Source organism: Bombina bombina, chromosome 6 (genome assembly GCF_027579735.1).
Source record: "Bombina bombina isolate aBomBom1 chromosome 6, aBomBom1.pri, whole genome shotgun sequence".
Taxonomy (NCBI): Eukaryota; Metazoa; Chordata; class Amphibia; order Anura; family Bombinatoridae; genus Bombina; species Bombina bombina.
In genome coordinates this window covers 445,122,197-445,266,375 of record NC_069504.1, presented here as the reverse complement: position 1 = coordinate 445,266,375, position 144,179 = coordinate 445,122,197, and the positions used below count along the sequence as shown (strand labels likewise).

At 39.7% G+C, this 144,179-nt stretch overlaps 1 protein-coding gene across 3 annotated transcripts; it reads left to right on the top strand.

The window, feature by feature from the left end:
• The first annotated feature begins 30,359 nt into the window (after positions 1-30,359).
• On the top strand, positions 30,360-140,196 carry C6H5orf24 (chromosome 6 C5orf24 homolog). Of its 3 annotated transcripts, XM_053717209.1 has the most exons (4): positions 30,360-30,514; positions 108,197-108,374; positions 135,494-135,923; positions 137,218-140,196. In XM_053717209.1, the coding sequence occupies exons 2-4, from the start codon at positions 108,342-108,344 to the stop codon at positions 137,256-137,258; spliced, it is 504 nt and encodes a 167-aa protein (XP_053573184.1). In that variant the 5' UTR covers positions 30,360-30,514; positions 108,197-108,341; the 3' UTR covers positions 137,259-140,196. The 3 variants fall into 3 exon arrangements, with proteins under 3 accessions (XP_053573184.1, XP_053573183.1, XP_053573182.1); XM_053717208.1 differs by having other exon boundaries at positions 30,360-30,508; positions 135,494-140,196; XM_053717207.1 differs by having other exon boundaries at positions 135,494-140,196.
• Positions 140,197-144,179: the final 3,983 nt, after the last annotated feature.

The following is a 144,179-nucleotide window of genomic DNA, read 5'->3' as shown; positions in this document are numbered from 1 at the left end:
TTATGTTGTTATTTTGTTTTAGCAGGAAATGTTATGTCAATAGAAATAGGGTTCAGCTCTAAACAAGAACAGGTAAAACACAAGACATGAAAGAAGAACCTGTGATACGGTTAATATCACAGAATGTAAAGGGATTCAACAGTCCCCAAAAAAGATCTCTAGCAATCCAAGACCTTTTAAAAAAACAGGGCGACATATTGGGATTGCAGGAAACACATTTTAAAAGGGGTAGTATCCCAAGATATTTTCATAAAAATTACACCCAACATTTCCATAGCGCACACCCGAAGAAAAAAATAAACGGTGTTAGTATTTTTATACACAAGTCGGTCCCTTTTACTCTGATAAATCAAATTAAAGATAAAGAAGGTAGGTTCATAGCTGTAAGTGGAATGTTATTCAACAAGCCTTCCACAATAGTAAATATATATGCCCCAAACCAAGGCCAAGCAACATTCCTCAAGTCCATCACCCCTTTAATTAGAGATATTCAAGTAGGGCAGCTATTGGTACTAGGAGATTTTAATATCCCACTGTTTCCCAAATTGGATAGTTCGAACAGTAATATACAGGTACCCAAAAAAAACCTCAAAGCGTTGTGTAACTTCACTAGGACATTATGTCTACATGACCCATGGAGAATACACAACCCACATAAAAGAGATTATACCTTCTTCTCGGCTCCAAATAAAACATACTCCAGAATAGATTACATAATGGTTGACCACATCACATTATCTCTGGTAGAAAACGTGTCCATCTTACATACAGCATGGTCAGACCATTCCATGGTGAAATGCAATATTAAGTGGCCATCAGCTCCTATCAGGGAATTTAGCTGGAGGCTAGATTCTTCACTTCTTTTACATCCCGAGATCAATAAATTAGTAGAAACAGAGCTCAGAGAATATTTCACACTTAACACACAAGACGGAATATCCTCTTCCACAGTATGGGAAGCCCATAAGAGCTATATCCGGGGAGTACTGATTAAAGCCGCGGCACATAGAAACAAACGCCTGAGGGAAGAATACACTCACATTTCCACAGAAATATCACAATTAGACTACTTACATAAATTACACCCACAAGACAAAAACATACAAGAGCAACTTTATTTTTATAGGGATAAAATGACAACGCATTTACACATTAAAGCACAAACTATAGCCCTTAAACTAAAACAGAAATTCTACGCAGAGGCCAACAAACCAGGTAGGCTTCTGGCAATGTCTCTAAAGACCAAACAAGCTAAAACATATATTCACTCAATAAAACAACCAGAAGGTAATACAGTAGAAGACACCAAACAAATTGCTGATACCTTTAAAAATTATTTTCATTCCCTTTACAATTTATTCCCAAATAGAACGCAAGAACAACACTCTCCGCAATGTGTTACGTACCTGGACGGAATCCACACAACCTCACTATCAGAGGATGAGGGGGATTCATTGAATTCTCCTATCCAGACACAGGAGATACTAGAAGCAATCAAAACAATTAAAATAGATAAAGCCCCTGGCCCAGATGGGTTCTCAGGCCTATATTATAAATTACACCAAAAGGAGCTACTACCACATATGTTGAATATGTTTCATGAAGTTGAGGAAAGGGGGTTATTCCCAGATGAAATGCTACAGGCTTTCATCACTATATTACCCAAACCAGGGAAAAAAAGTGATCAACCTGCTAATTATAGACCCATTTCCCTTCTGAATCTAGACTTAAAAATATACGCCAAAATATTGGCCACCAGATTGAACAGATTCCTTCCCAAATTGATCTCCCCTGACCAAGTGGGATTCGTGCCGAAGAGGGAAGCAAGAGACAACACCATAAAAATACTAGACCTAATAGAATATGTAAATAAAAATAATATCCCGACAATTCTGTTATCCACAGATGCAGAAAAAGCTTTTGATAGGCTGGATTGGTCGTTCCTGGAATCAGTCTTATATAAATTTAATTTTCCACCCTTATTTATAAAACAGGTTATGGCTTTGTATACGTTCCCCTCGGCACAAATTCGCATAAATGGTACCTTATCAGAGCAGTTTGAAATCAGAAATGGAACGAGGCAGGGCTGCCCTTTGTCCCCCCTTTTATTTGTTCTATCCCTGGAAATTTTGGCATCCAAGATTAGACATAGCTCTTCCATCAAAGGAATAACGATTAAAAACAAAACATATCAATTGTCCATGTTCGCAGATGACATCCTTATGTCACTAACATCCCCTCAGGAGTCTATTTTAAAAGTCCAAAAAATCCTAAAGGAATACGGGAAGGTTTCAAATTTTTCGGTTAACATGTCCAAATCGGATATTCTCCCCATTAATATTCCCCTTAGTGAATTAAATAAAATTAAGGAAAGCAGTAAATTCAACATCCAATCGGGTTCAATCAAATACTTAGGAATTAGTATCACTCCCAAAAATGAAATTACACGCACAACAAATTTCTCAAAACTTACAGCAGACATTAATAGGTTAACGTCCTCATGGAAGGCTAAGCATACGTCATGGGTAGGCAGGATCCACTCCACTAAAATGATAATTCTGCCAAAGATATTATACTTCCTACAGACCATTTCCCCACACAGAGACTTATATTCATAAACTACAAAAAATAATTAATCGATATATATGGGGGAACAAGCCTTCCAGAATTAGCAGATCAACCATGTATGCATCTAAAGATCTGGGGGGCTTGGGTGTCCCAAATCTTATACTATACAAGAAAGCAATCTCTTTACATAAGATAATAGAGTGGTGTAGATTTAGCGAGGTAAATTTTAAACACTGGATACAGATTGAGCACGATGTTTCGGGAAGTCAGCAACTTGGGGGTGCAAGTTGGACTCCTAACATACCCTATTTCACACATGGGGATCCATTACAGACTATCAACAACACATTCTCAGACTGGAGATCAATATGCTCTAAAAACAAAGAGATATCCAGCGGATTCTCCCCCTTAACCCCCATTCAATCAAACCCAGATCTCCCAATCAACAAATCTTTTATACTAGACTCTGATAAAACCAGCAATAGATTAGTGCCTATAGTTTTAGTGACTCACTTGAATAAAGTAAAACCTAAGCCCGAAATAGAACAAGTGGGCAGGGGCCTTTTCACATCCTGGCTAAGTTATCACCAGGTTAATCATTATATTAACACACACAGAGAAAGACACAACTTTCTTAGACCCCTAACTATGTTTGAAAACATGTGCCATACTGGTCTTCCGCTAAGAGGGCTAACATCACAACTATATAAAATGCTACTGAAAACAACTACCCCAAAGCCGCATAATTTTACCAAAAATTGGGAAAGGGAATTAAACTTACAGTTTAACGACAAAGAGTGGATAGATATTTTCCAAAGAACAGCCCATTCGGCACACTCTACCCAAGGCTTGGAAACTAATTACAAAATCATGCTGAGATGGTATCTTACCCCACACAGGCTTAAACACATGTTCCCAAAAGCCTCTAATAAATGTTGGAGATGCAAAGGTGAGGTGGGAGATTTGGGACACATTTGGTGGTCTTGTCACATAATACAAGATTTTTGGAATCGAGTGGTGAAGGAGATCAATTTAGCAACCACCAGCAGTCTATCACTGTCACCTAGGGTTTGTCTATTTAACTCATATGATGAAATAAAATGTGTAATAAAAAGAAACCTAACACAGATAATGTTTAATGCAGCAAAAATGCTGATAGCCTCTCACTGGAAATCTAATATAGCCCCTTCTTTAGACTCTTGGAGAGATAAAGTCAACAATTTAATTAACCTAGAAAGGTACTATTTTCTTAGAAGTAATAGAATGCAGCTATATAATGATATGTTATTCTTCTGGGACTCATATAGAGGACTTATCACGCAGAAATAATGGAATATGTTGACATCTATAGGTTATATGTTCAGATTCTTTTGGTTTAGCTTAGTGATGAGACTGAACTAAGTTACATTAGTCAGTGGATGTGTCAAATGGAAATAATCTGCTGAGTATGACACAATAGTTTAAGTGCCAATGATGTAATGTTTTCTGCTTAATTTTTTAATTTTTAATTTTTTAGGTTATTCCGTTTTTGTTTACTTTTTATTGATCCTAATTGTTTTTGGACGATCCATAAGTGCATGTAATTTTTAGCCTATTTCCATGTTACTATGTAAACTGAGAGAGTCAATCTGAACCTTTTGCTGTAAAGTAAATATGGAAAGAGCATATAATGTCTAATAATTGTATGTTGAAAAATTTTCAATAAAGAAATAAGTATAAAAAAAAAAAAAAGGTTCAATATGATCCACCGAACCCGCCCATATAAGAAGTAGGTCATCAATAAAACGCTTGTACATTCCTATATGAGACCTGTAGGGATTTCTATTTCCAAAGATTTGTTCCATCTCCCACCATCCAAGATACAGATTGGCATACGATGGAGCAAATTTCGCTCCCATCGCTGTACCACACCTTTAAAGATAGAAATTCCCCTCAAGCTTAAAAAAGTTGTGGTTCAGCAAAAAGAGTGTAATCCTCAGGATATACTCCTGAAACTCTTTGGTATATTGTATGAAATGTTGTAGGAAAAAAACTGATAGCCAGAATACCCTTGTCGAGGGGGATAGAGGAATATAGGGGAAAGCATCAATGGTGTTATATCCTCTCTCATCTATCTGTGCCTTTAAGAAGGGCTGGTCTTTTACCCCTTTATAAGCTCCTCTCTACTTACCCAAGTTACTTGTTAATTTTTGATCCTGCCTACTTGGCTATTTCATCATTGATCTTTCAAGCCTCCGCTATCGATAGAGACCTACACTTCACCTGCTCTCATCTCCATAGCAATCCACTACGGGCGCAACTCGCATTTGTGTATTCCGGACTACGCAACTTCCTGCTTCCCTCTGGATCAGCTGACTCGATCTTTCAGATTATCAGCGTCCTTCGAGGTCAAACCACATACAGGTATGATCGTTCCTGCACCTTATTGTATGCATACACTTAACCAACTCTTACCATTCATCTTGGACTGTTTAATTAAGCTGACCACTTGGCTTTCATTTTGTTCATGTATATACAGCTTCTTCCATATCCATTCCGCTCTTATTTTGTCTGCCACTTATCTTTACGTTCTCTATTATTTGAAGTTCCATATTTCAGCTGATCTCTCACTTAGTAGCCTCAGTTTATTGTACTGCTTATTATTCCCTATTCTGTGATCACCAAAACACTCTTTAGGGGATATACAACTTTAAAGCATTATGTTAATGGCCCCTAAGGTTGTTATATTAACTGCTACTTTTTCTTACAGTTTCTATCAAGAAATTGGAAACTGTTCAGAGGAATATAGCTACACTTACATTTCACTGTTGTTAAATAACCAAATCTGTTTAATTATTCACTAAGTTCTGCATATTTGGTTCGCTTCCAGTAATCCATTACAAATTAACAAGCCCTAGAAACATGGATCAAGCAGAACTCTCCAACCATGTTGTAAACCTCTCACAGAGAGTGGATCATCTTACTCAAGGACTTAGAGAGCTACAAGTGGAGAACCAAACCCTTCAAGACATTCTTAAACAACCAAACCCTTCAAGACATTCTTAAACAACTAAACATGTCTGCCCTGACCCAGTACAAGAGCCTATAGTTTCACTTCCAGAATTATTCTCAGGTGATAGGAATTCCTTCAGAGATTTTAGAAATGCATGTACCTTGCTATTTTCTATGAGACCAAAAACTTATGGTACAGAAAGACAGAAGGTTCTTACTGTTATTTCTTTTTTGAGAGCAGAACCCAGAACCTGGGCAAACACTTATTATGATCAGAATGATTCCATTTTAGATTCCTTAGACACATTTTTTCAGGCAATGGCACTCCTCTACGATGATCCCTTTAAACAGCTCACCTCTGAAAATCTAATGAGGGCCCTGAAACAAGGAAAAAGGCCCGTAGAGGATTACATCGCAGAGTTTAAAAGGCTCTCTAAGGATACCCAGTGGAACAATATTTCACTCCAGAATCAATTCCGCTTGGGGTTATCCGAATGGCTCAAGGATGAACTCTGTAGAATGGATATTCCTGAGACTCTGGATGCCCTAATGGCCCTTGCCATAAATATCGACAGCTGACTCAGGGAACATAAGAAAGAAAGGTTCCATCTGGATTCCAATACTATAAGGAGTGTTCCAATAGTTTTCCAAACCCCAAAGGTATCAGACGAAGCCATGGAAATCAATTTCATCAGGGGACTGCTCAAACCTGAGGACAAAATGAGAAGAAGGGCAAATAACCTCTGTCTCTACTGTGCATCCAAGACCCATGAGGTTAAAGAATGTCCTAATTTGGCCAGGAATAAAAAAGGTAAGCCTTATAAACCAGCTTACAAAGATTCTACCGTTACCAGTGTTAATACTTACTGTGAACTTCCTCTTTCCCTACAGGGGGGTCGTCATAACGCTGAAGGCCATTATTGATTCCGGAGCCTCTGGAAACTTTATAGATTCCAATATTGTTTGTGCAATTAAAATTCCTATAATTAAAAAGGAAAATCCTCTTGTACTTTACTTATTTGATGGTTACCATGTTTAAAATGGTCCTATCACACACCAAACTCAACCTATATTGGTCACCACACACATACAGTAGGTCATACTGAAAAAATAGTTTTTGACGTTACTCTCTCTCCCTTTTTCCCAATAATACTTGGCTTAAATTGGTTAAAAACTCATCAACCCAGTATAAATTGTAGTAATTTTAACGTACGGTTTGATTCCAACCATTGTAAAAAGTTTTGTTATCCTACCATATCTGCGCTGCAGGAAGTAGTTCCTAACAGTTCACCTGTTCCATCCATCCCCAATGAATACCTGCAATATGCAGATGTATTTGATAAAAAAGAGGCAGAATTGTTGCCTCCACACCGACCATTTGATTGTCCAATTGAAATAATTCCTGGTTCTACTATAACTGTTGGTCATGTGTATCCTCTATCACAACCTGGATTAGAATACTTAAAGGAATATTTAGATGAAAATCTAAAAAAAGTGGTTTATTAGACTCTCCAATTCTCCAGCAGGAGCTGCTATATTTTTTGGCCGCAACAAGGACAACTCTATTCGCCCAATTGTAGACTATAGGCAACTGAACAAAATCACTGTAAAAAATCGCTTTCCACTTCCATTAATCCCCAAATTTATAGAAAGGTTATCCACAGCCACTATTTACACTAAGCTGGATCTTAGGGGTGCGTATAACCTTATTCGAATGAGAAGTGGAGACGAATAGCTCACAGCCTTCCGCACTAGGTACGGACTCTATGAGTACTGTGTGATGCCATTCGGACTCTGCAATGCCCCCGCAACTTTTCCAAATTTCACTAATTCAGTTTTCTGTGATATTTTAGATGTATATGTTATTATCTACCTAGATGACATACTCATCTATTCTGATAACCTACATGATCATGTACAACATGTACAAACTGTCCTTCTTGTCTTAGACATCACCAACTCTATGCCAAACCAGAAAAGTGCATATTCCACACTCAAGAGATTTCCTTTCTGGGATATAGAATTACCCCACAAGGGGTTTTTATGGAAGACAATAAGATCTCCACTATTACCAATTGGCCCCAACCAAACAATAAAAGGGATCTTCAAAGTTTCTTAGGCTTTTCAAACTTCTATCAAAAATTTATTAGGAACTTTTCTTCCATTGGAAAACCTCTAACAAGTCTTACAGGGAAGAATACCAAATTCAGTTGGTCTACTCAAGCACAACAATACTTTGAGTTTCTTAAAAAGGCATTCACTACCGCACCCATACTACACTTCCCTGATCAAAACCTTCAATATATACTAGAGGTTGATGCCTCTGATTCTGCCAAAGGGGCTATCCTATCCCAACAAAAGTCCCTAAAAGAACCAATACACCCCATGGCTTTTTTCTCACGTTCTTTGTCACCCTCTGAATTGAATTATCCAATCGGGGAAAAGGAGTTATTGTCAATCAAATCCTCCTTGGAACATTGGAGACACTTGTTAGAGGGTACAAGTGTTCCTATTCTTATATACACGGATCACAAAAATTTACAATACCTCCAAACTAACCGGACCTTGTCCGCCAGACAAGTCCGGTGGAGTTTGTACTTCTCCAGGTTCCACTACCTCATATTGGTACCGTCCCGGTTCAAAAAATGGTAAGGCAGATGCCCTTTCCAGGAAGGATTTAAGCCCTCATTTCATGAAAACCCATACAACAGTCATTCCTTCTGATGATTTTGTTGCACTCACTACCGATCTGTTGCAAACCATTAAACAAAGTCAAGAACAAGACCCTTCCCTCTCAAACTACAACCTAAGGAAACATGAGAACGGTCTTCACTACTTTGGGGGTTTGTTATACGTTCCTCCGATTATACAAGACACTATTATCCGTCTCACACATGATTCAATTTTAAGTGGACATCCGGTATATACAGAACACTATAAACCTACTTCGAAGATCTTTCTGGTGGCCGAACATGTCTAACACTGTTAAAACCTATATTGAAGGTTGTTCTACATGCACTGTATCCAAGAAGGATCGCCAAAAACCACACGGTTTACTTATGCCTCTCCCAGTACCTATCCGCCCATGGAAGGTGATAGCCATGGATTTTATTGTGGAGCTACCCAAATCCTCCTCTTACACAACCATTCTTGTTGTTATAGACTTATTCACTAAAATGGCTCATTTCCTTCCCATACCAAGTCTTCCTACAGCTTCCCAGACAGCAGAATTGTTATTGAACAGTGTCATCAGGTTACATGGTTTGCCATCTTCAATCCTCACGGATAGAGGTATTCAGTTCACCTCCGAATTTTGGACTTCCCTATGTCAGACATTAAACATTGATAGAAAACTCACCACCTCATACCATCCCCAGACGAATGGTCAATGTGAACGAACCAACCAGTCACTGGAACAATATCTGAGGATATATTGCTCCCAACAACAGGATAAATGGGCCGATTTCCTAAGTACAGCGGAACTCGCTTATAACAACACCTTCAACCAGTCCACTCAAATCTTTCCGTTCTATGCAAATTATGGGTTCAATCCAGGTTTCCACCTTATCCCCAATTTCCAGACTTCCTGTCCGAAGGTTAATGATGTTGTAAATACTATAAAACAAACTTTTAAAACCCTACAAGACAACATTATTGAAGCCCAAAAAACGACATAAGTTCTATTATGACCTTAGACATGGACCAGCTCCACCATACAAAGTGGGAGATAAAGTCTGGCTTTCTACCCATCACCTAAAGTTACGAACACCTTCTCGTAAGTTCACACAACTATACATAGGACCATTTCCTATCTTGAAAATCGTCAACACTAATGCACTGGCTGATACTCCCGAGAAACACACATAAAGATCCAAATATATATATTATATATATATATATATATATATATATATATATATATATATTATATCATACATATATTATATGCTATGCTTAACTCATATACATGCCAGTTACAGATAGCACAGCAGCTGTCCCTAGTCTTGTTAACTGTCCCTGTGATCTGGCTTTGGCAGCGTCTGTAGAGTTAATGGGAACTAGAGCTCTTATTGATCCAGAATAATCAATGTGGATTCAGTCAAACTAAATTAAAACTATAGTTAGAATATGGTTATTTTTCTATATATTTTGCCCATTGGTACTAACTTGAAATGATCGACTAAGTAGAGGACAGATTTTTATTTGCGTCCATATGTCAACATCAGTAAAAAAAAAAAAATATCCTGTTGCTGGTTATTTGTTGTGGAATCCATTCCAGTTTCCAGTTTTTAATATAAAATATTTGCATACATTTTCTTATTTAACTCTGTAGATATGTAGATAGCTGTGTGAATAGTTTCATATAAAAGCTAAATAAAGAATAATGGATTCTTAGAATGCTTGACTGTTAAGAAAAGATCTGTACAGAGTATGGTCCTAAGAGTACAATTTAAGATATAATTAATCTTCTGAATGATTTCCACAACATAAATTAAAACAATTAATTTCTAGTCTATGTACAATACCAAGCATATTTGGAAGTCCTTGCAGTTAAGTTTGCAGTGCACTGAAAATATCTGCAAGATTTGACAGTGAATTGAAGGATTTAAGGCATTAAAGGGGAAGTAGAAAGCAATTTGCATTTTTGGAAGCCTTTAGTGGTTATATAGATATGAGGTATTATCAGCTGAGTGAACACAATCCTTTTACCCTCTATTTATTTGTAATTTGTGGTCTTTTTTAAAGAAACATTTACCCAGAAATACCCACAATTTGCCTGTACTGATTGGTAATTAATGACAAATAAATAGAAAGTAAAAGGACAGCAGATTTGAGCTTCCAATTTGGAACATTCATGCAAGTTGTCTGCTGCCATTTTAAAAAAAAAATAAGCTTTTTCCTTGTGTAAAATATGTTGTGTCTGGAAAGTTCCCAGCAAGCAGTTTGCTTAAGAGATGGGTTATTTATTTGTAATAATTGAAGCTCTCAAATATTTTTCACCAAAATAGTGTAGACAAAGGATTCTGACAACTTGAAACAGCTGATAATATCTCAGATCTACATAACCACTTACAGGCTTCCAAAATTGCAAATTGTTTTCTACTTCACCTTTAATGCCTTAATTTATTTATTCAATTCACTATCAAATCCTGCAGACATTTTCAGTGCATTGCAGACTTACTAGTACAAGGAGGACTTCTATATGGATGCTTTTGTACAAACATACTGTATATACTAGAGTGATCTAAAAATGTCTGTGTAGTGTACATAACAATATCAATCTGCACAAACATATCTACATTCTTGGAAAGAAGTATAAAATATCATAGAAATATGTTCATGTGTATATATATATATTTGTAGGGGTCTATATATTGACACAAAAAGTTGGCAAAAGAATGGACAATCACTAAAGCAGCAAGCACTGCTATGATGGCTCTTTCCTTACAAAAATGCACATTTGTTTGCACATCTTCTAACACACACACTCTTTTTTTACATAAATGCACATATGTTTGCACAGCTTCTCATACACACATATATATATTGTGTAGTGTGTGTGTATGAATATGTACTGTATGTTTGTGTAGTGTGTGTGTGTGTGTAGTGTGTATATGTAGAGTGTATGTGTGTATGAATATGTACTGTATGTTTGTGTAGTGTGCGTGTGTGTAGTGTGTATATGTAGAGTGTATGTGTGTATGAATATTTATGTTTGTGTCGTGTGTGTGTAGTGTGTATATGTAGAGTGTATGTGTGTATGAATATTTATGTTTGTGTAGTGTGTGTGTAGTGTGTATATGTAGAGTGTATGTGTGTATGAATATTTATGTTTGTGTAGTGTGTGTGTGAAGTGTGTATATGTAGAGTGTATGTGTGTATGAATATTTATGTTTGTGTAGTGTGTGTGTGTAGTGTGTATATGTAGAGTGTATGTGTGTATGAATATTTATGTTTGTGTAGTGTGTGTGTAGTGTGTATATGTAGAGTGTATGTGTGTATGAATATTTATGTTTGTGTAGTGTGTGTGTGTAGTGTGTATATGTAGAGTGTATGTGTGTATGAATATTTATGTTTGTGTAGTGTGTGTGTGTAGTGTGTATATGTAGAGTGTATGTGTGTATGAATATTTATGTTTGTGTAGTGTGTGTGTGTAGTGTGTATATGTAGAGTGTATGTGTGTATGAATATTTATGTTTGTGTAGTGTGTGTGTGTAGTGTGTATATGTAGAGTGTATGCGTGTATGAATATTTATGTTTGTGTAGTGTGTGTGTGTAGTGTGTATATGTAGAGTGTATGTGTGTATGAATATTTATGTTTGTGTAGTGTGTGTGTGTAGTGTGTATATGTAGAGTGTATGTGTGTATGAATATTTATGTTTGTGTAGTGTGTGTGTGTAGTGTGTATATGTAGAGTGTATGTGTGTATGAATATTTATGTTTGTGTAGTGTGTGTGTAGTGTGTATATGTAGAGTGTATGTGTGTATGAATATGTACTGTATGTTTGTGTAGTGTGTGTGTGTGTGTAGTGTGTATATGTAGAGTGTATGTGTGTATGAATATGTACTGTATGTTTGTGTAGTGTGCGTGTGTGTATATGTAGAGTGTATGTGTGTATGAATATTTATGTTTGTGTAGTGTGTGTGTGTAGTGTGTATATGTAGAGTGTATGTGTGTATGAATATTTATGTTTGTGTAGTGTGTGTGTGTAGTGTGTATATGTAGAGTGTATGTGTGTATGAATATTTACGTTTGTGTAGTGTGCGTGTGTGTGTGTAGTGTGTATATGTAGAGTGTATGTGTGTATGAATATTTATGTTTGTGTAGTGTGTATATGTAGAGTGTATGTGTGTATGAATATTTATGTTTGTGTAGTGTGTGTGTGTAGTGTGTATATGTAGAGTGTATGTGTGTATGAATATTTATGTTTGTGTAGTGTGTGTGTGTAGTGTGTATATGTAGAGTGAATGTGTGTATGAATATTTATGTTTGTGTAGTGTGTATATGTAGAGTGTATGTGTGTATGAATATGTACTGTATGTTTGTGTAGTGTGCGTGTGTGTGTAGTGTGTATATGTAGAGTGTATGTGTGTATGAATATTTATGTTTGTGTAGTGTGTGTGTGTAGTGTGTATATGTAGAGTGTATGTGTGTATAAATATTTATGTTTGTGTAGTGTGTGTGTAGTGTGTATATGTAGAGTGTATGTGTGTATGAATATTTATGTTTGTGTAGTGTGTGTGTAGTGTGTATATGTAGAGTGTATGTGTGTATGAATATTTATGTTTGTGTAGTGTGTGTGTGTAGTGTGTATATGTAGAGTGTATGTGTGTATGAATATTTATGTTTGTGTAGTGTGTGTGTGTAGTGTATATATGTAGAGTGTATGTGTGTATGAATATTTATGTTTGTGTAGTGTGTGTGTGTAGTGTGTATATGTAGAGTGTATGTGTGTATGAATATTTATGTTTGTGTAGTGTGTGTGTGTAGTGTGTATATGTAGAGCGTATGTGTGTATGAATATTTATGTTTGTGTAGTGTGTGTGTAGTGTGTATATGTAGAGTGTATGTGTGTATGAATATTTATGTTTGTGTAGTGTGTGTGTGTAGTGTGTATATGTAGAGTGTATGTGTGTATGAATATTTATGTTTGTGTAGTGTGTGTGTGTAGTGTGTATATGTAGAGTGTATGTGTGTATGAATATTTATGTTTGTGTAGTGTGTGTGTGTAGTGTGTATATGTAGAGTGTATGTGTGTATGAATATTTATGTTTGTGTAGTGTGTGTGTGTAGTGTGTATATGTAGAGTGTATGTGTGTATGAATATTTATGTTTGTGTAGTGTGTGTGTAGTGTGTATATGTAGAGTGTATGTGTGTATGAATATTTATGTTTGTGTAGTGTGTGTGTGTAGTGTGTATATGTAGAGTGTATGTGTGTATGAATATTTATGTTTGTGTAGTGTGTGTGTGTAGTGTGTATATGTAGAGTGTATGTGTGTATGAATATTTATGTTTGTGTAGTGTGTGTGTGTAGTGTGTATATGTAGAGTGTATGTGTGTATGAATATTTATGTTTGTGTAGTGTGTGTGTGTAGTGTGTATATGTAGAGTGTATGTGTGTATGAATATTTATGTTTGTTTAGTGTGTGTGTAGTGTGTATATGTAGAGTGTATGTGTGTATGAATATTTATGTTTGTGTAGTGTGTGTGTAGTGTGTATATGTAGAGTGTATGTGTGTATGAATATTTATGTTTGTGTAGTGTGTGTGTGTAGTGTGTATATGTAGAGTGTATGTGTGTATGAATATTTATGTTTGTGTAGTGTGTGTGTGTAGTGTGTATATGTAGAGTGTATGTGTGTATGAATATTTATGTTTGTGTGTGTGTGTGTGTGTGTGTAGTGTGTATATGTAGAGTGTATGTGTGTATGAATATTTATGTTTGTGTAGTGTGTGTGTGTAGTGTGTATATGTAGAGTGTATGTGTGTATGAATATTTATGTTTGTGTAGTGTGTGTGTGTAGTGTGTATATGTAGAGTGTATGTGTGTATGAATATTTATGTTTGTGTAGTGTGTGTGTGTAGTGTGTATATGTAGAGTGTATGTGTGTATGAATATTTATGTTTGTGTAGTGTGTGTGTGTAGTGTGTATATGTAGAGTGTATGTGTGTATGAATATTTATGTTTGTGTAGTGTGTATATGTAGAGTGTATGTGTGTATGAATATTTATGTTTGTGTAGTGTGTGTGTGTGTAGTGTGTATATGTAGAGTGTATGTGTGTATGAATATTTATGTTTGTGTAGTGTGTGTGTGTAGTGTGTATATGTAGAGTGTATGTGTGTATGAATATTTATGTTTGTGTAGTGTGTGTGTAGTGTGTATATGTAGAGTGTATGTGTGTATGAATATGTACTGTATGTTTGTGTAGTGTGCGTGTGTGTAGTGTGTATATGTAGAGTGTATGTGTGTATGAATATTTATGTTTGTGTAGTGTGTGTGTGTAGTGTGTATATGTAGAGTGTATGTGTGTATGAATATTTATGTTTGTGTAGTGTGTATATGTAGAGTGTATGTGTGTATGAATATTTATGTTTGTGTAGTGTGTGTGTAGTGTGTATATGTAGAGTGTATGTGTGTATGAATATGTATGTTTGTTTAGTGTGTGTGTGTAGTGTGTATATGTAGAGTGTATGTGTGTATGAATATTTATGTTTGTGTAGTGTGTGTGTAGTGTGTATATGTAGAGTGTATGTGTGTATGAATATTTATGTTTGTGTAGTGTGTGTGTGTAGTGTGTATATGTAGAGTGTATGTGTGTATGAATATTTATGTTTGTGTAGTGTGTGTGTAGTGTGTATATGTAGAGTGTATGTGTGTATGAATATTTATGTTTGTGTAGTGTGTGTGTGTAGTGTGTATATGTAGAGTGTATGTGTGTATGAATATTTATGTTTGTGTAGTGTGTGTGTGTAGTGTGTATATGTAGAGTGTATGTGTGTATGAATATTTATGTTTGTGTAGTGTGTGTGTAGTGTGTATATGTAGAGTGTATGTGTGTATGAATATTTATGTTTGTGTAGTGTGTGTGTAGTGTGTATATGTAGAGTGTATGTGTGTATGAATATTTATGTTTGTGTAGTGTGTGTGTGTAGTGTGTATATGTAGAGTGTATGTGTGTATGAATATTTATGTTTGTGTAGTGTGTGTGTGTAGTGTGTATATGTAGAGTGTATGTGTGTATGAATATTTATGTTTGTGTAGTGTGTGTGTAGTGTGTATATGTAGAGTGTATGTGTGTATGAATATTTATGTTTGTGTAGTGTGTGTGTGTAGTGTGTATATGTAGAGTGTATGTGTGTATGAATATTTATGTTTGTGTAGTGTGTGTGTAGTGTGTATATGTAGAGTGTATGTGTGTATGAATATTTATGTTTGTGTAGTGTGTGTGTGTAGTGTGTATATGTAGAGTGTATGTGTGTATGAATATTTATGTTTGTGTAGTGTGTGTGTAGTGTGTATATGTAGAGTGTATGTGTGTATGAATATGTATGTTTGTGTAGTGTTTGTGTGTAGTGTGTATATGTAGAGTGTATGTGTGTATGAATATTTATGTTTGTGTAGTGTGTGTGTAGTGTGTATATGTAGAGTGTATGTGTGTATGAATATTTATGTTTGTGTAGTGTGTGTGTGTAGTGTGTATATGTAGAGTGTATGTGTGTATGAATATTTATGTTTGTGTAGTGTGTGTGTAGTGTGTATATGTAGAGTGTATGTGTGTATGAATATTTATGTTTGTGTAGTATGTGTGTGTAGTGTGTATATGTAGAGTGTATGTGTGTATGAATATTTATGTTTGTGTAGTGTGTGTGTAGTGTGTATATGTAGAGTGTATGTGTGTATGAATATGTATGTTTGTGTAGTGTGTGTGTGTAGTGTGTATATGTAGAGTGTGTATGAATATTTATGTTTGTGTAGTGTGTGTGTAGTGTGTATATGTAGAGTGTATGTGTGTATGAATATGTACTGTATGTTTGTGTAGTGTGCGTGTGTGTGTAGTGTGTATATGTAGAGTGTATGTGTGTATGAATATTTATGTTTGTGTAGTGTGCGTGTGTGTGTAGTGTGTATATGTAGAGTGTATGTGTGTATGAATATTTATGTTTGTGTAGTGTGCGTGTGTGTGTAGTGTGTATATGTAGAGTGTATGTGTGTATGAATATTTATGTTTGTGTAGTGTGTGTGTGTAGTGTGTATATGTAGAGTGTATGTGTGTATGAATATTTATGTTTGTGTAGTGTGTGTGTGTGTAGTGTGTATATGTAGAGTGTATGTGTGTATGAATATTTATGTTTGTGTAGTGTGTATATGTAGAGTGTATGTGTGTATGAATATGTACTGTATGTTTGTGTAGTGTGCGTGTGTGTGTAGTGTGTATATGTAGAGTGTATGTGTGTATGAATATCTATGTTTGTGTAGTGTGCGTGTGTGTGTAGTGTGTATATGTAGAGTGTATGTGTGTATGAATATGTATGTTTGTGTAGTGTGTGTATGTAGTGTGTATATGTAGAGTGTATGTGTGTATGAATATGTATGTTTGTGTAGTGTGTGTATGTAGTGTGTATATGTAGAGTGTATGTGTGTATGAATATTTATGTTTGTGTAGTGTGTGTGTGTGTGTAGTGTGTATATGTAGAGTGAATGTGTGTATGAATATTTATGTTTGTGTAGTGTGTGTGTAGTGTGTATATGTAGAGTGTATGTGTGTATGAATATTTATGTTTGTGTAGTGTGTGTGTGTAGTGTGTATATGTAGAGTGTATGTGTGTATAAATATTTATGTTTGTGTAGTGTGTGTGTGTGTGTAGTGTGTATATGTAGAGTGAATGTGTGTATGAATATTTATGTTTGTGTAGTGTGTATATGTAGAGTGTATGTGTGTATGAATATTTATGTTTGTGTAGTGTGTGTGTGTAGTGTGTATATGTAGAGTGTATGTGTGTATGAATATGTATGTTTGTGTAGTGTGTGTGTGTAGTGTGTATATGTAGAGTGTATGTGTGTATGAATATTTATGTTTGTGTAGTGTGTGTAGTGTGTATATGTAGAGTGTATGTGTGTATAAATATTTATGTTTGTGTAGTGTGTGTGTAGTGTGTATATGTAGAGTGTATGTGTGTATGAATATGTATGTTTGTGTAGTGTGTGTGTAGTGTGTATATGTAGAGTGTATGTGTGTATAAATATTTATGTTTGTGTAGTGTGTGTGTGTAGTGTGTATATGTAGAGTGTATGTGTGTATGAATATTTATGTTTGTGTAGTGTGTGTGTATATGTAGAGTGTATGTGTGTATGAATATGTATGTTTGTGTAGTGTGTGTGTGTAGTGTGTATATGTAGAGTGTATGTGTGTATGAATATGTATGTTTGTGTAGTGTGTGTGTGTGTAGTGTGTATATGTGTATGAATATGTATGTTTGTGTAGTGTGTATGTATGTTTGTGTAGTGAGTGTATGGATATGTGTGTGTGAGAATGTGTATGTACAGTATGTATATGATGAACACTACAATGGCCATTATTATAAACATCAACATGTTTTTTCAAGAATTTTTTTTTTTCTCAATGACTGCATGAATGAGTCAAATGACTGCCCTGCTTGCTGTATTTCCCTGTTCTCCCCCAACAAACATAATATGGCCTGTGATGACAAATAAAGATGTGTTTTGTGTATTTTAAAGAAGGGAGACAGAGTGCACAAAATAAATTCCCTGGAGAGCCATACACTCATACCTTCTTCCACAGTGCAGCACAGACTTACTTGATTCAGTAAAAGTTCAGTGGGTCTGCAGGGTCACTATGGGGGAGGGATGAAGCATAGTTCTAGTATACTAGTAATATATTATACAGCAGAGGTCAGCTGCCAGTGTTTCATCCTCTCCTCCATCCTGAGTCTGACTGCAAAGAAACTTTGCAGTTTGACACAGGAGGGGTTATTTGACGACCTGTAAAAATAAACAAACCTTGAACAGACAGACCTCCCTTCCTAGCCCAGCCGAGGATGAGCCTGTTTAAAAAGACAGATTTACAATGTGCCTTTAATCCCTGTCTGAGGCTGAGAGGACCCGTGGATAGGAAATTAATGTCAAAGGGAAAAAAAAACAGGGAGGAAGGGGTTATCAGAGAAAGGAGCAAGAGTATATAAAAGCATCAGTGCAGTGTACTAGCCCTACTGGTCTTTAGCACTTTTGTTTTCCAATTATTCCAAATGTAATTTTTATGTCTCCTTTTTTTTTTCTCAGGCTGAAAAAAAAAAGGAGGCATGAAAATGACATTTGGAATTGGAAAACTAAAGAGCTAAAAACCAGTAGAAGTCGAACATTGCTCTGACACTTTTATATACTAAAGTATTCCAGACCAGTAGTGTGATTTACCACCCCCCACACAGCACACACGTACCTCATTATTGAAGCCTGCAAAGCAGCTAACGGTTCTTAAGGAATGCAGCGTGGGGACAGAGACGGAGCAAACAAGTTCAGTCCTCCCCACTCCCCTCACCCACCCACACCACTGTTCAGTGCACTGAAGTGCAACTAACACGGGCCATATTAAACAGCAGCTCCCCCCTTTACTGAATGTGAATGTGTTTGAAATAAATTTGTAATTTTGCACTTACCGGTATCTGGCAAAAAAAAGTTTCAGCTCCTGCCTGACTTTTCTGTACTTTCAGTCTCCACTTCTCACCGGCAGCAGGCTCATACGTGATGTTACTTGCTCAGGCTGTCGGCTCTCTTCCTGCCCAGAATCTGGCACGACCGCTGATTGGATCCAGCGGCGACTTAGAGAGTAGCCTCCTTTGTGAGCAGTATGGGCTGCGAAGAGCCGTAAGCACCACTTGGTGGCGCTGGCTCCAGCTCATACAAAAATGTAGTAAGCCTTCTCTATTGCGCAATGGAGGGGGAGCTGAACGGCTCACAGCCTCTCCATTGCACAATATGGATCACACTGTGCAATCATCAATATCGCTCAAATGTGGCAGTGTGTTGGAGTGGGTGTTTGGGTGGTGGGTTGTTGGGGGGCTACCTTGGGGTACAGAATTTTTAAAAAAAATTTTTTTAATAAACTTCTTCTAACATTTAAAAAAAAAGTGTAATACCCACATAGGACAGGGGAGGCGCTGCCTCCCCTGCCTCCTATGACTGCACGTCACTGCTTCATGGGGTGGTTCAACAATAACGACATTGGGTTGGAGTTCATTCTTGAACTAAGTAGATTGAGGATTAATTTTCTCAACCTAACCCTGAAGGGGATACCCAATGCCGGGATTGAAACTGAAGTTTACAGAAAACCAATTACAGGTAATACGCTTCTCCACGCCAGGAGCAGTCATCCAAAGCAGGTCTTCAGGTCAGTCGCCAAGGGACAATTTACAAGATTGAAAAGGAATTGCAATAATGCAAAACAATATGAAGCACATGCAGATCAATTGTCCAACCGTCTGAGGACGAGAGGTTATAAATCTCAAGATATCACTAAGGCCAGGAATGAAGTAGCACTAGTCAATAGAAAGAGATTGTTGAACAAAACAGAAGTAACAAATAACAAGAGTGGATGAATTTTCTTTGTAACTGATTACAGCACACAATATCATAAAATCTGCCACATAGTGGAGAAACATTTCAGACATTTGGCAGTGGATGATGCTCTGGTGGAGACAGTTGACAAAGGGTGCAGATGTTCCTTTAGGAGGTGAATGTCAATGGCTAACATTCTAGCACCCACATTACTAAAAACACCACAAAGGGAAGTACATACAGGGAGTGCAGAATTATTAGGCAAGTTGTATTTTTGAGGATTAATTTTATTATCGAACAACAACCATGTTCTCAATGAACCCAAAAAACTCATTAATATCAAAGCTGAATAGTTTTGGAAGTAGTTTTTAGTTTGTTTTTAATTATAGCTATTTTAGGGGGATATCTGTGTGTGCAGGTGACTATTACTGTGCATAATTATTAGGCAACTTAACAAAAAACAAATATATACCCATTTCAATTATTTATTTTTACCAGTGAAACCAATATAACATCTCAACATTCACAAATATACATTTCTGACATTCAAAAACAAAACAAAAACAAATCAGTGACCAATATAGCCACCTTTCTTTGCAAGGACACTCAAAAGCCTGCCATCCATGGATTCTGTCAGTGTTTTGATCTGTTCACCATCAACATTGCGTGCAGCAGCAACCACAGCCTCCCAGACACTGTTCAGAGAGGTGTACTGTTTTCCCTCCTTGTAAATCTCACATTTGATGATGGACCACAGGTTCTCAATGGGGTTCAGATCAGGTGAACAAGGAGGCCATGTCATTAGATTTTCTTCTTTTATACCCTTTCTTGCCAGCCACGCTGTGGAGTACTTGGACGCGTGTGATGGAGCATTGTCCTGCATGAAAATCATGTTTTTCTTGAAGGATGCAGACTTCCTGTACCACTGCTCGAAGAAGGTGTCTTCCAGAAACTGGCAGTAGGACTGGGAGTTGAGCTTGACTAAATCCTCAACCCGAAAAGGCCCCACAAGCTCATCTTTGATGATACCAGCCCAAACCAGTACTCCACCTCCACCTTGCTGGCGTCTGAGTCGGACTGGAGCTCTCTGCCCTTTACAAATCCAGCCACGGGCCCATCCATCTGGCCCATCAAGACTCACTCTCATTTCATCAGTCCATAAAACCTTAGAAAAATCAGTCATGAGATATTTCTTGGCCCAGTCTTGACGTTTCAGCTTGTGTGTCTTGTTCAGTGGTGGTCGTCTTTCAGCCTTTCTTACCTTGGCCATGTCTCTGAGTATTGCACACCTTGTGCTTTTGGGCACTCCAGTGATGTTGCAGCTCTGAAATATGGCCAAACTGGTGGCAAGTGGCATCTTGGCAGCTGCACGCTTGACTTTTCTCAGTCCATGGGCAGTTATTTTGCGCCTTGGTTTTTCCACACGCTTCTTGCGACCCTGTTGACTATTTTGAATGAAACGCTTGATTGTTCGATGATCACGCTTCAGAAGCTTTGCAATTTTAAGAGTGCTGCATCCCTCTGCAAGATATCTCACTATTTTTGACTTTTCTGAGCCTGTCAAGTCCTTCTTTTGACCCATTTTGCCAAAGGAAAGGAAGTTGCCTAATAATTATGCACACCTGATATAGGGTGTTGATGTCATTAGACCACACCCCTTCTCATTACAGAGATGCACATCACCTTATATGCTTAATTGGTAGTAGGCTTTCGAGCTTATACAGCTTGGAGTAAGACAACATGCATAAAGAGGATGATGTGGTCAAAATACTCATTTGCCTAATAATTCTGCACTCCCTGTAGCTTGTGGCTTAGATTCAAGTGTGTATACGAATGCAGCAATTTCACATGCAAAGCCTGTGAACACTTGCAGGTGGGAGAAAGCTTTAGAAGCTATGTCACTAACAACATTTACAATCACAAGAGGTGCATGAATTGTAGAAGCGGATTCACTGTGTATTTAGCAGGCTGTACGGCCTGCTGCCTACAATACGTAGGGATGATTACAAGGGAGACAAGGGTACGTATCAGGGAACACCTCTCTGATATTAAGGCAGGATCCTTAACTACCCCTCTAGTCCAGCATTTCAATAGAGTCCACAACAAAAATAGCACTAGCTTCAAATGGATTATTATAGAAATTGTGGCTGCCGGATGGAGAGGGGGGGACAGAGAGAGGGCACTTGCTAAGAGGGAGGTGTACTGGATATTCCAGTTGCAATCGAGATCCCCGACAGGTTTGAATTCAGCCTACGACCTAATTAATTATTGGTATTAGAAGGACCTATGGTAATGACTAAACAAGCCAGATTTTAGTTACTCTTATGTTATTCCTGATGAGTTCAGATCTATCACAAATCGTAATATAGAGAACACACCAGGTAGGATTGGGCACATTTACACCTACTGCATAGTCACATTGATATTATATATGAAACAAAACATAAAGTTTATTGTAAGTTAGAGTTACGATTCTGGACAGGGCAATTGAGAAATATTAGTAGATCAGGGGAGTGAAGTCACTGTTCAGTTTCAGACATTATTCCCACTACTTAACAAATTAATCTTTGCAGGGGATATTTTAAAGTGTATAATCTTTAGGATAGTCCAATCCTGAGTCATTAACAAATGTCCAATTCTTACCCTATTTTTATTTTTGTAGTCCGCAAATTTTGATATCAAATGTTTATATATGGAATGTATAAGTAACATGAATTTGTATTAGAGATGCAATTGAATATAAATGTATGCTCATTACTTAAAGGACCAGTCAACACAGTAGATTTGCATAATCAACAAATGCAAGATAACAAGACAATGCAATAGCACTTAGTCTGAACTTCAAATGAGTAGTAGATTTTTTTTCTGACAATTTTAAAAGTTATGTCTTTTTCCACTCCCCCTGTACCATGTGACAGCCATAAGTCAATCACAAATGCATACACATACCATGTGACAGCCATCAGCCATTCATAATTGCATACACACTTATTCTTGCACATGCTCAGTGGGAGCTGGTGACTCAAAAAGTTTAAATATAAAAAGACTGTGCACATTTTGTTAATGGAAGTAAATTGGAAAGTTGTTTAAAATTGCATGCTCTATCTGAATAATGAAAGTTTAATTTTGATTGAGTGTCCCTTTAATTCACAATTATACCAGCAAGGAATGAGCCAAACAAATTACTGACCCTTAGCCAATCACATGATTTTAAACCCTTTTATAAAGCCTATTAGTAATAAGGGTAGCTAGAGAGCTATGAGTACAGCTAGGAAGCTGAAATGCGTGAGCTGTTCTATTAACTAAGGGCATGTTTGTCTTTTACTACATGTTATGTTCCTATTTTAACGAATGGAAATAAAGCTTATACTGTTTTACTTCGAATCCCAACTTTTTCATATTTACACATTGGGCCATTTTTGGAGCAAGCAGTATTCACCCCGGCAGGTAATTTCAAGCCTGGCTGAGTAAGGCACTGACTTTGAAACAAAGTATTGAAGAGACTACGGAGAATGGAAGTTTCTTACCCCCCGCAAGTCGGCACAGCACAATGACGTCATGCTCCTGAGCCGAAGCATGTGAGAGTTCCTTGGCGTCCGGATCGAGCGGCTTGTGGGAGCGTTGTGGCTCCAAGCGTAGTTTCTGGACAGATAGTTGCCTAGGAGAGGGGTCTCCCTAACGGCAGCTCCACACCAGGCAAGCTCATCATAGAGCTGTGAAGAGGGGGGTAAGTACTACATTTGAGTCACACACTGCCTAGAAACACTTGCCAACAGCATTGCTTATGCAGAAGGGTTTTTTCCCTACCATTGGGGACTGTTTATTTGCTTAGTAACAAAGCACCCTTGTCCTCAGAAAATATCCTGTCATATCAAAATGATATGTAAGAATATATATGCACATATATGACTTATTTACAATAATTAAAAAAATGTCTGGTTGATTTTAAATACAAACACAGTTCCATACAAGGATTATGACAAATTAAATATGTACATGGTTATATTAAGCCTCTAAGACATTGCACTAGGGTGGCATATTATGTAAAGAAGACGTTTGCACAGTGTCTACATTACCCATGACTGGGCCAGAGAGCAAGAAGTAAGACACGTGGCTTACACAGAAACATATATACATAGTGGTTTACCCAGCAGCCACTCAAGAGTGAATAGTCTTACTCAAACTCACAAAGAGGTGAGAGAGATGGTGCAAGTATATTCATTACACACATAGAATAACCACAAAAAAACACATACATATAGTTTGAGTGAAAAGTTTATGGTTTCTATAAATTCCATATTTTTTTTGGAGTTTATTGACTGCTACATTGGGCGACTGTGCATAGAACTCCATAAAAATTAATAGTGTCAAACCTAATGAGTGAAGGGAAAGGAAATAACCTCTGGCCGCCCAGCTTCAGAGTCTTTATGAAATGGCCCAGAAGCTTTGAAGTGTAGACTAGGCTGTTCCACTGACAAGCACATCAGAAGACTGAAAAATGCCAGCGGGCAGAAAAATGACACAGGCAAACTTCCTTGCCAGCCCAGATACAGATTCATAATTGTGAGGTATTACATCCAAGGCATACAAAGCATAGAGGCTTGAACAAGTCACCCTATATTTATCCACTATTTCCTCCCCAGTTAGCCTCCAATCAGAACCCTTTATCACAGTATTTAGGGAACTCTGGTTCTTGGTTCTTCTGGGCCTTTCATTTGTTCTACTCCAGATGGGAGTTACCTTATGTGACTATCCATTTCTTTCACACCTACATTCATAGGACCTGGCCGTCCCACAAGCTATTCCTGTCTTTCTCACAGCAGTTTGGCCACTGTCAAAATCTAGCCTTTTTGTCAAAATCCCAATGTGAGGGTCCACTACTCTTACTCCACTAACTCTCTCACATACAGTCCTTGAAAGAGGCTGGGCCACTCAACCTCAGTCTATCACAGGCACTACAGTTTAATTTGTAGTACCCCTTATACCTCTCTCACAAGCTGTGTCCTTCTCATACACTCCATCTTTACAATCTGATCATACAGAGCAAAATCCATTTTACAATTGACTGATTTGACCATTTGACCATGTGTTTCATGATTTTCTTAGGGCAAGATTACAAGTCACGAGGCAAATCAATTGCGAAAACACCACACGCATTATGGTTTTTTCGCATTTGGGGTTGCACAGCTATTACAAGTTGAGAAATAACTTATTTTGCACGCGTGTTAAGCTGCGTAATGTAAACTGCAAAATCGTGTGTGCATTCACGTATTCCCCATAGAAGTCAATAGAGAAGACAAATAAAAAAACTAAAAAAAACTAATATGTTACGCAAAGCCCATGGCGTATTCTTATTGAAAAGTGTACATGAAAATGTTAATATTTCATATTGCAAAAATGTTTTTGCAACGAAATATGTTCTATTTATTTCTAAATAAATATTTATTTATATATGTGATGATTTTTTGACTGATATATCTATTTATTGTGAGATATGTATATGAATATACACTGCTCAAAAAAATAAAGGGAACACTAAAATAACACATCCTAGATCTGAATGAATAAAATATTCTAATTAAATACTTTGTTCTTTACATAGTTGAATGTGCTGACAACAAAATCACACAAAAATTAAAAATGGAAATCAAAATTTTCAACCCATGGAGGTCTGGATTTGGAGTCACACTCAAAATTAAAGTGGAAAAACACACTACAGGCAGATCCAACTTTGATGTAATGTCCTTAAAACAAGTCAAAATGAGGCTCAGTAGTGTGTGTGGCCTCCACGTGCCTGTATGACCTCCCTACAACGCCTGTGCATGCTCCTGATGAGGTGGCGGATGGTCTCCTGAGGGATCTCCTCCCAGACCTGGACTAAAGCATCCACCAACTCCTGGACAGTCTGTGGTGCAAAGTGAAGTTGGTGGATGGAGCGAGACATGATGTCCCAGATGTGCTCAATTGGATTCAGGTCTGGGGAACGGGAGGGCCAGTCCATAGCATCAATGCCTTCATCTTGCAGGAACTGCTGACACACTCCAGCCACATGAGTTCTAGCATTGTCTTGCATTAGGAGGAACCCAGGGCCAACCGCACCAGCATATGGTCTCACAAGGGGTCTGAGGATCTCATCTTGATACCTAATGGCAGTCAGGCTACCTCTGGCGAGCACATGGAGGGCTGTTCGGCCCCTCAAAGAAATGCCACCCCACACCATTACTGACCCACTGCCAAACTGGCCATGCTGGAGGATGTTGCAGGCAGCAGAACGTTCTCCACGGCGTCTCCAGACTGTCACGTCTGTCAAATGTGCTCAGTGTGCCCCTGCTTTCATCTGTGAAGAGCACAGGGCGCCAGTGGCGAATTTGCCAATCTTGGTGTTCTCTGGCAAATGTCAAACGTCCTGCACGGTGTTGGACTGTAAGCACAACCCCCACCTGTTGACGTTGGGTCCTCATACCACCCTCATGGAGTCTGTTTCTGACCGTTTGAGCAGACACATGCACATTTGTGGCCTGCTGGAGGTCATTTTGCAGGGCTCTGGCAGTGCTCCTCCTGTTCCTCCTTGCACAAAGGCGGAGGTAGCAGTCCTGCTGCTGGGTTGTTGCCCTCCTACGGCCTCCTCCACGTCTCCTGATGTACTGGCCTGTCTCCTGGTAGCGCCTCCATGCTCTGGACACTACGCTGACAGACACAGCAATCCTTCTTGCCACAGCTCGCACTGATGTGCCATCCTGGATGAGCTGCACTATCTGAGCCACTTGTGTGGGTTGTAGACTCCGTCTCATGCTACCACTAGAGTGCAAGCACCACCAGCATTCAAAAGTGACCATAACATCAGCCAGAAAGCATAGGAACTGAGAAGTGGTCTGTGGTCACCACCTGCAGAACCACTCCTTTATTGGGGGTGTCTTGCTAATTGCCTATAATTTCCACCTGTTGTCTATCCCATTTGCACAACAGCATGTGAAATTGATTGTCACTCAGTGTTGCTTCCTAAGTGGACAGTTTGATTTCACAGAAGTGTGATTGACTTGGAGATACATTGTGTTGTTTAAGTGTTCCCTTTATTTTTTTGAGCAGTGTATATATATATATATGTCTAGATATCTCGAGATCTACAGTATATGCGAAAATCTCTTTGATAATACATTTGAGATATTGTTGAATGTGCATAAGATTGTAATGTAAAATCTTTAATTATCTTCCTAGTTAAACATATCTCTAAACATGTATGTGTATGTATGTCAATGTAAAATCCCTGTGTCAGCTTTTTTTTTCTAACACCCAAGATCTCATATCTTTGAGTCCTTATAAGTTTTGTGTGCAATATTTTTTTTAAAATAATTTTTATTAGACAGTGTTAATATGAGTGTAACTGTACTTCGTAATGTATTTTTGAAGTGTTTTGTGAAACTTTTATGTTGCGCAAAACTGTTAACTACAGCGCTTCAAGTGCTGAAAGGATTGTTGTGTATAAGGCGAATGCGCACGTGCAATCACGATATTTCAAGACTTATAAAACCTGTGCAATGGAAATTGATTGTGAAAAGACCATATCGCACACGGAAAACTCATATAGCACAATTTGTAATCTTGCCCTTAGTGTCCTATGTTTGAGATAGCTAACAGGCGTCACCGCGTCACCCATTAGATATATAAACAAAAAGTTTAAGTACACAGTTAATAGCAATTAAAATATTATTTTATTGATACATAGTTGCAGGTTATTAAATGCATTTGTTGTTCATGCATGTTTGTTATGTGCAAATTATATTTTAATGTGTTTTTATAGTCTGTTGACAAGCAGAAAGTTTTGGAATTTAATTTAATTGGTAGAGAATGAGTGAAAATGTCATCATAATCATATGGAAAACACATGCTAAGTCATTTCCTTTTTTTTAAGAAAGCTTAAAGTGATTGTAAAGTTTAGACTTTTAGTACACAGTATATAAAACTGTTTCTAAAAACAGTGGCACTTTAATCCATTAAAATATTTAAACACGTTTCCTTTGTAAAATATTTACTATTTAGAGATGGTAAACATTGTGCCGCTCCACCGCCCGCATCTCATCCATAATTTAGCTGAGCAATGATAAGAAATAGTTTTATATACTGTGTATTAAAAGTCTAAACTTTACAATCATTTAAAAAACAGCACATTTATTTTTTTTAGAAAAATGTGCAAATCTTTGAGGGGATTCATATTAAGCATTCATAAGAACTTTTACTTAAAGGGACACGAAGCCCAATATTTTTATTTCATGATTCAGATAGAGCATACAATTTTAATCAGATTTCCAATTTACTTTATTCTGTTGGCATCCTTTGTGAAAAAGCATACCTAGGTAGGCTCAGGAACTGGTAGCTAGCTGCGGAATGGTGCCTGCACATATATGCATCTTGGCATCAGAAATATATTTGCTTTACAGTAGTAGACAAGAAATTCATGAAACAGTTACTGGATATGTGGTAGTTTGAGAAAGAATTGGCTAGATTGTGTGGTTTTGAAAATATGTAATGATGAATCAAAGAGTCATTTGTAATAGGGATAAATAATGAAACAATCAAAAATACTTCTTAAAGAAGAGGCTCTTATTTTAAATGAGCAATAAAAGTAGTGTTAGTTATCAAGCAAGCAAATATATTTTTTTTTTTTAGGCAAAGAAATGCACTTCATAAAATAAAACATAGCAAGAAGATATGTTATATTGATGATAAAAAAGACAAAATAATTGTAATAAACTGATTCAGTGCTGCAGATATGGAACAGGAAATCATAAAGCAGGGAATTACCAATAGGACAAACATGGGTAAGAGTAAAACAAAACACAATATTGTTTTTTATACATTCTAAAAAAAAGGGAGGACCACAGGGGTGTAACTACTAGGGTCACTGGGGTTGTCATCCTTTTAAGGGGCCTGCAGCCACTGCTCCCTCTAAGCTTTGTCCAACTTGTGAAGGTCATGGGTCAGGTCACATTCCAGCTATTACAGCTTTTCTGTGTGCTTTTATCTTTTTTTACAATGAATAAATGTTAGTGTGTGATTGTGTCTACATGTATATATATATGTGTGTGTGTGTATATATATGTGCATGTTTGTGTGTCTGCATGTGTTTATATATGTGCATGTGTTTTTGTGTATGTGTATACTGTATGTTTCAGTGTGTGTATAATTTTATATATATATATATATATATATATGTATATATATATATATATATATATATATATATATATATATATATATATGTGTGTGTGTGTGTGTTGCAGGTAAAGTAAGAAATTGGGTAATCCTAGCATTACCCGGGTAAACCTGACATTACCCAGGCGGCTTTGGGGAAATCCTGATGTAATATGATATATATATATTCTCAGATTGCATTGAGTCACTGCATCAAACATATATATGATTCACTGTAATTAACACATCTTCACTATATTTTATGATTATTTTTGTGTGAAGTGGAAGCATCTGGGAGCAACAACAGCACAACCACAAAGTGGTAGAACATGCAAACTCACAAAGTGGGACCACCAAGTGCATGACCGTGTAGTGTTATTATTATCTGTTGCATCACTCACTACAGAGTTTAAAACTGCCTCTGAAAGCAACGTCAGCGTAATAACTGTGTGTCGGGAGCTTCATGAAATGGATTTCCATGGCCGAGCAGCTGTATAGAAGCCTTACATCATTATGTGCAATGGACTCTGGAGCACGCTTCAATATCTGGCAGTCTGATAGAAGAATATGGTTTTGGCGGACGTGAGAACACTACCTACCAGAATGCATAGTGCCCACTGTAAAGTTTGGTTGACGAAGGATAATGGTCTGGGCTATTTTTTAGGGTTTGAGCTAGGCTCCTTAGGTTCTCATGAATTGTTATCTTAATGTTACAGGATACAAAGACATTTAAAACAATTGGGGGCTTCCAACTGTGAGCATTAGAGGGATTGGGATATGAATTAGTAGCCCAAGAGAGATTATTCTCCTGAAAATATCAGCACTGATGCCAAGGTTGGCATCATAATTCATGTTCACACCTAGATTGGTCCAGGCTATGAATTATATGTAATAGGGGAGACCTAGCCTGCGCATACCCAAATTAGTGTCAGTGACTCAAAGTTAATTAACCCTTATAAAATATCAGTGAAGGTGACAAGTCTGGTTCTACACTGAGGTCTTATTGCTCAAAAGGGCATAAGGAAACGATTTAGGTTAGGAAATTCAGATACAGACAGGACTGGGAAAAGGCTTGCAATATACAAAACACAATAAAACCTCATATGGAAGAACAGAGCAATAAATTCTATATCATGGCTACATTGGTCGCCGCCATATCCCTTATGTGCTTGGATAACCCATCACAGTATAGGATGAGGGTTTCTGTATACTAACTAGCCGATTAAAACTGTTGACATTATTGACACTCTAGTTGACCACCCGTGATGAATCGGGTGAACACACAAGAAAGAATACATAAGTATCCTTTCAAGTTGTTTGTGAGGAACAATGCATAGGCTGGCGTAGTTGGATTTTAATATTATAGAGGTAAAGGGGCATTTGCCGACCCGTTAAAACAGAGCCTGGTGCACTGCAAGAGAGGGAGGCGCTTTCCAGTGAAGTATATATCTTGCCTAGCACAGCCTCATCATATACAGACCGGAGCTCCTAACCTAGACTCCGCCTCTTTATAGTTTGTGATTATGAGTAATCGCAAAATGGCCGCCGAGATGAATCTATGATCAGCTTCAGCTTTATACGTACCAGCCGCCTCCTCCCCTACATCCTCATTGCCCTCTCCACCGGCCTGGCAGCTGCGGGTACAGTGCATCCTGCACAGTGCGACTGGGGCATCGCAAAGACCAAGGTGAAGGTAAAGCCCGAACATATAAAGTCACTGCTGCACGGGCGAGAATGCTGCTATTGTCCCCAGACAATGGAGAACAGCTGATCGCAGGGAAGGGGGCTTGTGCCGTATAGCCTACTAGCCATAGAGAATACTTCTTGCACGTCAACCCATGCAGTAAATAAATATAGTAAATAAAAAACCTTTACTCTGCTATATCAAATTTAATATGTTATTGGGGCGAGGTAGTGTTTTTATTATGTGCTGACATAAACATTGTTCTTGACTTGTTTGTACAATAAATGGTCTTTATATGAAGCCTAGATTTGGAAACGGTTTGTGTGTAGATGTTTATTGGTGAACTGTAGCTTGTAGACTAATGGCTTGTGCTGTGGATATGTTTATGAATTGCAATCGTTCTCACGATTTAAACATTTGTAAAATGCTTTGCACAATGATTTGATCTTAAAGCTGTAGTACACAGTGTAGATTTATTGGTCCATTAGAGGGATCTGGTCAGCACATCTGGAGATGTGACGTAAGCAATGCATATTGAGGTGGAGGAAGAGATGGTGTGCTAAGGTTCGACAAATCACTAACTTGGAAGTCATGGCTCCAAGAATTTTACTCTAAAGCTTCTAACTTTAGAGTTTAGACTATGCAGCATATTCATGTTTACAAACACCATTGCTTGATACTTTAGTGTTCTTGCATGCTACTAGCAAAAATAACAAAATCTTGTTTGCACATAAAGTGTAATGCTGCCCATGTGTTATTTTATTGTTGCATTTGTCTGAAAGGTCTCCAAAAGTTTAAATTTACATTTTACTGTAGACTGATTTTGCAGCGTCCTTGGCAATTAATTTTGATGTCAACCAATAAGTATATACTGTAAGCTTCACTTGTGATCTTGGCAAATTCTCAATCTATTAAAAAAACAACAACTTAATGATCCTGTGGATTGACATTGCACAAAACAAAAGAAATTGTTTTATTGTGATGAACAAGTCGTCCAAAACAACTTTTATTTACTCTGCTAATATCTAATTATATATATATATATATATATATTTATTCCACTGACCTGTATGCCATAAATTTCATGTAGGGGATTGCTCATCATATGGTCAAAACATTAGGTTCAGTATGTAATGTTTAAATTTGAAGTCACTTCTGAGTTCTGAATGAATATCTATTTGAAACTATGATGCTAAGGCATTTTAAACATGTTCTGTTTAATTTGTTGGCACCTGTGTCATTATATGCATCTGTACAGGGTTTGATTTTGACTGACTCCTCTTAAATTGGGGAATTTTAGTAAAAATGTACCACTAATTACAGTAGAATTGAATAATTGATTAATACACAATAAAAAGACAATAGAATACAATAGAACCTTGAATTTAAAATGAGCAGTAGAATATTTTCTATCAAATTTCAAAGTTAAAGTGATTGTAAACTTTAACAAATTAAAGCCCAGTATCAAATAATACTCTTAAAAACAGGGGCACTTTAATTCATTAAAGTTTGCAATGATGCTTATTTTTTAAAATACTTACCTATGCTTTATGGTAAACATAATGTGGGTCCTCTGCCGGCATCTCATGCCGTCATTAGCATATTTATGATGAATCCGGCTTCCTCCAATCATTGTGTTGCCCCACAAGCAAGACGCCAAAGGGGGCACACAATGATTGGAGGATGCTGGATTCTTCATCAATCTGCTAAAGAAAGCAGCAGATGCGGTGGAGGATCAGCGTTATGTTTACCATAACGCAAAGGTAAGTATTTTAAAAAATAATAATCATTGTATACTTTAATGAATTAAAATGCCCCTGTTTTTAAGAGTATTATTTGAAGCTGGGCTTCAATTCGTTAAAGTTTACAATCACTTTAACTTTGAAATTTTATAGAAAATATTTTACTGCTCATTTTAAAGTCAAGGTTCTATTGTGTCACGTGACAACTCTTAGACTTAGCCAATCACAAAATTCCTATACGTATAGACTGTTTACTTCTGCACATGCTCAGTAGGAACTAGAGCCTCAGAAAGTATACATATAAATGCACATTTTTATAATGATTGTATATTGGAAAGTTTTCTTAAACTGCATGATTTATCTGAATCAAAATTTTTTTTTTTTTTACTTTGGTGGCCCATTAGTGCATTTTAGTTTTGAATAGAATCATTTTTCAAAACACTTTTTTTTTTCCAGTGATTGGTTTGTGTATCTGCATTTAGATATCACATATGCACAGAGAGCTGTCGTTAAAGCTTATTGTGTTTACGCCAGCTCTCCGATTAAGCATGGTAATGTAGTGCGGTTGCAAAGGTATAGGGATTCACACAAGTTAAATCACTAGTCATTAAGACCGATTTAAATCATGGTTATCATTTTTAGAATAATAACTTTTCCGATAATTTTTCTCGTTATATCAGACCACTACTGATTTGGTTATATAGCATTAGATATGCATAGATAGATAATTGAAATTAATCAAATTATTGGAATTTGAACTATCTCCAGTTTAATAGGTCAATCGTTCAATTTGATCAACTTTATTGGAAGTAGAAAATGATTACCATAATAATAACAATTTTAATAGTTTTATTTAACTAAACAAAAATAAACATTACCTTAACCCCTTAACGACCAACATCGTACCCTGCACAACGTTGGCCGTTATGCCCTTAAGGACCAGCGACGTATCCTGTACGCTGCTGCAGTCCTGGGCTTCTCTCTGCCAAGTGGGGCACTACAGAAATAGATGTGCAGAGTTGTCGATGCAGAGAGGGTCACTCTGTGTCCCTCTCTGCATCGGCCAGCGGTAGTGCCGATCGTTGAATGTTTGGGAGCAATTGCAGGGTAGTGGGTGGGCGGCCCATCACTGATGAACTTCCGTCCAGCTGTGTGGAAACACTCGCCGGTGGGTGGGGGGCGTGTGCACGAGTGTGCATGCCCGCAATCTGCCTATAGGTGCATAAAAATGTAATGGGTGAGGCTTTATTAGTTTGAGATTTCTGACGTTGCCCATTATTAAAAACAGAGTATCCTTGCCAATGTTAAATGCACTCAGTTGCTTCTCCAGTTAACATAGTTAGATTATTTCCATATTAGTTTGGGTTCTCCTTGTTGTTTACATTTCTAAGCATATTTTTATGCCCATGAAAAAGCTTCTTTCTTATATAATAGAATTATGTCTGGAATGACCACCACAAATATATATGTACTGAAGATGTTTCAAAGTAACCAACAATAAATATAACAGGAAATATTTAGCAAAAAAAGGAAATGCATATGACTGCTGAAACAAAAAGCAGTTATAAATGTGAAGATATGACTAGAGGTATAGGTTAATAGTGACATATTCATTTGCAATAACAAATTTGCATGGGTTTATACTCAGTGGAAATTTTAAAAATGAACCCCCAATAATTTTATTGAAATCTGCCTTTGTAGAAACGCAAATTGTCTTTATTGAAAAGCATACCTAGGTAAAAAAACAGAAGCGTCTGATTGGTGGCTGCAAATATATGCCTCATGTTATGGGCTCACCCATGTGCATTGCTGTTTCTTCAACAAAGGATACCAAGATAATGAAGACAATTAGATAATAGAAGTAAATTGGAAAGTTGTTTAAAATTGTATGCTTTATAATAATCTTTAAAAAAAATTGGGTTTTATGCCCCTTTAACTCTGCACCTATAGTAATGTTTCTATTACAGTGTTATGTCGGCTCACTGGGATGAACTTTTTTTACAATTCCAATGAACATCCAATCAGCATGTGTGTCATATGACACTCATGAAGTCCAGCCCTTTGAAAGCCCTTAGGAAGCCTATGTAGAGACTGGGTGAGACTGCTCTCTCTGTCATAGACCAGCCAAAAGAGTAAATGAAGGGGGGGGGGGGCAGAAGATATCTTGTATAATATATATATATATATATATATATATATATATATATCTTTTTTTAAATGCGTTTTGCTTGTACACTAATATATTTTTCCTTGCAATATCCTTAATGCCTGAAATTTACCGTCACTTTAATTTGTGTCATTCAACCCGTTGCTGACTGATGTTAAACTAGCATGTGTGTATGACTGTATGCTGCCAAAACTTTTACTAGATCCTTTTTTGCTAATAGAAATATATTACAAAACATGTTTCTATCTTAAATTTAAATGCACTTTTGCACATTTCTGTTATTTCCATGATGTCCGTTTAAATTTTGGATTTTAAATAAGCAACTCCTGAAATCAAGTATTTAGTTTGTTAATATATGGTAAATAAATATGTCTTTAAACACTAAATGCATTTTATAAGTGTAGTCATAGTAACCCCCATGAAATCTATCTTTCACTAAATTCCATTGCTGACCTGTTTGCACATGTGCAGCAACTTCAGATACCTGCAGTGTAACTTAGGTTCCATATTGACAGCACCCATGATTACAAGGAGGTGCAGGAAACATATTTAGAGGGCGATTTATCAAGCTGAGGCGGACAGGGGCGCACATACGCACCCATGTCCGTTGCAGCTCTCCTCTGGCGGGCTGATTTCTCCTGGTGGCTATTTTGCGCTCATGTGCAATTCCGCCTCCTGCCCGCACACAGCCAATCACGCGCGGACAGAAGCTATCAATCTCCCCGGTCGGACTAGACTGTGGAGATTGAATTTTGCCAATTTGGAGGTGTCAAAAGATTAGGGAAGCACCGGTCTGATGATCGCTGCTTGTTAAATACGGCGTGCAGGTTCTCTTGTGAGAACCTGCAGCTGTAGTGGGTTGAAAGGCTTGCAAAGCCTTTAATAAATCGACCCCTTAGTGTTTAGTGTCTCTAAGTATTTTGCCAGTACTTTTCATCCAAGGCATTAAAGTTACTCGAACATATGAGCCATACATAAAAATACTTAATGTAAATGCTGTAAATGTCTTTGTAATATTTGTATGTCTGAACATTAAAAAAGTAGTACCTTGAGTGTGATTTAAATATTTGAGGTTGTTAAAGCATTAGGGGGTCGATCCGATATAAAGCGTCGCCCGCAAAAGCCGGCGACGCCAATATTTGCGCGGATTTGGTATCACATATACGGCGTAACCTAGAAGTTACGCGCGTATATTTCTGCCGTCGCCCGCAGTTTTTTGGGCCATAGGCAGGTATACCAAACCCGCGCAGTTTGGTATCCAATATGCAGCGTAAGGACTTACGTGGCGAAAATGGAGAAAACTTACTCCATTTTCACCTCGCCACAAAAAGCAGCCGTAAGAAGCCTTACGCTGACTATTGGAGCCCCGTAACTCCCTAAACTAACTAGAAAATAAACCTAACACCTAACGCATGCGCAATGTCTATCTCCCTGTCAACCGCGATCTGCTAAAATAAACCTAACACCTAACGCATGCGCAATGTCTATCTACCTGTCAACCGCGATCCCCCCCCCCCCCCCCCGAAATCCCTAATAAAGTTATTACCCCCTAAACCGCCGCTCCCGGACCCCGCCGCCATCTACATAAACTAACCCCCTACTGTGAGCCTCTAAAACCGCCGCCATCTACCTTATCTATCCCCTAATCTGACCCCTTACACCGCCGCCACCTATATAAAAATGATTAACCCCTAATGTAAGCCCCTTACACCGCCGCCATCTCTATTAAAATGATTAACCCCTAATTTAATCTACCTACCCCGCCGCCAGCTATATTATCTATATTAACCCTAAGTATATTATAGTTAATATAGGTATTACATTATATATATTAACTATATTAACCCTAATTATATTAGGGTTAATATAGTTAATATAGTTACTATAGTATTTATATTAACTATATTAACTCTATCTAACCCTAACACCCCTAACTAAATTCTTATTAAATTAATCTAATTCATTTATAAACTAAAATGTTCCTATTTAAATCTAAATACTTACCTATAAAATAAACCCTAAGATAGCTACAATATAATTAATAATTACATTGTAGCTATGTTAGGGTTAATATTTATTTTACAGGTAAATTGTTAATTATTTTAACTAGGTATAATAGCTATTAAATAGTTATTAACTATTTAATATCTACCTAGTTAAAATAATTACCCAATTACCTGTAAAATAAATCCTAACCTAAGTTACAAATACACCTACACTATCAATAAATTAAATAAACTACAAACATCTATCTAAAAATACAATTAAATTAACTAAACTAAATTACAAAAAAAAATAAACACTAAATTACAAAAAATAAAAAAAAGATTACAAGATATTTAAGCTAATTACACCTATTCTAAGCCCCCTAATAAAATAATAAACCCCCAAAATAAAAAAAATTCCCTGCCCTATTCTAAATTCAACAAATTTCAAAGCTCTTTACCTTACCAGCCCTTAAAAGGGCCTTTTGTGGGGCATGCCCCAAAGAATTCAGCTCTTTTGCATACAAGAAATACAATACCCCCCCCCCCATTACAACCCACCACCCACATACCCCTATTCTAAACCCACCCAAACCCCCCTTAAAAAAGCCTAACACTACCCCCCTGAAGATCTCCCTACCTTGTCTTCACCACACCGGGCCGAACTCCTGATCCGATCCGGGCGATGTCTTCCTCCAAGCGGCAAAGAAGAATTCTTCCTCCGGCGATGTCTTCCTCCAAGCGGCAAAGAAGAATTCTTCCTCCGGCGACGTCTTCCTCCAAGCGGCAGCAAAGTCTTCATTCTTCCGGCGGCATCTTCAATCTTCTTTCTTCGCTCCGCCGCCGCGGAGCATCCATCCCGGCCGACTGCTGAACTTGGAATGATGTACCTTTAAATGACGTCATCCAAGATGGCGTCCGCCGAATTCCGATTGGCTGATAGGATTCTATCAGCCAATCGGAATTAAGTTAAAAAAATCTGATTGGCTGATTGAATCAGCCAATCAGATTCAAGTTCAATCCGATTGGCTGATCCAATCAGCCAATCAGATTGAGCTCGCATTCTATTGGCTGATCGGAACAGCCAATAGAATGCAAGCTCAATCTGATTGGCTGATTGGATCAGCCAATCGGATTGAACTTGAATCTGATTGGCTGATTCAATCAGCCAATCAGATTTTTTTAACTTAATTCCGATTGGCTGATAGAATCCTATCAGCCAATCGGAATTCGGCGGACGCCATCTTGGATGACGTCATTTAAAGGTACATCATTCCAAGTTCAGCAGTCGGCCGGGATGGATGCTCCGCGGCGGCGGAGCGAAGAAAGAAGATTGAAGATGCCGCCGGAAGAATGAAGACTTTGCTGCCGCTTGGAGGAAGACGTCGCCGGAGGAAGAATTCTTCTTTGCCGCTTGGAGGAAGACATCGCCGGAGGAAGAATTCTTCTTTGCCGCTTGGAGGAAGACATCGCCCGGATCGGATCAGGAGTTCGGCCCGGTGTGGTGAAGACAAGGTAGGGAGATCTTCAGGGGGGTAGTGTTAGGCTTTTTTAAGGGGGGTTTGGGTGGGTTTAGAATAGGGGTATGTGGGTGGTGGGTTGTAATGGGGGGGGGGGGGTATTGTATTTCTTGTATGCAAAAGAGCTGAATTCTTTGGGGCATGCCCCACAAAAGGCCCTTTTAAGGGCTGGTAAGGTAAAGAGCTTTGAAATTTGTTGAATTTAGAATAGGGCAGGGAATTTTTTTTATTTTGGGGGTTTATTATTTTATTAGGGGGCTTAGAATAGGTGTAATTAGCTTAAATATCTTGTAATCTTTTTTTTATTTTTTGTAATTTAGTGTTTGTTTTTTTTTGTAATTTAGTTTAGTTAATTTAATTGTATTTTTAGATAGATGTTTGTAGTTTATTAAATTTATTGATAGTGTAGGTGTATTTGTAACTTAGGTTAGGATTTATTTTACAGGTAATTGGGTAATTATTTTAACTAGGTAGATATTAAATAGTTAATAACTATTTAATATCTATTATACCTAGTTAAAATAATTAACTATTTACCTGTAAAATAAATATTAACCCTAACATAGCTACAATGTAATTATTAATTATATTGTAGCTATCTTATGGTTTATTTTATAGGTAAGTATTTAGATTTAAATAGGAATATTTTAGTTTATAAATGAATTAGATTAATTTAATATAAATTTAGTTAGGGTTAGATAGAGTTAATATAGTTAATATAAATACTATAGTAACTATATTAACTATATTAACCCTAATATAATTAGGGTTAATATAGTTAATATATATAATGTAATACCTATATTAACTATAATATACTTAGGGTTAATATAGATAATATAGCTGGCGGCAGGGTAGGTAGATTAAATTAGGGGTTAATCATTTTAATAGAGATGGCGGCGGTGTAAGGGGCTTAGATTAGGGGTTAATAATTTTAATATAGATGGCGGCGGTGTTAAGGGCTCACTTTAGGGGGTTATAGATATAATATAGCTGGCGGCGGGGTACGGGAGCGGCGGTTTAGGGGTTAATAACTTTATTAGGTTGCGGCGGGGTAAAGGAGCGGCGGTTTAGGGGTTAATAGCTTTTTTATTGTTAGGATAGTGAGGGGGGATAGCGGATAGAGGGTTAGACAGTGCGGGCTATGTTAGGGAGGCGTGTTAGACAGTGCGGGCTATGTTAGGGAGGCGTGTTAGACAGTGCGGGCTATGTTAGGGAGGCGTGTTAGACAGTGCGGGCTATGTTAGGGAGGCGTGTTAGACAGTGCGGGCTATGTTAGGGAGGCGTGTTAGACAGTGCGGGCTATGTTAGGGAGGCGTGTTAGACAGTGCGGGCTATGTTAGGGAGGCGTGTTAGACAGTGCGGGCTATGTTAGGGAGGCGTGTTAGACAGTGCGGGTGTTTTAGACTTTAGTCAGGTTTTATAGGCGCCGGCAGATTCTAACGTGGCGCAAGTCACTGGCGACGCCAGAAATTTGTACTTACGCAGATTTCTGGACATCGCTGGTTTGTGAGACTTACGGCACGTTAGCATCTGACGGCGACCTATATGGGATGGCTCGAGTTGAGAGCTGAAACTGCGGGCGACGCCGGTTCCCTCGCTTGCGCCGCAAACTGCGATCGATATCGGATCGCGCCCTTGATTACCTTTTTTCTCTTGGAGGCTTGTTAATTTATTTTGCAATTTTCAATTTTATAATCCCATTACGTAGAGAAGTAGTCTGTTGGTCCATCAAAAACACAAGTGAAATGTGTTAACAAACAAGCAGTCTATCCGAACTATCTTCAACAGTGATTTGTTTGTGCTAAAACCATGCACAAAAATCTATTTAATTGTCAGTCTGACTCTTGTACGGGCAAGATTTATCAATCTGTGAACGGAAAGGGTTCACATGTTGTGAACTTATCCGCATCTGTTCACCATAATTTACATTGCACAGGTGAATGCTTGTGCAATGCTGCCCCCCTACCCTCACACAACCAATTGGATGAGAGTAGGGCTTGTCAATCACCCCGGTTGAATGATTCTGGATGATTTTCATCCGCAAAATCCAAATGTGCAAGAGGGTTTATGAAGCAGCGTTTTAAATAGCTGCTTCATAAATATCAGTTGCTGGCTCAATTCACCTCATGATAAAATTTGCCCTTAATCTCAGACTTTTCAATCTAATTAATTATATACGTGTTAATTCAGAGGCTTCTTGAATGGAGGATGGCCACGTGAAGTAATGACTAGCATTTGTTACAAGTTCTTAGAGGGAACTCTGGTAATGTCCTTAGCCCTGTACTCATTCTGTGCAGACTGCTGGCAGGGCACATATTTGGTTTTGGTGGAACACAATGATATACTACTCTGGGCTGCAGACTGACTTTTCCCCCAATCTCCAATAATCTGATTTCCTGATTTGGTCCATTGGAAGAAATGCAGTTTGTCTCTTCAGCGCCAGGTTATCTAGTCTGAAATCTAAGCTAGACAGAATATTAACATAAAGATGGCTAAAAACTGCCTACATTGACTAAAATGTGTAAAAATAAAATATAAATAAAAAAGATTGTTGACAAAGACAACATCATGTGACAGCTATGAGCCAATCACACTTATATACGTATACACTGTGAAATCTTGCACATGCTCAGTAGTAACTGGTGTCCCAAAAAGTGTGCATATAAAAGACTGTGCCGATTTAATAATGCAAATAAATTGGAAAGCCTACTAAAACTGCATGCCCTATGTGAATCATTAAAGTTTAATTTTGTCTTTAGTGCCCCTTTAGCTTAAAATATGGACCATAGAAGTTTGAGAATACATATATACTTGTTCTGGGTTTGATGGGTTATTAAGAACTTTGTGTTTAATCAAGTGATAAATTAAAAAAACTGCTAAATATAATTGATACATGATGCTTACGTCATTACAGATGTTCTGAATACACATTCGGCTCTATTTGACACTTTTCCCCATTTATCAAATATTTAACAGGTACGCTTGCGTCTTTCCCGACACAGCGTACCTGGTTTTCAATCCGCCACCCTTGAGGCCGCGGATGCCATAGAAATCAATGGGAGTCTGAAAGCACCGAAAGCTTATGTTCGATGCTGCAAGAGAATGAAGCATACCCCATTGATTTCTATGGTAGAAAAAAAGTTACATTTACACCTAACACCCTAACATAAACCCTGAGTCTAAACACCCCTAATCTGCCACCCTCGACATCGCCGACACCTACATAATGTTATTAACCTCTATTCTGCCGCTCCCCGACACCGCCGTCACTAAATAAACTTATTAACCCCTAAACATCTGGCCTCCCACATCACCACCACTAACTAAACCTATTAACCCCTAAACCGTCAGCCCCCCACATCGCAAAAAAATAAATTAAGCTATTAACCCCTAAACCTAACAACCCCTTAATTTTAAATTAAAATGACAACATCCCTATCTTCAAAAAAATTAAAACTTACCTGTAGAATTAAAATAAACTAATTTTAAACTATTAATTAACCTAGTATTATACTACAATTAAATAAACTAAATTACATATTAAAAAAACCTAACCCTACTAAAAATATTTAAATATACAATTAAACATTCTTACAAAGTCCTAAATTACAAAAAAACAGCTGTTACAAAAACAAACAAACACTAAATTATGAAAAATAACAAACCAAATTATCAAAAATAATTTTTTTACACCTAATCTTATAGCCCTATCAAAATAAAAAAGCCCCCCCCCAATAAAAACCCCCCCCTAGCCTACAATAAACTACCAATGGCCCTTAAAAAAATGGGCCTTTTGTGGGGCATTGCCCCAAAGATAACAGCTCTTTTACCGGGTAAAAAAAATACAAACACCCCCCCAACAGTAAAACCCACCACCCAACCAACGCAAACTATCTAAAATAACCTAAGCTACCCATTGCCCTCTAAAGGGCATTTGTATGGGCATTGCCCTTAAAAGGGCATTTAGCTCTTTTACTGCCCAGACCCTAATCTAAAAATAAAACCCACCCAAAAAACCCTTAAAAAAACCTAACACTAACCCCCGACGATCCACTTACATTTCTTGAAGTCACGCTTGAAGGATCCATCCAGCCGGCGAAGTCATCATCCAGGCGGCAAGAAGTCTTCATCCAGGCGGCCTCTTCTATCTTCATCCACCCGGCGCGGAGCGGGTCCATCCTGAAGACATCCAGTGCGGAGCATCCTCTTCATATGGTCGCCGCCGTACACTGATTCTTCAATGCAAGTGATGCAATCCAAGATGGCATCCCTTGCATTCCTATTGGCTGAAAGATTTCAATCAGCCAATAGGAATTAGAGCTACTAAAATCCTATTGGCTGTTCCAATCAGCCAATAGGATTGAGCTCTCATTCTATTGGCTGTTCCAATTAGCCAGTAGGATTGAGCTCTCACTCTATTGGCTGATTGGAACAGCCAATAGGATGAGAGCTCAATCCTATTGGCTGATTAGAACAGCCAATAGGATTTTAGCAGCTCTAATTCCTATTGGCCGGATGAAATCTTTCAGCCAATAGTAATGCAAAGGACACCATCTTGGATTACGTCACTTGCATTGAAGAATCAGTGTACAGCAGCGACCGTATGAAGAGGATGCTTCTCACCGGATGTCTTCAGGATGCACCTCGCCGGATGTCTTCAGGATGGACCTGCTCCGCTCCGGCAGGATAAATATAGAAGAGGCCATCTGGTGAAGACTTCTTGCCGCATGGATGAAGACTTCTTGCCACATGGATAAGGACTTCGCCGGCTAGATGGATCCTTCAAGCGGGACTTCAAGAACTGTAAGTAGATCGGTGGGGGTTAGGTTTTTTTAAGGGTTTTTTGGGTGGGTTCTAATTTTAGGTTAGGGTATGGGCAGTAAAATAGCTAAATGCCCTTTTAAGGGCAATGCCCATACAAATGCCCTTTTCAGGGCAATGCGTAGCTTAGGTTATTTTAGATAGTTTTTTTTTTATTTGGGGGGGTTGGTTGGATGGTGGATTTTACTGTTGGGGGGGTGTTTGTATTTTTTTTTGCCAGGTAAAAGAGCTGTTATCTTTGGGACAATGCCCCACAAAAGGCCCTTTTAAGGGCCATTGGTAGTTTATTGTAGGCTAGGGTTTTTTTTTATTTTGGGGGGACTTTTTTATTTTGATAGGGCTATAAGATTAAAGGGACATTAAACCCCCAAATGTTCTTTCATTATTCAGATAGAGGATACAATTTTTAAAAAGTTTCCAATTTACTTCTATTATCAAAAATGTTTCATTCTCATGTTATTCTTTGTTAAAGAGATACCTAGTTAGGTAGCATGCACATGCCTGAAGCACTACAGGACAGGAAATAGTGCTGCCATCTAGTGCTAATGTATAACATTGTTGCAAAACTGCTGCTATATAGTGCTGCAGACGTGCACACTCTTGAGCTTACATTTCTGCTTTTCAAATAAGGATAACAAGAAAACGAAGAAAATATGATAATAGAAGTAAATTAGAAAGTTGTTTAAAATGTTATGTTCTATCGAAATCATTAAAGAAAAAAAATGGGTTTTACATCCTTTTTAAGTGTAATGTTTTTTATTTTTGATAATTTGGTTTGTTATTTTTTGTAATTTATTGTTTTTTTTTGTAACTTAGGACTTTGTAAGAATGTTTAATTGTATATTTAAATATTTTTAGCAGGGTTAGGTTTTTAAGATGTAATTTAGTTTAATTGGTAGTTTAATTGTAGTATAATACTAGGTTAATTAATAGTTTAAAATTAGTTAATTTTAATTCTACAGGTAAGTTGTATTTTATTTGAAGATAGGGATGTTGTCATTTTAATTTAAAATTAAGGGGTTGTTAGGTTTAGGGGTTAATAGCTTAATTTATTTTTTTGTGATGTAGGGGTTAATAGGTTTAGTTAGTGGTGGTGATGTGGAAGGCCAGAGGTTTAGGGGTTAATAAGTTTATTTAGTGGTGGCGGGGTAGGGGTTAATAACTTTAGGTTGCGGCGAAGTCGGGGAGTGGCGGGATAGGGGTTAAACATTTTAGTATAGTAGCAGCGTTTAGTGAAATGGTATAAAAAAAGTTGGGAAAAAGCCAAATAGACGCGAGATTGATGACTGCTAGTTAAAGTGAAAGTAAATCCTAGCGTTTTACAAACGCTAGGATTTACTATTGAAACAAATAAAGGGCACTTTTTTCATGAAGTATAAGATACTTCATGTAGAAAGCTCTTTTATTTGATTCAATCGATCGCCGTTTTTAGCTGTTACAGCAGCCCTCTTAGCCAATAGCAGTGCTGTAAATCCGGCTTGGCGCCCATGGAACCCGGATTTACCGCACTGCTATTGGCTAAGAGGTGAAAACGTCACCTGTTAGCCAAAATTGTTTTTAGCCGTGCTCTGCTGGCGATCGATTGAATCAAATAAAGGAGCTTTCTACATGAAGTATCTTATACTTCATGAATGAAAGTGCCATTTATTTGTTTCAATAGTAAATCCTAGCGTTTGTAAAATGCTAGGATTTACTTTCACTTTAACAACAGTCCGATGCTCATTGCCAGGTACTTGGTGCGCATGTTTTTGACGGCTTTTTTTTTTATAAATAAGGAGAGCGTATTGAGATCTGCGGCTGCAATGTTTGGCGATGTTAGGCGTGCGTATTGACGCTCGCGAATGCAACATAGTTGACGCTTTGATAAATATCCCCCATAGAGTTCATCTTTTGCATGGTAAGAACAAAGAAACATGCAGTGGATAAGATTTCTATAGAGCTTTTCTTTGTTAACACCTTTAACCTGTCTCTGTGATGGGCCGTTTACTAAGTGAGTGATGCGATTTTGACTAGTAAGACTTTTAAAGTTTTCACCCTGAGTGTATGTTACTCAGATCATTTTCTTTTTCATGATAATAATTAAAGAGCTTTTGATTGGATCAGCAGCGTTTTTATTTCTGGACCAGCAGTGTTCTGCGTCTCCCAAGCTCTACTTTAAAGGGACAGTCTAGTCAAAAATAAACTTTCATGATTCATGAATGAAAGTGCCATTTATTTGTTTCAATAGTAAATCCTAGCGTTTGTAAAATGCTAGGATTTACTTTCACTTTAACAACAGTCCGATGCTCATCGCCAGGTACTTGGTGCGCATGTTTTTGACGGCTTTTTTTTTTATAAATAAGGAGAGCGTATTGAGATCTGCGGCTGCAATGTTTGGCAATGTTAGGCGTGCGTATTGACGCTCGCGAATGCAACATAGTTGACGCTTTGATAAATATCCCCCATAGAGTTCATCTTTTGCATGGTAAGAACAAAGAAACATGCAGTGGATAAGATTTCTATAGAGCTTTTCTTTGTTAACACCTTTAACCTGTCTCTGTGATGGGCCGTTTACTAAGTGAGTGATGCTATTTTGAAAAGTAAGACTTTTAAAGTTTTCACCCTGAGTGTATGTTACTCAGATCATTTTCTTTTTCATGATAATAATTAAAGGGCTTTTGATTGGATCAGCAGCGTTTTTATTTCTGGACCAGCAGTGTTCTGCGTCTCCCAAGCTCTACTTTAAAGGGACAGTCTAGTCAAAAATAAACTTTCATGATTCAGATAGGGTATGTAATTTGAAACAACTTTCCAATTTACTTTTATCATCAATTTTGCTTTGTTCTCTTGGTATTCTTAGTTGAAAGCTAAACCTAGGTAGGCTTATATGCTAATTTCTTAGCCCTTGAAGGCTGCCTCTTATCTGAATGTATTTTGACTTTTTTTCCACAACTAGAGGGCGTCAGTTTATGTGTGTCATATAGATATCATTGTGTTCACGCCTGTGGAGTTACCTAGGAGTCTGCACTGATTGGCTAAAATGCAAATCTGTCAAAATAACTGAAATAAGGGGGCAGTTTGCAGAGGCTTAGATACAAGGTAATGACAGAGGTAAAAAGTGTATTAATAAAATTGTGTTGGTTGGTTATGAAAAATGGGGAATGGGTAATAAAGGGATTAACTATATTTTAAAACAATAAAAAATACTGGTATAGATTGTCCCTTTAACTAAATTGGGGGTTAAACACATAGCATTGCAGTGTCACTAGTGATAAAATGACATGCTCTAACAAATTAGAGCATGTAATTTTATCACTATAATGACCCTTAAATGAGTATGATTAGAGGTGTCTTACAGGTAGAGGATAAAATGTGTGTGGAGACACACAGGGTAGAATATAGACAGAAGTATAAGACTGGTACTGTGGACATACCTAATAGGTCAGATCTTAGACTGGCATTATTGCTCAATTCCATACAGCATCGGAAGTAATGTTTTATTTTTATTTTACATTAAATTATTATTATTTAATTACGAGTTTTGCGTTATGAGTGAAAAAGCCTCATAACACTGCTTTTTCACTACCGCTGCTATTACGAGTCTTGCAGGTATAGCTGTACCACACAATTTTTTGACCGTAAAGCAACGTAACTACCGCACCTTTCAAAAAGTCGTTTTTCAATGGGACTTCCTTAGCGCCGGTATTACGAGTTTTGCTTGGGAGGCCAAAAAGTTAGCGGTACAGCCTATATTGACAAGATCCGTACCGCCATCTAAAGTCAGTAGTTATGAGTTTTACGTTACAAAGCTGTTGCATAAAACTCATAACTAAAGTGTTACAAAGTACACTAACACCCATAAACTACCTATTAACAGCTAATCTGCCGCTCTGAACATCGCTGCCACTATAATAAACATGTTAACCCCTAAACCGCTGCACTCCCGCATCGCAAACACTAGTTAAATATTATTAACTCTTAATCTGCCACACCCAACGTCACCGCCGCCACTATACTAAAGTTATTAACCCCTAAACCTAACCCTAACACCCCTAACTTTAATATAATTAAAATAAATCTAAATAAAAATTAGTAAATAGTAATTAACTATTTACTAGCTACCTAGTTAAAATAAATACACATTTACCTGTAAAATAAAACCTAACCTGTCTTATACTAACACCTAACATTACACTACAATTAAATCAATTACATTAATTAAATACAATTAACTAAATTATTAAAAAAAAATAAACACTAAATTACACATATTAAAAAATAATTTATCAAATATTTAAACTAATTACACCTAATCTAATAGCCCTACCAAGCCCCCCCCCCCCCAAGAAAAAAAACCCTAGCCTAAACTAAACTGCCAATAGCCCTTAAAAGGGCCTTTTGCAGGGCATTGCTCCAAAGAAATCAGCTCTTTTACCTGTAAAAAAAAAAAATACAAACAACCCCCCAACAGTAAAACCCACCACCCACACAACCAAACCCCCCAAATAAAATCCTATCTAAAAAACCTAAGCTCCCCATTGCACTGAAAAGGGCATTTGGATGGGCATTGCTCTTAAAAGGGCATTTAGCTCTTTTCCATTGCCCAAACCCTAAGCTAAAAATAAAACCCACCCAATAAACCCTTAAAAAACCTAACACTAACCCTTGAAGATCCACTTACAGTTTTTGAAGACCGGAAATCCATCCTCATCAAGCCGGGAGAAGTCTTCATCCAGACGGCATCTTCTGTCTTAATTCTTCAGACACAGATCGGCTTCATTTTCAAGACATCCGGCATGGAGAATCCTCTTCTGTCGACGGCTACTGAAGAATGAAGGTTCCTAAGGGATGTCATCCAAGATGGCGTCCCTTGAATTCTGATTGGCTGATAGAATTCTATCAGCCAATTGGAATTAAAGTTGAAAAAATCCTATTGGCTGATCCAATCGGAATTCAAGGGAAGCCATCTTGAATGACGTCCCTTAAAGGAACCTTCATTCTTCAGTAGCCATCGACAGAAGAGGATGCTCCGCGCCGGATGTCTTGAAGATGGAGCCGCATCGGAAGGATGAAGATAGAAGATGCTGTCTGGATGAAGACTTCTGCCCGTCTGGAGGACCACTTCTTGCCGCTTGGATGAAGACTTCTCCCGGCTTCGTTGAGTTTTCTGCCTGCTTGGATGAAGACTTCTCCCAGCTTGATGAGGATGGGTATCCGGTGTTCAAAAACTGTAAGTGGATCTTTGGGGGGTTAGTGTTAGTTTTTTTTTTAAGGGTTTATTGGGTGGGTTTTATTTTTAGATTAGGGTTTGGGCAATGGAAAAGAGCTAAATGCCCTTTTTAAGGGCAATGCCCATCCAAATGCCCTTTTCAGGGCTATGGGGAGCTTAGGTTTTTTAGATAGGATTTTATTTGGGGGGTTTGGTTGTGTGGGTGGTGGGTTTTACTGTTGGGGGTTGTTTGTATTTTTTTTACAGGTAAAAGAGCTGATTTCTTTTGGCAATGCCCCGCAAAAGGCCCCTTTAAGGGCTATTGGCAGTTTAGTTTAGGCTAAGGTTTTTTTTTATTTGGGGGGGGGGGGGGCTTTTTATTTTGATAGGGCTATTAGATTAGGTGTAATTAGTTTTAAATATTTGGTAATTTTTGTGTAATTTAGTGTTTATTCTTTTTTGTAATTTAAGTTAATTGTATTTAATTAATGTAATTGATTTAATTGTAGTGTAATGTTAGGTGTTAGTGTAAGACAGGTTAGGTTTTATTTTACAGGTAAATTTGTATTTATTTTAACTAGGTAGTTAGTAAATAGTTAATAACTATTTACTAACTAGTCTACCTAGTTAAAATAAATGCAAACTTAGCTGTGAAATAAAAATAAAACCTAAGATAGCTACAATATAACTATTAGTTATATTGTAGCTAGCTTAGGGTTTATTTTATAGGTAAGTATTTAGTTTTAAATAGGAATTATTTAGGTATTAATTGAAATTTTTATTTAGATTTATTTTAATTATGTTAAAGTTAGTGGCTGTTAGGGTTATGGTTACTTTAGGGTTAGGGTTAGACTTAGGGTTAGGTTTAGGGGTTAATAACTTTAGTATAGTGGCAGCAAAGTTAGGGGCGGCAAATTAGGGGTTAATAAGTGTAGGTAGCGACGACATTGGGGGCAGCAGATTAGGGGTTAATAAGTGTAATGTAGGTAGCGACAACATTGGGGCGGCAGATTAGGGGTTAATAAGTGTAATGTAGGTGTAGGCGATGTCAGGGGCAGCAGATTAGGGGTTAATAAGTGTAATATTAGGGGTGTTTAGATTCAGGGTTTATGTTAGGGTGTTAGGTGTAAACATAACTTTTCTTTCCCCATAGGAATCAATGGGGCTGCATTACGGAGCTTTACGCTCCTTTATTGCAGGTGTTAGGCTTTTATTTAGCCTGCTCTCCCCATTGATGTATATGGGGAAATCGTGCACAAGCACGTAAAACCAGCTCAAAGCAGCGCTGGTATTTGTGTGCGGTATGGAGCTCAACGCTGCCATATTGCCTGCTAACGCCAGATTTTTGCAAACCTGTAATAGCAGCGCTATTAAAGGTGAGTGGTGGAAATAACTTGCAAATTATTAACGAGCCGCTCATAACGCAAAACTCGTAATATGGTCGATTGCTTGGTACATTTAACAGATTATAAAATATTTGGGGAGCACAGCTCTACACCTCCCCTCAAAAACAACCTAGGCCACTTTTTGACCTCAATTAAACTCTCTGAGCTGAGGATTTTTAGTTGAAACAGGCCACGTTTGGGCCTGTGCCAAACAGTCTTACCTCCTGAGTCTGCCAGGGCCACAGATAGGTCCAGAAAACTCAAAGTCCAGCGGAGGGCATGTGAACTATCGATAAATAACTCAAGAAGAAAAATTAAGTAACTATTATATGAATAAGAAAAATATTCCTATAGTGAATAAACATTACCATTACAAACAGTATGTAAATATTATGATATTATCAGGTAATGATGAAGCAATTATAGGCCACCTTAGGGCTTTACTCTATGAACTTTTATGTCTGTTGAGATATTAGCTTACTGCTACTGCAAGTGTCACAAAACAAAAACTTTTTAAAACTATTAGTTATCTATTGGTGTTTGCTGCGCACAGTAACGTGGGGCAAAAACTTTTCTGAGAGCTGTGGGCTTAACATAGTAAAACAAATAATTTGATATATATATATATATATATATATATATAAAAAAATTTCAACAAACTACAAGAGGAGAACAAGGACCATCAAAAATTTCCATGGCCCGGAACAGATAGGGAATCAAGCACTCTTTTTCAAAAAAATATAGCTGAATTAGACAAAAGAAATAAATCTCTGACCAGTACAATCACAGAGAACAATAAATAATTTATTAATGGTACAGAAAGAAAGAAATCCTAACTCTCCGACTATATCAATTCAGGTATATGTTAGGAACACAAAGTAAAAATTGTTAAACAAACAAAATGGTACATGTGGCCAATTAAAACCCTGAAGATGTGCACATCATGAACACAATGTTGGCAAAAAATACAGTCCAAAGACACCTAGTACACCACTACACCCAAGCTGTACACGGTACCCAAGACAATTCAAGGGATAATTACCGGACAGGTAAAATATAGGGATCTAAGTAGTGATAGGTGCTTTGTAAAGATTTCAGGAGCAACAGTAGCGGCAGTATAACAACAATTACAAAGAATTACATACAAGTATGAAGAATAGCTATTGCAAAGGTTATTAGCAATAAGATAGATAATAAATTGCATGCAAGTATGAAGAATAACTATTGCAATGGTTATTAGCAATAAGATAGACAATAAAACATAGTAATGAATCTTCCATAATGAATTGCCTCAGAACAGCAGTTTGCATAGAAACATAGCAGTTTACATAGAAATGCCTGCATATACAGAGATAGAATTCTCACAGAAGTGTATTGCTGAAAAAAACAACCAAATCACACCAGGATGATTTTCCAAATATAGCGGTATTGTTTTCAGCCAAACTTAGCATAAGTCCAAGGTATGCAAAAAGCGATAAGTGCTGCCAAAGCTGCATGCGTGTTGGTAAAGCATCGTCCGCATTATTGCTGAAGATATTGTTTGAAAACAGCAAATAAGCCAAATGAGCAGTAGGAGTCAGTCCAGGCTAACCCCCCATATTGCATATGAAAACAGCTAAGTTCCTGTGTTAAACCATAAGCATGCACTTATCTGATTCTGGAGGTGTCCACAATAGAAGTCCGTTGTTAGTAATTCAATTACCGGTTACTTCCTGAGATACTGCCTTGTAATTGTGTCCCATGAGACAGTTTGCTGAGCCAGTCAAGTGCTACACGCTGAGACACTGCAGCGTGGATGGGCTGTGTGCTTACTTCCTGATTGGTCACATGTGCGTCCGTGATCCAATGCCTACAATCCTGATCGTTTCACCCACAATGCCAAATGTTAGACGGGGCTTCCTCAGGGCGGATGGATCTTAGCCCTGCAGGGAGGGAATATATCTACAGAGACTCCTCCCAGTTTTAACCAATTATGTACCTTAATCTTAATGCTAAACATTGTGTAACAAACCTACCAAACCTAACTATTACAAAAGAAGAAAAAAATAATAAATATTACAAAGTTTATAAGACATAATAAGTCAGATTTTTATAGGGTCTGCACCACATTGAAATTGTATTTAATACAACATTAATGTTTATAAATTTTGATAATAATCTTTTCCATTGAAAAAGACACATTTATAGTAGCCATTTGTCCTGTACTCTTTTCGTTTTATATATATATATATATATATATATATATATATACAGGTATACCTCACTTTACAGCGCTTCACTTTACAGCGATTCGCTAATACAGCGCTCTGTGAAGCTGAAGTTCAGCCTCCAAGGATTTTGAAACAGTGCTGTAATCATTTTGAGATTGCAAGAAAAGTGACTGGCACCATTTTTTTATGCTTAGTTTACTCTGTTTACAGCATTACAGTGCAATCTGTGTCTCAGTGCTATAGTCTTGCAAATTTTACTACAGTAATTGTCACTATTTTACAGGTACAGTATTTATTGAATCCTAATTGAATACTGGGCTGTGCTAGTGTTAAACTAAACGTAGCACTATTGCACCCCTAATATATATTAGTTCAAACATTTTTTAAGCACACTGGCAAGTGAATAAAAAGCTAAAACCCCCTTGTTTCACTTTAAGGCGGTTTTCACTTTACAGCGGGTCTCCGGTCCCTAACCCGCTGTATGAGCGGGGTATACCTGTGTATATATATATATATATATATATATATTAGGAGTGACAGATTTTAGGTACATATAAAAATATATGAAAATAATTAACAGCTGAGTAACAATACAAATCTCCAGGTCACCACCAATGAAAATTCATGAGTGTGTGTTGCCAATAAAATTCTATTATAACAGTCATACATCCTGCTACAAGTCAGTTACAAAACTAGGTACTTTCACCCTATACCACTACTTTCCTCAGCAAATATGTGAATACAGCAGGTCACTATCACTTTACAATAAGTGTACCAAGCATTTGTTTAAGACTTCTCTTATACATCTCACTACCTAGGCGTGAGCCCACTAGGTCCATCCTGACAAGGAAAACAAGCTGGGCTCTAGAGTATTAACCTCAGTAGGCTAACTAGGCTGAATGTAGTGGACTCTAACTCAAATAGAGATATCATTTACATAAACATTTACTGCTGCCGTATAACTATGCATTGCTACAGCTAAATAAAAAGAAGGGAGACGCAGGATACCTCTCTACAGTAGGAATTCATGCGCTGCCTAGGAGAAGTGCATAGAAACCTCAACAACAAACACACTGAGGAACGATATATATATATATATATATATATATATATATACATATACAGGGAGTGCAGAATTATTAGGCAAGTTGTATTTTTGAGGATTAATTTTATCATTGAACAACAACCATGTTCTCAATGAACCCAAAAAACTCATTAATATCAAAGCTGAATATTTTTGGAAGTAGTTTTTAGTTTGTTTTTAGTTTTAGCTATTTTAGGGGGATATCTGTGTGTGCAGGTGACTATTACTGTGCATAATTATTAGGCAACTTAACAAAAAACAAATATATACCCATTTCAATTATTTATTTTTACCAGTGAAACCAATATAACATCTCAACATTCACAAATATACATTTCTGACATTCAAAAACAAAACAAAAACAAATCAGTGACCAATATAGCCACCTTTCTTTGCAAGGACACTCAAAAGCCTGCCATCCATGGATTCTGTCAGTGTTTTGATCTGTTCACCATCAACATTGCGTGCAGCAGCAACCACAGCCTCCCAGACACTGTTCAGAGAGGTGTACTGTTTTCCCTCCTTGTAAATCTCACATTTGATGATGGACCACAGGTTCTCAATGGGGTTCAGATCAGGTGAACAAGGAGGCCATGTCATTAGATTTTCTTCTTTTATACCCTTTCTTGCCAGCCACGCTGTGGAGTACTTGGACGCGTGTGATGGAGCATTGTCCTGCATGAAAATCATGTTTTTCTTGAAGGATGCAGACTTCTTCCTGTACCACTGCTTGAAGAAGGTGTCTTCCAGAAACTGGCAGTAGGACTGGGAGTTGAGCTTGACTCCATCCTCAACCGAAAAGGCCCCACAAGCTCATCTTTGATGATACCAGCCCAAACCAGTACTCCACCTCCACCTTGCTGGCGTCTGAGTCGGACTGGAGCTCTCTGCCCTTTACCAATCCAGCCACGGGCCCATCCATCTGGCCCATCAAGACTCACTCTCATTTCATCAGTCCATAAAACCTTAGAAAAATCAGTCTTGAGATATTTCTTGGCCCAGTCTTGACGTTTCAGCTTGCGTGTCTTGTTCAGTGGTGGTCGTCTTTCAGCCTTTCTTACCTTGGCCATGTCTCTGAGTATTGCACACCTTGTGCTTTTGGGCACTCCAGTGATGTTGCAGCTCTGAAATATGGCCAAACTGGTGGCAAGTGGCATCTTGGCAGCTGCACGCTTGACTTTTCTCAGTTCATGGGCAGTTATTTTGCGCCTTGGTTTTTCCACACGCTTCTTGCAACCCTGTTGACTATTTTGAATGAAACGCTTGATTGTTCGATGATCACGCTTCAGAAGCTTTGCAATTTTAAGAGTGCTGCATCCCTCTGCAAGATATCTCACTATTTTTGACTTTTCTGAGCCTGTCAAGTCCTTCTTTTGACCCATTTTGCCAAAGGAAAGGAAGTTGCCTAATAATTATGCACACCTGATATAGGGTGTTGATGTCATTAGACCACACCCCTTCTCATTACAGAGATGCACATCACCTAATATGCTTAATTGATAGTAGGCTTTCAAACCTATACAGCTTGGAGTAAGACAACATGCATAAAGAGGATGATGTGGTCAAAATACTCATTTGCCTAATAATTCTGCACTCCCTGTATGTCACATAAACAGAGAAAATCGACACTAAAACATCATATCCCCAAGGCTAGAGCATAGTAGTTGTAGGAGGAAAGCACAATCGGTTAAAATGGTACATGCCTAAATCAAAGCTGTACTTACAAATATGGGCGAACAAGTATAGAAACTGTAAATCTATAGAACTCACTATGTGTGAGGAGGGCAAATAAACTAGTATGATTTAAATAACAATAGGGCCACTCTTGGACCCTTGAATGACATTTGTAAACAACTCAAATAATGAAAACTTTTTTTTTATATCACAGCAACTATAGGATGATATCTGACAGTTTAGGGCCACTTTTGGACCCTCTAATAAAGTATAGTTTTATGCAACATAAGAACTGTTAAATGCAGTATATCTCTATAGCAAGTAACACACTCATATAACTTTTAAGTTATCTAGTAAATGGTATTTGCTCAAAACTTGGGCGTGGAAGGTACTGCTTAAGCATCTGGGGTTTCTCTTAAACCATAGATTATTGGAGCACACCTTTAGTGAAGGGGCAACAATCCATAGGGGCATAGTACTTGTGTTAAATAGCATAGTGGGAGTATAAGATACAGGCATCATAGTTATACCTGAAATGGCATATAAGAGAATATAATACTATGAATCTAGTTGATAGGAGGTTAGTTAGGTGAGTAACTATTGAGGTATGAGCTATAGCTATATAAGGCCCCCCCTATCCATAATACAAATTAACTTTCAGCCACACATATAGTGTATAACTTAATAGGGCAAATATCTTATATATAAGGCTGTACTGGGAAACTATATCTATCCAAGACTGACTAAAATGCTGCAAGCCAATTAGTTGAAGAAATAGCAGTGCATTAGAAGAGTTATAGGCATACAAACAACACTTTTCTAAGGGAAAATATAGATTCCAGGGTATTACAGCTCTAAATAGTCTTCCTTATTACAGTATACTAGATGATATAACGTGAGAAATTCACCATAGTCAAGTGCAGACAGTAAAAATATATATCAGGCTGTAGAGTTCATAGCATACCCCACTGTACAGAGCAAAAGGTGATACTACCACACTGACAAGCAAACAAGCGTAAATAGAAAAAATGCTGAATGCAGTTCAGTGACACAGGCACAGTCCCAAGTCTCATCCAGTTCCCTGTTTATGCCTCTCAAAGATTAGTAGTCGTTGCCAAGTGTCCAACACTGTTGTCCCTCCCAAGCAGTCCCATGTTATGGAGATTCTCATTTTGGGAATATTAGACAAACGTGGAAGTGGGGCAAAATCTATGAGACCGTCCAATACTGCTTCTGACCTTAGTCTCGGACCTTGAAGGATCGTCAGAGTCCCACTTCGAATCGGTACATCAAGCTGACCGTGTAGCCCCTGAGGCAAGCTCTGGTGCTCCAGCAGTGAAGATAGTTCACAAAAGCCTATCCCACCGCCCCATTCCAGAAGGCCGGCCGCTTCCCTCCAGGCAGGAATGGCAGGCTCAGAGAGGTTAGCTAGAGACATATCTAATATCGGGTAGACAGCATCCTCCGTTGTGTATGACTGCTCAATTACCACTAAATTGGGCTGCAACGGCTCCGCAGTGTCCACTTCCTCGTTCAGCGAGATCCCAGGAGCTGCTGTAATAAGGATTCTGTAATACTATATAAGCTTCCTTCATTTCTTAAGATGTCAGTAAGTGCTACAACACGCTCCGGTGTTGTGATACGGCAGAGACACAAGGGTACTCTGCTGGGGGGTGGTGAGAGGTCGCAGCCTCAATATAAGCTCTGGTGTTCTGAAGCTGGCAGCTAACCAGTTAATTTTAGGATCATCAGCTGGGGAATGCATAGCTTGATTTTGGGATATAAAATTTCAAGTCGGATGACACTTTATTCTGGTATTTTGTCAAGCTACATCTTCTAGTCAGGTGCAGCCGATTATGGCCGCTGCCCAGAAGTCCCCCCCATCAGAAGTATTCACACGTTAAACCTACTGTATACACAAGCACCTTTTGGTCTCCTTATAGTAGAATGCCAGCAAGTTGAGGATCTGAAATTTCCGCTGTGCTTAAAGCTACCGCACAGATAACCTATGCCCACACCATGCTGCAATTGCAGCATATTAATAGACAGAGATGAATGGAATAAGTAACCTTTCAGAGAATACACTAGTAGCACTCAGACAGTCTATGATGTCAAGTAGTCAAATGTCCACAATAATGGCAGTAAACTAATGGGGCAAGAAAGAATTCCCCTTAATTAATAAAACATAACTTTTAATAAAACGCAGAATAAAAACTGGGAAATAAGATTAAAAACTCCAACTAGTATAGAGGATACTTGGACCTAGATTTAGAGTTTGGCGGTAGCCGTCAAAACCAGCGTTAGAGGCTCCTAACGCTGGTTTTTACCGCCCGCTGGTATTTGGAGTCAGTCAGGAAAGGGTCTAACGCTCACTTTGCAGCCGCGACTTTTCCATACCGCAGATCCCCCTACGCCATTTGCGTATCCTATCTTTTCAATGGGATCTTTCTAACGCCGGTATTTAGAGTCTTGGCTGAAGTGAGCGTTAGAAATCTAACGACAAAACTCCAGCCGCAGAAAAAAGTCAGTAGTTAAGAGCTTTTTGGGCTAACTCCGGTTTATAAAGCTCTTAAAGGGACACTCAGGTTTTATTAAATTTTCAGGATTCAGATACAGCATGTACTTTTAAACAACTTTCCAATTTACTTCCATTAAAAAAAATGTGCATAGTCTTTTATATTTACACGTTTTGAGTCACCAGCTCCTACTGAGCATGTGCAAGAACTCACAGACTATACGTATATGCATTTGTGATTGGCTGATTGCTATCACATGGTACAGGGGGAGTGGAAATATACATAACTTTGAAATGTGTTAGAAAAGAATCTACTACTCATTTGAAATTCAGAGTAAATGCTATTGTATTGTCTTGTTATCTTGCATTTGTTGATTATGCAAATCTGCTGTGTTTACTGGTCCTTTAACTACTGTGCTCTAAAGTACACTAACACCCATAAACTACCTATGTACCCCTAAACCGAGGCCCCCCACATCGCCGCCACTCGATTAATTTTTTTTAACCCCTAATCTGCTGACCGCACACCGCCGCCAGCTACGTTATACTTATGTACCCCTAATCTGCTGCCCCTAATACCGCCGCCCCCGCTATCGCTGACCCCTGCATATTATTATTAACCCCTAATCTGCCGCTCCGTACACCGCCGCAAACTACGTTATCCCTATGTACCCCTAATCTGCTGCCCCTAACACCGCCGACCCCTATATTATATTTATTAACCCCTAATCTGCCGCCCCCAACGTCGCCTCCACCTACCTACAATAATTAACCCCTAATCTGCCGACCGGATCTCACCGCTACTTTAATAAATGTATTAACCCCTAAAGCTAAGTCTAACCTTAAAACTAACACCCCCCTAACTTAAATATAATTTAAATCTAACTAAATAAATTAACTCTTATTAAATAAATTATTCCTATTTAAAGCTAAATACTTACCTGTAAAATAAACCCTAATATAGCTACAATATAAATTATAATTATATTGTAGCTATTTTAGGAATAATATTTATTTTACAGGCAACTTTGTAATTATTTTAACTAGGTACAAAAGCTATTAAATAGTTAATAACTATTTAATAGTTACCTAGTTAAAATAATAACAAAATTACCTGTAAAATAAATCCTAACCTAAGTTACAATTAAACCTAACACTACACTATCAATAAATTAATTAAATAAAATACATACAATTATCTACAATTAAACCTAACACTACACTATCAATAAATAAATTAAATCAAATACCTACAAATAAATACAATTAAATAAACTAACTAAGGTACAAAAAATAAAAAAAGCTAAGTTACAAAAAATAAAAAAAATAATTACAAACAATAAAAATATTACAACAATTTTAAGCTAATTACACCTACTCTAAGCACCCTAATAAAATAACAAAGCCCCCCAAAATAAAAAAATGCCCTACCCTATTCTAAAATTAAAATAGAAAAGCTCTTTTACCTTACCAGCCCTTAAAAGGGCCCTTTGCGGGGCATACCCCAAAGAATTCAGCTCTTCTTGCGACGTCCTAAGTCCGAATGAAGGTTCCTTTAAATGACGTCATCCAAGATGGCGTCCCTTAAAAGGGCCCTTTGCGGGGCATACCCCAAAGAATTCATCCTCTTCTATCGACGTCCTAAATCCGAATGAAGGTTCCTTTAAATGACGTCATCCAAGATGGCGTCCCTCGAATTCCGATTGGCTGATAGGATTCTATCAGCCAATCGGAATTAAGGTAGGGAAAATCTGATTGGCTGATTGAATCAGCCAATCAGATTGAGCTCGCATTCTATTGGCTGTTCTGATCAGCCAATAGAATGCGAGCTCAATCTGATTGGCTGATTGGATCAGCCAATGGGATTGAACTTGAATCTGATTGGCTGATTCAATCAGCCAATCAGAATTTTCCTACCTTAATTCCGATTGGCTGATAGAATCCTATCAGCCAATCGGAATTCGAGGGACGCCATCTTGGATGACGTCATTTAAAGGAACCTTCATTCGGACTTAGGACGTCGCAAGAAGAGGATGGATCCGCGCCGGAGGTCTTCAACATGGAGCCGCTTGTGACCGCTTTGAAGAAGATGGTTGCCGGTCCGGATCTACTCTTCTGCCCGGATAGGAGGAAGACTTTGGAGCCTCTTCTGGACCTCTTCAGCCGTCGCTTGATAGAAGACTTCAGCCGGATGATGGATCGCCAGCCCCCGCTTGGGCTTGGATGAAGATTTCGGTTCCTGGAGCGATCGTTGATACCTGGCATGGTGAAGACAAGGTAGGAAGATCTTCAGGGGCTTAGTGTTAGGTTTATTTAAGGGGGTTTGGGTTAGATTAGGGGTATGTGGGTGGTGGGTTGTAATGTTGGGGGGGGGGGTATTGTATGTTTTTTTTTACAGGCAAAAGAGCTGAATTCTTTGGGGCATGCCCAGCAAAGGGCCCTTTTCAGGGCTGCTAAGGTAAAAGAGCTTTTCTATTTTAATTTTAAAATAGGGTAGGGCATTTTTTTATTTTGGGGGGCTTTGTTATTTTATTAGGGGGCTTAGAGTAGGTGTAATTAGTTTAAAATTGTTGTAATATTTTTATTATGTTTGTAATTAATTTTTTTATTTTTTGTAACTTAGTTCTTTTTTATTTTTTGTACTTTAGTTAGTTTATTTCATTGTATTTATTTGTAGGTATTGTATTTAATTAATTTATTGATAGTGTAGTGTTAGGTTTAATTGTAGGCATTTTATTTAATTAATTTATTGATAGTGTAGTGTTAGGTTTAATTGTAACTTAGGTTAGGATTTATTTTACAGGTAATTTTGTAATTATTTTAACTAGGTAACTATTAAATAGTTATTAACTATTTAATAGCTATTGTACCTGGTTAAAATAATTACAAAGTTGCCTGTAAAATAAATATTAATCCTAAAATAGCTACCATATAATTATAATTTACAGGGAGTGCAGAATTATTAGGCAAGTTGTATTTTTGAGGATTAATTTTATTATTGAACAACAACCATGTTCTCAATGAACCCAAAAAACTCATTAATATCAAAGCTGAATAGTTTTGGAAGTAGTTTTTAGTTTGTTTTTAGTTATAGCTATTTTAGGGGGATATCTGTGTGTGCAGGTGACTATTACTGTGCATAATTATTAGGCAACTTAACAAAAAACAAATATATACCCATTTCAATTATTTATTTTTACCAGTGAAACCAATATAACATCTCAACATTCACAAATATACATTTCTGACATTCAAAAGCAAAACAAAAACAAATCAGTGACCAATATAGCCACCTTTCTTTGCAAGGACACTCAAAAGCCTGCCATCCATGGATTCTGTCAGTGTTTTGATCTGTTCACCATCAACATTGCGTGCAGCAGCAACCACAGCCTCCCAGACACTGTTCAGAGAGGTGTACTGTTTTCCCTCCTTGTAAATCTCACATTTGATGATGGACCACAGGTTCTCAATGGGGTTCAGATCAGGTGAACAAGGAGGCCATGTCATTAGATTTTCTTCTTTTATACCCTTTCTTGCCAGCCACGCTGTGGAGTACTTGGACGCGTGTGATGGAGCATTGTCCTGCATGAAAATCATGTTTTTCTTGAAGGATGCAGACTTCTTCCTGTACCACTGCTTGAAGAAGGTGTCTTCCAGAAACTGGCAGTAGGACTGGGAGTTGAGCTTGACTCCATCCTCAACCCAAAAAGGCCCCACAAGCTCATCTTTGATGATACCAGCCCAAACCAGTACTCCACCTCCACCTTGCTGGCGTCTGAGTCGGACTGGAGCTCTCTGCCCTTTACCAATCCAGCCACGGGCCCATCCATCTGGTCCATCAAGACTCACTCTCATTTCATCAGTCCATAAAACCTTAGAAAAATCAGTCTTGAGATATTTCTTGGCCCAGTCTTGACGTTTCAGCTTGTGTGTCTTGTTCAGTGGTGGTCGTCTTTCAGCCTTTCTTACCTTGGCCATGTCTCTGAGTATTGCACACCTTGTGCTTTTGGGCACTCCAGTGATGTTGCAGCTCTGAAATATGGCCAAACTAGTGGCAAGTGGCATCTTGGCAGCTGCACGCTTGACTTTTCTCAGTTCATGGGCAGTTATTTTGCGCCTTGGTTTTTCCACACGCTTCTTGCGACCCTGTTGACTATTTTGAATGAAACGCTTGATTGTTCGATGATCACGCTTCAGAAGCTTTGCAATTTTAAGAGTGCTGCATCCCTCTGCAAGATATCTCACTATTTTTGACTTTTCTGAGCCTGTCAAGTCCTTCTTTTGACCCATTTTGCCAAAGGAAAGGAAGTTGCCTAATAATTATGCACACCTGATATAGGGTGTTGATGCCATTAGACCACACCCCTTCTCATTACAGAGATGCACATCACCTAATATGCTTAATTGGTAGTAGGCTTTCGAGCTTATACAGCTTGGAGTAAGACAACATGCATAAAGAGGATGATGTGGTCAAAATACTCATTTGCCTAATAATTCTGCACTCCCTGTATACTGTAGCTATATTAGGATTTATTTTACAGGTAAGTATTTAGCTTTAAATAGGAATAATTTATTTAATAAGAGTTAATTTATTTAGTTAGATTTAAATTATATTTAAGTTAGGGGGGTGTTAGTGTTAGGGTTAGACTTAGCTTTAGGGGTTAATACATTTATTAGAGTAGCGGTGAGATCCGGTCGGCAGATTAGGGGTTAATTATTGTAGGTAGGTGGAGGCGACGTTGGGGCGGCAGATTAGGGGTTAATAAATATTATATAGGGGTCGGCGGTGTTAGGGGCAGCAGATTAGGGGTACATAGGGATAATGTAGGTTGCGGCGGTGTACGGAGCGGCAGATTAGGGGTTAATAATAATATGTAGGGGTCAGCGATAGCGGGGGCGGCAGATTAGGGGTTAATAAGTGTAAGGTTAGGGGTGTTTAGACTCGGGGTACATGTTAGGGTGTTAGGTGCAGACTTAGGAAGTGTTTCCCCATAGGAAACAATGGGGCTGCGTTAGGAGCTGAACGCTGCTTTTTTGCAGGTGTTAGGTTTTTTTTTCAGCTCAAAGTGTCCCATTGTTTTCTATGGGGGAATCGTGTACGAGCACGTTTTTGAAGCTGGCCGCGTCCGTAAGCACCGCTGGTATCGAGAGTTGAAGTGGCGGTAAATATGCTCTACGCTTCCTTTTTTGGAGCCTAACGCAGCCATTCTGTGAACTCTAAATACCAGCGGTATTTAAAAGGTGCGGGAGAAAAAAAGCATGCGTAGCTAACGCACCCCTTTGGCCGCAGAACTCTAAATCTAGCCGATAGTTAATACAATAACACATAGAGTACCAGTTAAAACGGGTATCAGGTAATATGAGGAGATTGTGTGCAGATGTATCGGTGTGATTGGTGTATACTCAGACTTGATCAGATAGAGGGAGGGAAGGCTCCAACAAAGGAAGTGTATTGGAGCTCAGTCTCCCATTTGGAACAGTCAGATTTAAGGGTAAGCATATTAAAGTCAAATGCTCTTGTATATAGAGCCTAATACCTTGACGGTTTGCGGGATTACCAGCAAATGCTATATGCTAAATTCCCTTAAAAGGACAGTAAACCTTTGAAAAAAAATTAAAGCATTCAAACCAACAGATATATACCTTCATATTCATAATATTTTGTCTCTTTTGTTTTTTCAGTTTTAATAATAAAAAAATCACTTTATGTGTTTTATCATTTGCACTCCCTCCATTTACCTCATTATGCAAAGCCATTCACAGATGGCTCTACATATAGCACTCCAGAGTGCGGATCGCCATTTTCAATCCCATCATTCATTCCGTTGTATCTGATTTCAGTAGGAGGAGTAAATATTTCACTCTCTCTACAGAGGTTAGTGTGGTAGTGTTAGTGTGGAGACACTACTGCGCATGCGAACGGGATCGTGCATTGCCATCATGAATATTCACTGCACACATTATAGGAAAACCAACGATTGGTCGATAGGCTGAAGCGTGAAACTGCTGCTTGAAATGTAAAAAAAGAAGGTAACAATTTAAATAATAACTTTATTTACATTAAGGAAGTATTTATACTGCAGTTCTATGACGATCTAGAGGTTATAAACTAAGTGACTTTTATAATCCTTTAAGAAACAATATACTGTATGAGACTGAGAGATAATTGCAGCATATATAGAGCAGTACCTTGTGCACAAAAAGCCGTAATCCAAAGTGCGCATAGTGTTGTAGGTGATGTCTTACTTTAGCATTTTGTGCTGTGCTGCCACCTCCCCCTGAGCATTAACTAATTCTGCTACTTAACCTGGTGCCTGTGGGGCTTCAATAGCAGCACTCTCCATAGGTCCATGTGTTTCCGGCTCAGTGTTATCTCCTAAGCAGCATGCAGCCTTGACGCCTGGGCTCACTCTTCAGTTCATGTCCACTGTTTAGCTGCTGTAGCGGCTTGCAGTTCAAAGCACAATTTTAGCTGCAGCATTCTTTAGAATGTGAGCTGACATATTGCCCAGTGCTACTCCTAGATCCCAAGGATGGGATTGACACGACTAAGAGTTTGTCAGACTTGAAATGTAATTTTTCTGTTTTGTGAACCTATAAGCAGTAAGGTAAGAAAGGTCAGGTTTTAAAAGGTTACAAGAGGCTGGATAGTTTTTTAAATGTATTTACTGATGGAAGTGACAATTGCACTATTGTGTGCCGAATTGTAATTGCTACCTCCTGTTTGCAATTTGTGAGATATCTGCTCGAGATGGAATGGTGCATGCATAGACCACAGGGCTCCAAAACACTAGGCCCATGTTTTAAAGTTTCATTGACACTTTGGTACACAGGTTTGTCCAGCACTTAATTGCATTAAAAGGCATATGAGAGAAAAAGTAACAGACCGCTGCTCCATAACTTTTCCGTCTGCTCTGAGGCGGCGGACAGAAATCAACCCGATCAAATACGATCAGGTTGATTGACACCCCCTGCTAGCGGCCAATTGGCTGCAAATCTGCAGGGGGCAGTATTGCACAAGCAGTTCTGGTGGACTGCTTGTGCAATGATAAATGCTGTCGGTATTTCTCCAACATTGGTGTGTCCGGTCCACGGCGTCATCCTTACTTGTGGGAATATCTCTTCCCCAACAGGAAATGGCAAAGAGTCCCAGCAAAGCTGGCCATATAGTCCCTCCTAGGCTCCGCCCACCCCAGTCATTCTCTTTGCCGTTGCACAGGCAACATCTCCACGGAGATGGTTAAGAGTATGTGGTGTTTAGTTGTAGTTTTTTATTCTACTATCAAGAGTTTGTTATTTTAAAATAGTGCTGGTATGTACTATTTACTCTGAAACAGAAAGAGATGAAGAATTCTGTTTGTGAGAGGAAGATGATTTTAGCAGACAGTAACTAAAATCCTTTGCTGTTTCCACATAGGACTGTTGAGATGAAGTAACTTCAGTTGGGGGAAACAGTTAGCAGACTTTTCTGCTTAAGGTATGACTAGCCATATTTCTAACAAGACTGTGTAATGCTGGAAGGCTGTCATTTCCCCTCATGGGGACCGGTAAGCCATTTTCTTAGTCTCAAGCAGAATAAAGGGCTTAATATGGGCTATAAAACTGGTAGACACTTTTATGGGCAAAATCGATTGCTTTATTTGGGCATTTTATACATGTTTATTATGCTGGTATTTCACATTTATAAACTTGGGGAACGTTTTTTAACGTCAGGCACTATGTTAGACACCTTTTCCAGTCAGGAAGGGCCTTCCCAGTTGTAGGCTGAGCCTCATTTTCGCGCCATTACTGCGCAGTTGTTTTTGAGAGCAAGACATGCAGATGCATGTATGAGGACCTGAAAATAGTTGGAAAAGTCCCTAGAAGGCGTCATTTGGTATCGTATTCCCCTCTGGGTTTGGGAGAGTCGCAGCAAAAGCGGTAGCTGGGACTGTAGAGGGGTTAAAACTGTAACCGGCTCCGGTTTCGTTATTTTAAGGGTTAAAACTCTGAAAGTTGGTGTGCAATACTTTTAATGCTTTAAGACACTGTGGTGAAATTTTGGTAAATTTTGAACAATTCCTTCATATTTTTTCACATATTCAGTAATAAAGTGTGCTCTGTTTAAAATTTAAAGAGACAGTAACGGTTTTGATTTAAAACGTTTTTTGTGTTTTACTGACAAGTTTAAGCCTGTTTAACATGTCTGTGTCTTCAGATAAGCTATGTTCTATATGTATGAAAGTCAATGTGTCTCCCCCTTCTAAATTATGTGATAATTGTGCTAAAGCGTCCAAACAAAGTAAGGACAGTACTGTCACAGATAATGAAGTTGCCCAAGATGATTCATCAGATGAAGGGAGTAGACATGGTTCTACATCATCTCCTTCTGTGTCTACACCAGTTTTGCCCACGCAGGAGGCCCCTAGTACTTCTAGCGCGCCAATGCTTATTACCATGCAACAATTGACGGCTGTAATGGATAACTCCATAGCAAATATTTTATCCAAAATGCCTGCATATCAGAGAAAGCGCGATTGCTCTGTTTTAAACACTGAAGAGCAGGAGGCCGCTGATGATAATTGTTCTGTCATACCCTCACACCAATCTGAAGGGGCCATGAGGGAGGTTTTGTCAGATAGGGAAATTTCAGATTCAGGAAAAATTTCCCAACAGGCTGAACCTGATGTTGTGACATTTAAATTTAAGTTAGAACATCTCCGCGCACTGCTTAGGGAGGTGTTATCTACTCTGGATGATTGTGACAACTTGGTCATCCCAGAAAAATTATGCAAGATGGACAAGTTCCTAGAGGTTCCGGTGCACCCCGACGCTTTTCCTATACCCAAGTGGGTGGCGGACATAGTGAATAAGGAATGGGAGAAGCCCGGCATACCTTTTGTTCCCCCTCCTATATTTAAGAAATTATTTCCTATGGTCGACCCCAGAAAGGACTTATGGCAGACAGTCCCTAAGGTCGAAGGGGCAGTTTCTACTCTAAACAAGCGCACTACTATTCCTATCGAGGATAATTGTGCTTTCAAAGATCCTATGGATAAAAAATTGGAGGGTTTGCTTAAAAAGATTTTTATACAGCAAGGTTACCTTCTTCAACCCATTTCGTGCATTGTTCCTGTCACTACAGCAGTGTGGTTCTGGTTCGAGGAACTAGAAAAGTCGCTCAGTAGAGAGACTCCATATGAGGAGGTTATGGACAGAGTTCACGCACTTAAGTTGGCTAACTCTTTTATTTTAGATGCCGCTTTGCAAATAGCTAGATTAGCGGCGAAAAATTCAGGGTTTGCAATTGTGGCGCGCAGAGCGCTTTGGCTAAAGTCTTGGTCAGCGGATGTATCATCCAAGACAAAATTGCTTAATATCCCCTTCAAGGGTAAAACTCTCTTCGGGCCAGAATTGAAAGAGATTATCTCAGACATCACTGGGGGAAAGGGCCACGCCCTCCCACAAGATAGGCCTTTCAAAGCCAAGAATAAGTCTAATTTTCGTTCCTTTCGTAATTTCAGGAACGGACCGGGCTCTAATTCTGCATCCTCTAAACAAGAGGGTAATACCTCACAGACCAAACCAGCCTGGAAACCGATGCAAGGCTGGAATAAGGGTAAGCAGGCCAAGAAGCCTGCTACTGCTAACAAAACAGCATGAAGGAGTAGCCCCCTATCCGGGACCGGATCTAGTGGGGGGCAGACTCTCTCTCTTTGCTCAGGCTTGGGCAAGAGATGTTCAGGATCCCTGGACGCTAGAAATAGTTTCTCAGGGTTATCTTCTGGAATTCAAGGAACTACCCCCAAGGGGAAGGTTCCACATGTCTCACTTATCCTCAAACCAAATAAAGAGACAGGCATTCTTACATTGTGTAGAAGACCTGTTAAAGATGGGAGTGATACACCTAGTTCCAACGGCGGAACAGGGAATGGGATTTTACTCAAATCTGTTTGTGGTTCCCAAAAAAGAGGGAACTTTCAGACCAATCCTGGATCTAAAGATCCTAAACAAATTTCTCAGAGTACCATCGTTCAAGATGGAAACCATTCGAACGATTCTACCCACAATTCAGGAAGGTCAATTTATGACTACCGTGGAGCTAAAGGATGCGTATCTACATATCCCCATCCACAAAGAACATCATCAGTTCCTAAGGTTCGCCTTTCTGGACAAACATTACCAGTTTGTGGCCCTCCCATTCGGGTTAGCCACTGCTCCAAGGATTTTCACAAAGGTACTCGGATCCCTTCTAGCGGTTCTAAGACCAAGGGGCATTGCAGTAGTACCGTACTTGGACGACATTCTAGTACAAGCGTCGTCTCTTTCAAAGGCAAAGGCTCACTCAGACATCGTTCTGGCCTTTCTCAGATCTCATGGATGGAAGGTGAACATAGAAAAAAGTTCCCTGTCTCCATCGACAAGGGTTCCCTTCTTGGGAACAATAATAGATTCCTTAGAAATGAGGATTTTCTTGACAGATGTCAGAAAGTCAAAACTTCTAAACGCTTGTCAAGTTCTTCATTCTATTCCTCGTCCTTCCGTAGCTCAGTGCATGGAAGTAGTAGGATTGATGGTTGCAGCAATGGACATAGTTCCTTTTGCGCAAATTCATCTAAGACCATTACAACTGTGCATGCTGAAACAGTGGAATGGGGACTATACAGACTTGTCTCCAGTGATTCAAGTAGATCAGAAGACCAGAGACTCACTCCGTTGGTGGCTAACCCAGGATCACCTATCCCAGGGAATGAGCTTCCGCAGTCCAGAGTGGGTCATCGTCACGACCGACGCCAGCCTAGTGGGCTGGGGCGCGGTCTGGGAATCCCTGAAAGCTCAGGGACTGTGGTCTCGGGAAGAGTCTCTTCTCCCGATAAACATTCTGGAACTAAGAGCGATATTCAATGCTCAAGTGAATACAGAGGGAATCGAGGATATAAAGCCAAGGAATTGTACCAATTAAAGATATGAGTATCGATAACAGCAAAGTCCCGTATATATGGTAATGCAGCAATTGGAGTCCTCTGTATCTTAATAATATAATACACAGTGAACCAGAAAAAGTTAATATCCGGAGATAAAAGGCTCAAATCACAATATCGTTGCAAACCACTCACCCACGTATATATTCCTTGTAACCGGTGAGCATCCACAGCAGCGGAAACAGTGCCCTTGAAGCCCTTACTGCTCACCTGTCATATTCACCTTGACAAATTATTTTTGATGATTTGTCATTGAGACTATCTACATTTAAATTTACCAATATACACATCTCCTATACCCTTGTATATATGTACATATACATTCATGTATCTATTACATGACATTTACTACACATTCACAGGTGATGGTTGTGTGTATATATACAGGCGTATATGTATTATTGTTTTGTCTATCAATACGTTTTGTGTATCAAAACGTTATATATTGCTGTATATAAACTTACTTAAACTTTACATTATGGAACTGTGCTGTTTTTTTATGTACGGTTTTGAAGTGTGTAATTAAGATAAAATTAAGATAACATACTATACTGTATAATCCTCAATTAACATGTTCCATTTATTTGCTGTAAAAAAGTTCTCTCAAAAACTCTCTCAAAAATTCTTTCATGTTTCATTATGGATCTAAGCCCTGTTCTTGAAAACTTTATATGTGTATATAATTGCAATTGTATTATTGGAGTGGTAGGAGTTAATACTTTTTGGTGGGTGTGTTCACACCAACCAATTATCTCTTAGAGCATGCTTTTTAAACTTTGTCAGCTAGTGCACCCACAGGTTTATGAATACGGCACCTAGCCGAAACGCGTAAAACCTGTTAGTCCTACTCTAACATGTGTTTTTAATGGATGTATATCAATAAAGCCTTTTTATTTTATCTACCTCGGATTTGAATCACTTCTTCTAATTTGGATATTCAATGCTCTCAAGGCTTGGCCTCAGCTAGCAAAGGCCAGATTCATAAGATTCCAATCAGACAACATGACGACTGTTGCGTATCTCAATCATCAGGGGGGAACAAGTTCCCTGGCGATGAAAGAAGTGACCAAAATAATTCAATGGGCGGAGAATCACTCCTGCCACCTATCTGCGATCCACATTCCAGGTGTGGAAAACTGGGAAGCGGATTATTTGAGTCGTCAGACATTCCATCCGGGGGAGTGGGAACTCCACCCGGAGATCTTTGCCCAGATGACGCAACTATGGGGCATTCCAGATATGGATCTGATGGCGTCCCGTCAGAACTTCAAGGTTCCTTGCTACGGGTCCAGATCCAGGGATCCCAAGGCGACTCTAGTGGATGCACTAGTAGCACCTTGGACCTTCAACCTAGCTTATGTGTTTCCACCGTTTCCTCTCATTCCCAGGCTGGTAGCCAGGATCAAACAGGAGAGGGCCTCAGTGATCTTGATAGCTCCTGCGTGGCCATGCAGGACATGGTATGCAGACCTGGTGAATATGTCATCAGTTCCACCATGGAAGCTACCTTTGAGACAGGACCTTCTTGTTTAGGGTCCATTCGAACATCCAAATCTGGTCTCCCTCCAGCTGACGGCTTGGAGATTGAACGCTTGATTCTATCAAAGCGTGGGTTTTCAGATTCCGTGATAAATACTCAGGTTCAAGCCAGAAAACCGGTAACTAGAAAGATTTACCATAAAATATGGAAAAGATATATCTGCTGGTGTGAATCCAAGGGATTCCCATGGAATAAGATAAAGATTCCTAGGATTCTTTCCTTTCTACAAGAAGGTTTGGATAAAGGATTATCTGCAAGTTCTCTAAAGGGACAGATTTCTGCTTTATCTGTCCTACTACACAAACGACTGGCATTTGTGCCAGATGTTCAAGCATTTGTTCAGGCTTTGGTTCGGATCAAGCCTGTTTACAGACATTTGACTCCTCCCTGGAGTTTAAATCTAGTTCTTTCAGTTCTTCAAGGGGTTCCGTTTGAACCTTTACATTCCGTAGATATTAAGTTGTTATCTTGGAAAGTTTTGTTTTTGGTTGCAATTTCTTCTGCTAGAAGAGTTTCTGAGTTTTCTGCTCTACAATGTACTCCACCCTTTCTGGTGTTCCATTCAGATAAGGTTGTTTTGCGTACTAAGCCTGGTTTTCTACCAAAGGTTGTTTCCAACAAAAATATTAATCAGGAGATAGTTGTACCTTCTTTGTGTCCGAATCCAGTTTCAAAGAAGGAACGTTTGCTACACAATTTAGATGTAGTCCGTGCTCTAAAATTCTACTTAGAAGCTACAAAAGACTTCAGACAAACTTCTTCTCTGTTTGTCGTCTATTCTGGTAAAAGGAGAGGTCAAAAAGCAACTTCTACCTCTCTTTCTTTTTGGCTTAAAAGCATCATCAGATTGGCTTATGAGACTGCCGGGCGGCAGCCTCCTGAAAGAATCACAGCTCACTCCACTAGGGCTGTAGCTTCCACATGGGCCTTCAAGAACGAGGCTTCTGTTGATCAGATATGTAAGGCAGCGACTTGGTCTTCACTGCACACTTTTGCCAAATTTTGCAAATTTGATACTTTTGCTTCTTCGGAGGCTATTTTTGGGAGAAAGGTTTTGCAAGCCGTGGTGCCTTCCGTTTAGGTGACCTGATTTGCTCCCTCCCTTCATCCGTGTCCTAAAGCTTTGGTATTGGTTCCCACAAGTAAGGATGACGCCGTGGACCGGACACACCAATGTTGGAGAAAACAGAATTTATGCTTACCTGATAAATTACTTTCTCCAACGGTGTGTCCGGTCCACGGCCCGCCCTGGTTTTTTAATCAGGTCCGATGAATTATTTTCTCTAACTACAGTCACCACGACACCCTATGGTTTCTCCTATTTTTTCCTCCTGTCCGTCGGTCGAATGACTGGGGTGGGCGGAGCCTAGGAGGGACTATATGGCCAGCTTTGCTGGGACTCTTTGCCATTTCCTGTTGGGGAAGAGATATTCCCACAAGTAAGGATGACGCCGTGGACCGGACACACCGTTGGAGAAAGTAATTTATCAGGTAAGCATAAATTCTGTTTTTTCGATGTGCAGCGGACATGATACGCTACATCGTATCATGTCCGCTCGCACTTTGATAAATATGCCCCAACGTGTGTTTGTGTGAATATTGGGTAACCTTTATGGAAGTCGTTGAACAAACCTTAATGTCAGTTATTTTACAGCAAAATATGACCATCATACATTTCCTTGATTAAACATTTTTTTATGGGGGGGGGGCAGTGTTGAGCTTTATGTCCCTTTAAATGGGCTGCACTGTGCTTTACCCCAGCTACATTATAAACAGCAATTGCTCAAAAAAGTGTAGTAGATTAGTTACATTCACCCTAACTGGACACAGTCAAGGAAATTGGACATAATCAAGATGGTTTCAAGAGATACTGTACATCATTGAAATGCCCTTGATTTACACAAAACAGTTGTGCTAACAAAATCAGTTCTAAAGATTTTTTTGTTTTGTTTTCCCCAAACATTTTATTTTGTATCTACATTTGCCACTGCAGTGTTTATGTGTAAAGATATGCTATGCATATATACAGTATAAACATGTTCTTTACTTACTCGCAAAGGTTTCTGTAAGAAGACTGTTAACAAGTTTAGTAGGGCAGAGTTCTTTGACTCATGCGGCACATACTGCATCTTTAAATGTGAGTTTAACCCCTTAACGACCAAGGACGTACACCACACGTCCTCAAAAAAAATACAGTTAATGACCGAGGACGTGTGGCGTACGTCCTTGGTCTGGAAAGCAGCTGGAAGCGATCCTGCTTGCTTCCAGCTGCTTTCCGGTTATTGCAGTGATGCCTCGATATCGAGGCATCCTGCAATAACCCCCTTGGCCATCCGATGCAGAGAGAGACACTCTGTGGCCCTCTCTGCACCGGACATCGGTGGCCGGTATCGTTGGTGGGTGGGAGCAAGTCTGGGAGGCGGGTGGGCGGCCATCGGTGTGCCGGATGAAGGGGAGGGGGGCGGGATCGGGGGCGGGACAGGCGGGGGCGCGCACGGGAACGGCGGGCGGGCGCGTGCACGGGGTGGGAGCGGGAGGGAACCGCTACACTGCAGAAAAAAAAAGTTAAGAAAAGTAAAAAAAAAAAAAAATAACAAAATAAATGATGATCTAAGGGTTCTGGAAGGGGTGGGGGGTTGGTCTGGGGGGGAGCTACACTACAGAAAAGGGCTATGAAAAAAAACAATAAACATACTTTTGTTACTAAACTGGGTACTGGCAGACAGCTGCCAGTACCCAAGATGGCGCCCATTAAGGCAGAGGGGGTGGGTTAGAAAGCTGTTTGGTGGGGGATCAGTGAGGTTGGGGGCTAAGGGGGGATCCTACACAGCAGCATATGTAAATATGCCAAAAAAAAAAAAAAGCCCAAATATAGCTTTTATTTTAGTACTGGCAGAGTTTCTGCCAGTACTTAAGATGGCGGGGACAATTGTGGGGTGGGGGAGGGAAGAGAGCTGTTTGGGAGGGATCAGGGGGTCTGATGTTTTAGGTGGGAGGCTGAGCTCTAAACTAAAGCTAAAATTAACCCTGCAAGCTCCCTACAAGCTACATAATTAACCCCATCACTGCTAGCCATAATACACGTGTGATGCGCAGCGGCATTTGGCGGCCTTCTGATTACCACAAAGCAACGCCAAAGCCATATATGTCTGCTGTTTCTGAATAAAGGGGATCCCAGAGAAGCATTTACAACCATTTGTGCCATAATTGAACAAGCTGTTTGTAAATGATTTCAGTGAGAAACCTAAAAATGTAACGTTTTTTTTTTAATTTGATCGCATTTGGCGGTGAAATGGTGGCATGAAATATACCAAAATGGGCCTAGATCAATACTTGGGGTTGTCTACTACACTATACTAAAGCTAAAATTGCCCCTAAAAGCTCCCTACATGCTCCCTAATTAACCCCTTCACTGCTGGGCATAATACACGTGTAGTGCGCAGTGGCATTTAGCAGCCTTCTAATTACCAAAAAGCAACGCCAAAGCCATATATGTCTGCTATTTCTGAACAAAGGGGATCCCAGAGATTAATTTAAAATAATTTAAGCCATAATTGCACAAGCTGTTTGTAAATAATTTCAGTGAGAAACCAAAAGTTTGTGAAAAAATTAGTGAAAAAGTGAACATTTTTTTGTATTTAATCGCATTTGGTGGTGAAATGGTGGCATGAAATATACCAAAATGGGCCTAGATCAATACTTTGGGATGTCTACTAAAAAAAAATATATACATGTCAATGGATATTCAGAGATTCCTGAAAGATATCAGTGTCCCAATGTAACTAGCGCTAATTTTGAAAAATAATGGTTTGGAAATAGCAAAGTGCTACTTGTATTTATTGCCTTATAACTTATAAAAAAAGCAAAGAAGATGTAAACATTGGGTATTTCTAAACTCAGGACAAAATTTAGAAACTATTTAGCATGGGTGTTTTTTGGTGGTTGTAGATGTGTAACAGATTTTGGGGGTCAAAGTTAGAAAAAGTGTGTTTTTTTCAATATTTTCCTCATATTTTATAATTTTTTTATAGTAAATTATAAGATATGTTGAAAATAATGGTATTTTTAGAAAGTCCATTTAATGGCGAGAAAAACGGTATATAATATGTGTGGGTACAGTAAATGAGTAAGGGGAAAATTACAGCTAAACACAAACACTGCAAAAATGTAAAAATAGCCTTGGTCCCAAACGGACAGAAAATGGAAAAGTGCTGTGGTCATTAAGGGGTTAATAAATAAGATCACAGGAGGTTAAAGGTTCTTTCTATAGAAGAAATGCAAAAGGTCAATATATACCTGGCTAAAATTTAAACCAATATTCATTTAAAATTAGCTAATGTTTTTCAATGTTTGTTACACAAATTATCATAAATCAGTTTATTTAATTATGCAATTAATTTGTGCTTTGGATGGCTTAAGTAACATTTATAAAGAACAGCAAATCTTATAATATTGCAATGTATTACACTATCCCCACCGGCTGCTTCATAAAGCCACCCAGTTGCTAAAAATTTCTGCAAACACTTTGTGTGGGTGTATTAGTGTGTGTATTTGCTTATATAAGATTAGTCCTACCTTAGTATGTTGCTTTAATTTTTAAAAGCATATACTGTATATATGGAATTAATACTGCTGCAGAGAAATTCTCCACTTCCATTTTGCCCCCAATCCGCTGAAATGTACACCACCTCCAAATCCTCCAAATTTACTTTTAAATATTGACCTTAATATGTTAAAATTATGCTTTACATTTCAGACCTTATTTAAAATGTTTTACAGCAATTAGAATGTTCAAAAAATGGTGTTGCAGAATTACTACAGTGAATACGGTAGCTGAGCTGTGGTATTACATATTATATATCAATGACTATGCTACACATTAATATTTCATAGAGCTGGCTCTCGTTTTTAGTACAGCCGATGTGAATGCAGAAGCCATGGGCTTTTTCTGTACTGAAACAACCTTATTTTTGTGTAATCACTTCACTAAATGTATTGCTTTACTATTGTATAGTTCATGGTTCAACAGAAATGTAGGAGTTAGGCCAAAAATGTACGAATGAAAAATATTTTTTTTCTAGTGTTCATGATGTGTGTGTTTGTGGGTTTGTCCATGATAAATATGTTTAAAAAATTAAGCAATTTAACCACTTGGTTTTCTGAAATGCTAATATAGCAGTTAATTAACCTCTATATTGGCAAATGGCAAGGGGAGTAGCCATTACATACTGGGATGCAGTGTGGTAGACTCACGGTGGGCTGAGCTAGACCCTTGGGGCCTCCAGCATTCTCAGATTGAGTTTAACATAACATTTACTAACAAAAGGAGATGACATAAGCAATTGTTTAGTCTCCTGTGGCATTCAAAGGGTTAAATGGTCATGAAATAGACGTGCATTTGATTTTGGATGAACTCTAAAATTAAAGATATTTTTTTTGTTTACTATATAAAATGTAAATATTTTTTTTCCACTATTCTTTGTATGTCAGAAATACTAAACAAACAAAAATAAATAAAAAATATGTTGATTTGTTCATACATTTAAAACTAAAAAGGCTGGAAAAGTGTTTTTGCTCAATAATCCAGCAATGCCCTTGTCAGCTGATTGATTACAGTATAAGCTAATAAGAATGTAAGTTTCTCTTCTATTCTTTGCCGTTCCTGAACCCATTCAAAAATGTATATGTTACAGGCAAAGGGGCCCATTTAACAAGCTCCGTAGGGAGCTTGTGGGCCCGTGTTTCTGGCGAGTCTTCAGACTCTCCAGAAACAGCAGTTATGAAGCAGCGGTCTAAAGACTGCTGCTCCATAACCCTGTCCGCCTGCTCTGAGCAGGCGGACAGGAATTACCGCAATTCAACCCGATCGAGTTGATTGACACCTTCCTGCTGGTGGCCGATTGGCCGCGAGTTAGCAGGGGGCGGCGTTGCACCAGAGCTGCTGGTGCAATGCTGAATACGGAGAGCGTATTGCTCTCCGCATTCAGCGAGGTCTTGCGGACTTGCACTGTCGGATCAGGTCCACAAGACCTTTCATAAATAGAGGCCAAAGTGCGAAACTCAGGCATTATATAGAATGCCTAACACATTTTGGCAAAGTATGAAATGACCTTATTTTATTCTGACCTTATATATTTTACCTAAGCATTTCAAGAATGCCTAGACTTTTTTTTTTTATAATAGAAATGACAACAGTGCAGACACTTCATGAATGAATTGAAACCTTGTGAAACTCAAACTAGTTTCAAATGTAGTAGAAAACACAAAAGAAGACATTTGATGAACAAACTGGTATCTGAAACCTAAACAAAATAAAAATCTTGTGATAAACATTGCATTGCTTCAGTCTTCTCAGATGATATTTTATTAATGAAAACTAAACTCAACAAAACGTTTTCTGATGAACATTGCATCATTTTAGACTTCTAATTATTGCAACAGTCTGAATTTGAATAACATTTTACACAGATGAGAAAATTCAGAGGCGTAACTAGAAACCACAGGGCACAGGTGCAAGAATCTAAGAAGGTCCCCCCTCCCCCCCCAAAAAAAGTGAATTTGATACATAACTTTTTTTTAACATTTAACACAGAAAAAAAAATGTGAATCAGATTACATGTCTGCAAAAAGAAATACCCTGTGCCCACAGTCTGTGAGATGGTCTGACCCCCTATTACTGTATTTAGTGACACTGTTTAACCCACCAGTACTGTATATAGTGAGTCAGTGACACAGTCTGTAATCTGTCGGTGAGATGGCTGGCCTGACCCTACCCGCCCCAGTACTTTATAAAGTGACCACAGTAGTCTGTGACGTGGTCCAGCCCCCCGTACTGTATATAGTGGTACTGTATAGACTGACACTGTTTACCCCCCGCCCCCCCATGCTGTAGTAACAAGGTCTGTAATTTGCTGGTTCCACAAACATATACACACACACACATACATGCATAGATACACACACAGTCACATACATATATACACACACACATAAACAGTGAATAGTCCTCATCACGAAGGAACTTGGTACGTTTGCGTGCTTCCAGCACGGAACAGAGTTCAGTCACAGCTTTATTTGTCGTCTCCACCAATTTGTTTAGGTCATCTGTCTTTAGGCTTGCCTTTAACTCTGTCTCCAGCTTTAACAGTTCAGACTGCTGTGTATCAATGATTTAAATATTGCCACTGAGAAAAGTATTCTATACACCCTAGATGTATCAAGCCTATATACCTCCATAACACATGCATCTGGCATAGGAGCAGTAAAAAAGGTTTTGCAGCAATTCAGTACGTTTAATAGCTTTCAAATAGATTTTGTTCTGGAACTTCTTGAAATTGTGCTTAGGTGTAACTACTTTTTATTTCAAGATGAATTTTATATTCAAAGACAGGGTACGGCCATGGGGTCCAATGTCGCCCCAACATACGCAAATATATTTATGAACATCTTTGAGGAGAGATTCGTTTTTGAGAACGATCTCTTCATTCTATGTGGCGCCACCTGGTGGTGCTACATAGATGATATATTTGGTGTGTGTTTGGGCGACATTGGATCCCTATGGGATTTTGTCAATCAGTTAAACAGTGCAACTACACACATTAAATTTTCATTAAAGCACAGTGAGGAAAGTATCGAGTTTCTGGACACTAAAGTTTACAAATTAGGCAATAATTTTGGAACAGATCTTTATACTAAGTCTACAGATAAAAATAGCCTGCTTCATTTTGATAGCTTTCACCCTGAATCACTTAAGAGGTCATTACCTCCTAGTCAACTCCTTAGAGTGAGGAGAATTGTATCAGATGACAAACTGGTTAGACAGAGATTGAACCAGATGGGTGATAAGTTTAAAGTGAGGGGTTATCCCACAGAATTAGTTAACAAAGAGATTGAAGAAGTGGCAGCAGTGTCGCGCAACAGTTTGCTTGAGACATCAAAACCTAAAGTTAAGATGAAGTTAAAGTAGGATCGTGTTGTTTTTGTTACAAAATTTAATGCATTAAGTAACAATATTAATTCTATTCTTAGGAGGCACTGGCACATCCTGAGTAAATGTAATCCCCATGTGACTGAATTTCAGTCAGGTTTTATGCCGGCCTACAAGAGAAGTAAGAACCTTAGAGATAGGTTGCTTAAGGCTGATATAGGTACTTCAAAAACTAAAGTACAGAGTTACTTCTCAAAACAAAATATGGGGTGCTACCCATGCTTAGGCTGTGCGAGCTGTAACAGTATGGTAAAAGGTAAATTCTTTTATCATCCACGCACTGGCAAAAAATATAACATTAGGGGTTTATTTACATGCAATACTACTTTTGCCATTTACATGATTAAATGCCCATGTGGGCGGAGCTATATCGGAGAGACCACTAGGATGGTCCGCGAGAGAATATGTGAACATAGGTCTGACATCAGAAATAGTAAAATAAAAAATCCAGTAGCAGAACACTTTATTCAGGCAGGCCATAGTATATGTCAACTTAGATTTCAAATCATTGACCACATTAGTATACCAAAAAGGGGAGGAAATAGAGAACTTTTTTTAAAACAGAGAGAGGTATTTTGGATTAACAAATTGGAAACTATGTTTCCTATTGGAATGAATAAAGAATATGACCTATCTGTTTTTCTTTAAACTGTATAAGATTCGTTTCTGTATCTAATACTCTGCAATGTTGTTATTTTGCAACAATGTATAATAGATATTTTTAATATATATATGCACTATTGTATGCTTGTCACTAGATGGCGCATCCTCTTTCAAGCCAGGTTACACTGTAGGAATGTTTGTGTATTCACAATTAAAAAGTTAATTGGTAGGTGTGGTTTCTTAACCCCCATCCCTATATTAAGGTGTGTTACCTGCATTTATGTATTTACATGACTAAAGACTAGAGGTCCGAAACGTTGTCTTATATTCTTTGAACATCCCAATAAAGATGGAATCTCTTGCATAAATTGGTGAGTGCTGCTGTCTTCTTTGGACTATATTACAAGTTTAGGGGTTTTGTGTGATACCCCTACAGCTTGCACCACCTACCTATCTTTGTGCTGTACCACTTGGACTGTGCCTTTAATTCTGGCAGCCGCTCCAGTGATTTCCACGGCTGTCGGAAGGCCTCTGCAGATGTCAGAAATGACGAATCCGGCTTCCTCTAATCACAGGTTCCCCCCCTGGGGGAATCTTGGCCTGATTCAACGCCGTGATTGGAGGAATCAGGATTCGTCATTTTGGACCCACGAAGACGGCTTGCGACGGGCGGAGGTAGTGCTGGAGCGGCTGCCAGGATTAAAAGGTAAGTTTTGGAAGAAAACGAGTGAAATGTCAATTTTGATTAATTAAAGTGCCCTTGTTTTTAATAGGATTATTAAAAACCGGGCACTAATTCATCAAAATTGACCTTCACTTTAAAGAAGTTCACACTATTTGTCATTTTATTGTTGTGATAGTTATAGAGGCATTGTATTCAACATGTAATTCCTGGTAAATGAACTGAGGAAAGTGAAACACAGTAGCAATATACTGTACATTCTTTCTTTTTGTTAGCTCAATTGTTGAGCTCCTAAATGATGCAATAAAATCTGTGTCAAAATAAGTTGAATTTGCAGGTAAAATTCTTCAACTGTAAATGAGGCAAATTCTGTGGCCAGATAGATTTCATTTGCTTGTGAAATTGTTGCTTCACACATTGCCTAAAATAAACTTAGCATTCTACAGAATGTCTAGGCAATGTGTACAGATGATTTTATTCAATATATTCCCTGGAAATTTTTAGGCATTCTGTACAATGCCTGAGTTTCATACTTTGCCTGTAACATATACACCAGTGTTTCTCAACTACGATCCTCAAGTACCCCCAACAGGCCAGGTTAAATAATCAGTTGATGGTTAAGAAACCATGGCTATTGATCAGCTGATTATTTCACCTGTGCTCTAGTTCAACTATAATGAAAACCAGACCTGTTGGGGGTACTTGGGGACCGCGGTTGAGAATCACTGATGCACACTACCCATTAAAAGTTTTAGAACACATCTATTTCTCTTGTTAAGTGTATCCAGTCCACGGATCATCCATTACTTGTGGGATATTCTCCTTCCCAACAGGAAGTTGCAAGAGGATCACCCACAGCAGAGCTGCTATATAGCTCCTCCCTCACTGCCATATCCAGTCATTCTCTTGCAACTCTCAACAAAGATGGACGTAGTAAGAGGAGAGTGGTGTATTATAGTTGGTTTTTTAACTTCAATCAAAAGTTTGTTATTTTTAAATGGTATCGGCGTGTACTGTTTCATCTCAGGCAGCATTAGAAGAAGAATCTGCCTGTGATTTCTATGATCTTAGCAGAAGTAACTAAGATCCATTGCTGTTCTCACATATTCTGAGGAGTGAGGTAACTTCAGAGGGGGAATAGCGTGCAGGTTTTCCTGTAATAAGGTATGTGCAGTTAACATATTTCTAGGGATGGAATTTGCTAGAAAAATGCTGCTGATACCGGATTAATGTAAGTTAAGCCTTAAATGCAGTGATAGCGACTGGTATCAGGCTTATTAACAGAGATACATACTCTTATAAAAGTGTAATTTCCTGGCATGTTAATCGTTTTTATATATGTTTGGTGACAAAACTTATTGGGGCCTAGTTTTTTCCCACATGGCTGGCTTGATTTTTGCCTAGTAACAGGCTTTCCACTGTTGCAATATGAGTGGGAAGGGCCTATTTTAGTGCTTTTTGGGGCAGCTAAAAATACTGACAGAGACATTCAGCTTCCCTCTGCATGATACAGGACATCTCTGAAGGGCTCAAAAGGCTTCAAAGTCGTGTTTGAGGAGGGTAACAATCACAGTAGACTGTGGCAGTTGTTGTGACTGTGTTTAAAAACGTTTTTGTCATTTATTATTCTGTTTTTGTTATTAAGGGGTTAATCATCCATTTGCAAGTGGGTGCAATGCTCTGCTGACTTGTTACATACACTGTAAAAAGTTTGTTAGTGTAACTTCCTTTTTTCACTGTTATTTCAAATTTTGTCAAAATTTCTTTCTCTTAAAGGCACAGTAACGTTTTTTAATATTGCTTGTTAACTTGCTTTAAAGTGTTTTCCAAGCTTGCTAGTCTCATTGCTAGTCTGTACAAACATGTCTGAAACAGAGGATACTTGTTCATTATGTTTAAAAGCCATGGTGGAGCCCCATAGGAGAATATGTACTAAATGTATTGATTTCACCTTAAACAGTAAAGATCAGTCTTTATCTATAAAAGAATTGTCACCAGAGGGGTCTGTCGAGGGGGAAGTTAACTAACTCTCCCCACGTGTCGGACCCTTCGCCTCCCGCTCAAGGGACGCACGCTAATATGGCGCCAAGTACATCAGGGACGCCCATGGCGATTACTTTGCAGGACATGGCTGCAATCATGAATAATACCCTGTCAGAGGTATTATCCAGATTGCCTGAATTGAGAGGCAAGCGCGATGGCTCTGGGGTTAGACGAGATACAGAGTGCGTAGATGCTGTAAGAGCCATGTCTGATACTGCGTCACAATATGCAGAACCTGAGGACGGAGAGCTTCAGTCTGTGGGTGACGTCTCTGAATCGGGGAGACCTGATTCAGAGATTTCTAATTTTAAATTTAAGCTTGAGAACCTCCGTGTATTGCTTGGGGAGGTATTAGCTGCTCTAAATGACTGTGACACAATTGCAGTGCCAGAGAAATTGTGTAGGCTGGATAAATACTATGCAGTGCCGGTGAGTACTGATGTTTTTCCAATACCTAAAAGGCTTACAGAAATTATTAGTAAGGAGTGGGATAGGCCCGGTGTGCCCTTTTCCCCACCTCCTATATTTAGAAAAATGTTTCCAATAGATGCCACTACACGGGACTTATGGCAGACTGTCCCTAAGGTGGAGGGAGCAGTTTCTACTTTAGCAAAGCGTACCACTATCCCGGTTGAGGACAGTTGTGCTTTTTCAGATCCAATGGATACAAAATTAGAGGGTTACCTTAAGAAAATGTTTATTCAACAAGGTTTTATTTTACAGCCCCTTGCATGCATTGCGCCTGTCACTGCTGCGGCGGCATTCTGGTTTGAGGCCCTGGAAGAGGCCATCCATACAGCTCCATTGACTGAAATTGTTGACAAGCTTAGAACTCTTAAGCTAGCTAACTCATTTGTTTCTGATGCCATTGTTCATTTGACTAAACTAACGGCTAAGAATTCTGGATTCGCCATCCAGGCGCGTAGGGCACTATGGCTCAAATCCTGGTCAGCTGATGTGACTTAAAAGTCTAAATTACTCAACATTCCTTTCAAGGGGCAGACCTTATTCGGGCCTGGTTTGAAATAAATTATTGCTGACATTACTGGAGGTAAGGGTCATACCCTTCCTCAGGACAGGGCCAAATCAAAGGCCAAACAGTCTAATTTCCGTGCCTTTCGAAATTTCAAGGCAGGTGCAGCATCAACTTCCTCTGCTTCAAAACAAGAGAGAACTTTTGCTCAATCCAAACAGGCCTGGAAACCTAACCAGTGCTGGAACAAGGGCAAGCAGGCCAGAAAGCCTGCTGCTGCCTCTAAGACAGCATGAAGGAGCGGCCCCCTATCCGACAACGGATCTAGTAGGGGGCAGACTCTCTCTCTTCATCCAGGCGTGGGCAAGAGATGTTCAGGATCCCTGGGCATTGGAGATCATATCTCAGGGATATCTTCTGGACTTCAAAGCTTCTCCTCCACAAGGGAGATTTCACCTTTCAAGATTATCTGCAAACCAGATAAAGAAAGAGGCATTCCTAAGCTGCGTACAAGATCTCCTTGTAATGGGAGTGATCCATCCAGTTCCGCGGACGGAACAAGGACAGGGGTTTTATTCAAATCTGTTTGTGGTTCCCAAAAAAGAGGGAACCTTCAGACCAATTTTGGATTTAAAAATCCTAAACAAATTCCTCAGAGTTCCGTCATTCAAGATGGAAACTATTTGAACCATTTTACCCATGATCCAAGAGGGTCAGTACATGACCACAGTGGACTTAAAGGATGCCTACCTTCACATTCCGATTCACAAGAATCATCATCAGTTCCTGAGGTTTGCCTTTCTAGACAGGCATTACCAATTTGTAGCTCTTCCATTCGGGTTGGCTACAGCCCCAAGAATTTTTACAAAGGTTCTGGGCTCACTTCTGGCGGTCCTAAGACCGCGAGGCATAGCGGTGGCTCCTTACCTGGACGATATCCTGATACAGGCGTCAAGCTTTCAAATTGCCAAATCTCATACAGAGATAGTTCTGGCATTCCTGAGGTCGCATGGGTGGAAAGTGAACGAAGAAAAGAGTTCTCTATCTCCTCTCACGAGGGTTTCCTTCCTAGGGACTCTTAATAGATTCTGTAGAAATGAAAATTTACCTGACGGAGTCCAGGTTATCAAAACTTCTAAATGCTTGCCGTGTTCTTCACTCCATTCCGCGCCCCACGGTGGCTCAGTGCATGGAAGTAATCGGCTTAATGGTAGCGGCGATGGACATAGTGCCATTCGCGCGCCTGCATCTCAGACCGCTGCAATTATGCATGCTCAGTCAGTGGAATGGGGATTACACAGATTTGTCCCCTCTACTAAATCTGGATCAGGAAACCAGAGATTCTCTTCTTTGGTGGTTACCTCGGGCCCATCTGTCCAAGGGTATGACCTTTCGCAGACCAGATTGGACAATTGTAACAACAGATGCCAGCCTTCTAGGTTGGTGTGCAGTCTGGAACTCCCTGAAGGCTCAGGGTTCATAGACTCAGGAGGAGAAACTCCTCCCAATAAATATTCTGGCGTTAAGAGCAATATTCAATGCTCTTCTGGCTTGGCGTCAGCTAGCAACACTGAGGTTCATCAGATTTCAGTCGGACAACATCACGACTGTGGCTTACATCAACCATCAAGGGGGAACCAGGAGTTCCCTAGCGATGTCAGAAGTCTCCAAGATAATTCGCTGGGCAGAGACTCACTCTTGCCACCTGTCAGCGATCCATATCCCAGGTGTAGAGAACTGGGAGGCGGATTTTCTAAGTCGTCAGACTTTTCATCCGGGGGAATGGCAACTCCATCCGGAGGTGTTTGCTCAATTGGTTCTCCGCTGGGGCAAACCAGAATTGGATCTCATGGCGTCTCGCCAGAACGCCAAGCTTCCTTGTTACGGATCCAGGTCCAGGGACCCAGAAGCGGCACTGATAGATGCTCTAGCAGTGCCTTGGTTCTTCAACCTGGCTTATGTGTTTCCACCGTTTCCTCTGCTCCCTTGTCTGATTGCCAGGACCTGGTATGCAGACCTAATGGACATGTCATCCTTTCCACCATGGACTCTGCCTCTGAGACAAGACCTTCTAATACAAGGTCCTTTCAATCATCCAAATCTACTTTCTCTGAGACTGACTGCATGGAGATTGAACGCTTGATCCTATCAAAGCGTGGCTTCTCCGAGTCAGTAATTGATACCTTAATACAGGCACGAAAGCCTGTCACCAGGAAAATTTACCACAAGATATGGCGTAAATATCTTCATTGGGGTGAATCCAAGAATTACTCATGGAGTAGGGTTAGGATTCCTAGGAATTTGTCCTTCCTCCTAGAGGGTTTGGACAAAGGATTATCAGCTAGTTCTTTAAAGGGACAGATTTCTGCTCTGTCTATTCTTTTTCACAAGCGTCTGGCAGAAGTTCCAGACGTTCAGGCATTTTGTCAGGCTTTAGTTAGAATTAAGCCTGTGTTTAAACCTGTTGCTCCTCCATGGAGCTTAAACTTGGTTCTTAAAGTTCTTCAAGGGGTTCCGTTTGAACCCCTTCATTCTATTGATATCAAACTTCTTTCATGGAAAGTTCTTTTTCTGATGGCTGTTTCCTCGGCTCGAAGAGTCTCGGAGTTATCTGCCTTACATTGTGATTCTCCTTATCTGATCTTTCATTCAGATAAAGTTGTTCTGCGTACAAAACATGGGTTTTTACCTAAGGTGGTTTCTAACAAGAATATCAATCAAGAGATTGTTGTTCCATCATTATGTCCTAATCCTTCTTCAAAGAAGGAACGTCTTTTGCATAATCTAGACGTAGTCCGTGCCTTGAAGTTTTACTTACAGGCTACTAAAGATTTTCGCCAAACATCTAACCTCTTTGTTGTTTACTCTGGACAGAGGAGAGGTCAGAAGGCCTCGGCAACATCTCTTTCTTTTTGGCTTCGGAGTATAATCCGTTTAGCCTATGAGACTGCTGGACAGCAGCCTCCTGAAAGGATTACAGCTCATTCTACTAGAGCTGTGGCTTCCACCTGGGCCTTTAAAAATGAGGCCTCTGTTGAACAGATTTGCAAGGCTGCAACTTGGTCTTCCCTTCATACTTTTTCCAAATTTTCCAAATTTGATACTTTTGCTTCTTCGGAGGCTGTTTTTGGGAGAAAGGTTCTACAGGCAGTGGTTCCTTCCGTTTAAGTTCCTGCCTTGTCCCTCCCATCATCCGTGTACTTTAGCTTTGGTATTGGTATGCCACAAGTAATGGATGATCCGTGGACTGGATACACTTAACAAGAGAAAACATAATTTATGCTTACCTGATAAATGTATTTCTCTTGTAGTGTATCCAGTCCACGGCCCGCCCTGTCCTTTTCAGGCAGGTCTAAATTTTAATTAAACTACAGTCACCACTGCACCCTATGGTTTCTCCTTTCTCTGCTTGTTTCGGTCGAATGACTGGATATGGCAGTGAGGGGAGGAGCTATATAGCAGCTCTGCTGTGGGTGATTCTCTTGCAACTTCCTGTTGGGAAGGAGAATATCCCACAAGTAATGGATGATCCGTGGACTGGATACACTACAAGAGAAATAAATTTATCAGGTAAGCATAAATTATGTTTTTTCTATTTATTGAAATTTTAACAGCTGAAGCTTGGTGAATAAACTTAAATGTCAGGTAAGCAGCAAACTGCCAGGGATTAAATTAACTAGTTTAGTTTACTAAAAAATGAAAAAATAATGTAAGTAGACCCTAAAAGTGAAGGTCTTTCCTTTAGAGAGATTGCAAAGAAAGTCAAGCTGTCAGTGAGTACAGTTTCCTACACCGTCAAAAGGACCTTGGAAATTGGAAGGATATTCTGATAGGAAGAGGTCTTGCTGACCCAAAGCCAGAATCAGAAGACAAGTTTCTGAGAGTCAACAGCTTCCATGATGGGCAGGTGAGAGGACAAAAGCTTCAAGCCCAGCTTAACATTGGTTGAAGTAAACAAGTCTCACTTTCAACTTGAAGAGAAGACTCTGAGCTGCAGGTCTAATAGGTTGAGTTGCAGTAAGAAAGCCCTTTCTAAGATAAGGGGCTTCCATGGATCATGAAGCACCGCCAATGGCAATAATGAGGACTCAAAAAATGTGTGTCAATTATGTGAAAAATCTCCCCACTTTTGAAAAGATGGAGGAAAAATGAATTGTTATAGGTTATAGTTTTTCATATGTGTCCGATTGAATCATTGTAAGTCAGCTTTTAGGAGTTCCTCAAATGAAACATAAAGAAGAGAACACTGTTCTCATAGTGTTAAACTTTATATAAAGTGATATTTGATAATGGATGAAGTCAAATACTCACATTTACCAGAGCTAAGACCAGCTCTGGGTGTAAAAAGCTCTATAAGTTACAGTACAGGCAAAACAGGATCTCTACTTGTTAAAAGTTATTTATTACATAAAACCAGGGCCAGATTGGGCCGCCGGGATAACCGGGAAAAATCCTGGTGGGCCGCCACCCGCCAGGGCTGGCAGTTCGCAGCTACACAAAGAGAGAGAGCTCAGCACATGTGAGCAGCCGGTGACTCACTGGCTGCTCACATGTGCTTGCTGAGCTCTCTCTTTGTTGTAGAAGTGGCTTGCTGGCCTGGCTGCTGGCACTGCTAATGATGACTGATAAGTGATTGATCCGGTCAGCCTCTCCAGCTCAGCGCTCCTTGACACTCATGACTTCTTCCCATCCACAGTCCCAGCAGCTTCGCGCGCGGAGGAAGAGTGAGAGCTGAGTGAGAGTGAAGCAGTGTGAGGTGAGACAGGGATGAAAGAAGCAGCAAGACTGGTGCTGCCGGTGGTCACGCAGTGTGTTGGTCACGGTGAGCAAAAACATCACATTCACCAGTGATGTTATTTAGTTTTTTTTGCTCAGTCTCAGTCCGTTAAGCATATTAAGCTGCTGCACTAGTCACACAAGGTAGATTTGTGGGGGGGGGGGGGGGCGGCAGGTGAAGCATTCACATTGCTCAAAGGCAGCTGTAGTGCAGGCAGGTGATTTTTTCACCCTCCTCCTCACCTCTGAGTGCACACATCAGACCTAGCTTTCACGCTGCCTCCTGTGTATCATACACAGCAGCAAGCTCACATAACAGAAATAATTACGGCAAATGTATTATCTGGCTTGGTCCCTTCCAGCTAAAGTACCAATAAATTTACAGCCCTCAGTGACATCACAGGTCCTTAAGCCGGATGGGATCTAGCTGCAACCGTCTCTGTGAGACTGAGGGAACCTTTCTGGCTCTGCAATATGATAAGGTACTGAGGAGGGGGTTGTGTATATAAGGTAATGGGGAGGCTGTGTGTATGTGTGTGGCAGAGGGAACCTCTATAATGCTATACATTTGTGTATAAGGTGTGTGACTGAGTGTGTCTGTCAAAGAGAACCTCTCTATAATATTATATATATTTATATAAGGAATGATATTTATATTTACCGTATTTAAGGTACTGGGGAGTGGGCTGTGTGTGTGAGAGGCAGAGGGAACCTCTTTATAATATATATTTATATAAGGAATAATATTTATTTAAGGTACTGGGGTGTGGGCTGTGTGTGTGGGAGGTAGAGGGAACCCCTTTATAATATTATATATATTTATATAAGGGATGATATTTATCTTTATTTAAAGTACTGGGGAGGGGACTGTGTGTGTGGGAGGCAGAGGGAACCTCTTTATAATATTATATATATTTATATAAGGAATTATATTTATCTTTATTTAAGGTACTGGCGAGAGGCTGTGTGTGTGGGAGGCAGAGGGAACCTCTTTTCTAATATTATATATATATACATGTGTGTGTGTATCCCTGCATATGCATTAGTTATTTTCTCACCCTGCATAAGCGTGTAGCCTTAATTCAACCCTCCTGATTGTAAGCAAGCCCTAGTGAACTAGGAGGGGGGAGCAGCAGAATTTTGAGTGCCTAGGGCAGCACAAAAAACAAAATATGCCATTTACTATGCAGCCATCATGAGCCAGGCTTGCACACAATATATATATATATATATATATATATATATATATATATATATATATATATATAATGTCTTTGACGGATTATACGGCTGGTGGGCTGGTCTACATTTTTCCAGGGCTGCTTTTTATTCCCAGTCTGGCCCTGCATAAACATATAGTTTTAAAAACAACAAGGCAATTATGCCACTCACGGTCTAAAACAAAGCAAAGGTGATAAGAGTACAAAAGAGTAAAAAAATCACAACAAATTATTGCAAACAGTAATCTCTGATGTAAGTTTCACTGTATAAACACAGCTTTTTCAAGTAGAATGTTCTGGCTTTCTTTCAGCTTTATATAGTCAATCCTTATTCCTTATTGGTCAGTTGTTCAAAGTTCATTGTCCAATAAACCCCAAGTCAGTGCAGAACTTATATACATAAACAAGTGTGATTTTAAGAGCAATTATACTTACATACAAAAACGGTATTGCGAAGTAACATGTACAGGGAGTGCAGAATTATTAGGCGAATGAGTATTTTGACCACATCATCCTCTTTATGCATGTTGTCTTACTCCAAGCTGTATAGGCTCGAAAGCCTACTACCAATTAAGCATATTAGGTGATGTGCATCTCTGTAATGAGAAGGGGTGTGGTCTAATGACATCAACACCCTATATCAGGTGTGCATAATTATTAGGCAACTTCCTTTCCTTTGGCAAAATGGGTCAAAAGAAGGACTTGACAGGCTAAAGTAAAAAATAGTGAGATATCTTGCAGAGGGATGCAGCACTCTTAAAATTGCAAAGCTTCTGAAGCGTCATCATTGAACAATCAAGCGTTTCATTCAAAATAGTCAACAGGGTCGCAAGAAGCGTGTGGAAAAACCAAGGCGCAAAATAACTGCCCATGAACTGAGAAAAGTCAAGCGTGCATCTGCCAAGATGCCACTTGCCACCAGTTTGGCCATATTTCAGAGCTGCAACATCACTGGAGTGCCCAAAAGCACAAGGTGTGCAATACTCAGACATGGCCAAGGTAAGAAAGGCTGAAAGACGACCACCACTGAACAAGACACACAAGCTGAAACGTCAAGACTGGGCCAAGAAATATCTCAAGACTGATTTTTCTAAGGTTTTATGGACTGATGAAATGAGAGTGAGTCTTGATGGGCCAGATGGATGGGCCCGTGGCTGGATTGGTAAAGGGCAGAGAGCTCCAGTCCGACTCAGACGCCAGCAAGGTGGAGGTGGAGTACTGGTTTGGGCTGGTATCATCAAAGATGAGCTTGTGGGGCCTTTTCGGGTTGAGGATGGAGTCAAGCTCAACTCCCAGTCCTACTGCCAGTTTCTGGAAGACACCTTCTTCAAGCAGTGGTACAGGAAGAAGTCTGCATCCTTCAAGAAAAACATGATTTTCATGCAGGACAATGCTCCATCACACGCGTCCAAGTACTCCACAGCGTGGCTGGCAAGAAAGGGTATAAAAGAAGAAAATCTAATGACATGGCCTCCTTGTTCACCTGATCTGAACCCCATTGAGAACCTGTGGTCCATCATCAAATGTGAGATTTACAAGGAGGGTAAACAGTACACCTCTCTGAACAGTGTCTGGGAGGCTGTGGTTGCTGCTGCACGCAATGTTGATGGTGAACAGATCAAAACACTGACAGAATCCATGGATGGCAGGCTTTTGAGTGTCCTTGCAAAGAAAGGTGGCTATATTGGTCACTGATTTGTTTTTGTTTTGTTTTTGAATGTCAGAAATGTATATTTGTGAATGTTGAGACGTTATATTGGTTTCACTGGTAAAAATAAATAATTGAAATGGGTATATATTTGTTTTTTGTTAAGTTGCCTAATAATTATGCACAGTAATAGTCACCTGCACACACAGATATCCCCCTAAAATAGCTATAACTAAAAACAAACTAAAAACTACTTCCAAAACTATTCAGTTTTGATATTAATGAGTTTTTTGGGTTGATTGAGAACATGGTTGTTGTTCAATAATAAAATTAATCCTCAAAAATACAACTTGCCTAATAATTCTGCACTCCCTGTAGATACATTTTATATAGACATCATCTTAAACAAGAACATAAATCTTTGTCATTTTACATTCATTTTGTGGGGATTTTTTCCATTTTAACTCTAAATGATCTCAAATCTTAATACATATCAGCACATAAACATGAAAGCAGAAAAGTTACCTGTTGGTGTAGTAATGAACACGGAAATGTTGCCAACAGAACCTTGTAGTGTTTCTAACTGTCACACTCTGTCCAAAAATAAACATATGTTTGGTTGGCACCATAGCAAGTCAGAACAAAACATGACAAATTAAAACAAAACTAGAATAAAAAAATAAAAAAAAGTAATTGTCTCCTACCCTTCTCATCACAAGAATTAGCTCCTTTTAAATTCCTGGTCAAGGTGTCATATGTCATTAGGATGGCTCTATTTTTGTTATTATGAGGACTATGCAGTAGGGAAATAGCCTGCATGAATGTTCGGGAGGACATATTCTGTCCTATTAAAAGACCAAACTAGGGGGGCGTGTCCGATTATTAGAGGCTGCATAATTTATGATGTATAATACGATGCTCAATAGATCGATCATATTTTGGAGGAACATGCCTCATTGGAAGCCCGAATCTGGACCGTTAGAGGGAAGGTGGCGGCCATATTACACTCTCTCTGACACCCCCCCCCTGGTTGTCCGGGTAAAGTAGTTCTGGTAACTAGAGTAATTCAAAACCTTTAATCATCTTGCTAGCTATCCTCGCACCACCTGCAAACCAAGCTTGATTTCTACAGATTTACAGCCTCTGACTTTCCGATCATATTATGGCCAAGCAGGCAGACTACGAGGATGTCATAGTCTCGCTACAGGCCCTAGAAAAGAAAATGTGCTCGCAGTTTGCCGTGTTGCACGTAATACTACAGTTAAGTGACTCAAGGGACAGCATCAGCTTGAGGGCACTAGAAGAGAGAATTAACTCTCAGAGTGATCCCTCAAAGCCAAACCTCCAAACACTCGCTGAAATTATTCCAGGACTCATGGAGTCTCTGAACAGTGACACCGGGAACATTTTGGATCCTAATCAGCTTCCCTCTACCACTGTAGCAAATATGGTTGAACGTAGATCAGTGGCTCAGTGGCTTTTGCCACCTGACATGAGACCACCCCTATCACTGAAAGCTCAGCTCATCAGAGAAACTGCCATACGGAGGGAAGTACCTGCTGAGTGGTTAGTAGTGCGTATGTACAGGGATTCATGGCTAGATTCGAGATGGAGTGCCACAAAGATTGAGAAGTCCTGGAGAGTAATGGGAACAGATCTAACTTACCACCTCTATCACTGAAAGCTCAGCTCATCAGAGAAACTGCCATACGGAGGGAAGTACCTGCTGAGTGGTTAGTAGTGTGTATGTACAGGGATTCATGGCTAGATTCGAGATGGAGTGCCACAAAGATTGAGAAGTCCTGGAGAGTAATGGGAACAGATCTAACTTATGCTTCACTTTTCCTCAGCCCTCGAACAGGAATTGGATAACTCACTTCCCCCCTCCTTACTTGTATTCAAGGTTTGTTGGGATTTTGTCCGGGACTCCAACTGGTTGTCTACACGCCTCTTGTTATTATTTTATAAATGGACATTTTATCTAATTTCACAGTTTTTGATGAGCCCATTTTTCTCTCACTGTATATTGTTGCTGTTTGGGTATTATTGTCTGTATAGGCATTCAGCACGGCTGTCTAGGATATTAGCCTACCCACTCGGGTCTAATTAACTGCATATCAGCCAGGCAATCATGGTTCCCTTGTTATTTGCACATAGAGAACCGCTTATTAAATGTTTGCGATCTTATTAGCACATAAACATGAAAGCAGAAAAGTTACCTGTTGGTGTAGTAATGAACACGGAAATGTTGCCAACAGAACCTTGTAGTGTTTCTAACTGTCACACTCTGTCCAAAAATAAACATATGTTTGGTTGGCACCATAGCAAGTCAGAACAAAACATGACAAATTAAAACAAAACTAGAATAAAAAAATAAAAAAAAGTAATTGTCTCCTACCCTTCTCATCACAAGAATTAGCTCCTTTTAAATTCCTGGTCAAGGTGTCATATGTCATTAGGATGGCTCTATTTTTGTTATTATGAGGACTATGCAGTAGGGAAATAGCCTGCATGAATGTTCGGGAGGACATATTCTGTCCTATTAAAAGACCAAACTAGGGGGGCGTGTCCGATTATTAGAGGCTGCATAATTTATGATGTATAATACGATGCTCAATAGATCGATCATATTTTGGAGGAACATGCCTCATTGGAAGCCCGAATCTGGACCGTTAGAGGGAAGGTGGCGGCCATATTACACTCTCTCTGACACCCCCCCCCTGGTTGTCCGGGTAAAGTAGTTCTGGTAACTAGAGTAATTCAAAACCTTTAATCATCTTGCTAGCTATCCTCGCACCACCTGCAAACCAAGCTTGATTTCTACAGATTTACAGCCTCTGACTTTCCGATCATATTATGGCCAAGCAGGCAGACTACGAGGATGTCATAGTCTCGCTACAGGCCCTAGAAAAGAAAATGTGCTCGCAGTTTGCCGTGTTGCACGTAATACTACAGTTAAGTGACTCAAGGGACAGCATCAGCTTGAGGGCACTAGAAGAGAGAATTAACTCTCAGAGTGATCCCTCAAAGCCAAACCTCCAAACACTCGCTGAAATTATTCCAGGACTCATGGAGTCTCTGAACAGTGACACCGGGAACATTTTGGATCCTAATCAGCTTCCCTCTACCACTGTAGCAAATATGGTTGAACGTAGATCAGTGGCTCAGTGGCTTTTGCCACCTGACATGAGACCACCCCTATCACTGAAAGCTCAGCTCATCAGAGAAACTGCCATACGGAGGGAAGTACCTGCTGAGTGGTTAGTAGTGCGTATGTACAGGGATTCATGGCTAGATTCGAGATGGAGTGCCACAAAGATTGAGAAGTCCTGGAGAGTAATGGGAACAGATCTAACTTACCACCTCTATCACTGAAAGCTCAGCTCATCAGAGAAACTGCCATACGGAGGGAAGTACCTGCTGAGTGGTTAGTAGTGTGTATGTACAGGGATTCATGGCTAGATTCGAGATGGAGTGCCACAAAGATTGAGAAGTCCTGGAGAGTAATGGGAACAGATCTAACTTATGCTTCACTTTTCCTCAGCCCTCGAACAGGAATTGGATAACTCACTTCCCCCCTCCTTACTTGTATTCAAGGTTTGTTGGGATTTTGTCCGGGACTCCAACTGGTTGTCTACACGCCTCTTGTTATTATTTTATAAATGGACATTTTATCTAATTTCACAGTTTTTGATGAGCCCATTTTTCTCTCACTGTATATTGTTGCTGTTTGGGTATTATTGTCTGTATAGGCATTCAGCACGGCTGTCTAGGATATTAGCCTACCCACTCGGGTCTAATTAACTGCATATCAGCCAGGCAATCATGGTTCCCTTGTTATTTGCACATAGAGAACCGCTTATTAAATGTTTGCGATCTTATTAGCTCTTGTAACTGGGCAGCTGAGACCTAAGGAGAGGGCCTCACACTCCTTGTGGCACAATTGAGTATCACCCATATTTTTGTGTTAACATGTCTCAGTTCTGAAAAGGGATATTGTGTTTAACCTGATAGAGAGATGAGAGTCTTCATAGAGCCCGTCAAGCCTCCAATTCAATACTCTCATAACGCACTCAGAATGAGATAAGAGCTCAAAGTAGATCACAGTCTCCTTATGTGTTGTACAAACATTTTCTCCTTACCTATGGGATATTGCTAGATTGACATAGATTAAGATGTAGCCGGTGGGAGGAATTATATGCCTCATTGATGTACTGCCTGCGGCCGGGGCAGTGCATTATGCCTAAATATTTAATTTGATCTACTTCGTTAAATGGATGCCTAAAGGAGTAGCTAGGTGACTTGCCTAACCGGAGAAGTTCTGATTTCCCTAAGTTGATTTTATATCCGGAGAATGATCCGAATGCTTGTATATCGCAAAACAATTTATCTAACTCTGATTCTATATTACCCAGGAACAGAAACAAGTTGTCTGCATAAAGTGACAGGATAATGTATTGATTACCTATACGTATACCCTCCAGCTGTTGCCGTAATTGAATTGCCAACGGTTCCAGCGCCATATTAAAATGGAGTGGAGAGAGCGGACATCCTTGCCTAGTTCCTCTATGTAGTACTAAGGTTTCAGAGACTTCCCCGTTAACAATAATAGCCGAATGAGGGATATTGTAAATTAACTGTATCAAGTGACTAATATTACCTATAAACCCAAATTTTTGCAATGTATAGAAAAGATAGTCCCAACTCATATAATGGAAAGCTTTTTCTGCGTCAAGCGTTAATATTGCAGCCTTTGAGATTTTCTGTCGATCTGCCTTATACCTATTCCAATAATAATCAATTACAATCATATCTTTTCGTATATATTTTTCACAGGGTTCCGCCCGGGCATAAAACCTGATTGATCTACATGTATTATATCAGATAAATATGGGGTCAATCTCTTAATAAATTATAGAAGTGAGTAATTTATAATCGAAATTGAGAAGCGATATAGGCCTATATGATGCCAGGTCTTCTGGTCTTTTTAAAATTAAAGTAATATTTGAAGATGTAAAATATCTAGAACTAGTGGAACCTGTTGTTTAGTAGTAATTATATAATTTGTGGAGTGTAGGTATGATTTGTTCTTGTAGTATTCAATAGAATTCTACAGGAAGTGAATCTGGGCCCGGAGCCTTACTTAGTTTTGCAAGCATAATCCCATTTAGGATCTCCTCCCGTGTAATTGGAAGATTTATTTGAGTCATTACTTCCTGTGGGATCCTTGGTACTTTTAAGTTGTTCCAGAATCTAGATTTTTTAGTTTTATCTGGCACGTCGGCCTTATATAGGCTCTGGAAAAACTAAAAAAAAAAAGCCATACAGAGATCTTAAACGTATGTCTTCCTGCACACATTTTTGTTTTATATTGAAATATTTTTTATTAAAGGTTTCCACGACAGTACAAATAGTATATCAGTAATAATCATAGTAACAAAAAGATCAAGTCTTAACAGAGAAAATTAACCGATATTGTCCAACAACTTAAAGCAGTGGTTACCTCCTGTATTTTCCAATTTTAACAATCACAGAAATACTAATAAAGAAAGAGATAGGACAAAGGAGTCCAAAGGTAGAAAGAGAAAGAAGAGAGAGAGAGGAGAAAGGGGAAGAAGTTCTGATGAACACTCGTAAGGTCTGTTTAATATTTTAACCATATCTTAACTCTCCTGGTTTCTAATGCTCCATCTAGATTGCATTCTATCTGTATCTTCCCACACAATCCAGTCCTCCCAGATCCTCAGAAACTCGTCTCTGTTGTCTAGTAGTGAGGATGCAATGTTTGCCATTTGGTAGTAGAATTTGATTTTATTGAGTATAATATTATAATGGGGTATTGAAGTCTTCCAATACTTTGCTATGATTGTTCTTGCTGCCGTGCATATGATACCCACTAGTTTTGAGGAGTATTTTGACATCCCCAGTACAGGAAAGTGTAGGAGAGCTTGCTCCATAGTTAGTATAATTTGTTTGTTAAATATTTCGCTTAGTAACTTAGAAGTAGATGCCCATACTATCGCACTCTGTGGGCACTCCCACCACATGTGGACGTAGGTGCCTTCAACCTGACAGCCTCGGTAGCATTGAGTCGTATTATTAGTATTTGTGGTTGCACTAGGATATTTAATTCTACTTGGATGTAAGCACCATCTATATAATACCTTGATATAGTTTTCTTTCAGGTTTGCACTAATGGAACAAGCTAACCCGTTTTGAATTATGTGAGCCCACTCCTTGATATCTATAGAGAGGTTGGTTTCTGCCTCCCACTTTTTAATAAAATTTAATTTAACTGGTGGTCCCTTTGTACATAAGAATCTATATAAGCCAGAAATTGCTCCTTTAACTCTCGTGTCGTGACTACATAGTTTCTCAAATAGTGTGGTAGTGTGAAGTTTTCCGGGTCTATATACTTCTTCTACTCTGGACTTGAGCTGGAAATAATGAAACCAGGATTGTGGTGTAGAGGACATGAGGTCGTTATACTGTGTGAATGAGAGGACTTCTGTGCCTCGCAGTGTATTCGCTATCCTGTATAGGCCCTTATTAGCCCAAATTTCGCTGGTTTGGCTTCTGTACTTATTTGAGAATACCACTAGAGGTGTCAGAAGTGAGTTTTCATGGATCAGGTAAAATTTTGTTTGGTTGCTATCCCACATACCTAAGGTATGTGACAGTGATACATATTTCATCCAAAAGCTAGGTCTGTCTTTTTTATGTGTCCAGAACATTTGACATATCGGATTGAGGTTTAACATTTCGCTTTCTAAGTGGACCCAGGCTAAATTGGTTTTAGGATTAAATAGTTGCGTTGTTTGCGCCAGTCTAGCTGAATTGTAATAAGCTTGGAAGTCAGGTACTCCTAACCCTCCTTCCTCTTTATGTTTTAAAAGGGAATGTTTATTTATCCGAGCCTTTTTATTAGACCATATAAAATCCAACACATGTTTCTGAAATTCTTTGATGTCTCTTGAGTGAACATTAATGGGGAGTGATCTAAACAAGTATAAAAGCCTTGGAAGAATTACCATTTTACTGACCACCATTTTTCCATAGAATGAGATCTTATAAGAGCTCCAGGTTTTCATTTCTTTGAGCAGGGATTTATAGAGGGGAGAGTAGTTAAGCTTGTACAAATCTCTTAGGCTATATGGGATAAAGACTCCTAGGTATTTGATAGCTTGGGTGGCCCACTTGAAATTAAAATTTATTTCTAATAGCTTTTTTGTATGGTTAGGAAGATGTACCTCAATCGCCTCACATTTGTCATTATTTATCTTATAGCCAGATAAGGTGCCAAATTGTATTAGGAGGTCGTATAGGATCGGCAGTGACAATAGGGGTTTGCTAATTGTTAATATGATGTCGTCTGCGAATAAGGACAGTTTGTGGACAGACTTACCCACCCTTATACCAGCAATATCTTTGTTATTTCTAATACTAGCGGCTAGGGGTTCTATGCATATAGCAAATAACAAGGGTGACAATGGGCACCCTTGCCTTGTTCCATTGTGGATATTAATTCTCCTGGATTGATAACCTGCAATTCTAAGGAATGCATACGGATCAGTAGAGATGGCCCGTATAGCTTTTTGTAAATGATCCTGAAATTCCGATGTGGGAGAGGGATTCAAACATATAGTCCCTGTGAATTCTGTCGAATGCCTTCTCTGCATCCAAAGAGAGGAACAGAGAAGGCATTCCCTCGCCTGTAGCAAAGTCAATCAAATCAATTACCCTTCGGATATTATCAGGTGCTTCCCTTCCCAGTACAAATCCCACTTGATCATTTGAAATTAATTTAGGTAAGTGGGGATTTAACCTATTGGCTAATATTTTAGTGAGAAGTTTAAGATCCGTATTAATAAGCGATATTGGTCTGTAATTTTTACAATGAAATTTATCCTTGCCCGGCTTAGGTACTACGCATATCCTCGCTGCTAATAGTTCAGGTGGGATAGTCCCCCCTCCCATTATGTAGTTGAATGATTCGACTAAATGAGGGGTAAGATCAGTTGAGAATTTTTTATAAAAACTTCCTGAGTAGCCATCGGGACCCGGGGCCTTATTACTTTTGAGTTGCTTTATGACTGTAGCTACTTCCTGAGCTGTAATTGGGGAGTTTAGAGCATCTAAACTAGTTTTCTCTTGCAAGGTGTATCCAGTCCACGGATTCATCCTTTACTTGTGGGATATTCTCATTCCCTACAGGAAGTAGCAAAGAGAGCACACAGCAAAGCTGTCCATATAGCTCCCCCTCTAGCTCCACCCCCCAGTCATTCTCTTTGCTGGCTCTAAGCACTAGGGTCTCTCTCGGGAGTGTAAAGTGAATGTGGTGTTAGAATTCTAGTTTTATTATCTTCAATCAAAAGTTTGTTATTTTAAATGGTACCGGTTTGTACTATTTACTCTCTAGCAGAAAAGTGATGAAGATTTCTGCTGAGAGGAAAATGGTTTTAGCATGTTGTAACTAAAATCCACTGCTGTTCCCACACAGGACTGAGGAGTACCAGAAAACTTGAGTTGGGGGGAACAGTTTGCAGGGTGATCTGCAATAAGGTATGTTCAGTCAATTATTTCTAGACAAGACTGAGATAATGCTAGAAGACTGACAAGATCCCCATGTGGGGAGGGTAAGCTATGTTCACAGACTTAGTAAGGAATTGAATGCTTACATAATAGGGCTAATATACTAGCTGACACTTATTCAGGGCAATCGATTGTTTGGCTAAGGAAAAATCGTTTTGCAAGACACTTTGAAAGCCCTTTTGGTTTTTTTCTGGGGTTATTACCACATGGCTGTTTTTTAGTCACTTAGGAGTGATTTACTAGGCCTCAGATGCGCACTTAGAATTGCAGATAAGTTCATGCTGTTTCACATGGAGGGTCCTGCTGATGTTTGAGGGCCTAAAAGAAGCTATATTCCCCCAAATCTGATCCCTAAGGGAAGGTAGGGCCACAGCAAGGCTGTGGCAAGGTGCTATAGTGATTTAACCAGGTGTTGACTTTAGGCTGCTCCGGTTTGGGCATTAAGGGGTTAATTGTTTTTAAACTTGGGGTGCAATCTTATTAAGGCTTTAGCTACATATTGTGAAAATTTCAGAAAGATTGGTGCATTTTTCACCGTTTTGTAAAATTGTGTGCTCTTTTTATCTCTTAAAGGCACAGTAACGTTTTTTTCAAATTGTGTTTTTTATTTGATTAAAGTGATTCCAAGCCTGTTTGTGTACTCTACTAGTCTGTTAAACATGTCTGACACTAAGGAAAATCCTTGTTCAATGTGTTTAGAAGCCATGGTGGAACCCCCTCTCAGAATGTGTCCCACTTGTACTGATATGTCTATACACTTTAAAGATCATATTGTTGCACTTAAGAATGTGGCCCAAGATGATTCTCAGACTGAAGGTAACGAGGGTAGCCCGTCTGCCTCTCCCCAAGTGTCACAACCAGTTACGCCCGCGCAAGCGACGCCTAGTACCTCTAGTGCGTCTAACCCTTTTACATTACAAGACTTAGCGGCAGTCATGGATAATTCTCTTACAGCCTTCTTATCTAAACTGCCCGGGTTACCTGCAAAGTGTGATAGCTCCGTTTTAAGAACAGATTATGAGCATTCTGACGCTTTGGTAGCCGTATCCGATATACCCTCACAACGCTCTGAAGTGGGAGCGAGGGATTTGATGTCTGAGGGAGAAGTCTCTGATTCAGGAAGGGTTCCTCCCCAGACAGATTCAGATGCATTGGCTTTTAAATTTAAACTAGAACACCTCCTTGTTTTACTTAGGGAGGTATTAGCTACTCTGGATGACTGTGACCCTTTGGTGATCCCAGAGAAATTGTGTACCTAGAGGTCCCTGTTTACACGGATGCGTTTCCGGTCCCTAAGAGGATTGCGGATATCGTTACTAGGGAGTGGGATAGGCCAGTGTCCCTTTTGTCCCCCCTCCTGTTTTTAAGAAAATGTTCCCCATATCTGACCCCATGCGGGACTCATGGCAGACGGTCCCTAAGGTGGAGGGGGCTGTTTCTACACTAGCTAAACGCACATCCATACCAATTGAAGACAGTTGTGCTTTTAAAGACCCTATGGATAAAAAATTAGAGGGTTTACTTAAGAAAATTTTTGTTCAACAAGGTTTTCTTCTCCAACCTATTGCCTGCATTATTCCTGTAACTACTGCAGTTGCTTTCTGGTTTGAGGCGCTGGAAGACTCGCTCCAGACGGAGACCTCATATGAGGAAATTATGGATAGAATTAAGGCTCTAAAGCTAGCTAATTCTTTTATCACTGACGCCGCTTTCCAAATAGCTAAGTTAGCGGCGAAAAATTCAGGTTTCACCATTTTGGCGCACAGGGCGCTATGGCTAAAGTCCTGGTCGGCCGATGTGTCGTCTAAATCCAAGCTTTTGAACATTCCTTTCAAAGGGAAGACCCTATTCGGGCCTGAATTGAAAGAGATTATTTCAGATATCACCGGGAGAAAAGGCCATGCTCTCCCTCAAAGCCTTTAAAACAAAGAACAAAGCTAATTTTCGTTCCTTTCGCAATTTCAGGAACGGCCCCGCTTCATCCTCTCCGTCTGCAAAGCAAGAGGGTAACGCTTCACAGCCCAAGGCAAACTGGAAACCTTACCAGGGCTGGAATAAGGGTAAACAGGCCAAAAAGCCTGCAGCTGCCACCAAGACAGCATGAAGGGGTAGCCCCCGATCCGGGACCGGATCTAGTAGGGGGCAGACTCTGTCTCTTCGCTCAGGCCTGGGCAAGAGATGTAGGGGAAGGTTCCACATTTCTCGTCTGTCTACAGATCAGACAAAGAAAGAGGCGTTTTTACGCTGTGTAGAAGATCTACATACAATGGGAGTGATCCACCCAGTTCCAATTGCAGAACAAGGACTGGGGTTTTACTCAAACCTGTTTGTGGTTCCCAAAAAAGAGTCCCATCATTCAAGATGGAGACCATTCGGACAATCTTACCAATGATCCAGGAGGGTCAATATATGACTACCGTGGATCTAAAGGATGCGTATCTGCACATTCCTATCCACAAAGATCATCACCAGTTTCTCAGGTTCGCCTTTCTGGACAAGCATTTTCAGTTTGTGGCTCTTCCTTTCGGGTTGGCCACTGCTCCCAGAATTTTCACAAAGGTGCTAGGGTCCCTCCTGGCGGTTCTAAGATCGCGGGGCATAGCAGTGGCGCCTTACCTAGACGACATCTTAATTCAGGCGTCAACTTTCCAAAGAACCAAGTCTCACACGGAGATTGTATTGGCCTTTCTGAGGTCTCACGGGTGGAAGGTGAACATCAAAAAGAGTTCTCTCTTCCCCCTCACAAGAGTTCCATTCCTAGGAACCCTGATAGACTCGGTAGAAATGAAAATATTTCTGACGGAGGTCAGAAAGCTAAAACTCTTAACTACTTGCCGAGCTCTTTATTCCATTCCTCGGTCATCTGTGGCTCAGTGCATGGAGACAATCGGACTAATGGTTGCGGCAATGGACATAGTCCCTTTTGCTCGGATACATCTCAGACCACTGCAACTATGCATGCTCAAACAGTGGAATGGGGATTATGCAGATTTGTCTCCTCAAATTCAGTTGGACCAGGAGACCAGAGATTCTCTTCTCTGGTGGTTGTCTCAGGATCACCTGTCTCAAGGAATATGTTTCCGCAGGCCAGAGTGGATCATCGTAACGACCGACGCCAGTCTGTTAGGCTGGGGTGCGGTCTGGGACTCCCTGAAAGCTCAGGGCTTATGGTCTCGGGAAGAAACTCTTCTCCCGATAAACATTCTGGAACTGAGGGCGATATTCAACGCTCTTCAGGCATGGCCTCAACTAGTGGCGGCCAAATTCATCAGATTTCAGTCGGACAACATCACGACTGTAGCTTACGTCGATCATCAGGGGGGAACAAAGAGTTCCCTAGCGATGACGGAAGTAACCAAAATAATCAGGTGGGCGGAGGATCACTCCTGCCATCTCTCAGCAATTCACATCCCAGGAGTAGACAACTGGGAGGTGGATTTTCTAAGTCGTCAGACTTTTCACCCGGGGGAGTGGGAACTCCACCCGAAGGTATTTGCCCAGCTGACTCAGCTATGGGGCACCCCAGAGTTGGATCTGATGGCGTCCCGTCAGAACACCAAACTTCCTCTCTACGGGTCCAGGTCCCGGGATCCCAAGGCGGTATTGATAGATGCTCTAGCAGCGCCTTGGTCCTTCAATCTGGCTTATGTTTTTCCACTGTTTCCTCTCCTCCCACGTCTGGTTGCCAGAATCAAGCAGGAGAAGGCTTTGGGGATTCTGATAGCGCCTGCGTGGCCACGCAGGACTTGGTTTGCAGACCTAGTGGACATGTCATCTGTCCCACCATGGTCACTGCCAATGAGACAGGATCTTCTAATACATGGTCCGTTCAAGCATCCAAATTTAGTTTCTCTACGTCTGACTGCTTGGAGATTGAACGCTTAATTCTATCAAAGCGTGGGTTCTCTGAGTCAGTTATAGATACTCTGATTCAGGCTAGAAAGCCTGTCACCAGGAAAATCTACCATAAGATATGGCGGAAATATCTTTGTTGGTGTGAATCCAAGGGTTACTCATGGAGTAAGATTAGGATTCCCAGGATATTGTCCTTTCTCCAAGATGGACTGGAGAAAGGATTGTCAGCTAGTTCCTTAAAAGGACAAATATCTGCTCTGTCTAATCCTTTTGGAGAAAGGATTGTCAGCTAGTTCCTTAAAAGGACAAATATCTGCTCTGTCTATCCTTTTACATAAGCGTCTGGCAGAGGTACCAGACGTTCAAGCGTTTGCTCAGGCTTTAGTCAGAATCAAGCCTGTCTATAAACCTGTGGCTCCGCCATGGAGTCTAAATCTTGTTCTTTCAGTTCTTCAAGGGGTTCCGTTTGAACCTTTACATTCCATAGATATTAAGTTGTTATCTTTTAAAGTTTTGTTTTTGGTAGCTATCTCTTCTGCTCGAAGAGTTTCAGAATTATCTGCCTTACAGTGTGATTCACCTTACCTGGTGTTCCACACAGATAAGGTAGTTTTGCGTACCAAGCCTGGTTTTCTTCCTAAAGTTGTTTCTAACAAGAATATTAACCAGGAAATAGTTGTTCCTTCTCTGTGTCCTAACCCATCTTCAAAGAAGGAACGTCTACTACACAATCTTGATGTAGTTTGTGCTTTAAAGTTCTATTTACAAGCAACTAGGGATTTCAGACAAACATCTTTCTTGTTTGTTATCTATTCTGGTAAGAGGAGAGGTCAGAAAGCGACTGCTACCTCTCTTTCCTTTTGGCTGAAAAGCATCATCCATTTGGCCTATGAGACTGCTGGCCAGCAGCCTCCTGAAAGAATTACTGCTCATTCTACCAGAGCAGTGGCTTCCACATGGGCTTTCAAAAATGAGGCTTCTGTTGAACAGATTTGTAAGGTAGCGACTTGGTCTTCACTGCATACTTTTGCCAAATTTTACAAATTCAATACTTTTGCTTCTTTGGAGGCTATTTTTGGGAGAAAGGTTTTGCAAGCAGTGGTGCCTTCCGTTTAAGGTACCTGTCTTGTTCCCTCCCTTCATCTGTGTCCTAAAGCTTTGGTATTGGTATCCCACAAGTAAAGGATGAATCCGTGGACTGGATACACCTTGCAAGAGAAAACAGAATTTATGCTTACCTGATAAATTACTTTCTCTTGCGGTGTATCCAGTCCACGGCCCGCCCTGGCATTTAAGTCAGGTAAAAAAATTTTTTGTTTAAACTACAGTCACCACTGCACCCTATGGTTTCTCCTTTTTCTTCCTAACCTTTGGTCGAATGACTGGGGGGTGGAGCTAGAGGGGGAGCTATATGGACAGCTTTACTGTGTGCTCTCTTTGCTACTTCCTGTAGGGAATGAGAATATCCCACAAGTAAAGGATGAATCCGTGGACTGGATACACCGCAAGAGAAAGTAATTGATCAGGTAAGCATAAATTCTGTTTTATCAAGTTTGGGTAAATGACAAGAGTCTAGGAACGTTTTTATTTTGTGTGTTCTGGATGGGTCTAGAGATTTTGGTAAGTTGTATAGGGATTGATAAAAATTGGCGAATGAATTCGCAATATCCAGAGGATTATTGGTAATCGAACCTGAGGGTAACTGGAGCTGGGGAATAGAAGAGTTTCTCGTTATGTTTCTGATTTTCCTGGCTAACATACGATCAGGTTTGTTAGCATACACAAAATAATGTGCATCAATGATTCTTAAGAAGGCTAGAGATTCTTCATCAAGCAACTTATCTAATTCTGCTTTCTTGGTTTGAATTACCTTAGCTAAGTTAGAGCTTCTAGCTATTATGTGTTTTCTATTAAGATCTTCCATTTCCTTTTTTTTCCCCTCTATTAGCTTTCTCTTATCTTTATTTATGTTTGCTTTTTCTTTAATTAGGATCCCTCTAAGGAAAGCCTTGAACGCTCCCCATACATTTAATGGATTTGGCGTTGAATTCTGATTATCGGACCAAAACTGTTTAATTTGACGAACAAGGTTCTGACAAAATATTTCATTCCTTAATAAGGATGGATCCAAAGTCCAGGATCTATCCCTAGAAGGGTCGAATAACCCGCTTAGTGAGACTTCTACTATGGAATGATCAGACCAACTAGTTTGTGCTATATCAGCGCCTGTCGTCAGGGGGCATAAGATTTGACTTGCAAAGATATAATCGATCCTAGAATAGGAATTGTGGGCCGATGAGTAAAATGTGTAATTTCGGACACCCAAATTATGGATTCTCCATACATCTAACAAATTGTGGTCCAATACGAAGTCACCCAGAATTTTCTTGGGGCACGCTCCTACCGAGGGTGTTCTATCTAATTTATTGTTGAGAGTTAAATTAAAGTCCCCGCCTAAGATAATTTTGTGTTTTTTCCATGAGGTCAGTAGTTTACTAATTTTAGCTAAGAAACTACCCTGATTCTCGTTTGGGGCATATATATTTCCCAGTACTACAGTATTCCCGTGTATTTTCCCTTTTAGAATTATAAATCTCCCCTCTGAATCTCTAACAACCTCCTCTTCCTGGAAGTTGAGGGAGGCATGTAGAATAATGGATACTCCTCTTTTTTTTCTTTTGGCCAAATGAGTGGTATTGAATCGGAAAAGCTAAATCCCAGTATTTCGGGTTTTGTGTAGATGTGAAATGAGTCTCTTGTAACATAATGATGTGTGCCTGTCTGTTTTTATATTCTGTGATTGCTTTTTTCCGTTTAACGTGGGAGTGTAATCCCCTCACGTTATGTGAAATGATTTTAACTGACATCCCTAGGTATTATTACAAGCCTAATAGAACCCCTCTGAAAGAGCAATACCTGAAAAAACTGACGTTGTAAGCTGGATAACTTAGTACCTCTACATTTCTCCTCTACACCTTTTACTTTTATGACCTCACGAGTGTCCCCAGAGAAAGAAAAAGAAGCTGGAAAAAGAAAAAGAATAACATAAGAAAACATGCAAACAATTAACATTAGTATCGGTGCGAGATACTTCATTGTTCAGTGAACAATATTTTAGTGGTTACATGGTGTATAAATGTTTTAAATACCACAAGTTTCTACAATTTTTCTAGATAGATGCACAGTACCAGACTTATTATAAATGTGGGGTTATTACAGAAGAAGACGCTGCTACATGAGACTATGTCATTAAGTGATGTCATTGGGGCACCATTATGAATCAGGATATAGGGGATAGGGGCGTTGGGTCAGGCCCTTCATGCTTATATGATTAGTCTGTGATGCGCTCTAGTAGATGTCAGGTCAGAGCATTCTTTTTCTCCTAAGGGGCATGTTCCTGTCCAGTCTTATACCTTACAGATAGATAATGGAGCAGACTTAGATTGTCCGACAGCAATCCGGGTTTAATTATTCAGAGAGGCTCTTATTCTCAGGATTCTACCCGTATAGGTTATAGCAACAATGTTCCCAAAGCAAAATGAAATTAAATTGTGTAATGTATTGGGTTTCCCTCTTACACAAAAACACTGTAGTCCCAATTATTGTCCTGCTCCTACCAGAAATAGGTTATCGGAGCCAGGGCCTATATATGTGTTTTACAGGCACTAGTATACCTGGATCTGTAAATGAGAGTAATCTCCCCAATTTCTGCTCAGGCTTGCGAGCATTTAAATTTCGTAAGCACTGGGTACCTTATATACATTTTGTGCATCCTAAAAAAAGAGATTATCCCTCTGCTCGTTCCTGGTGTCAGCTGGTGTGCTAATATTTGCTGGAGATTCTAACCCGTGGAGATCCCTTGCAGGCCCTTAGTGTGAAATGTCTGACAGTCCACGGGGTTTACCTGTTTCCAGGTGCACAACGCTCAACTTGGTTTGCAGTTTCAGACGTACCTCTGGGTGTTGGATTATCCGCCCAGGTACGAGCCACTGAGGGTGCTCAGCCTAACAAGCCACTGAAGGCTAAGGAAGGACTCCTTCGCGCGGACCGAGTAGGTCCCTTGATCCAGGCCATAGTATCCCTTAACGGCCAAGGATGAAAGCATTATGGGGTAAGTGTTTGCACGCTCTCAACTTGCAATGCTAGGCAAGTGGCGTGCTTGTTTCCGTGTGTCCTACACACTCCACCCCTTGCGGAGTCCTCCATAAAACCCTTTCTTAATGAACAGCAAAGACTAAATGTTAAGTAAAGATTAAGTAATGCATAAGAGTATTTGAATTGTCAAAAACTCTATCACGAAGGAAGAAATGTATATAATAATACTATCAAGGATTTGATAGAGTTTCTCATTGAAAAAAGCTGTGTTCATACAGTGAAACGTATGTCGGAAATTAGTGGCACGTCATGAAGAGGAGCGGAACTACCAATCAACAATGGCAGGCATTGTTTTTGGTGAACTGTTTGCAATAATTTGTTGTGATTTTATCACTCTTTTGTAATCTTGTTATCACCTTTGTCTAAATTCACTGTTAAGACTCCGAGTGACATACTTGCCTTGTTGTTTTTAAAACTATATGTTTTGTGTAATAAATAACTTTAACAAGAGATCCTGTTTTGCCTGTGCAGAAACTTATAGAGCCTTTTACACCGAGAGCTGGTGGACGTGAAAGTTCAGAACACTGTTATATTCCACATAGCAATTGGCTGTACACTCTAGTGACATATTTATAACTGTCCCTAATTGGCCACAGCAGAGATAGTAACCTAAGTTACAACATGGCAGCTCCCATTGTTTTATAGACACTAAAACTTTACACTTATTTTATCAATATTTAAACAGCTAATGAAACTTAAAAAAAATATGCCTACGTGTTATTCTCAAACTTATCTTTTTTTTAATGCATCATTCTATCTAGCATTTATTTAGTGTTTAATGTTACTTTAAGTAGGCAAAGGGATGGAAGCATAATTGTCAGGGGTTATCCTGTAGCAAAGTAATGACCCAAAACATACCTCCAGACTGTATCAGAACTACCTTGGACAAAAAGAATAAGACAGTAGGCTTCAAATCATGGAATGGCCAGCACAGTCTGCAGTCTTAAACCCCATTGAGATGGTTTGGGATAAACTGGGAAAAAATATGAAAGCAAAGCAACACATTTGAGGGAAGTATTACCGTGTTTGGAAGAACCTTTTGAACAGTATTTGATTTCCATTGTAAGAAGAATGCCACAAGTGTGTTTAGCTGTCATACCTGCAAAAGGTGGCTACTATGAGTCAAAAATTTAGATTAAATTTTGTTAAACCTAATGATTGCATGATTTCTTTTTTTTTATCTTTAATTGTTTGTTCTCTAATTTCAATTAAAAGTAGACTGAGACATTAAACTGAGTACATTTCAATAAAATCTGGAAAATGGAGGTGTTCTAAAACTTCTGACCTGTAGTGTATATTATAAAAATATTTGTTTCGTGCTGCTGCTGTAGGCATTAACAACAAGCACTAGCTACTAGTTTAATTTTATTATTATTATATGTGAGTTTAAACTACTGTCCAGCTGTTCCCCTGCTGCGCTGAAGACATAACCCATAGAAAATATAGAAAATATTGGGTGAAGAATTTTTGAATGACCCCATGAGCAAATATCTAATCAAATTAATTTGTTTTAATAGTTGTTGATTAGTCCAAAACCATTTTTGTGTCTCTGCATATGTCTAGGGGCCAATCTATCAAGCTCCGTGTTTTTGGCGAGCAGTTATGAAGCAGCGGTCACAAAGACCGCTGCTCCATAACCTGTCCGCCTGCTCTGAGCAGGCGACAGACATCGCCGGAAATCAACCCGATCATACTTGATCGGGTTGATTGACACCCCCCTGCTGGCGACCCATTGGTGGCGAGTCTGCAGGGGGCGGCGTTGCACCAGCAGCTCTTGTGAGCTGCTGGTGCAATGCTGAATATGGCGAGCGTATTGCTCGCCGTATTCAGCGAGGTCTGGCGGACCTGATCCGCACTGTCGGATCAGGTCCGCCAGACTTTCTTAAATAGGGGCCCTAGTCTCAATTGGTTTGCCATCTTGAATGTAACATTTTAAACAGCTCTGAACTGATTCATATATACCAGTCACTGTCAGCGATGTAATATTTTAAAAAATACTCTATATTGCAAAGTTATGTATTGTGGTATGTCGATGAGTTCCCATATTTTAAAATTATTTTAATGGCTTTTAAAGTAACAGGGGGAGGTTAAATAATGTGATAAAACCCTAAATAGTACGCTCTGCGAAGCGCTCATATAAGCTATTCTTTTACCTGGCTTCTTTGTGGCCCTTGAGGTCTACATGAGGTCTATCCTTGTATGTATGCAAAAATTATTCCCTAGCATGAGACAGTTCTTTATTATGTTAAAAATTAATATTCACAATTCACACCAGAAGTATTTAGGAAGACAGCTGAATGTAATGTTGCCTTTATTATAACTATTTATTTACTGAAATGTTTCTTTATCTTCTCATTCCCAGATCAAAACCCTAAGCTACTACTGAAGGGTGACTGTGCTTATGCATTTGATGTGGCAGTTTCCAGGCGGCATAATACCGATTAACCTATTAAAGGAAGTCAACTGTATTTTGTTCTACTACTAAATATTTATCAGTCTACGTTGTCATGTTCAGACGTCAAGAACTATCTGGAATGCATGTACGTTATCTATAAATATGTTTTAATGCCTGTGTCTTTGTAAAATAATGTAGTACTATGTCATTGCTTGTACATATGTAGTGTAGTAACTATGTAGTGTGTTTTAGTGTGGTTTAAAGTCGCAGTGAGCGATGTGGGAGTCAGCTTTGTATAGAAAAAATTGAAAGTAAACTTAGTAATAACCATTCAAAAAGTTCCAGGTTCTGGTCACCATGTAATTTCACAGCTAGTAAAAACTTTGCTTCACATTAGTTTAGGGCTCAACAAATTGAGGTTCAGGCACCTTGGCTTGTGTCCCCAAGTCACCCATGGGTTCCCCCCACTGCCAGACACCACCAGCCACACCTAAAATTTCAATTGATACAGCTATATCCTTTCTAGGCCTCACACGTGTGACACACAAATACAACTTTTATTGTGTTCTTATATAACGTGTGTGTGTAAAATAAATATAAATGTGTGTATATAAACATACATATACGCACACACACACATATATATGTGTGTAAAATAAAAAAATAATATATATATAGACACACACACACGTACGTATATGTATATATAAATATTTATCTATGAATATATTATAATCAGTGAATTGTGTTAGCTTTGATGAAATATTGAACCATACTTTTTATCTACACTTTATGTAGTCAATATATGTTACTGAATTATATAACTGATTAAATGGATGGTTTAGGGTGAGATTAGTAATTCATTTAAAACTGCACATGATGTATAATTATAATAGCCAAATAAATGGCTGAGCTTTGGCAAGCTATAAATACTTACTAACTTGATTTGTAGAATTACTAATGTAACCTGTGGCCCTTCACACAGGTTTACCAAAATTTGCATCACATATTTTATTTAGGAATCTTTCTAGACTCTTGTGGGTTGATTACAATCTATGATTTGGTAATTATATGCATGTTACAGGTTGAAGATGAGCCCTTTTTTTTTTTTTTTACCAAATATTTTTTATTGAGAACTTCATATATCATAACATCAAGAAAAAATGATCATATTCACAAAGAACATAAAAGTACAAAACATATATTTCTCCAACATAGGTGTGTCCGGTCCACGGCGTCATCCTTACTTGTGGGATATTCTCTTCCCCAACAGGAAATGGCAAAGAGCCCAGCAAAGCTGGTCACATGATCCCTCCTAGGCTCCGCCTTCCCCAGTCATTCTCTTTGCCGTTGTACAGGCAACATCTCCACGGAGATGGCTTAGAGTTTTTTGGTGTTTAAATGTAGTTTTTATTCTTCAATCAAGAGTTTGTTATTTTAAAATAGTGCTGGTATGTACTATTTACTCTGAAACAGAAAAGAGATGAAGATTTCTGTTTGTAAGAGGAAAATGATTTTAGCAACCGTTACTAAAATCGATGGCTGTTTCCACACAGGACTGTTGAGAGGAATTAACTTCAGTTGGGGGAAACAGTGAGCAGACTTTTGCTGCTTGAGGTATGACACATTTCTAACAAGACTTGGTAATGCTGGAAGCTGTCATTTTCCCTATGGGATCCGGTAAGCCATTTTTATTAAATAAGAATAAAGGGCTTCACAAGGGCTTTAAAGACTGGTAGACATTTTTCTGGGCTAAAACGATTGATTTATAAGCATTTTTAATACTTCATAGCTTTGAGGAGTTATTTTATTCTTGGGAATTATGTAAAATAACCGGCAGGCACTGTATTGGACACCTTTTTCACTGGGGGCCTTCTCTAATCATAGGCAGAGCCTCATTTTCGCGCCTCTATTGCGCAGTTGTTTTTGGGAAGCAAGGCATGCAGATGCATGTGTGAGGAGCTCAGATACATAGAAAAAGCTTACTGAAGGCGTCATTTGGTATCGTATTCCCCTTTGGGCTTGGTTGGGTCTCAGCAAAGCAGATACCAGGGACTGTATAGGGGTTAAATATAAAAACGGCTCCGGTTCCGTTATTTTAAGAGTTAAAGCTTTCAAATTTGGTGTGCAATACTTTTAAGGCTTTAAGACACTGTGGTGAAATTTTGGTGAATTTTGAACAATTCCTTCATACTTTTTCACATTTTCAGTAATAAAGTGTGTTCAGTTTAAAATTTAAAGTGACAGTAACGGTTTTATTTTAAAACGTTTTTTGTACTTTGTTATCAAGTTTATGCCTGTTTAACATGTCTGAACTATCAGATAGACTATGTTCTGTATGTGGGGAAGCCAAGGTTCCTTCTCATTTAAATAGATGTGATTTATGTGACACAAAATTTAGAGAAAATGATGCCCAAGATGATTCCTCAAGTGAGGGGAGTAAGCATGGTACTGCATCATCCCCTCCTTCGTCTACGCCAGTCTTGCCCACACAGGAGGCCCCTAGTACATCTAGTGCGCCAATACTCCTTACTATGCAACAATTAACGGCTGTAATGGATAATTCTATCAAAAACATTTTAGCCAAAATGCCCACTTATCAGCTAAAGCGCGACTGCTCTGTTTTAGAAAATACTGAAGAGCATGAGGACGCTGATGATATTGGTTCTGAAGTGCCCCTACACCAGTCTGAGGGGGCCAGGGAGGTTTTGTCTGAGGGAGAAATTTCAGATTCAGGGAAAATTTCTCAACAAGCTGAACCTGATGTGATTACATTCAAATTTAAATTGGAACATCTCCGCGCTCTGCTTAAGGAGGTGTTATCTACTCTGGATGATTGTGAGAATTTGGTCATTCCAGAGAAATTATGTAAGATGGACAAGTTCCTAGAGGTCCCGGGGCCCCCCGAAGCTTTTCCTATACCCAAGCGGGTGGCGGACATTGTAAACAAAGAATGGGAAAGGCCCGGCATACCTTTTGTCCCTCCCCCTATATTTAAGAAATTGTTTCCTATGGTCGACCCCAGAAAGGACTTATGGCAGACAGTCCCCAAGGTCGAGGGGGCGGTTTCTACTCTAAACAAACGCACTACTATCCCTATAGAAGATAGTTGTGCTTTCAAAGATCCTATGGATAAAAAATTAGAGGGTTTGCTTAAAAAGATGTTTGTTCAGCAAGGTTACCTTCTACAACCAATTTCATGCATGGTTCCTGTCACTACAGCAGCGTGTTTCTGGTTCGATGAACTAGAAAAGTCGCTCAATAAAGATTCTTCTTATGAGGAGATTATGGACAGAATTCATGCTCTCAAATTGGCTAACTCTTTTACTTTAGACGCCACTTTGCAATTGGCTAGATTAGCGGCGAAAAATTCAGGGTTTGCTATTGTGGCGCGCAGAGCGCTTTGGCTAAAATCTTGGTCAGCGGATGCGTCTTCCAAGAACAAATTGCTTAACATACCTTTCAAGGGGAAAACGCTGTTTGGCCCTGACTTGAAAGAGATTATTTCTGATATCACTGGGGGTAAGGGCCACGCCCTTCCTCAGGATAGGTCTTTCAAGGCTAAAAATAAACCAAATTTTCGTCCCTTTCGCAGAAACGGACCAGCCCCAAGTGCTACATCCTCTAAGCAAGAGGGTAATACTTCTCAAACCAAGCCAGCCTGGAGGCCAATGCAAGGCTGGAACAAAGGTAAGCAGGCCAAGAAACCTGCCACTGCTACCAAGACAGCATGAGATGTTGGCCCCCGATCCGGGACCGGATCTGGTGGGGGGCAGACTTTCTCTCTTCGCTCAGGCTTGGGCAAGAGATGTTCTGGATCCTTGGGCGCTAGAAATAGTCTCCCAAGGTTATCTTCTGGAATTCAAGGAGCTTCCCCCAAGGGGGAGGTTCCACAGGTCTCAATTGTCTTCAGACCACATAAAAAGACAGGCATTCTTACATTGTGTAGAAGACCTGTTAAAAATGGGAGTGATTCATCCTGTTCCATTAGGAGAACAAGGGATGGGATTCTACTCCAATCTGTTCATAGTTCCCAAAAAAGAGGGAACATTCAGACCAATCTTAGATCTCAAGATCCTAAACAAGTTTCTCAAGGTTCCATCGTTCAAAATGGAAACCATTCGGACAATTCTTCCTTCCATCCAGGAAGGTCAATTCATGACCACGGTGGATTTAAAGGATGCGTATCTACATATTCCTATCCACAAGGAACATCATCGGTTCCTAAGGTTCGCCTTTCTGGACAAGCATTACCAGTTTGTGTCACTTCCATTCGGATTAGCCACTGCTCCAAGAATTTTCACAAAGGTACTAGGGTCCCTTCTAGCGGTGCTACGACCAAGGGGCATTGCAGTAGTACCTTACTTGGACGACATTCTGATTCAAGCGTCGTCCCTACCACAAGCAAAGGCTCATACGGACATTGTCCTGGCCTTTCTCAGATCTCACGGGTGGAAAGTGAACGTAGAAAAAAGTTCTCTATCTCCGTCAACAAGAGTTCCCTTCTTGGGAACAATAATAGACTCCTTAGAAATGAGGATTTTTCTGACAGAGGCCAGAAAATCAAAACTTCTAAGCTCTTGTCAAGTACTTCATTCTGTTCTTCTTCCTTCCATAGCACAGTGCATGGAAGTAATAGGTTTGATGGTCGCGGCAATGGACATAGTTCCTTTTGCGCGAATTCATCTGAGACCATTACAACTGTGCATGCTCAGTCAGTGGAATGGGGATTATACAGACTTGTCTCCGACGATACAAGTAGATCAGAGGACCAGAGATTCACTCCGTTGGTGGCTGACCCTGGACAACCTGTCACAGGGGATGAGCTTCCGCAGACCAGAGTGGGTCATTGTCACGACCGACGCCAGTCTGGTAGGCTGGGGCGCGGTCTGGGAACCCCTGAAAGCTCAGGGTCTTTGGTCTCGGGAAGAATCTCTTCTCCCGATAAACATTCTGGAACTGAGAGCGATATTCAATGCTCTCAAGGCTTGGCCTCAGCTAGCAAAGGCCAAATTCATACGGTTTCAATCAGACAACATGACGACTGTTGCGTATATCAACCATCAGGGGGGAACAAGGAGTTCCCTGGCGATGGAAGAAGTGACCAAAATCATTCAATGGGCGGAGACTCACTCCTGCCACTTGTCTGCAATCCACATCCCAGGCGTGGAAAATTGGGAAGCGGATTTTCTGAGTCGTCAGACATTTCATCCGGGGGAGTGGGAACTCCATCCGGAAATCTTTGCCCAAATAACTCAATTGTGGGGCATTCCAGACATGGATCTGATGGCCTCTCGTCAGAACTTCAAGGTTCCTTGCTACGGGTCCAGATCCAGGGATCCCAAGGCGACTCTAGTAGATGCACTAGTAGCACCTTGGACCTTCAACCTAGCTTATGTATTCCCACCGTTTCCTCTCATCCCCAGGCTGGTAGCCAGGATCAATCAGGAGAGGGCATCGGTGATCTTGATAGCTCCTGCGTGGCAACGCAGGACTTGGTATGCAGACCTGGTGAATATGTCATCGGCTCCACCATGGAAGCTACCTTTGAGACAGGACCTTCTTGTTCAAGGTCCGTTCGAACATCCGAATCTGGTTTCACTCCAACTGACTGCTTGGAGATTGAACGCTTGATTTTATCAAAGCGAGGGTTCTCAGATTCTGTCATTGATACTCTTGTTCAGGCCAGAAAGCCTGTAACTAGAAAAATCTACCATAAGATATGGAAAAAATATATCTGTTGGTGTGAATCTAAAGGATTCCCTTGGAACAAGATAAAAATTCCTAAGATTCTATCCTTTCTTCAAGAAGGTTTGGAGAAAGGATTATCTGCAAGTTCTTTGAAGGGACAGATTTCTGCCTTATCTGTTTTACTTCACAAAAAGCTGGCGGCTGTGCCAGATGTTCAGGCTTTTGTTCAGGCTCTGGTTAGAATCAAGCCTGTTTACAAACCTTTGACTCCTCCTTGGAGTCTCAATTTAGTTCTTTCAGTTCTTCAGGGGGTTCCGTTTGAGCCCCTACATTCCGTCGATATCAAGTTATTATCTTGGAAAGTTTTGTATTTGGTCGCAATTTCTTCTGCTAGAAGAGTTTCAGAGTTATCTGCTCTGCAGTGTTCTCCTCCCTATCTGGTGTTCCATGCAGATAAGGTGGTTTTGCGTACTAAACCTGGTTTTCTTCCGAAAGTTGTTTCTAACAAAAACATTAACCAGGAGATAGTCGTGCCTTCTTTGTGTCCGAATCCAGTTTCAAAGAAGGAACGTTTGTTGCACAATTTGGATGTAGTTCGTGCTCTAAAATTCTATTTAGATGCTACAAAGGATTTCAGACAAACATCTTCCTTGTTTGTTGTTTATTCTGGTAAAAGGAGAGGTCAAAAAGCAACTTCTACCTCTCTATCTTTTTGGCTTAAAAGCATCAACAGATTGGCTTATGAGACTGCCGGACGGCAGCCTCCTGAAAGAATCACAGCTCATTCCACTAGGGCCGTGGCTTCCACATGGGCCTTTAAGAACGAGGCTTCTGTTGATCAGATATGTAAGGCAGCGACTTGGTCTTCACTGCACACTTTTACCAAATTTTACAAATTTGATACTTTTGCTTCTTCTGAGGCTATTTTTGGGAGAAAGGTTTTGCAAACCGTGGTGCCTTCCATCTAGGTGACCTGATTTGCTCCCTCCCATCATCCGTGTCCTAAAGCTTTGGTATTGGTTCCCACAAGTAAGGATGACGCCGTGGACCGGACACACCTATGTTGGAGAAAACAGAATTTATGTTTACCTGATAAATTACTTTCTCCAACGGTGTGTCCGGTCCACGGCCCGCCCTGGTTTTTTAATCAGGTCTGATGATTTATTTTCTTTAACTACAGTCACCACGGTATCATATGATTTCTCCTATGCAAATATTCCTCCTTTACGTCGGTCGAATGACTGGGGAAGGCGGAGCCTAGGTGGGATCATGTGACCAGCTTTGCTGGGCTCTTTGCCATTTCCTGTTGGGGAAGAGAATATCCCACAAGTAAGGATGACGCCGTGGACCGGACACACCGTTGGAGAAAGTAATTTATCAGGTAAACATAAATTCTGTTTTCCCAATGTGACTTGCAAACACAGCTTTCTGTCTAAATATCTGATCCAGAAATTACAATTCCTATTCAAGGAATTTCTATTGCCTGCTCAGCAATAGGGAGAAAGGGAAGTAATAACGAAAAAAGAGAGAGAAGAAAGAGAGTGAGAAGGAAAAAAAAAAAAAAAAAAAAAAAAGGGGAGGAAAGCCCGCCATGAACATTATCTCATGCCACAGTTTATACACGTATGCCATTCCGTCCCTGACAAAGAGACGCTAAAGCCAATGTGTCGGAAGAACTTCTCCTACTACCAATGCCATAAAATTGACATTCTGTTTAAGTGGTGAAATAAATTGGATCTGGGCCTGTTGGGGCCATGCTAAAATTACCCTCTTCCACTTATCAAAGAAGTTCCTTATTACTTTTTCTGTTCCTCCTGTCAAATAGTGTCTTTCCATAATCATTTGTAATTTAATAATATTGACGAACTCCGCTATTGTTGGAACCTCTGATGCTCCCCATTTCACAAATATCATATGTCTGGCTGCCAAAATGGTCATATTAATTAGTTGGCCCTCACCTTTATGTTGCCCATATTCTCTTAAAAGAAAGATATGTCGTAGTTGGGGGACCCAAGATGAGCCCTTTTTGATGTTGGCATGATCATGATCAGTCATTTTTATTGTTTATGGGAGCAGTTTTTTATTATCAGTTTGCTGAAAAATGGCCCTGTACTTATGTGCTAGTCTTGTTTGTTTTAACCAAAATCCATTTTTTTATTATTAACCATGCAATCTGTAGGTGCATGATGAGTCCTTCTCGTCATGCAGGGGGATCACTGATCAAATGCTGTTTTCATCGATCCCCCGCACTACAGGCCGGGGATCGTAGGTGGCCTTGTGGACGGCACTCCCAGGCTTCATGGGAGTGCGGGCCGACGTCACCACGTACACACATCACAAATGGACTGAGCCAGGATTCACTGGTAACTGCAAGGGAACTGGATGGGGGTAGGTTTTCCTGACCCATTGATCTCAACTCCCATAGCAGCTACAAAGTACTACAAATCTAATCTTTTAAAAATGCAAGGCCATAGGGTTTAAATGTAAGTAGGGAAAAAAGCTCAAAATTGGCTCATCACTTGGTTGAAAAAAGCTGAGAAAGGGTTAAAGGTCCATAATAGTGAAAAAAAAAATTCTTGCTTTAATTTGTTAGAGCATGTACTTTTAAGATTATGGACCCTACACTACTGTGTGTTTAACCTCCACAAAATGGTTGAACACACAGTAGAAGTAATGCTTCGGATCCGCAGAGCATGCGCATTCGGATCCGCTAAGCACTGCTGAACCCAATCAGAAACTGTCAACTAATCCAACACTAGTTACAGAGCTGATGTGTGTGACTAGCACTGCTGATTGGATTGGCGGCAGTTACCGTTTGGGAACTGCAATGCTCTGGTGGTCCTGAGCAGTAGTTTTACTATGTGTTTAAACCTTTTGCAGGTGTTAAAAACACAGTAGTGTAGACTTGATAGTCTTAAAATTACAGGCTCTAATGATTTAGAGCATGTAATTTTCTGACTGTTATGTCCCTTTAATAGACACATTTACAAGGCTATTTTCTCCAACATTGGTGTGTCCGGTCCACGGCGTCATCCTTACTTGTGGGATATTCTCTTCCCCAACAGGAAATGGCAAAGAGTCCCAGCAAAGCTGGTCACATGATCCCTCCTAGGCTCCGCCCACCCCAGTCATTCTCTTTGCCGTTGCACAGGCAACATCTCCACGGAGATGGTTAAGAGTTTTTTGGTGTTTAAATGTAGTTTTTATTCTTCTATCAAGTGTTTGTTATTTTAAAATATTGCTGGTATGTACTATTTACTCTGAAACAGAAAAAGGATGAAGATTTCTGTTTGTAAGAGGAAGATGATTTTAGCAGACAGTAACTAAAATCGATTGCTGTTTCCACACAGGACTGTTGAGATGAAGTAACTTCAGTTGGGGGAAACAGTTAGCAGACTTTTCTGCTTCAGGTATGACTAGCCATATTTCTAACAAGACCATGTAATGCTGGAAGGCTGTCATTTCCCCTCATGGGGACCGGTAAGCCATTTTCTTAGTTAAACATAAAAGAATAAAGGGCTTCAAAAAGGGCTTAAAAACTGGTAGACATTTTTCTGGGCTAAAACGATTGCTTTACTAGGCATATTATGCAGATTATAACTAATAATTGGTATTATAATTTTGGGGAACGTTTAGAAAAAACGGCAGGCACTGTGTTGGACACCTTTTTCAGATGGGGGCCTTTCTAGTTATAGACAGAGCCTCATTTTCGCGCCATTAATGCGCAGTTGTTTTTGGAGAGCAAGGCATGCAGATGCATGTGTGAGGAGCTAAGAATCACTGAAAAAGCTTATAGAAGGCGTCATTTGGTATCGTATTCCCCTCTGGGCTTGGTTGGGTCTCAGCAAAGCATATAGCTGGGACTGTATAGGGGTTAAATGTAAAAACGGCTCCGGTTCCGTTATTTTAAGGGTTAAAGCTCTGAAATTTGGTGTGCAATACTTTTAATGCTTTAAGACACTGTGGTGAAATTTTGGTAATTTTTGAACAATTACTTCATACTTTTTCACATATTCAGTAATAAAGTGTTTTCAGTTTGAAATTTAAAGAGACAGTAACGGTTTTATTTTAAAACGTTTTTTTGTGCTTGGTTGACAAGTTTAAGCCTGTTTAACATGTCTGTACCATCAGATAAGCTATGTTCTATATGTATGAAAGCCAATGTGTCTCCCCATTTAAATTTATGTGATAAGTGTGCCATAGTGTCCAAACAAAGTAAGGACAGTAATGCCACATATGATGATATTGCCCAAGATGATTCCTCAAATGAGGGGAGTAAACATGATACTACATCATCCCCTAATGTGTCTACACCAGTTTTGCCCACACAGGAGGCCCCTAGTACATCTAGTGCGCCAATACTTATTACCATGCAACAATTAACAGCTGTAATGGATAACTCCATAGCAAATCTTTTATCCAAAATGCCTACTTATCAGAGAAAGCGCGATTGCTCTGTTTTAAACACTGAAGAGCAGGAGGGCGCTGATGATATTTGTTCTGACATACCCTCACACCAATCTCAAGGGGCCATGAGGGAGGTTTTGTCTGATGGAGAAATCTCAGATTCAGGAAAAATTTCTCATCAAGCTGAAACTGATGTTGTGACATTTAAATTTAAATTAGAACATCTCCGCGCACTGCTTAAGGAGGTGTTATCTACTCTGGATGATTGTGACAATTTGGTCATTCCAGAGAAATTATGTAAGATGGACAAGTTCCTAGAGGTTCCGGTGCCCCCCGACGCTTTTCCTATACCCAAGCGGGTGGCGGACATAGTAAATAAAGAGTGGGAAAGGCCCGGCATACCTTTTGTTCCCCCCCCCCTATATTTAAGAAATTATTTCCTATAGTCGACCCCAGAAAGGACTTATGGCAGACAGTCCCCAAGGTCGAGGGGGCGGTTTCTACTCTAAACAAACGCACTACTATTCCTATCGAAGACAGTTGTGCTTTTAAAGATCCTATGGATAAAAAATTAGAGGGTTTGCTTAAAAAGATTTTTGTACAGCAAGGGTTCCTTCTACAACCAATTTCATGCATTGTTCCTGTCACTACGGCAGCGTGCTTCTGGTTCGAGGAACTAGAAAAGTCGCTCAGTAGAGAATCTTCGTATGAGGAGGTTATGGACAGAGTTCAAGCACTTAAATTGGCTAACTCTTTTGTTTTAGATGCCGCTTTGCAATTAGCTAGATTAGCGGCGAAAAATTCAGGGTTTGCTATCGTGGCGCGCAGAGCGCTTTGGCTAAAGTCTTGGTCAGCAGATGTGTCATCCAAGACAAAATTGCTTAACATTCCTTTCAAAGGTAAAACATTATTTGGACCAGATTTGAAAGAGATTATTTCAGACATCACTGGAGGAAAGGGCCACGCCCTCCCACAGGGTAGGTCTTTTAAGGCTAAAAATAAGCCTAATTTTCGTCCCTTTCGCAGAAAGGGACCAGCCTCTAATTCTGCATCCTCTAAGCAAGAGGGTAATACTTCACAACCCAAACCAGCCTGGAAACCAATGCAAGGCTGGAACAAGGGTAAGCAGGTCAAGAAGCCTACCACTGCTACCAAAACAGCATGAAGGGATAGCCCCCGATCCGGAACCGGATCTAGTGGGGGGCAGACTCTCTCTCTTTGCTCAGGCTTGGGCAAGAGATGTTCAGGATCCTTGGGCGCTAGAAATAGTTTCTCAAGGTTATCTTCTGGAATTCAAGGAACTACCCCCAAGGGGAAGGTTCCACAGGTCTCAATTTTCCTCAAACCAAATAAAGAGACAGGCATTCTTACATTGCGTAGAAGACCTGTTAAAGATGGGAGTGATACATCCAGTTCCAATAAAAGAACAAGGAATGGGATTTTACTCAAATCTGTTCGTAGTTCCCAAAAAAGAGGGAACATTCAGACCAATTTTGGATCTGAAGATCCTAAACAAATTTCTCAGGGTTCCATCGTTCAAAATGGAAACCATTCGAACGATCCTTCCCACCATCCAGGAAAGTCAATTTATGACCACCGTGGATTTAAAGGATGCGTACCTACATATTCCTATCCACAAGGAACATCATCAGTTCCTAAGGTCCTAGCCTTTCTCAGATCTCACGGATGGAAGGTGAACAAAGAAAAAAGTTCTCTGTCCCCGTCAACAAGAGTTCCCTTCTTGGGAACAATAATAGATTCCTTAGAAATGAGGATTTTTCTGACAGAGGTCAGAAAATCAAAACTTCTAAGCTCTTGTCAAGTACTTCACTCTGTTCCTCGTCCTTCCATAGCGCAGTGCATGGAGGTAATAGGTTTGATGGTTGCAACAATGGACATAGTTCCTTTTGCACGAATTCATCTAAGACCATTACAACTGTGCATGGTCAAACAGTGGAATGGGGATTATACAGACTTGTCTCCGATGATTCAAGTAGATCAAAAGACCAGAGATTCACTCCGTTGGTGGCTGACCCTGGACAATCTGTCACAGGGAATGAGCTTCCGCAGACCAGAGTGGGTCATTGTCACGACCGACGCCAGTCTAGTGGGCTGGGGCGCGGTCTGGGAATCCCTGAAAGCTCAGGGTTTATGGTTTCGGGAAGAGTCTCTTCTCCCGATAAACATTCTGGAACTGAGAGCGATATTCAATGCTCTCAAAGCTTGGCCTCAACTAGCAAAGGCCAAATTCATAAGGTTTCAATCAGACAACATGACGACTGTTGCATATATCAATCATCAGGGGGGAACAAGGAGTTCCCTGGCGATGAAAGAAGTGACCAAGATAATTCAATGGGCGGAGGATCACTCCTGCCACTTGTCTGCGATCCACATCCCAGGAGTGGAAAATTGGGAAGCGGATTTTCTGAGTCGTCAGACATTCCATCCGGGGGAGTGGGAACTCCATCCGGAAATCTTTGCCCAAATAACTCAATTATGGGGCATTCCAGACATGGATCTGATGGCGTCTCGTCAGAACTTCAAGGTTCCTTGCTACGGGTCCAGATCCAGGGATCCCAAGGCGACTCTAGTAGATGCACTAGTAGCACCTTGGACCTTCAACCTAGCTTATGTATTCCCACCGTTTCCTCTCATTCCCAGGCTGGTAGCCAGGATCAATCAGGAGAGGGCCTCGGTGATCTTGATAGCTCCTGCGTGGCCACGCAGGACTTGGTATGCAGACCTGGTGAATATGTCATCGGCTCCACCATGGAAGCTACCTTTGAGACAGGACCTTCTTGTTCAGGGTCCATTCGAACATCCGAATCTGGTTTCCCTCCAACTGACGGCTTGGAGATTGAACGCTTGATTTTATCAAAGCGTGGGTTTTCAGATTCTGTAATAGATACTCTGATTCAGGCTAGAAAGCCTGTAACTAGAAAAATTTATCATAAAATATGGAAAAAATATATCTGTTGGTGTGAATCCAAAGGATTGCCATGGAACAAGATAAAAATTCCTAAGATTCTATCCTTTCTACAAGAAGGTTTGGAGAAAGGATTATCTGCAAGTTCTCTAAAGGGACAGATTTCTGCTTTATCTGTCTTACTACACAAACGACTGGCAGCTATGCCAGATGTTCAAGCATTTGTTCAGGCTCTGGTTAGGATCAAGCCTGTTTACAGACCTTTGACTCCTCCCTGGAGTTTAAATCTAGTTCTTTCAGTTCTTCAAGGGGTTCCGTTTGAACCCTTACATTCCGTAGATATTAAGTTACTATCTTGGAAAGTTTTGTTTTTGGTTGCAATCTCTTCTGCTAGAAGAGTTTCAGAGTTATCTGCTCTGCAGTGTTCTCCTCCTTATCTGGTGTTCCATGCAGATAAGGTGGTTTTGCGTACTAAGCCTGGTTTTCTTCCTAAAGTTGTTTCTAACAAAAATATTAACCAGGAGATAGTTGTACCTTCTTTGTGTCCGAATCCAGTTTCAAAGAAGGAGCGTTTGTTACACAATTTGGACGTTGTCCGTGCTCTAAAATTCTATTTAGAGGCTACTAAAGATTTCAGACAAACATCATCCTTGTTTGTTGTTTATTCTGGTAAAAGGAGAGGTCAAAAAGCGACTTCTACCTCTCTTTCCTTTTGGCTTAAAAGCATTATCCGTTTGGCTTATGAGACTGCCGGACGGCAGCCTCCTGAAAGAATCACAGCTCACTCCACTAGGGCTGTGGCTTCCACATGGGCCTTCAAGAACGAGGCTTCTGTTGACCAGATATGTAAGGCAGTGACTTGGTCTTCACTGCACACTTTTGCCAAATTTTACAAATTTGATACTTTTGCTTCTTCGGAGGCTATTTTTGGGAGAAAGGTTTTGCAAGCTGTGGTGCCTTCCGTTTAGGTGACCTGATTTGCTCCCTCCCTTCATCCGTGTCCTAAAGCTTTGGTATTGGTTCCCACAAGTAAGGATGACGCCGTGGACCGGACACACCAATGTTGGAGAAAACAGAATTTATGTTTACCTGATAAATTACTTTTTCCAACGGTGTGTCCGGTCCACGGCCCGCCCTGGTTTTTTTAATCAGGTCTGATGAATTATTTTCTCTAACTACAGTCACCACGGTATCATATGATTTCTCCTATATATATTTCCTCCTGTCAGTCGGTTGAATGACTGGGGTGGGCGGAGCCTAGGAGGGATCATGTGACCAGCTTTGCTGGGACTCTTTGCCATTTCCTGTTGGGGAAGAGAATATCCCACAAGTAAGGATGACGCCGTGGACCGGATACACCGTTGGAGAAAGTAATTTATCAGGTAAACATAAATTCTGTTTTTCATGAATTGAATTTCAAAGCTAGATTTACCTCAAAATGTTATGGGATGGAGCAATGCTTTTGTGCATTATTATTATAATTATTGGTTATTTATAAAGCGCCAACCAATTATACAAAGCTCAAAACATTAGTGGGATGCATTACGTACACTAACAAGTACAATAAGGGTATGTTAAATTTTTTTAGGGTGCATAAATACAGTGCAATAATTGTTATCTAAGTTATACAAAAGGAGAGGAATGCCTTGCCCTTGAGCACAATCAATATTAGTTCACTTATATACAAAGTGGCCTACAGCTAGAGTGTCTCTCAGGCTTACAATCTAAAGGAGAGGGAATGGGAACAGAACATAAGGGAGAAGGAAACTAAGTCTGATATAATGCAGGGTGAACTGAGAGTGAGTGGTTACATAGAGAACACTAAAGGAAGAAATTGTGTGGTGAGTGAGCAAGTGAGGTTTGGAAAAGTGTAGCAGAATAGAGATGTGCACCCAGCAGTTTTCGTTCACTGCCGAATGCGCAAGTAAGAGGCTGCTTGCAGTATTCGTCTCAAATATCTTCTTGTGCAAGTGAAATACACTTAGTTTTGCTGGTTTGCAAATCTGTGAGACTGCTGTAAGTTAGAGGCAAGAAAGACATAGAGAAATTCCCCCCTCCTTATTGGATGAAGTCAGAATGCACCTTCAGTAAACAGATACAAATATTATCTGGTTCATCCATGCAAGCAATATTTTTTTTTACAAATCCATAACTTAACACACATGCCTGTGTCACCCATTATTTCCCTGTTCAAAGACATGCACATAGTTGTACGATTTTGCAGCACAACAGGTTAATTGTAAACATCACCTCATTACTAAGCACTATTTAAAAAGGGATGTTTGTGTTGCTTTACATTTCTGCTTGCTTTATGTGGTAGTTATGTCAGATGCTGAACTGTAATAAAAGCGTTATCTGCTTGTGTAATAAAACGTTTTGTATATTTCTAGAACATAGATCATACTTAAAGGGACACTGAACCCAAATTTTTTCTTTCGTGATTCAGATAGAGCATGACATTTTAAGCAACTTTCTAATTTATTCCTATTATGAAATTGTCTTCATTCTCTTGGTATCTTTATTTAAAAAGCAAGAATGTACGTTTAGATGCCGGTCCATTTCTCCAACATTGGTGTGTCCGGTCCACGGCGTCATCCATTACTTGTGGGAAATATTCTCCCCCACAGGGAAAGGCAAGGAGAGCACACAGCAAGAGCTGTCCATATAGCTCCCCCTCTGGCTCCGCCCCCCAGTCATTCTCCTTGCCGCTCTGAACAAGTAGCATCTCCACGGGGATGGTGAGGAGTTTGTGGTGTTAGTTGTAGTTTTTTATTCTTCTATCAAGAGTTTGTTATTTTAAAATAGTGCTGGCTTGTACTATTTACTCTACAACAGAAAAGTGATGAAGATTTCTGTTTAAGAGGGCTATGATTTTAGCACAAGTAACTAAAATCCATTACTGTTACCACGCAGGACTGTTGAAACCAGAGAACTTCAGTTGGGGGTAACAGTTTGCAGACTCATCTGCTTCAGGTATGACTAGTCTCCTTCTAACAACACAGGCTAATGCTAGATGACAGTCATTTTTCCCCTCAGGGAAACCGGTAAGCCATTTTCTCTTGTTAAGTGTATCCAGTCCACGGATCATCCATTACTTATGGGATATTCTCCTTCCCAACAGGAAGTTGCAAGAGATCACCCATAGCAGAGTTGCTATATAGCTCCTCCCCTAACTGCCATATCCAGTCATTCTCTTGCAACTCTCAACATAGAAGGAGGTCCGCGAGAGGAGTGGTGTTTTATTTCTTCAATCAAAAGTTTGTTATTTTTAAATGGCACCGGAGTGTGCTGTTTTTCTCTCAGGCAGTATTTGGAAGAAGAATGCCTGCGTTTTTTCTATGATCTTAGCAGAAGTAACTAAGATCCACTGGCTGTTTTCTCACACATTCTGAGGAGTGAGGTAAACTTCAGATGGGGGACAGTGTGCAGGTTTTCCTGCAAATGAGGTATGTGCAGTAAAATATTTTTCTAAGGAATGGAATTGACTAAGAAAATGCTGCTGTTACCAAATGAATGTAAGTAAAGCCTTAATGCAGTGAAAGCGACTGTTAGCAGGCTTATTAATGTATGTGCAGTAAAACAATTTTCTAAGGAATGGAATTGACTAAGAAAATGCTGCTGTTACCAAATTAATATAAGTAAAGCCTTAATGCAGTGAAAGCGACTGTTAGCAGGCTTATTAATGTATGTGCAGTAAAGTAATTTTCTAAGGAATGGAATTGACTATGAAAATGCTGCTGATACTGAAATAATCTAATTTAAGCCTTAATGCAGGGAAAGCAAGACAGGCTTATTAATAGAGATACATACTCTTTAAAAGAAGGTTGTTTTAAAAACGTTTGCTGGCATGTTTAATCGTTTTTTTGAGGTACATTGGTGATAAGGTTTATTGGGGCATAATTTTTCCACATGGCAAAATTTGTTTCTCTTAAAGGCACAGTAACGTTTTTTATATTTGCTTGTTAACTTGATTTAAAGTGTTTTCCAAGCTTACTAGTCTCATTATTAGTCTGTTCTAACATGTCTGACATAGAGGAAGCTCTGTGTTCATTATGTTTAAAAGCCATGGTGGAACCCCATTTTAGAATGTGTACCAGATGTACTGATTTCATGTTAAACAATAAAGATCATTTTTTGTCTTTAAAAACATTATCACCAGAGGATTCTGTCGAGGGGGAAGTTATGCCGTCTAACTCTCCCCACGTGTCAGACTCTTCGACTCCCGCTCCAGGGATTCACGCTCAAATGGCGCCTAGTACATCAAGGGCGCTTATAGCGTTTATTTTACAAGACATGGCGAAAGTTATGAATAATACTCTGGGAGCGGTATTAGTCAGACTACCTGAAATTAAAGGAAAGCGAGATAGCTCTGGGGATAGATACAGAGCATACAGATGCGTCAAGAACCATGTCTGTTACTTCCTCACTATATGCAGTGGGTCATATTTGTGATTCAGGGGAGAAAATTTAACCTGATTCCTATATTTCTATATTTAAAATTTATGCTTAAGATCCTCCACTTGTTGCTCAGGGAGGTTTTAGCAGCTCTGAATGACTGGTTTACAATTACAGTGCTAGAAATTGTGTAGACTGAATAGATACTATACAGTGCCGGTGTGTACTGATGTTTCTTTCAATACCTAAAGAGGTTTACAGAAATTATTAATAAGGAATGGGATAGACCAGGTGTGCCGTTCTCTTCCCCTCCTATTTTTAGAAAACTGTTTCTAACAGATGCCACCACACGGAAACTTATGGCAGACGGTCCCTAAGGTGGAGAGAAGAGTTTCTACTCTAGCTAAGCGTATCACTAGCCCTGTCGAGGACAGTTGTGTTTTTTTAGAAAATGTTTATTCAACAAGGTTTTATCCTGTAGCCCCTTGCATGCATTGCTTTTGTCACTGCTGCTGCGGCGTTCTGGTTTGAGTCTCTGGTTGAGGCTTTACAGGTAGCGACTCCATTGAATGAATACTTGACAAGCTTAGAGCACTTAAGCTAGCCAATTCCTTTTTTTCTGATGCCTTGTTTTCTTTTGACTAAACTAACGGCTAAGAATTCTGTTTTTACTATGCTGGCGCGCACAGCGCTAGGGCTTATATTATGGTCAGCTGTCGTGACTTTAATAAATAAGCTACTTAACTCCTTTTCAAGAGCCTGGTTTGAAGGAGATTATTACTAATATCACTGGAGGAAAAGGTAATGCCCTTCCTCAGGAAAAAAAGTCTAATTTTCGAAACTCCAAGACGGTCTGGTGACAACCAGACCTGGAACAAAGATAAGCAGGCCAAGGAGCCTGCTGCTGCCTCTAAGACAGCAGGTAGAACGGCTCCCTATCCGGTAATGGATCCTGTAGGGGGCAGACTTTCATCTTTCGCCCAGGCGTGGACGTGAGAGAGAGACCCAGGATCCCTGGGCATTGGAAATTATATCCCAGAGATATCTTCTGGATTTCAAAGCTTCCCCCAAAGGAGGGGAGATTTCACCTTTCACTATTATCTGCAAACCAGATAAAGAAAGAGGCATTCTTACACTGTGTACGTGACCCATCCAGTTCCAGGGGAGGAACAGGGATAGAGTTTGTGGTTCCCAAGGAGAGGGAACCTTCAAATCTATTTTGGATTTAAAGATCTTAAACAAATTCCTCAGAATTCCATCATTTAAGTTGGAAACTATTCGTACCATCTTAACTATGATCCAGGAGAGTCACTAGAGGGCTACAATGGATTTGAAGGATGCTTATCCTCACATTACGATGCAGAAAGATTACCATCGGTTTTTCAGGTTGCCTTTTTAAACAGGCATTACCAGTTTTGTAGTTCTTTCCTTTAGGGTTAACTACAGCCCCAAGAATCTTTATAGAGGTTCTGGGGTCGCTTTGGCGGTCCTTAGGCTGCGGGCATAGAAGTGGCCCCTTATTTAGACGACATCCTGATACAGGCGTCAAACATCCAAGTTGCCAAGTCTCATACGGACGTAGTACTGGCATTTCTGAGATCGCATGGGTGGAAAAGTGAACAGGAAGAGTTCTCTATCTCCAATCTCAAGGGTTTCCCTCCTAGGGATTCTGATAGAAATGAAAATTTACCTGACGGAGTCCAGGTTGTCAAAGTTTCTAAATTTCTGTTGTGTTCTTCATTCCATCCGCGCCCTTTGGTGGCTCAGTATATGAATGTAATTGGCTTAATGGTTGCGGCAAGGGACATAGTACCGTTTGCACGCCTTCATTTCAGACCGCTGCAACTATGCAGACTCAGTCAGAGGAACGGGGATTACACAGATTTGTTCTCCTGTTAAATCTGGACCAAGAGACCAGAGATTCTCTTCTCTGGGGACTATCTCGGGTCCATCTGTCCAAGGGTATGACTTTCCGCAGGTCAGATGGGACAATTGTTACAACAGATGCCAGCCTTTTAAGTTGGGATACAGTCTGGAACTCCCTGAAGGCTCAGGGATAGTGGACTCAGGAGGAGACCCTCCTTCTAAGGTATATTCTAGAACTGGGAGCGGTATTCTATGCTCTTCAGACTTGGCCTCAGTTAGCAACTCTGAGGTACATCATTTTTCAGTCGGACAATATCACGACTGTGACTTACATCATCCATCAAGGGGGAACATAGTTTCCTAGCGATGTTAGCAGTCTTAAAATAATTCACTGGACAGAGACTCTCTCTTGTCTGTCAGCTATCCATATCCCAGGTGTTGAGAACTGGGAGGCGGATTTTCTAAGTCGTCAGACTTTTCATCTGGAGGAGTGGGATTCCCTCCGGAGGTGTTTACACAAGATCAAGCAGGAGAGTGCTTTGGTGTTTTTGGCAGCGCCTGCGTGGCCACGCAGGACCTGGTATACAGATCTGGTGGACATGTCATCCTTTCCACCACGGTCTCTGTTTCTGAGACAGGACCCTCTACCTCAGGGTCTTTTCAACCATCTAAATATAACTAATCTGAGATGGACTGCCTGGAGACTGAACGCTTGATGTTATCAAAGCATGACTTCTCCGAGTCAGTCATTGATACTTTAATACAGGCATGAAATCCTGTCTCTAGGAAAATTAACATAGATATGGTGTAAATATCTTATTGTTATGAATCCAAGGGTTACTCATGGAGTAAATTTGGGATTCCAAGGATATTATCTTTTCTCCACGATGATTATGAGAAAAGGGTTGTCAGCTAGTTCCTTAAAAGGACAGATTTCTACTCTGTCTATTCTTTTGCACAAGCGTCTGGCAGGTATTCTAGATGTTCAGGCATTTGGTCAGGTTTTGGTTAGAACCAAGCCTGTGTTTAAAACTGTTGCTCCGCCATGGAGCTTAAACCTGGTTCTTAAGGTTCTTCAAGGAGTTCCGTTTGAACCTTTTTCATTCCATAGATATCAAACTTTTATCTTGGAAAGTTCCTTTTTGGTAGCTATTTCCTCGGCTCGTAGAGTCTCCGAGTTATCTGCGTTACAATGTAATTCTCCTTATCTGGTCCTCCTTACGGATAAGGTGGTCCTGTGTACCAACCTGGGTTTTTACCTAAGGTGGTATCTAACAAGAATATCACTCAAGAAATTGTTGTTCCATTCTTGTACCCTTATCCTTCTTCAAAGAAGGAACGTCTATTACACACTTTGGACGTGGTTCGTCCTTTAACGTTTTACTTACAAGCTACTACAGATCTTCATCAAACATTCACCTTGTTTGTTGTCTATTCTGGTAAGAGGAGAGGTCAAAGACTTCAGCAACCTCTCTGTCTTTTGGTTTTAAAAAAAAAAGCACAATTCATTTAGCTTAGGAGACTGCTGGACAGCAGCCTCCTGAAGGGATTACAGCTCATTCTACTAGAGCTATGGTTTTCACTTGGGCCTTTTTAAAAATGAGGCTTCTGTTGAACAGATTTACATGACGGAGTCTTGGTCTGTGTTTTATACTTTTTCAAATTTAACAAATTTGATTCTTTGCTTCTTCGGAGGCTATTTTTGGGAGAAAGGGTTTTTATAGGCAGTGGTAACTTCCGTTTAAGTACCTGCCTTGTCCCTCCCATCATCCGTGTACTTTAGCTTTGGTATTGGTATCCCATAAGTAATGGATGATCCGTGGACTGGATACAATTAACAAGAGAAAACATAATTTATACTTACCTGATAAATTTATTTCTCTTGTAGTGTATCCAGTCCACGGCCCGCCCTGTCCTTTTAAGGCAGGTAATTTTTTCATTTAAACTACAGTCACCACTGCACCCTATGGTTTTTCCTTTCTCTGCATGTTTTCGGTCGAATGACTGGATATGGCAGTTAGGGGAGGAGCTATATAGCAACTCTGCTATGGGTGATCTCTTGCAACTTCCTGTTGGGAAGGAGAATATCCCCTTTTTGATTTTTATGCTGGTAGACACTGTTAGGGGCCAAATCGATTGGTTTTTATTACAATATGATGGCATTTGAAATGTTTTATAAGCTCATATACACTTGGGGACGTTTTTTATTGATCTGGCTTGTTTTAGACACCTAAATCTAGTCAGGAAGGCCCCTTCACACTAGTGTACTGAGGGAGAAGGCCTCATTTTGGCACTTCAGCTGTGCAGTTGATTTCAAGGCAGTGCATGCAGTTTCATGTGAGAGGGTCCTGTGGCTCAGAAAGTGTCTCCAGAAGGCTTATGTCTGTGGATGGTTGGCCCCTAAGGAAGGTAAAAGCTGCAGCAATGCTGTAGCAGGGATTGTGGTGTATAAAAACGGTTAAATCCAACAATTAGCTCCGGTTTGCTTGTTTTAAGAGCTAGAGTCTCCATATTTGCTGTGCAATGCTTTCTAAGCATTAAGACACTGGGGTCCAAATTCCATAAAAATCGGATATTGCCTTCATAGTTTTTTGAACATTCAGAAATAAAGTGTGTCATTTTATTATTTAAATAGACAGTAACGTTTTTGTTTAAAATCGTTTTTATTGCATTGTTTGCCTGCCTAAATCTGTTTAACATGTCTGTGCCATCAGATAACCTATGTTCTGTGTGTATAGAGACAAATGTGGTTCCCGCTTCGAGTGTTTGTGAAAATTGTGCCATAGCGTCCAAACAAAATCAGGACAGCTCTGTTACATTTCATAATGTTGCCCAAGATGACTTATCTAATGAAGGTAGTGGGGATAGTTCTACATCCTCTCCTTCTGTGTCTACACCAGCTTTGCCCGCGCAGGCGACACCTAGCGCGCCAGTGCTTATTTCTATGCAACAATTAACAGCAGTAGTGGATAATTCTATAGCAAATCTTTTATCCAAACTGCCAGCATTTCAGAGAAAGCGTGATTGTTCAGTTTTAAATACAGATAAAAAGGATGAACAATCAGACGCTGACGATGCCTTATCTATTTTACCCTCACATCAATCGGAATTGGCTGTGAGGGAAGGGCTGTCTGAGGGTGAAATTTCAGACTCAGGAAAAAATTTCTCAACAGGCAGAACCTGATATAGTAGCATTTAAGTTTAAGCTAGAACATCTCCGCGCTTTGCTTAAGGAGGTATTAGCTACTCTGGATAACTGTGATTCTATGGTAGTACCAGAGAAGTTGTGCAAATTGGACAAATTTTTTGAGGTCCCAGTGCACGACGACGCTTTTCCAATGCCCAAGAGGGAAGCGAACATAGTGGAAAAGGAGTGGGAGAAGCCAGGTGTACCCTTTGCCCCACCTCCTATATTTAAGAAAATGTTTCCCATAGTAGACCCTAGAAGGGACAAATGGCAGACGGCCCCGAAGGTTGAGGGAGCTGTTTCAACACTAGCGAAGCGCACAACTATTCCTATAGAGGAAAAGATCCTATGGATAAAAAATTGGAAGGATTGCTTAAAAAGATTTTTGTTCAGCAAGGGTTCATCCTTCAACCAGCTACGTGTGTTATTACTGTCACTTCAGCGGCGTCCTTTTGGTTCGAGGAACTAGAAAGGTCGCTCCAGAAAGAGACTTCCTATGAAGAAGTCATGGACAGAATTCACGCATTAAAGTTAGCTAATTCCTTTATATTGGATGCCGCCTTTCAAATAACGAAATTGGCGGCGAAAAACTCTGCTATAGTAGCGCGGAGGGCGCTTTGGCTAAAATCCTGGTCGGCAGATGTGTCGTCCAAGACTAAGTTACTTAATATTCCTTTCAAGGGTAAGACCCTTTTTGGGCCGAAATTGAAGGAAATTATTTCAGACATCACTGGGGGTAAGGGCCATGCCCTCCCACAGGATAGGCCTTTTAAGGCTAAGAACAAGTCTAATTTTCGTTCCTTTCGCAATTTCAGGAACGGACCGGCTAATAACTCCACTGCCGCTAGACAAGAAGGTAACGCGGCCCAGCCCAAACCCGCTTGGAAGCCCATGCAAGGCTGGAACAAGGGTAAACAGACCAAGAAACCTGCTGCTGCTACCAAGACAGCATGAAGGGGTAGCCCCCGATCCGGGACCGGATCTGGTAGGGGGCAGACTATCTCTCTTCGCTCAGGCTTGGGCAAGAGATGTTCTGGATCCCTGGGCACTAGAGATAGTCTCCAAGGGATACCTGCTAGAGTTCAAGGGACTTCCTCCAAAGGGAAGGTTCCACCTGTCTCGCTTATCTTCAGACCAGATAAAGAAACAGGCATTCTTATATTGTGTAAGAGACCTATCAAAGATGGGAGTGATAAACCCAGTCCCCTCCGGGGAACAAGGTCTAGGTTTTTACTCAAACCTGTTTGTGGTTCCCAAAAAAGAGGGAACTTTCAGGCCAATTCTGGATTTAAAGATATTAAACAAGTTCCTCAGAGTTCCATCCTTCAAAATGGAAACCATTCGGACAATCTTGCCGACAATCCAGCAGGGTCAATTTTTGACTACCGTGGATCTAAAGGATGCGTATCTGCATATCCCAATCCACAAAACTCATCATCAGTTCCTGAGGTTCGCCTTTCTGGACAAACATTACCAGTTTGTGGCTCTTCCATTCGGTTTAGCCACCGCTCCCAGAATTTTCACAAAGGTGCTAGGGTCCCTTCTAGCGGTCCTAAGGCCGAGGGGCATCGCCGTAGCACCTTATCTAGACGACATCCTAATCCAAGCGTTGTCTCTTTCCAAAGCAAGGGCCCACACAGACATTGTGTTGGCTTTTCTCAGATCTCACGGGTGGAAGGTGAACATAGAAAAAAGTTCACTGTCACCGTCCACAAGGGTTCCTTTTCTGGGAACAATAATAGATTCTGTGGAAATGAAGATCTTCCTGACAGAAGCCAGAAAGATAAAGCTTCTAAACGCTTGTCGAGTTCTTCATTCTATTCCTCAACCCTCCATAGCTCAGTGCATGGAAGTAATAGGACTAATGGTCGCAGCAATGGACGTGGTTCCTTTTGATCGAATTCATCTAAGACCATTACAGCTGTGCATGCTCAATCAGTGGAATGGGGACTATACAGACTTGTCTCCCCAAATTCAAGTAGACCAGGTAACCAGGGACTCACTTCTCTGGTGGTTGACCCAGGATCACCTGTCTCAGGGAATGAGTTTCCGCAGACCGGAGTGGGTCATCGTCACGACCGACGCCAGCCTCTTGGGATGGGGCGCGGTCTGGGACTCGCTGAAAGCTCAGGGCCTATGGTCTCGGGAAGAGTCGCTTCTCCCGATAAACATTTTGGAACTAAGAGCAATATTCAATGCGCTCCTGGCTTGGCCTCAGCTAGCGGAAGCCAGGTTCATAAGATTTCAGTCGGACAACATAACGACTGTTGCGTACATCAATCATCAGGGGGGAACAAAGAGTTCCCTAGCGATGAAGGAAGTAACCAAGATCATCCAGTGGGCAGAGAATCACTCCTGCCATCTTTCTGCTATTCACATCCCAGGAGTAGACAACTGGGAGGCGGACTATTTGAGTAGTCAGACTTTCCATCCGGGGGAGTGGGAACTCCACCCGGAGGTCTTTGCTCAGTTAACCCAATTATGGGGCATTCCAGACATGGATCTAATGGCGTCCCATCAGAACTTCAAGATTCCTTGCTACGGGTCCAGATCCAGGGATCCCAAGGCGACTCTAGTGGATGCATTAGTGGCGCCTTGGTCGTTCAACCTAGCGTATGTGTTTCCACCGTTTCCTCTCCTTCCCAGGCTCATAGCCAGGATCAAACAGGAGAAGGCCTCGGTGATTCTGATAGCTCCTGCGTGGCCATGCAGGACTTGGTATGCAGACCTGGTGAATATGTCATCGGCTCCACCATGGAAGCTACCTTTGAGACAGGATCTTCTAGTACAAGGTCCATTCGAACATCCAAATCTAGTTTCTCTGCAGCTGACTGCTTGGAAATTGAACGCTTGATTTTATCCAAGCGTGGGTTTTCGAATTCTGTGATAGATACTCTGGTCCAAGCCAGAAAACCTGTGACTAGAAAGATTTACCATAAAATATGGAAAAAATATATCTGCTGGTGTGGATCCAAGGGATTCTCCTGGAGTAAGATTAAAATTCCAAGGATTCTCTCCTTTCTCCAAGAAGGTTTGGATAAAGGGTTGTCAGCTAGTTCTCTAAAAGGACAGATTTCTGCTTTATCTGTCTTGTTACACAAACGACTGGCAGCTGTGCCAGATGTACAAGCTTTTGTTCAGGCTTTGGTTAGAATCAAGCCTGTTTACAGACCCATGACTCCTCCTTGGAGTCTAAATTTAGTTCTTTCAGTTCTTCAAGGGGTTCCGTTTGAACCTTTACATTCCATAGATATTAAGTTATTATCTTGGAAAGTTCTTTTTTTGGTTGCTATTTCTTCTGCTAGAAGAGTTTCTGAATTATCTGCTTTGCAATGTAATCCACCCTATCTGGTTTTCTATTCAGATAAGGTTGTTTTGCGTACTAAGCCTGGTTTTCTTCCAAAAGTTGTTTCCAACAAGAATATTAACCAGGAAATAGTTGTTCCTTCTTTGTGTCCGAATCCAGTTTCAAAGAAGGAACGTTTATTACACAATTTAGATGTTGTTCGTGCTTTAAAGTTCTATTTAGAAGCAACAAAAGATTTTAGACAAACCTCATCTTTGTTTGTCGTTTACTCTGGTAAGAGGAGAGGTCAAAAAGCTACTGCTACCTCTCTCTCTTTCTGGCTGAAAAGCATTATCCGATTGGCTTATGAGACTGCCGGACGGCAACCTCCTGACCGAATCACAGCTCACTCTACTAGGGCTGTGGCTTCCACATGGGCCTACAAGAACGAGGCTTCTGTTGATCAGATATGTAAGGCAGCGACTTGGTCTTCTCTGCACATTTTTGCCAAATTCTACAAATTTGATACTTATGCTTCTTCGGAGGCTATTTTTGGGAGAAAGGTTTTGCAAGCCGTGGTGCCTTCCATTTAGGTAACCTGATTTGCTCCCTCCCTTCATCCGTGTCCTAAAGCTTTGGTATTGGTTCCCACAAGTAATGGATGACGCCGTGGACCGGACACACCAATGTTGGAGAAAACAGAATTTATGCTTACCTGATAAATTACTTTCTCCAACGGTGTGTTCGGTCCACGGCCCGCCCTGGTTTCCTAATCAGGTTGGACAATTTTTTCTTTATACACTACAGTCACCACGGCACCCTATAGTTTCTCCTTTTTCTCCTAACCGTCGGTCGAATGACTGGGGGGCGGAGCCAGAGGGGGAGCTATATGGACAGCTCTTGCTGTGTGCTCTCCTTGCCTTTCCCTGTGGGGGAGAATATTTCCCACAAGTAATGGATGACGCCGTGGACCGGACACACCGTTGGAGAAAGTAATTTATCAGGTAAGCATAAATTCTGTTTTTTGGTGAACAACCTGGGTTGATCTTGCTGATTGGTGGTTAAATTCACCCACCAATAAACAAGTGCTGTCCAGGGTGCTAAACCAAAAAAATAGCTTAGATGCTTTCTTTTTCAAATAAAGATAGCAAGAGAACAAATAAAAATTGATAATCGGAGTAAATTAGAAAGTTGCTTAAAATTGCATTCTCTGTCTGAATCATGAAAGAAAAAATGTGGGTTCAGTGTCCCTTTAAGTAATAGTTGAATGGTAATGCACATTTGACTATATTACTGTAAAATAGCTGTAATAACAGCTAAATAACTAAAATAAAATGTAATCTTAGTCAATTTGTTAATTGCTGAAAAATGTCACAATTGATAAATGAAAGAAATGTTGGCCAACTTTAAAAACTGTCTCACTGTCTTTACTAGTAAGTTATTCAAGTACTGTTTATCTCAAAGAATGAAAAGAAGCTAATTGCATATATACTTTTCTCATTCCAGAAAATGATGCGACCAGTCACTAGCGGTACTGTTTCATTCTGTACAAGCGGCAAGTCCTCATGTCTTAATGATGACCGTATGAGGAGTGTGGATCAATTTGGCTTGTATACCACTCAGCAAAGCAAGTACACCCATTCTGTCAGTCATAAGACCATTTCTTGCCAGACTCAAGAAACCATAAATGAGGCACACTTGCAAACCACAAGCAGCAGGGATCTGGAGACAAAAGGTGATGGAAAGAAAAAGAAGAATCTGGGCAGATCTGGGAAGCGAGGAAGGCCTTCTGGGACCACCAAATTAGCAGGGTACAGAACCAGCACTGGAAGACCATTAGGAACCACCAAAGCTGCTGGATTTAAGACAAGTCCGGGCAGACCCTTGGGCACAACCAAAGCTGCTGGATACAAAGTCAGCCCAGGGAGACCTCCAGGTAGCATTAAAGCTCTATCGCGGCTTGCAAACCTAGGTTACCCAAGTAACAATGCAGCATTCCCATACCCCTCAGCAATTAGCAGAGGACTACATTCTGCTGTGGAATCCAGCATCAAACATCCCATTGAGTAGCTTTGTGTGAATGTGTATATATTAGCATAAAACATAAAGAATCGCCAGATGTTTGTTTATATAGCTATCATGTGGTCTTAAATTTTATATAAGCAAATTTTCTGCTCACATAATTTAAACTTTACAATTTTACAGAAAAGAAAGAAAATGAGCAGGATATTTAGTATAAGCCATGTGACCTACATACATGGTACAAAAAAATGAAAATTCTTATCATTTTACTGGCTTGTAATATTTATTTTTAGTGTGTGTGTGTTTAAATATGCATGTTGAGGTAGAGTACGGAATAATTTATAGTTCTTTGTAGAGAATTGTGGCAGCACATTTTGTTTAAACATGTCACATATGAACTGGTAAAAGAGTCCTATGACACCAAGGAAATATTTCATAATGTGTATTATACAATATCTTTATAATTTACAGTATAAATGAAAAAAATGTATGCTAGCTATTTTTAGTTAAACTAAGCAAAAAGCCAAAAATAAAACACCCAGTCAAGGGCATGTAGTATGTCCTAAGTATCCTAATGCCAGTCGAGCACAGGTCTATTCTAGCCAAAGAAAACTTTTTGAAGAGCTTGGCTTAAATTTGTTTGCATTCTGAATTTATGCAGTTTTTTTCAATCCATCAGTCAGTTGCTTGGTTTACTTTTCTATTGTTATAAATCTAGACAAGCAGTTTGAGACAGTGCAACGAACGCTAAACGGTGTAATTGGTAGATGTTTAGACCACTAGCATAAAAAAAAAGAAGAAAAAAAAGCGCTTAGTGATAGGAGATAATCTTTGTGTATATTGAGTATGTTGAGAGACAAAATAAATGTGAGAATTACTGGGGAGAATATGTTTGGTTGTGGTTTATGCATCCAGGGTAATAATTATAAACTGCTAAGCCCCAAGGCAAAATCTGAGACCAGATCCTGCACCACATACACAAGCAAATGTGTTCAGGAGCCCATTAGTAAACCTACCCCTTGCAGTCATGTCCATGTATACAGGCTTCTTTCTATGATCAGTGCTATGTGTAGTTGGGTCTAAAGTCAGTTGAGGTAAATACTTTACTTTGTTTTAATAACACAAGATGACAATCTGTTGCTGATTTGATTGAAAGGATACTTTGCCTGATTAAGAAAAGATGTCATGTTTCATACCTTTTTTATCAGGAAAAAAGCAGCAAGCCTTCATGGGTTCCAGTGATGCATAGGACAAAATGGTCTGGACTTTACAGTAAGAGGTGTCCATGTTATATATTGTGGACATTTTTAACAGTCACATGCAGCTAATGAAATGACTTTACCAACATTTTTCAGGTGATAATAACTGTAAAAATTTGCTCAGCTGGATGTTTTTTTTTTTCTTTCTTTCTGGCAGCTAAATGGTTACAGTTGCTGATTTATGTAGTTAAAGCAGCAGTCCTGTCCAATTGAGTAACATCATGTAAATACTATCAAACTTTTTTTTAAATATTGGGGTTTGTATTTGTCTTAATAACGCTTTGCAATTTAAGTATCACTACTAGCACAGAAATGTGTGCTAAGTTGACCCAAATTAATAATTATATGTTATTATTATTATTATTATTATTATTAATAATAATAATAATAACAATGCAATTTATTGTAAGTATTCTCAGAACTATTTGGGTATTATTATTATTCTTCTTCAATGATCAGTGTAACTAAGCAGGAGTATTGCTTTAACTTAACAACAATATAAAAATGCTGCTTTTCTTACACGTTCCTTTCATAAAGTGGAGAATGTGTGAATGATTTTATAAGTGTTTGATTTTAATATTAATATGCTCATCAACAAAAAGAATGCCTCTTTAAATTGTATTTGTAAAAGGTTCCTACTTTAAGTAAGGAAAAAGATACATTTGGAATGTTTTCCCAACCTTATATCTGAATATGCTATATGTTAACATTGACTTTGTCCGGCTCATGATCTCTAAAAGTGAATGGTGTCTCTCTTAATTTCTATTTTAAATATATTCTTTTATTCGATTAATGTAATTCATGTACTTGTAACTTACGCAGAAAGCATCTGCTTTATATCACTTTGTTTGCTAAAATAATGGACTTTTCGACTCAACACTCATGGAGCTACTACTGTGATTCAGAGACCTGTGGAACCATCTAGAAGGGACCTGCATCGGGTTCAGCTCAAATGAAGTGATGCAACTCAATGTGTTCACTTGTTCTACAAAACAAAATATCCTCTTGGAAGCTCTAAAACTGACTACATTTATAGCAGTTATTTTGGAGAAAGGACTCCAACGCCTCAGGAAGGCTTCTTGATTGGGAAAAAAAAATCCCTTTTGACATTCTGTTTTAAAAGAAATACTGTTTGTTTTATTTTTACTATGACTGTCTTGTCATCTATCTTTGAAAACGTCAAAAAGGGACCTGAGTTATTTGCTATCTTATATGTATAGATAACATTATCTTAAATATATATATAAACTCTAAAGAAAAAAAAAATCACCTCAAATGATAAACATATGAGCACATTACCCTTGAATGGTAAACTTCAAATTATATTAATTCTTTCAATTTTGTGTCATTTCTCATATTGTGAAGTCACATGGTAATAGGGTAAATGTTTGCGTGTGTGTGTAAATAACAAAATATTTGCCACAGTTTTGCATACTTAAGAATGGAAAATCATTTTACTGGATGTCAAGATTAAAAAAAAAGGCGAAGAGGTTTCTTTTTTCCGACCACAAAATAATAAACCCTCAAAGTACAAATGTAGTTGCTGAACACATTTTTATGTGTATATCTATCCCCGCATTGACACAGCTGTCACACATTTCTGTTTAGCTTTCCCTTTTGCAAAATGTATTTCCTGTGTGTGTATGTATATATATATATATATATATATATATATATATAGATATATATATATATATATATTTGTGTGTGTTTATATATAATTATTATTAGAATATTAGAATATGTTTAATCTTTTAGTTGCTGTAAGCATACAAGGCTGCTGTCAATTGAAAATTTTAACGCAACCATAAACTGTCATTTTAGTATAAAATAACAGGTTTAAGCCTGCAAATTTGAATTAGGTGGAATGTTTATGGAAAAGAAAGGATTTGGTAGAAAAGTTAGAAAAAAATGTCAATAGATCAGTTTTTGTTGCAGGTATTACATTTGAAGTATTACCTTCTAAGAGGGGTGTTCTCTTGAGTTCTGAAACAGTTAACCTTGTGAGACAGTTTCTTTAGCCAAAAAAAAAGTGTTTAATTGATTCTACATACAAATATGGCAGGTGACCACAGTTTCATGTATTACATTTGTAATATATTTTTTATACCTAAACATAATCTTACTGTCATTTTTTTATTACATCCTGATTTGTAGTTCATGCTAATATTTTCAGATTCCACTGGTGTATATGGATTACAGCAAAAAAAAAAAAAAAGTGGAGGGAATATTTATGGCAAGAGAACTATTAATTAAAATTCTTAATTGTAAAATGTGTTTGGGCTGTGTTGAACTCTTGTTGTAGCCTGTTATATTACATCCTGCATGTTTACTAGAAACTCTTCTTGGGACTACTCAGTGCTGCCTTTTCTAGATACTTTAAATATTTTTATAGAGCAGTAAGTTTCAGCAAGGTTGTGATGAAGTATCCAGCTGAGAATGACTGTGTCCCATACCAGTCATGGTATCTCTCTGTGACTATAAGCTCTTTAGTATAGTCTATATCTACATTTTTTTTTATAAAATTGCATAACTTTGAATATTTGGATTGTTATAGATCTATATAAAGTAGGCATGGGCATGTAGGCAGCGACATTTGGCTATTTTCAGTGCAAATGCAGATCTTTGTGTGTTGCACTTTCATACTGATTTATCTGAAAATAGCTGAATGCCGCTGCCTACAGCCATATTCGGCGTATGTTTAGCAATCGAATGCTGAATCTCAACTTTCTCCCATGCCTAATATAAAATGAAATCAGGCTTTCAAATGCGAACATATGCCAAGAAAGTTAAGGAAGGAACTGGTCTGGTGTAATGTGTGCTACATGTTAATTATTTTTTACCCACAATCAAAGATTCTTTTTTTTTATTTTATTTTTTATTTGTCTAGTTGATGTAATTTCCTAATAAACGTATTGTTGACAACGAGTATTGCCATTCTTTGAGGTTGTTATATTTAAACTTCCTCTTCGACTTCTTTTTATAGAATTACAATTAGATTGTTTGTTTGTGTAAGAGTGGTTACAAATTCAATTAAACAGTAGCTAATATGATATGGGAATCATTTTACTAAAATTACACATCTAGAGGGTAAATACTGTGTGCATACAAAATGGCAGATGTAGATGCAAAGACCAGAGGGAATATACATTTCAAAAGTATACTTTCCTCTTGTATGTTATGTACATTCATGGAAACCATGCGCAGGATTGGCTGCCATAGTGAGATCACATAATCTGTACTGTCTTTCAATGTGAGGAGCAGCACAGCTTTTATGTATTTTTATTTGTCCTAGTGTATGCTGCACTTATGGATACGTTTTTTTCCTAGTTTCCATGCTTAAATAACAGGCAATTTTGACATTTTTTGTTCCTTATTGGTTTCACAATAATTATCCACTCTCTTTTTAACTACAACCATCCATATTATATACATTTTTTTTTAACAAGCAAAAATGCATTTTTTTTTATACCCTTTATAAATATTATAAATAGGAAGTTTTTTTACTTTAAATGGGGGATGGTGTATAGAAAAGACACATTTTTGTAGTTTTCTTTATAACCAATCCTATAAAAATAGTGTAGCTAGAGAAAAATACCTCAAAAATAGATTCATTATTTTGTCCTGACTTTAGGAATACCTCAAATGTCAGGTTACTGAGTAACTTATAGCAAATATAGGCCAAATACTACATGGATGGAATTATTAGTTTAATGCTAAAATTTGCTATGCTGTAAACTTAATAGCAGTCACCCAATCCAAAAATGTTATGCAAAATATATATTTGGAGAAATTAGGCACCCCAAGGTATTTGATAGAAAAAAGAGAAAATCCTTTGTACCTGAGGGATCCGATAAATCAACTTATATACAGTCGTCTGAGACAAGTGCCAAAATCATGATCAATACGTACTCAACCACCTTAAAGCATCAATATCAAAAGTCTGTTATAGTCTTTTAGCTCTCCAACTCGATAAATGTAACCATGTAAATTAATGACCCAGGCTCATTCATAGTTACTCAAATAGCAGCACACCTTCCTATTTCTCATGTGGAGATCAGACATCAGGAGCAGGTCGGGAGCTGGTCAGTATTAGGTACTCATCGATACATAGGCCAGAATTAGACTCGGCGTGTTGTGTTCCCAGTCCTGTAGTATGCAATTTATTAACGCGTGTTCTCCATAGACCAAACTCAACGCTGTCGGCTTTCTTCTATCGACACTCCACCATCTCCAGCAAAGTCATGCTCCTCCAAGCCACTATTGATTAGACCACCTCGGGGGGTGAAAATCTCATATGCTGTTGCCAAAAACAGTCCTGTGCTCTACTCGACACCCCAAACTGCCTGCTCATGCAAACACCAAATGTGAGGAGCACATCTGGGTTGTTTAGTGACTTGTAGCACTTCACGTTATATTATCATCTCTGTGAATATTTTTTATTATTCTAATTATTTTTATTTTAATTTACAATAATGATGATACAATAATAGTGGAATACATATTTACCTAGAGGGATTTTGACATTTTCAATTTAACCCTTTTATCGCAGAGGACAAAAAAAGTAAAATAAAAATACACTTTATTAAAATAAATGTATTAAATACACTTTATTAAAATACATTTTAACGGGGGTGGGGGGTGGAGTCAACTGCCGAGCTGAGTGGCAGCATTGAGAAAGGGCTCCACTGCAAAATACAAATATTTGATTAAAAATCTCGTGGAAAGTGAAAGATTTTACCTTCTTGGTTTTCTACTTAATAACCCACATACCAGCAGTATATATAAAGGGCACCTTGATTACCTTTCCACATCTAAAGTGGACGTCCTACCTAACCACCAGATCCTGTCCTGAACCGGCTCTTGAAATTGCTCCTGGAACTACAATGTAAGCCTCTGCTGACGACTCCGGAGGGACGGGGCTCTGCTCCGGAGCCATAGCCAGCACAGCAGACACTGACACAGGACTGAAGAAGGAGTTTCCGTGCAGACACGCTGACAGGTTGAGACCTCACACCTACAGGAGACCCAAGCAGCACCTACCAGGACAAAACCGCTTCCGACACACAGCTCATCCGAGCAAGAGGCTCCCCCTGCGCTCACCAGAGCGATTGGTCACATCCTACTAGAGAGGCCTAGGAACATCGGCGCCACACAGAGTGACCTGAACGGGCGCCATTTTGCCTTCCTCCCATACACGGCAGGCTCCGGCAGAGGTGAGGCCTTAGAGGAAAAACTAGGTATACATTTGTGTCCACAGAAAGGCCTGCCCTCCTCACCATGACATGGCGACCCACACAGAGCACTGAGCTAAGTAATTCTGATTACCTCACATCAACATTTAGGTATACAGGAGGGTGAAAATAGAAAACAGGGCCTAGTCTCTCTCCTTCCTTTCCCGTTGGCCCTTTTGCCCACGGGTCATACCCTCTCTCCTTTTACCCTACATTACTCAGAAGGAGCACCTCCCCAGGAGAGACTAACTTTGCCACCTTGGCCAACTCCTCCATTAAGCAGCTAACCTTAGGCTGGACTGCCTACAATAATTCGAGCCTAGAGCAACTGTCAAGAACCCTCCTTCCACATTGCACATTCCATCTGGTCAAGGTCCCACACCTTAAGAAGACCTGGTGACTTCAGATAGCAATTACACCGCCACTTCGAAATGCTCATTGTCTCCCTGAAAGGCCTTGGACCAGGGAGGATGGAAGAAAGTGTAAAGGCCTATGGGCACTCTAGGGGGCATTCATGGTCTATAGGCTCTAAAAATACTCTCTTCACATACTGGAGCTACAAAATTAATTGTTAACCAACGCAGCCATATCCCACCTGATTGGTTGTTTGCTATGCCCAATCCTAATAAAAATGGACTAAATCCCCCTTAGTGCTTAAGAAATTGGTAATGGATCATTTAAGAGCCAGTAGCTCGCAAGCTACCACACTAGTTAAAGAGGAAATTAATACCCCTCAAGCCCTCTCTGAAGATTCAATGACCTCTCTTCCAGAATCAACTGGCCATGCACCTACCGACATGATCGCCAACATAGTGGATACCCTCACACAGTGCATTAATGCATTGCAGGACACTTTAACAATTGCCATAAAGGGATCTGCTGCTGAACCTCACAGAGATATTGCAGCCATAGGGGAGAGGACTGACACCCTCGAGAGAAAACAAGAAGATTTGGCTGTAGATCAAGAAAACCTGCTCTCCTATTCACAGAATTTGACTACCCAGATATCTGATTTAGAGCTAAAACTATCAGACCTAGAGGACAGATCTAGGCGTAATAATTTGAGGTTTAGAGGTGTTCCTGAGGATATTCTACCTGCAGACTTGGAAAATTATGCCACTGAACTCTGCAAGTTCCTCCTCAAAGATATGGAGAGTCCAAATATTTTGATTGACAGAATTCACAGACCTCGGAATGTATCCACTGACAAACCGAGGGATGTTCTTGCCAGAATCCACTTTTTCACACATAAAGAAAAAATCCTGCGAGAACTGGCTAATAAACCTCAGCTTCCAGATAAATTCCAGTCAATTATGGTTTTCCCTGATCTCTCTCAGTACACTCTGCAAAAGCGCAGATCCTTTGGCCCCTTTACTCAGGCCCTCAGACAACATAACATCCGTTACAGTTGGGGTTATCCAACGAAGGTAATAGTGAGCAGAAATGGACAGACCCATACAATCACTTACCTAGAGGCAGGAATGGAACTCCTGGGAACATGGGACCTCAACTCATCAGCTCCCCTTAGCCAGAGGTCAGAGAGGGGCCCTGGAATGGTGTCCTAGACCTCAACGCTTGCCTGCACGCAACTCTAAAGAGCCCTCAAGCTCATGATGAAGGGGATTTGGCTGCGTTATGAACTACTACAGACTGCTACATGTTGGATCCCCCCTCTTC

Coding starts and splice junctions, on each gene's coding strand:
- C6H5orf24 (XM_053717208.1), top strand. CDS start 108,342: ATGTTCAGACGTCAAGAACTATCTGGAATGCAT. Junction 108,375..135,493: donor AAGAACTATCTGGAATGCAT/GTACGTTATCTA, acceptor TTCTCATTCCAG/AAAATGATGCGACCAGTCAC.